General features: G+C 44.0%; 1 protein-coding gene across 1 annotated transcript; it reads left to right on the forward strand.

Annotated features, from left to right (window-relative positions):
* Positions 1-5701: 5701 nt before the first annotated feature.
* Positions 5702-86398, forward strand: LOC126092850 (facilitated trehalose transporter Tret1-like). The gene is made up of 4 exons (XM_049908580.1): positions 5702-5759; positions 53388-53599; positions 58481-59017; positions 85473-86398. The coding sequence occupies exons 1-4, from the start codon at positions 5702-5704 to the stop codon at positions 86133-86135; spliced, it is 1470 nt and encodes a 489-aa protein (XP_049764537.1). The 3' UTR covers positions 86136-86398.
* The last annotated feature ends 57781 nt before the right edge of the window (positions 86399-144179 follow it).

Raw genomic sequence — 144179 nt, forward strand, 5'->3', positions numbered from 1 at the left:
ATACTAAATTGGCGACTAAATTGGCGATCCCTTGATGCCTCAGAACATGTCCTACCAACCGATCCCTTCTTCTAGTCAAACAAACTTCTCTTCTTCTCAATCCTAATCTATACCTTCTCATTACTTATGTGATCTACCCATCTAATCTTCAGCATTCTTCTGTAGCACCACATTTCGAAAGCTTCTATTATCTCCTGTCCAAACTACTCATCGTCCATGTTTCACTTCCATACATGGCTACACTCCATACAAATACTTTCAGAAACGACTTCCTGACACTTAATTCTATATTCGATGTTAACAAATTTCTCTTCTTCAGAAATGCTTTCTCTGCCATTGCCAGTCTACATTTTATATCCTCTCTACTTCGACCATCATCAGTTATTTTGCACCCCAAATAGCAAAACTCCTTTACTACTTTAAGTGTCTCATTTTCTAATCTAATTCCCTCAGCATCACCCGAGTTCATTCGACTACATTCCATTATCCTCGTTTCACTTTTGTTGATGTTCATCTTATATCATCCTTTCAAGACACTGTCCATTCCATTCAACTGCTCTTCCGAGTTCTTTGCTGTCTCTGACAGAATTACAATGTCATCGGCGAACCTCAAAGTTTTTATTTCCTCTCCATGGATTTTAATACTTATTCCGAATTTTTCTTTTGTTTCCTTCACTGCTTGCTCAATATGCAGATTGAATAACATCGGGGATAGGCTACAATCCTGTCTCACTCCCTTCCCAACCACTTCTTCCATTTCATGTGCCTTGACATGCCATCTATTTTCTGTACAAATTGTAAGTAGCCTTTCGCTCCCTTATTTTCCCCCGGACACCTTCAGAATTTGAAAGAGATTATTCCAGTCAACATTGTCACAAACTTTCTCTATGTCTACAAATGCTAGAAACGTAGGTTTTCCTTTCCTTAATCTAACTTCTAAGATAAATCGTAGGGTCAGAATTGCCTCATGTGTTCCAATATTTCTACGTAATCCAAAATGATCTTCCCTGTGGTTGGCTTCAGCTTGTTTTTCCGTTTGTCTGTAAAGAATTTGCGTAAGGTAAGTGTGACATATCACGAGAGCGCGACAGTCCATCATTGCAGAACTGCAATCCAGAAAACTGTGTGCATGTGGGTGCCTCGAATACTCACTCCTGATATTAAACGAAGGATATCTGTCAAGAGTTTCGTTTGCGTTCTGAACGTGAGGGTGACGGGTTCCTTAACAGTATTGTGACTGGTGATGAAATCTAGGTTCACCATTTTGGCCCCAAAAGCAAGAGAGAATCAGTGGAGTTCCGCCACAATGGACCACCGACACCAAAAAAGTACAAGACCATGCCATCAGCAGGCAGAGTCATGCTCATAGTGTTTTGGGATATTCAAGATGTGTTACATTTGAAATTAAAGCCGAAATGCACCACCATTAACTCTGTAAAAGATTGCAAGACCGTTAGTAACTGAAAGCACGAATTTGAAGAGTTCATCCACACATGGAACACTCTCTCCTTCAGCATTACAAAGCCAGACTACACACGAGCACTGCTACATCTGCAATGGAAACGAAAATGAGGGTTTGGCATCATTGGACAGGGGGCCCCTTGCGGGGCAGGTCCAGCCCCCTTGGTGGAGGTCTTTGGCTGGTAGGCTCTTGCGGGGCAGGTCCGGCTGCCTTGGTGCATGTCTTTGGCTGGTAGGCCCTTGCGGGGCAGGTCTGGCTGCCTTGGTGCAGGCCTTTGGCCAGTAGGCCCTTGCGGGGCAGGTCCAGCTGCCTTGGTGCAGGTCTTTGGCTGGTAGGCTCTTTCGGGGCAGGTCCAGCCGCCTTGGTGCATGTCTTTGGCTGGTAGGCCCTTGTGGGGCAGGTCCGGCTGCCTTGGTGCAGGTCTTTGGCCGGTAGGCATTTGCGGGGCAGGTCCAGCTGCCTTGGTGCAGGTCTTTGGCCGGTAGGCCCCTTGTGGAGCAGGTCCGGCTGCCTTGGTGCAGGTCTTTGGCCAGTAGGCCCTTGCGGGGCAGGTCCGGCCGCCTTGGTGCAGGTCTTTGGCTGGTAGGCCCTTTCGGGCAGGTCCAGCTGCCTTGGTGCATGACTTTGGCTGGTGGCCCCTTGCGGGGCAGGTCCGGCCGCCTTGGTGCAGGTCTTTGGCTGGTAGGCCCTTGCGGGGCAGGTCGGGCTGCCTTGGTGCAGGTCTTTGGCCAGTAGGCCCCTTGTGGGGCAGGTCCGGCTGCCTTGGTGCAGGTCTTTGGCCAGTAGGCCCTTGCGGGGCAGGTCCTGCCACCTTGGTGCAGGTCTTTGGCTGGTAGGTCCTTGCGCGGCAGGTACGGCCGCCTAGGTGCAGGTCTTTGACCGGGAGGCCCCTTGCTGGGTAGGTCCAGCTGCCTTGGTGCAGGTCTTATTACATTCAACGCCACATTGGGGGACCTGCATGCTGGATGGGGATGAAATGATGATGAAGACAGCACAACACCCAGTCCCTGAGCAGAGAAAATCCCTGACCCAGACGGTATACTTCTGCAATATTCCAACACCTTTGGTTGACAGTCATCAATCAACCTTCATATAGTCCCCACTTGGACCCATCCAATTTTCATCTGTTTCCAAAACTTAAAAGCCGCGCGTGGTAGCCACATGGTCTAGGGCGCCTTGTCACGGTCTGCGTGGTTCCCCACGTCGGAGGTTCGAGTCCTCCCTTGGGCATGAATGTGTGTGTCGACCTTAGTATTAGTTAGCTTAAGTTAGATTAAATAGTGTGTAAGCTTAGGAGCCGATGACCTCAGCAGTTTGGTCCCATAAGATCTTACCACAAATTTCCAATTTCCAAAACTTAAAGAACATCTTTGATGCCTTCATTTGATAGTGATGAAGCTGTGCAAGCAGAAGTGAGGTTGCAGCTCCATCAACAAAGTCAAACATTCTTCAGCGACAGTATCAATAAACTGGTTTCATGTGTGCGATAGCAGGAATTTCAACCAATAACCCTTCTGCAGCATAAGTGTGCCATAGTGCCTTTCTAACCAATGATGATGGACCGCCAATGGTATCCACAGGAGATGAGCTACCAACGCCCCTTCTTCTGCATCAGAGAGGGAATATTAGCCTATGACTACGGCCGACCAATGGTAGCCATTTGAATTTTAACCAACACTATCACTTCTTCAGCACGAACGCCAGAAGACTCCCCCTTATAAGTGGATGCGACACTCGTCTCTGAAAGTGTTCTAGCAGTAGTGAATACCAAAAGATGCTGAAGAAGATCCCAGCAGAGGGGTCGAATGGCCGAAAATTTTAGAAGAAACATGACTCGGCCTAATAACCCAGAAGATTTTAACTTCAGAAACTGGTTTCTCGTTGGCTGAAATGTGCTCGTCACTAGGGTGACTATGTTGAGAAATAAATATGTAGATATCAAGAATAAAGATGTTGAATTTTAATAAAATATGTATTATTTTAAAAGTTTTAATAGTTTTCCCATGAAAAATTCTGAGGCATAACTTTTCGGCACGCTCTCTTAGTTTATTATCATTTTGAATATCCAAGAATTTCACAAATGGGGCGCCATCCGATGTATGCTCTACTTCAAGCACCACTAAATGATTTTGATTTGTTTGGAACTGCATAACAGGGGCTGTGTAGCAGAACTGTGATGTGTGGATTCTTTATATGCTAGTACACAATGAATCACTAACTTCTTCCTCAAGGACTCTTAACATAGACTTTGAAACGTTCCCTTGGAAAAAATTATAAATTACTGTGATGGTAAACTTCTACGTTATTAGGTACTGAAACAGTTGAGTAAAACTGAACGTACTGAGACGTTTCTCTCTTTACTTATTCTGATCATCAATAAACTGACACACAATGTATTTAGCGCAACGCAATCTGACTTTCAATAATACCTTCAAAGGAATGCAATACAGCGAGCACCAGTACTGCCAGCTAAATAAGAGATTCTAACTACTGAAGGCACTAACTACTGATAGGCATAGTAGGCAAATGAAAGATTTTGATAGAGAACAAACAATGCTTTTACCTTAATAGTGTTCAAAAGTCATCATATATATATCAATTCATGACATCCATCTTTACAAATTTCTTTCTTCTGGCGGACACACGTCCGCTTGTAGAAATCTCTCAAAACTCTGGCATCTCTCTCTCCACATCCACCATTGCTGGCGGCTCACCTCCAACTGCACAACACTACGCGCTCTTCACGTCCAACTGTCAAACACTACAATAGCGAATGTTCCAACAATGCCAACCAGCCACAGACTGCACACAGCACAGTCAGTGATTTTCATACAGAGCGCTACGTGGCGTTACCAACATAAAAACCTAAACAGCCTACTTACAACTTGAAACTTCCTGGCAGATTAAAACTGTGTGCCGGACCGAGACTCGAACTCGGGACCTTTGCCTTTCGAGGGCAAGTGCTCTACCAACTGAGGTACCCAAGCACGACTCACACCCCGTCCTTCTGGAAACATCCCCCAGGTTGTGGCTAAGCCATGTTTCCGCAATATCCTTTCATTCAGGAGTGCTAGTTCTGCAAGGTTCTCAGGAGAGCTTCAGCAAAGTTTGGAACGTAGGAGACGAGGTACTGGCAAAAGTAAAGTTGTGAGGACGGGCCGTGAGTCGTGCTTGGGTAGCTCAGATGCCGGCACGGTATCTCAGCGTGTTCGGTCAGAGGGTTACGTGCCCTCTGTAACAAAAAAACTGAGTTAATCGATCAACAACGAACTTCACTGGACGTCTTACGACGTCCGCCCCGAGCAGATGCAACGAACAAAAGCGAACAAAATGAGATTAAAAAAAAAAAACGTTGGTAGAGCACTTGCCCGCGAAAGGCAAAGGTCCCGAGTTCGAGTCTCGGTCCAGCACACAGTTTTAATCTGCCAGGAGATTTCATATCAGCGCACACTCCGCTGCAGAGTGAAAATCTCATTCTAGTTACAACTTCATTCACAATAAACTAGAAACTATCTCAGTATCTCCGAAACCAGAGAATAATTTCGTTCACTACTTGCAAATGCACCGTTGGGCTATATCCAGCTCTAAAGCTACATTCCTCCTTTCCCTGATGAAATTCTAATATTTTTTCTCTATGTGGTTGGCAAAATCATTAGCGAACGTCTTAACTGTTATGTTAGAGGCCACATTCAGTGCCTGCGACTGAGTCTGTACCCTTTCGACGTCCTCTGTTTCTCTCTCTGATGACCTTCAAGCTTCCTCCTCCATTTACAGTCTTCAAATTCCTGTCCAGGGACTAGGTCTTTACGAATTCGTGATATCGACATCTCAGAGCCAAACTCTAACACGTTAGCTCGAGACCTGACAGTAGACGAAATGTCAACAAACGCAAAGCGCGTAACCGGAGCCTCGACGCTGCTCGTATTACCCTTGATCACGGCTCGAATAGCGTGGTGTTTACGTCTGCACGCTTCCCATCCCGCAAAGAGAGCCACCGTAGACATCGGAGCGCTGATCCCGTACCAGGCTGCGCGACACGCGCCCGAAGGCCGACAGCGGCGGCGCCGGGGGCTGTGTGGGGGCCTTGTCTGCCGGCGCTTTATCGTGAGAGACTCCACGTTATAAGGGACGCAGCTCCGACGCGCGCCCGCACTGTGCGCCTTCAGCTATCTCGACAAGTCGCCCTCCGCGTCTGCTGTGCGCCGTCTGCTGTCTCTGCGAGCTCACGGCCCGCCTAACATGGCCGGCAAAGCAGCCGACGCGAAGCTTCTGCCGCAGTGCGCTGCCGCCTTCGTCGGTGAGTGCACACCGAAACCGCGACACAACTACTTAATCTCTGTTGCCTCATGAGACTAACATTGCAAAAGATACAATTAATTTTTGAATCTTAATTACGGGGTGCATGTTACTGTTCAGCGAGATTAGCAGCCTCTGGTGTTTAGTACATATAGCGTCGCTGCTCCAGGACAACTATGACTAAAATAGCAAATAAACTGTTACCTAATCATTCAATCTATTCGTCACGTTTATAAGATCAAAATACCAGATTTATCTATCTAATTACGTCACCCGCTACACATTTTGGTGCTGTTCGCATTCTGAAAGTCGTGTTATTATTTATTAACTAAAAAATAAATGTCGTGTGACTAGGGCTTCCCGTCGGGTAGACCGTTTGCCTGGTGCAAGTCTTTCGATTGGACGCCACTGCGGCGACTTGCGTGTCGATGGGGATGAAATGACGATGATTAGGACAACACAACACCCAGTACCGGAGAGGAGAAAATCTCTGTCCCAGCCGGGAATCGAACTCGGGCCCTTAGGATTGACATTCTGTAGCGCTGACCACTCAGCTACCGGGGGCGGACATGTATGTCAGTTAACGTGTTCTTTATTGTCTGATTGTTAGGTATTTCTTCGGGATTAAGGTTTAAGGGAAGTCAACGAAAACTTCACCTTTTCTCGTGAAAGGATTCCAAGATATTCTCCTGCTTAAAAAAATATTTTGGAGGTAGAGTGTGGTCATGAAAGTCTTACAAATTTGAAAATAAGTTTCCACTGCCTGTAGTAAATAAATTAAAGGAACGCCATAAGTTCTTACCACAGCATCGCCATAGCAATTCAAATTCATAAACGCTTCGCATTCCAAATTAAATATAAGTGACCATGAACATAAAAAGTGCTGCAAAATCTGCACTGCTGTAATTCTACTTTAAATAACTCAATTAAATTAGACAAGGAAAGACTATGTAAGTTGTACTGTTGAGGTTGTACCGTCGGACTACATGAGAACAAAGCTTTTCTAGTTAGAGTTTAACTGATCAGTTTCGGTAGCACTTTTGGGATGCTATCCAAAAGTGTGATCAGAACTGTTGCAAGAATTTGTTCTTTTATATGTTGAAAATGTGTCCCTCTTTACTGCTGAAAAGTAATAGATTCGAATTTTTTGTGTGAAAACTCTTAAAGTATTATCTTGAGAAAAAAAACTTCATATTAACATTCTACATCTTTATTCTAGGCGTCTACCTATTTATTTCTCAACAGAGTCCTGCTACGACAGACTAGATTGTTGATACCGTCACTGCAGAAACTTTAACATTGTTGACTCAACTACTCGTTTACCTGCACCTCTTTATCACTATCAAAGTGAAGTCTTCGTATGTGTTGTTTCAGTTTTGGAAACATATAAAAATCGGAAGGGCCTAGTGGGGACTGCGTGGAGGATGATCGAGGATAGTGAACTCAAGGCGTTTGATTGTTGCAGACATCGCGGCCCTCGTGTATGATTTTGCATTGTAATGCTGAAGCAGAGGTGCTACACGTGTGGACGAACTCTTAGAATTCGTGCTATCAATTTTCTGAGAGTTTATGACGCATCAACATAGTTATGTTACACGTCACTGTGCTATACACTACCATTCGTAGCTCTCTACGGGAAAGGGTCGGCGAAGTGGGAAAGTTGACCTAATAATATGCAAAACACGTAGTATCTCAACGGATATAGAGAAGAGAATAAAACATTCGATGGGAGCACTTTTCAGCATTCTCTCTTACTATGTGTCCAAGACATGTCATTAATTTAAAACTATCCAAATTTTATACAGAGAACTATAGAAATCTATCGAGCACTTTGAAAAAAGTGTTTATTTCTCCTGAGTGAGGTGCCAACTTCGCAGCTATTCCAGCTATACACAATTATGATCACAAGTTTCCTTTATCGCGAAATTCTAAAGAACTATTCAAATTTGTACAGAGTGCCCTACAAGCATAGAAAATGTATTTATAAAGAACTCTGAAAAAAAAGGTATGTTTCTCTAAAGTTGAGTACCGACTTCACAAGTATTCGAACCCGTACCTCATTATTAGAATTATTTCGAAAAGTATTATCTGCAAAAATAACGCCGGCCGCGGTGGTCTAGTGGTTCTAGGCGCGCAGTCCGGAACCGCGGGACTGCTACGGTCGCAGGTTCGAATCCTGCCTCGGGCATGGATGTGTGTGATGTCCTTAGGTTAGTTAGGTTTAAGTAGTTCTAAGTTCGAGGGGACTGATGACCACAGAAGTTAAGTCCCTTAGTGCTCAGAGCCATTTGAACCATTTTTGCAAAAATAAATGTCATGAGGGTTTCGTGTGGAGCGATTCAGAACTGTGACCATATTCTTTTTCCGAGATTAGCGAATAATTTTTTTTCGAAGATAAAATTTTTTGCGTGTAATATTTTCTTCCCAAAATTCTGCAGGACTATTCAAACTCTATACAGAGAACTTAAAAAAATGTGTATTTCTCGAAAGTCGAGTGCCGCTTTCACCAGACTCTCATTGTGTGTCTCAGTTTTCTGCAGGACTATTCAAACTCTATACAGAGAACTTAAAAAATGTGTATTTCTCGAAAGTCGAGTGCCGCTTTCACCAGACTCTCATTGTGTGTCTCAGTTTTCTGCAGGACTATTCAAACTCTATACAGAGAACTTAAAAAATGTTTATTTCTCGAAAGACGAGTGCCGCTTTCACCAGACTCTCATTGTGTGTCTCAGTTTTCTGCAGGACTATTCAAACTCTATACAGAGAACTTAAAAAATGTGTATTTCTCGAAAGTCGAGTGCCGCTTTCACCAGACTCTCATTGAGTGTCTCAGTTTTCTGCAGGACTATTCAAACTCTATACAGAGAACTTAAAAAAATGTGTATTTCTCGAAAGTCGAGTGCCGCTTTCACCAGACTCTCATTGTGTGTCTCAGTTTTCTGCAGGACTATTCAAACTCTATACAGAGAACTTAAAAAAATGTGTATTTCTCGAAAGTCGAGTGCCGCTTTCACCAGACTCTCATTGTGTGTCTCAGTTTTCTGCAGGACTATTCAAACTCTATACAGAGAACTTAAAAAATGTGTATTTCTCGAAAGTCGAGTGCCGCTTTCACCAGACTCTCATTGAGTGTCTCAGTTTTCTGCAGGACTATTCAAACTCTATACAGAGAACTTAAAAAAATGTGTATTTCTCGAAAGTCGAGTGCCGCTTTCACCAGACTCTCATTGTGTGTCTCAGTTTTCTGCAGGACTATTCAAACTCTATACAGAGAACTTAAAAAATGTTTATTTCTCGAAAGACGAGTGCCGCTTTCACCAGACTCTCATTGTGTGTCTCAGTTTTCTGCAGGACTATTCAAACTCTATACAGAGAACTTAAAAAATGTGTATTTCTCGAAAGTCGAGTGCCGCTTTCACCAGACTCTCATTGAGTGTCTCAGTTTTCTGCAGGACTATTCAAACTCTATACAGAGAACTTAAAAAATGTGTATTTCTCGAAAGTCGAGTGCCGCTTTCACCAGACTCTCATTGTGTGTCTCAGTTTTCTGCAGGACTATTCAAACTCTATACAGAGAACTTAAAAAAATGTGTATTTCTCGAAAGTCGAGTGCCGCTTTCACCAGACTCTCATTGTGTGTCTCAGTTTTCTGCAGGACTATTCAAACTCTATACAGAGAACTTAAAAAATGTGTATTTCTCGAAAGTCGAGTGCCGCTTTCACCAGACTCTCATTGAGTGTCTCAGTTTTCTGCAGGACTATTCAAACTCTATACAGAGAACTTAAAAAAATGTGTATTTCTCGAAAGTCGAGTGCCGCTTTCACCAGACTCTCATTGTGTGTCTCAGTTTTCTGCAGGACTATTCAAACTCTATACAGAGAACTTAAAAAAATGTGTATTTCTCGAAAGTCGAGTGCCGCTTTCACCAGACTCTCATTGTGTGTCTCAGTTTTCTGCAGGACTATTCAAACTCTATACAGAGAACTTAAAAAATGTGTATTTCTCGAAAGTCGAGTGCCGCTTTCACCAGACTCTCATTGAGTGTCTCAGTTTTCTGCAGGACTATTCAAACTCTATACAGAGAACTTAAAAAAATGTGTATTTCTCGAAAGTCGAGTGCCGCTTTCACCAGACTCTCATTGTGTGTCTCAGTTTTCTGCAGAACTATTCAAACTCTATACAGAGAACTTAAAAAATGTTTATTTCTCGAAAGACGAGTGCCGCTTTCACCAGACTCTCATTGTGTGTCTCAGTTTTCTGCAGGACTATTCAAACTCTATACAGAGAACTTAAAAAATGTGTATTTCTCGAAAGTCGAGTGCCGCTTTCACCAGACTCTCATTGTGTGTCCCAGTTTGGCTTTCTGGTAGACACGTGCAATTGCCAGGTTTGCAGGGCACTTGGATATGACAGTTGCCCATAGTGGATTACGTGAGAACTTCAGGGCAAGCGTACTGGTCATCGAGGTTCTGGTCGACCACGTCTGATAATCGCAAGGAAGAATCGCAATACAGGGTTATTACAAATGATTGAAGCGATTTCACAGCTCTACAATAACTTTATTATTTGAGATATTTTCACAATGCTTTGCTAACACGTACAAAAACTCAATAAGTTTTCTTAGGCATTCACAAATGTTCGATATGTGCCCCTTTAGTGATTCGGCAGACATCGAGCCGATAATCAAGTTCCTCCCACAGTCGGCGCAGCATGTCCCCATCAATGAGTTCGAAAGCATCGTTGATGCGAGCTCGCAGTTCTGGCACGTTTCTTGATAGAGGAGGTTTAAACACTGAATCTTTCACATAACCCCACATAAAGAAATCGCATGGGGTTAAGTCGGGAGAGCGTGGAGGCCATGACATGAATTGCTGATCATGATCTCCACCACGACCGATCCATCGGTTTTCCGATCTCCTGTTTAAGAAATGCCGAACATCATGATGGAAGTGCGGTGGAGCACCATCCTGTTGAAAGATGAAGTCGTCGCTGTCGGTCTCCAGTTGTGGCATGAGCCAATTTTCCAGCATGTCCAGATACACGTGTCCTGTAACGTTTTTTTCGCAGAAGAAAAAGGGGCCGTAAACTTTAAACCGTGAGATTGCACAAAACACGTTAACTTTTGGTGAATTGCGAATTTACTGCACGAATGCGTGAGGATTCTCTACCGCCCAGATTCGCACATTGTGTCTGTTCACTTCACCATTAAGAAAAAATGTTGCTTCATCACTGAAAACAAGTTTCGCACTGAACGCATCCTCTTCCATGAGCTGTTGCAACCGCGCCGAAAATTCAAAGCGTTTGAATGGTTCAAATGGCTCTGAGCACTATGGGACTTAACATCTGTGGTCATCAGTCCCCTAGAACTTAGAACTAATTAAACCTAACTAACCTAAGGACTTCACACACATCCATGCCCGAGGCAGGATTCGAACCTGCGACCGTAGCAGTCGCGCAGCTCCGAACTGAGCGCCTAGAACCGCGAGACCACCGCGGCCGGCCAAAGCGTTTGACTTTGTCATCGGGTGTCAGGGCTTGTAGCAATTGTAAACGGTAAGGCTTCTGCTTTAGCCTTTTCCGTAAGATTTTCCAAACCGTCGGCAGTGGTACGTTTAGCTCCCTGCTTGCTTTATTCGTCGACTTCCGCGGGCTGCGCGTGAAACTTGCCCGCACGCGTTCAACCGCTTCTTCGCTCACTGCAGGCCGACCCGTTGATTTCCCCTTACAGAAGCTTTTAACTGCGCATACCAGCGCCGAATGGAGTTAGCAGTTGGTGGATCTTTGTTGAACTTCGTCCTGAAGTGTCGTTGCACTGTTATGACTGACTGATTGTGAGTGCATTACAAGTACCACATACGCTTTCTCGGCTCCTGTTGCCAATTTGTCTCACTGCGCTCTCGAGCGCTCTGGCGGCAGAAACCTGAAGTGCGGCTTCAGCCGAACAAAACTTTATGAGTTTTTCTACGTATCTGTAGTGTGTCGTGTCCATATGTCAATGAATGGAGCTACAGTGAATTTATGAAATCTCTTCAATCATTTGTAATAGCGCTGTATTGTGCACCACTTCACTTCTGCGCCTGCCAGCCAAGAACTAGTAACGGATTCACCGCAACACTCTGTATCGTTCCCCACCGTTGGTCGGAGACTAGCAACAATCGTTCTAGCGAATTATCGTCCCACGCGTAGGCTGCCGTTAACAACACACACAAACGATTGCGTCTGGAATGGTGTCGTGACGTGCGACCGTGGACTGGTGATTATTGGCGTCGTACTATGCTCAGCGATGAAGTGCGATTCTGCAGTGCCCCGGATGACGATCGCCGGAGAATATGGCGGCGAGCTCAGGAGATGGCCCATTCTTACGACATGGCGACGTTACTTCTGGCCTCATGCTATGAGCATCCATCGTGTGTGACTTCACATCACGGCAGGTAGTGACTCAGGCGCCTCCGGCAGCACAACGGTACACCAAAGGCCTCCTGCGTCCTGTTGTATTACGAGGGTTGTTTTTTAAGTAAGGGCCGTTCGCGCGTATAGTCCGTAGTTCGCGCGGACGCCGCAACAAGCCACCGCGCCACTTGCCGGCATCGTTCCCGTTCACACTGATGCAAGTTGCAGCTCTGTAGCTGACGTGTACGCATCGCTGTGCTACTTTACAATGTTTACGATTATTGAATCGCCCGCCGCGTGTGAGATACGGTCAGTGATACGTTTTTTGAGCGCGAGAAGCTTATCAGCTGCAGAAATTCATCGTCAGTTAACAGAAGTTTATGGCTTGAATGCAATGAGTGAAGGTAAAGTGCGTCAATGGGTTAGAGAGTTTAAAAATGGCCATCAAAACGTCCATGACGAAGAACGCTCAGGCCGGCCCTCTGTGATCACTGATGATTTGGTGGCTGCAGTCGAAACAAAGATTCGTGAGGACAGAAGATTCACAGTTTCCACTCTTTCATTGGAATTTCCACAAGTTTCAAGATCGGTTTTGTACAAAATTGTGTCTGAAAACCTAAACTTTAAGAAACTGTGTTCTCGGTGGGTACCCAGATTCCTCACAGAGGACCACAAAGGGAAGAGATTTGCCACTCCATTGGACTTTTTGATTCGTTACGAGGAAGAAGGGGATGACATGTTGAGTCAAATTGTCACTGGAGATGAAACATGGGTATCCCATATCACTCCCGAAAGCAAACGACAATCGATGGAATGGCGACACACAACCTCACCCATCAAGGTCAAAGCCAAACAGACGCTGTCAAAGCAGAAGATTATGGCAACTGTGTTCTGCGACTGGCGCGGTATTTTGCTAGTGGACTTTATGCCACGAGGAACGACAATCAACTCAGATGCCTACTGTGCAACTCTAAAGAAGCTCCGCAGAGCAATTCAAAACAAAAGGCGCGGCATGCTGACAAAAGGAGTTTTCCTACTGTACGATAACGCTAGGCCTCACACCTCTCAAAAGACTCGGGATTTGATTGAGTCTTTTGGCTGGGAAGTTTTGGACCATGCGCCATACAGCCCCGACCTTGCTCCTAGCGATTTTCACCTTTTCCGGTACCTGAAACACCATCTTGGCGGGCAGCGCTTCAATGACGACGTTGAAGTGAAAGCGGCCGTGAACTCTTGGCTGTCGGAGCAGGCGGCCGAATTCTTTGAAGAGGGAATTAAAAACTTAGTTGCACGGTATGACAAGTGCTTAAATAAACCAGGCAACTATGTAGAAAAATAGGTAAAAGTGTGTAGAATCAGAAAATAAAAGTTTTTTTACAAAAGTATTTGTATCTTTTTTTAAAAATAAAAACGGCCCTTACTTAAAAAACAACCCTTGTACATTTCATGATACACAATCGTGGTACCATTTTTCAACAGGACAATGCTGGTCCACACGTGCGACATATCTCTATGCACTGGTGCGTGGTTTTGAGGTACTCCCGCAGCCAGCAAGATCCTGAGATTCGCCATCGACAGAACAAGAGGGGTGGGGGAATCAGCTCAGACGTCAACTCCATCCAAGTATCAGTACCCAGAATACTGACACCGATAGAAACTTGCTACAAAACGACCAGTTACAACAGTAAGGGTCTATTTGCCTCCGGAGAGTATAAATTGGTTTCATGATATCCTTCTCAACAGAATATGCGCCTGCATCCAGGCCATGTCATATGTCAACGTCATACTGAGAAGTGGTCTCATGATGCCATGTTACTTGGAAATTTGTCTCCGTTTTGTAATCGCTGCAATAATATCAAAACCCTCTCAACCCTTGAAGTGTACTTTTGTTCCCTCCTTCGATACTGGGGGCTCAACTTGTCTTTGGTAGGCTGTCTACACAGGTAAGTTAGTGACCTAAGTCTGCAGTTCCTTTCAATGTTTCACAGTCAACGCAGTCGTTTTCATCGAGCTGACACCGATAGAAACTTGCTACAAAACGCAGACTTCAAGATGATCACTGCGGTGCAAGATTTGGAAACTAGCCCTCAACACAAATGAATGTGAAGCACGTAAATAAAAGGAAGGATCAAATTGAGTTTCATTGCGTGATCAGCGATCAGTCACAGGGACCAATCACAATCTTCAAGTATCAAAGAATTATTGTCCAGAGTGGTTTAAGATGGAATGAACACAAAAATTCAACTGCGGTCTAGTCGGTGCAAAACTATTATTTATTGGAAGAAGTATCAGAAAAAAGTATAATTAAGTAACGCATGAAAGAGATAACTTACAAAATTCTTCCGTGGCCAGTTGTTGAGCATTGTGTCCTTGTACTAAGTCAGACTAACGGAAGAGATGGAAAATATTCAAAGGAGGAGATTCATGAATGACATGCTTTGTATATACGTAAACAACGCTTGTTTTTTATTTTTATTTTGGCAGGACCAGTATCGGGTTACGTGCGTATCCTCAACGGTTCTGCAGAAGATACACAATGAGTTATGCACTACATAATACTATATGTTAAGCGTCAACTTCAAAATTTTGTGTTAGTTGGTCCAGTATTCATGTATAGTCCTTCTTTGTGCCATCACAGAGTTTCTTTAGGCTTCTTTGGAAACTGTATTGTAATTTTTAACTGGTTTTTAGCACGAACCTGCGAAACAAGAAATTAGCGAAAAATTCATGGTTCAAATGGCTCTGAGCACTATGGGACTCAACTGCTGTGGTCATAAGTCCCCTAGAACTTAGAACTACTTAAACCTAACTAACCTAAGGACATCACACACATCCATGCCCGAGGCAGGATTCGAACCTGCGACCGTAGCGGTCGTGCGGTTCCAGACTGTAGCGCCTTTAACCGCTCGGCCACTCCGGCCGGCACGAAAAATTCATACTCGTCTTATAAAAGGTCTCGTCAATTTATGCCAGTTATATTTTACTTTTATACTAATTATATTTTATATATTTTATTATCAGTAATGGGAACAAGCAAAGCGATTAAACAAAACGAATGCACACATCGTTTAACACATTAATAGGAAACAAATGCACGAACCTAAAATACCGAGATCTTTGCCGACTAAATACATGGTTAGTAATGTAAAGCAAGGTGCTTCATCTGTAACACAACGAGGACGTGCTGAAAATGCATAATGCATTCAGCATTATGTATTGTGTACCTTCCTCAAAACCGCTGAAGACGGGTATATTGTCCAATTCCGGTCCAGCGAAAATAAAATTAAACAATAAAAGGAGCAGCCTTGTCTATATTTAGATAAATAATGACATTTAGTAACTCCACACAGGCTGCAAGATACCGTTAACACGAAATACATGTCTTATCACGTGCCTGGTAGCGTGAAAGTGTAAGGAGACGTTCAGTGAAAATAAACACGTTGTAAATCGCCGGGAGCCTTACACGCAAAATTAAGGACAACCACATTCCCAAATAAAGTCAAGAAAGATACTGTTTCGTCCAAAATTGACTCAGGTAGACGATACGGTACTAAAATTAATGGCATTCGGGCTCTTACTGAAGGGTATCACCATTCTTTTATTTCTGCATACCACCCGTGATTGGAACAGTATAGCAAGGAAGAACGCGTTACTTGTGAAGTAAGTACTCTCTCCCACACGCCTTACGGAGGTCTGCAAAGCACAGACATTGATGCTGATGTCCCGCTGGTCAAGAGATGGAACAAGACATCGCCCCATCACGTCACACTCTTCTGGTGACCATGTGACCCATCAAAGTTCACAAACAGCTACAAGTGTTCGTTGAATGACTGGAGTACGTGAAAATGCATTGTAGTGTTGGGATAGGACGGTTTCGAACGGTATTTTTCTGTGTGCATCATGCATCTTTAGCTGCTGCGCAAAGTTTTTTGTAGGCTTCGTCTCCACACCATGGTTCCCGGAAGTGGCTCCCTGTATCACTATCTGATGTGTTCTGGTTGGAGGCGCTCTCGCTCGATGCCATTCTGGAAATTTATCATCACAGACAGTGAGGAGTAATGTGCTCTAACTGTGGAACACACCTTTCGGCCCACTCCTCCTTCCAGTTCTGTATTCTGCCGCACAGTCAGGGGTGGGCGTCACGGTGATAGGTGGTGAGATAACGAATTTGCCGAAGTGGTACGCTAACGACTGAACGACTAAAAGCTCCGAAGTATATTTCCATGTAGCTTGTCGGAACCTGGATAGGACGGCCACTACCTGCTTCATCAGTGGAAATGCCCGGTGGTATTTTTCCGTCTCAGGGAAACACAGCTACCACTGCATGAGATGGGGGACTATGTCCGGTGTCTTAAAGAGAAACTTCACTGATTGATTTTTCAGTTGCAGACACTAAAACCGACTGTGAGTCCATGTCCGTTCTTACGAGACAGAAATCGTAAGTCGTAAAAGTAGTTTCGCGCTTATGCCAGAGAACAGTTCATAATACTCATTAATTGCCTAGCGGGTAACGTCGGGAAATCCAGGATGACGTACATGGAAGATACTGTTGTATAATGAGACGTCAGAACACTACAAATTATAGTGAAATGCATAAACAGATTAATAGAATCTATGCTTCGCAGAGAGAGTGGCACTTCACGTAACCGGTAGACCTGTGATTGTTTACTTACACAGTTACCGAGCAATCTCTGAAGACAGTCCCGTTCATTAAATATTGAGAACTTGAAGCTGGTTGCCGAACGATTCTACGCCCACCAACATACGTTGCACGTAAGAACGATGAAGTTAAGATACGAGAAATTAGGGCTCACATGGAGACATATTGACTTCTTTTTCCCTCGCTCTATTTTCGTGTGGAGCAGGAAAGGGAATGACTGGTAGTGGTACAGGGTAAAGACGAATTCGATGTGTGAACGTAATTACGAGGATGTGGTACAGTGGGCTGCTTCTCCAGAAAATCACAAGCAATACTAAAGTAATTTTTGAGATGATACTAGTTCTTGTAACAAAGGGAAAGAAGTAAAAATAACTAGTGGAGTATTAATAGAGGACAAAGATATAGGCATCCAAAATATGTTTGCATTCATCTATCTGATGTTAAGTACCACATCTGTCCTAAATATTTACCACCTCCTATGTGTGTAATATGTTTGTCACCCTGTATCTTTACGTTCCAACGGTTGGATAGCGAATGACATGATTAGAGCGTACAATGGTTCTTCCATTAGGCCTTCCCTACACACAGATTTTTGCCAGACTCTGTATCTATTTTCTTTTGTTTCCTGGTGAAACTCTTCACCCTTATCAGACATGATTTGTATTTAATACTTTTACAATTTATATCTTCCAAAAGCCTGTCATATACAACTGCATGCATAGTTGTTCCGATGCGGAGGGTGTCAAGACATTACATGTGATTATCATGATTGTTTTTAGTTCTGTGATATTTATGTTAGTGAAAATATGGGCTTGTATGAGAGGTTTACATACTAATTACTACAATATATATATTCTAAGATGCAAAGGAAGTAATAGAAAAAGTTACAGGTGGTCAAAGTTAGCATGAATTTGGTAATACACCGAGTTGTCTACACTTCCACCGCAACTGTCAGCTACCATTCTGATTGTAGTCAATATTTCAAAAATACAACAAAACTTCTACCAACAAGAAATACAGGCATTGATCTAAAGTTTTCGTCCCTGTTTTATTAAGTCTCATAAAAGAAAAGAAACCTAGAACTATACATAAATCAAACAGCATGATCCAGAATAAAAAGTATAAATATAATGAAAGGTCTTAGGATGGAGTACAACACTCATAGTTCAAAATTAGTTGAGCCTAATATCTACAGTTTCATCCATCTCAAAACTACATCTTCTTTTTTTCAAAACAACCAGTGCAGTGAGAACAAAGGTTATTTGTTCTTCATTTATCGAATCATTATCTGCCACTTCTGGCCTAACAAACTTCAGTCGTAGTTTCCTGATGCATTTGACAGTCCATGCCATGTAAACATAGCCCACACCATTAAGGAGCCACTATCAGCTTGCACTTTGCCTTGTTGACGACATCAGTCGATGGCTTCGTGGGGTCTGCGCCACACACGAACGCTACCATCAGTTCTTACCAACTGGAATCGGGACTCATCTCACTTGGCCACTGTTTTACAGTCGTCTAGAGCCCAACTGTTATGGTGACAAGCCCAGGGGATTCACTGGAGGCGATGTCGTGCTGTTAGCAAAGACACTCGCGTCGGTCGTCTGCTGCCATAGCCGACGCCAAATTTCGCTTCACTGACGTAACAGACATGTTCGTCATACGTCTCACATTAATTTATGCGTCTGTTCTGTTGCTTGTCTTTTAGCACTGACAACTCTAAGCAAACTCCGCTCCTCTTGGTCGTTAAGCCAAGGCCATTGCGTTGTCCGTGATGAGAGATAACCCCTGAAATTTGGTGTTCTCGGCACACTCTTGACATTGTGGATCTTGAGATACTGATTTCCCTATTTCCGAAGTGGGATATCCGCTGTGTCTAGCTCCAACAGCCATTCCCCATTCAAAGTCTGGTAATTGCTGTATTGCGGCCATAATCATGTTGGACTCCTTTTCAGATGAAGCACCTGAATACAAATGACAGCTCCGCCAAAACACTGCTCTTTTATACGTTGCGCATGCGATACTACCGCCCTCTGAATATGTGCATATCGCTATCCTATGACTTTTGTCGTCTCTGTGGTAATTTACCTGCGACGAGAAGTCTAGCGCTGACTTTGGATTTTTTGCTGCCGTTGTCAAGTGCAATAGCTTATTGCTCCGCGTGTAGCCACACACCACAGCGTGATATGCGAATGTACAGTCGTGGACAAAACGAGCGAGGCCCCTCGCCTTTTCGTTATGCTAAGCCGCACAGCTTTAAAGTCTGCTACACAGCATAACAGGCAAGGAGACGAATTGCTACCAACATACTCGTACTATGCACAGGCGTGAAATTGAAAAACTATCCGAACTATGTCAGACTGTTTTCAATCATGTGTAAGACTATATTAAAGCTGATGCAACAGAAACTCCAGACCATTTTGGCATTTTCATTGCGAAATTGCCGTCTTATTCATGTCTGGGGTAGTAATAGAGGGCTATTTGTCTGGGTTGTCTGCTAGTACAGTGAAAGGTGTATGCTACTGCAAGGGAGGTCTGGTTTTGTTTTCGGTTCTAATCTCGATTGAGGCAGATAGACTATCAGTAAATCAATTTTAAGAAATTATCGGGCTCCCAAAACGTTTTATTAGTACTTTATTCTGTGCCGATGCCCTGTGGATGTCAATATGAATTGACTTAAGTGTGACATTGAATTATTTTTAACTGAATTTCATTATGAATCTTCACGCATTGCTAAATTTGCACACTTTCATTTTTAGGTCAGCAACGGTAATCCAATATGTCTGGTCTGATCGTTGACACAGACCGTTTGGCGGCCGAATGCGCATATTATTTTGCTAATTCGTAACGATATGGGGTACTTTGTATTACTAAAACAGTTATGTTACCTCGATAGGCTGAAATTCATTTTTATTAGTACAGTTCATACTAATTGGCGTTTCTTCTTTCATTTATATCTTATATTTACTTGTTGTGTTTAACACACTAATCAGCTTTAATATAGTCTTACACATGATTGAAAACAGTCTGACATAGTTCGGATAGTTTTTCAGTTTCACGCCTGTGCATAGTATGTTGGTAGCACTTCATCTCCTTGCCTGTTATGCTGTGTAGCAGACTTTAAAGCTGTGCGGATCAGCATAACGAAAAGGCGAGGGGTCTCGCTCGTTTTGTCCACGACTGTACATTTAGATGCGTGTAGTTCATCGGCATGCACGATCATTCCAGAAATCTATTAATCTCTGTAAAATCGCTATAGGCTTACATTAAGGTACGGTCATGGACAGATTTATGTAAAAGTCAGCCTTGGACCGGGACTATAACGGGCGTTCAGGAGACTTCAATGGCGCTTGTATTTTCTATGGACTTGGTCATAAACATAGAAAAGTGTGTAATTAGGAAACAAAGAAGGCAAACCAGCAACCAGAACAACTGTCGTTAGCGTAGCGTTTCGCACATTGTTGAGTTGAACTGATAGGGTATTGTTAATGACGCTGCTCACAACTGCTGTTTCGTATAGATTGGAGTACAAGCAGAAACTGCTTTGGTTTCCAGACATCGTCATTGCAAGTGTTAGCTGTCACTCTTTGTTAAAAAGTAATTTACACAATATGATGAGCGCCGTGAAGGAGCTGAGTGATCCAAAAAATGAGAAACGAACTATTGAACGAAAAAAGGAGATGTCGGTCATCGCGTAAGGTTCAAAACTGGTTCAAATGGCTCTGAGCACTATGGGACTTAACATCTGCGGTCAGCAGTCCCGTAGAACTTAGAACTACTGAAACCTAACTAACCTAATGACATCACACACATCCATGCCCCAGGCAGGATTCGAACCTGCGACCGTAGCAGCAGCGCGGTTCCAGACTGAAGCGCCTACAACCGCTCGGCCACACCGGCCGATTATCGCGTAAGGTGTACTGAATATTGCCTGAGCGTGAACTTGCAAATTTGAACTTTCCGATCGGTGGCACTAACATTAACAATCAATGTGAAATTTTAAGACATTGTAATGAGAGTGTTGGCGGCTGTAAAATGTGTGGCGACAGTGGTGATGGAATTTAGGAGTGGAATTCATGTCTTCTGTCTGGTTCCTTACGACCTGCGACGATCCTCTCTTGTATCGAACTCATCTCTCAGTAGTACTCAATTATTTGTTGTATGTATTCCCCTACAGTTTTTACCCTCTACAGCTTCTTCTAGTATCGTGGAAGTTAACCGCCGTTATTAGTTTCTCCTTATCTGGATGATGCTGTTGATACCGTACCTGTTGTTCAATTAATGAAATTGCTATTTTTAGAACTTTGTTAATTTCGTACGATCGGTCTCTCATGATGTCGTTGGCAGCAAAACTTCTTTAACTCTGCTTGACTTCGCTGTTTTATTGTTTACTTACGGCATTTTATTGAAAAACATACAATGTAATTTTAAAACACATCATAAAACTCCTGTTAAGTGTTTTAAAGTTTTGGCCAGTAAGTCTTTGTCCTCTTTCAAAACATTTCTGGAGTGAGGAAACTGCTTGTCAAATTTACAGACATGTCGCAACATATTCGAGATTCCCCAGTGTTGGTTAGTAACATTTTACACAACTTGCTTTGCGAGTCACCTAACGATTCATTTGAAGCTGTCTCATAAAGACACAACTTTTTCCCTGCTGGGCTTGGGCTCTGTTTCGTGACTAGTATATTTTTCCGAAATTGATTGGATTGACAGCGCAACCTGTCATCAAGTGCAGCAGGCTGAATGGGTCTCGTGAAACCTTCCAGGCTAGCAGAAACCTAAGTTGGCCTGCTTTAACTGCTGGGCTTCAGTACACACGTATTATACTCTTGGGTTTCCGCTGCTGCAAACTGAGTTGTTCTAATGGTAGCGGTGGAGATAGGGGCAGACAGTTTGCAAGGAGAATTTGTACACCAATGGCACCTGTTACTTCGCCCCTTTCTTCTTTAGCTTCTGAACGAGCTCCAGTCCCTCTAATTTTGCAGCGTGGAACTGTGTCGAATTCCTTCCGTAACTCATGATCATTGGCATTGCCCCAACAGACCGAACAGGATTTCATGTGATTTTTGTCTATGGAATACATATTGATTCCCGCGGAGGATATTTCCGGTCTCCAGAAAAGTCATAGTAGGCGACCAGAAACATGTCCTAAAAGCTAGGGGCTTTTTTCGTTACATCACTTATCATTACCACTGAATAATTCCCATGGTAATAAATTTAGAGATTTCAAACGAGTTGCAATCGCTCCAGCAGCCTATGTGGTCTCTATGCGAGCACGTGGTCTTGGTTAGTTGCCATAACATCGAGCTGCCACCTTTATGGCGCACGGTATATGCGTAATTATTTTACAAGCTGAAAGCGCCAACTTCGTTCCGCGTACCGATGCAGAACAGTCGCGGTCAATGGCTCTCGTATGTACTGCGCAAAATGTGCAGGATTTGAGTGGCAGTAAAGTGGAGCATTTTATGCGAACAGTCGATGTACAAGCAGCTCTCAATAACTCAGCGATGAAATGTATTGCGTATTGGAAAAAATAAATGGAAATCGAAATGTGACGAGCAACGCTTAAATGTAATAAATGTTGCAGGTCAGAATAATGACTTATAAACAGGTTTATTAACAGGTTCCGTTGCTCTCTGAGGTCGATTTGCCGTCGTGATTACTAATCAAAGGCGCTACCTCTGGAGTGTAATCCATACACACACGTACAAAGTTAATATAAAAAGCTGATTATCGTGATGTCTTCTGGAAGCAATGAATATGCATATAATTGAAGTTTAATCTGTGTTGGGCGAATTATTAACAAATCTGTTTTCAAATACAACTAGTTTCAGTGGATGACATCAAGTGTGCAACGCAGGCGAAGAACTACAGTTGTCAACCAGATTAGCAAGCTCATAACTGGTCAAGTCAAACAAAATTCGTCTTTTTCTCAGGAGTCATCCTGAAATCCCTAGATCAAAACAGTCTGATGGATTCAGTATTTCTTGAATGCTGAAAACGGTTTGAGTCTGTACAACACAACGTTTACTAATGAAAAATAAGACCACGCGGCCTGTCACATCTGGCTGTTAGGCAGAGCTCGCGGGTTCAATCCCCGATAATTCCAAAGATTTTTTCCTTGGTAGCAAAATTAGATCATGCTACATTCAGCCCAGAGATGGTAACTGAGGAGTTTGTCGTTACTAACATAAGAAGTAGCGGCTCCAATGTATGAAAACTCGACAGCAGCCAGGAGAGAGGTGTGCTGACCCAATACACATGCATACCGAAAGGACGACATATGGCAGAGGAAGACACGACGGAGTCTGCTTAATCTACATCTACATTTATACTCCGCAAGCCACCCGACGGTGTGTGGCGGAGGGCACTTTACGTGCCACTGTCATTACCTCCCTTTCCTGTTCCAGTCGCTTATGGTTCGTGGGAAGAACGACTGCCGGAAAGCCTCCGTGCGCTCCCGAATCTCTCTAATTTTGCATTCGTGGTCTCCTCGGGAGGTGTAAGTAGGGGAAAGCAATATATTCGATACCTCATCCGGAAACGCACCCCCTCGAAACCTGGATAGCAAGCTACACCACGATGCAGAGCGCCTCTCTTGCAGAGTCTGCCACTTGAGTTTGCTAAACATCTCCGTAACGCTATCACGCTTACCAAATAACCCTGTGACGAAACGCGCCGCTCTTCTTTGGATCTTCTCTATCTCCTCTGTCAACCCGACCTGGTACGGATCCCACACTGATGAGCAATACTCTAGTATAGGTCGAACGAGTTTTTGTAAGCCACCTCCTTTGTTGATGGACTACATTTTCTAAGGACTTCCCAATGAATCTCAACCTGGCATCCGCCTTACCAACAATTAATTTTATATGATCATTCCACTTCAGATCGTTCCGTACGCATACTCCCAGATATTTTACAGAAGTAACTGCTACCAGCGTTTGTTCTGCTATCATATAATCATACAATAAAGGATCCTTCTTTCTATGTATTCGCAATACATTACATTTGTCTATGTTAAGGGTCAGTTGCCACTCCCTGCACCAAGTGGCTATCCGCTGCAGATCTCCCTGCATTTCGCTGCAATTTTCTAATGCTGCAACTTCTCTGTTTACTACAGCTTCTGGGCCCAATCGTGTTCTTTTTTATTTTTTATTTTTTTAGATCATATGGAGTGACAAAAGAAATTTATGACCGGATTGAAGAGTCGGAAAGAATTTTCACTCTGTACTGGAGAGTGCATAATTTTGTAACTTTCTAGCAGATTGCGTGCCGGACCGGGAGTCGAAAACGTCTTTCGGGGCAAATGCTCTAACGACTGAGATATCCAAGCACGACTGACGGCTCAGCCGAACAGCTTTAATTTTGACTGTACCTCTTTCCTAACTTCCATACTGCATATGTCTGGGGGAGTAGCACTCCGAAGGAAAGAATACTGGCGAGAAATTGCTTACTTATAGCCTAAACTAGAGGATAGTTTCAACAACGAATTTTCACTCTTCACTTTCGTGCAGAAAGCAGTATGTCATCTTGCATATAGACTCATCCGCAGATAAAGAAGTAAGTTGAGGTGGTCGCCGGAGAAGTGTTTAGGGATCCCTTCTTTTCATGTTGTGTATTCATGACCTTGAATTACTAATGATATTACTAATGACTTTTTCCGAGTGCGGTTACTAAAACTGAAGATACGGCACAAATATTCAGCCAGTTCTTGGTAAGATTTCAAAGTGGTTTAGAGATTAGCAGCTTGATTTGAATGTTCAGAAATGTAAAATCATTCACAAAACGAGAAAACCTAGTATCCTATCGATAAATTATCACTGAGTCACACTTGAAATACAAATACCTGGGTGTAATGATCTGTAGGAATAGCAAATAGAACGACCACATAATCTCAGTCATAGGCAAAGCGGTGGACAGATTTCGATTGACTGGTAGAATACTGGGAAAATACAGTCTACAAAGGAGATTAGTTAGAAAACATTCATGCGACCTATCCTAGAACATTACTCAGTTTTCTGGGACTCAATCGAAATAGCACTAACATGGGATGCTGAACATATGCAACGAAAGGCAACAAGAATTTTCACACGCGTATTTGATTCTTTTTGGGAGAACGTCACGGACATTCTGAAAACTCTCAACTGACAAACTCCTGACGATAGAGGCAAACTACGAGTAGCCCACCGAAGGGTACTTACAGTGTTTCAAGAAACAATTTTAAGCGACGAATCTGGAAATATGGTACAACTCCCTACGTGTCGCGGCCACAGATTAGTTTGATTAAAGCGTGCACAGTGGAATGTAAGGAAACATTTTCCTGGCACCACATACTACTAACATTAACAGGTGGTACAGCGTTAACTATCCTCTGCCATGCACTTCAAAGTGATGTGCACAGTATTGGTGTAGACGTAAATTTATTCATCCATGAAATCTGCTAATTTTATCTTCTGAAACATTGTAGGGATTAAGGTCTAATATATTAACAACAAAGGCCAACTATAATTAATACATTGATTTGTCCGTACGATAAATGGCTGTTTACACACTTCCGTGATGAAGTCGCATAAGCCTTAACACAGATGGAGTTCGCCATTTATTTACTGATCACCCAGGCAAAATCCAAAGTGTGTCAGTGTCATACCATTGTCTTCAACTTCCTCTTCATTTGACATTTCACAGTCAGCTTGGCAGTATAGTTTAGTACTCAAATGAGTTTCTTAATCTATCGAATAAGGGACAGAATATATCAAAAGAAAAGAAGGATTATAAATATTGTGTTGATAGAAATGGTTCAAATGGCTCTGAGCACTATGGGAGGTCATCAGTCACCTAGAACAGGCTGTTCCAACCGAGCTCCAGGGAACCGGAGCGCTCCGGAGCTCTCACTGCGGCAGCTCGGAGCCCGCGTGGAGGGGGAAACCGAACTCACTGCCCCCTGGCCGCATGCAGCCGCAACTGACGGAATAATCCGTGTTCAATGCAAAGACCTTGTAAAAAATAACTAGACTCACTGATGGCGCTGCAGTCGCGGGATAATTTGAACCTTCGGCTGGACGCCATTATAGTGGTTGTAGTCTGATGTGTTGTGTAGTATTGTTTTTTATGAAGACCCTGATTCAACGTTGTATATTTGTTGGGGCGTACATACAGTATTTGTTACTCGTAATTCTACTGTCTGTACGTTCCAATCAAAAGAAGTACAATGGTGAAGAGTTGTGCAGCGATTAATTGTACAAATAAATTCGAGAAAGGAACGAATATTACATTTCACAGGTATGTGAATATTTTAAGTTGTTTTGTATGTCAGTGCGCTTGCTTAATAAATGTTTTTGTAACACGGTATTAGCATAATGTCTGTGCATCTATTTGCAGGTTTCCTTTCTCAAAACCACAGTTGTTACAAAAATGGTTACACGCTGTCAGGAAGCAAGATTTCCGACCGACAGAATACCATTTTACATGTTCTGATCATTTTGAAGAAAGTTGGCTTATCGGTAGTGTTTTCATGGTCTAGGTTAAGTTGAAACTTGATAATTTGGTCGTGAGTTGCCAAAGCACTATGCCATATATAACGCACTTCTCGTCATAAAATCTAAAGCAAGGTAGAGTCAGAAAATATATATTAATATAGTGGGCAAATCTTCGAGTATTTTGATGCATTTTGCGTACATCTATCGTAAATGAACTACGAAAAATGCTAGGGGCCAGTACATAACTTTTAGCTACGGCAGATTCCATGTAGTACGTAAGATAAATTCATAAACAGTGACTAGTTGCTGTTTGTTCATAAATTAAAAAGTATATTGTAGTAACGTATTTAAATGAGGCATTATGTTTGTGACCTAACTCAGGGGAAGGCATTTTATTACCAAAAGCGATGTATAAACATTCGAACTCCGCGCGTCAGTTTACCACTCTAATGGCCGCCACCCAGCTATTCAATTTGTCCGCTCTTCACAGTCGACCACTCGTGCGGTTGTGGGGGCCTGGTTCAATGACAGCTATGACTAGCCGCGGGTGCCCTGTACCTCTATTGGAGGATACGTTTTTATTAATTGAGAAGGATGGTCGTCCGCAGTGTCTTGTATGTCATAAAGTATTTAATTCTGCGAAGAGGTACAATATACAACGACATTGTACACGTCTTCACGCAGCGCACTACGATCAAGTAGAAGGCGTTGCACGCAGAGAACTGGTAGCCAGGCTTAAGAACGACATACCAGGAGACGTAAGTTTAAAAACGGTTTCTTAATACGGAGGGTATCAAAACATGCAAGATAGTTCGTGTTCTGTAATGCGTTTATAATTTTCAGCTGAATGAGAGCGGAGAAAACACCACTGAATCTGCAGTTCGAGCAAGCTACGGGGTCGCTCACATCATTGTGACGAGTGCAAGCCGTTTTAGGTGGGACCACTCGTAAAATGGTGCATGGTAGCAGTTGCAGAATGCTTGTGTCCAAGGGAGGTGCAGGCAATTGAAGGGGTTTGCCTGTCGAAGCAAATAATGTCTCGTTGAATCCAGGACATGGCAGCGGATTTAGAGACACAGCTCAGGAAAAATGCGGAGAGCTTTGTTGCATTTTCGCTAGCGCTTGACGAAAGCACCGAAATACGGAACTGTGCTCAGCTTGCAGTCTTTGTGCGTGGTGTCGACATGGGGCTGCAAGTAACTGAAGAACTCTTGGATATGGTATCACTCGATTACACCGCAAGAGGACGTGACATTTTTGAAGCTGTTTGTGAATTAGTGGACAATACGAATTTGCCGTGGGATAAGCTCCATTCTGTAGCGACAGACGATGCACCACAAATGATCAGGCGTCACCAAGGTTTTGCTTCTCGTTTGAAAAATAAACTCAGGGACGAATTCGGGAAAGACATTTTGAATCTTCATTGTTTTATTCACCAAGAGGCACTGTGTGCTGAAACAGTAGAGCTAGGTGGCGTAATGAAAGATGTCGTGAAGTGTGTGAATTTTGTGCGGCATCACGGTATGAATCATCGCCAATTCAAAGGATTCCTAAAAGATATGGAAGCGGAGTATGGGGATATACCTTACCACAGTACAGTTCGTTGGTTGAGTCGGGGAAAAGTTCTTGATGTTTTCTTTGCCATTCGTGAGGAAATATCCCTTTTTCTCCAAATGAAAGGGGAAGAAATGCGTTGTCTGAAAGATATAAAATGGATATCAGACCTGGCGTTCCTAGCTGACATAACTATGCATCTGAATAACTTAAATCTGTCATTGCAGGGCATAGGTTAATCGTTGACATGCACGACCAGCTCAAAGCGCTCATGGAAAAGTTACGTTTATTTGAGAGGCAGATGAGTAACGGACATTTAACGTTCTTCAGTCGTCTTGCTTCTTTAAAACTACCTGAAGGTACTACTTTCGGCGATTACCAAGCAAAGTTAAAGCAGCTCTTCACGTCGTTTGAAACACGATTCTGAGACCTCACTAGTTTGTAAATGGAACTTAGGTGTTCAGCACTCCTTTTTCAGTTTCCCCCAATGACTTGTAATGGTCACTTCAATTGTAGATTATTGATTTGCAAAATTCAAATTTGTTGAAAGAGAGGTACTACAAAACGTTGGATTTGTCACGATGGTATTGTTCATTACAGCAAAAAACATTTCCCAAGCTTCACAATCACGTCGCTCAGATCATGTGCATGTGCAGCTGTTTCTTATTTATTTCTTGAACATCGTATTTCCTGGTGTAGCATGTCACCCTGTCTTAGCAGCTAAGAGTATGAGGTTGTCGATCTTGTAAGACGCAGTTGGCCTTGCCGCCTGCCTGAGCCAGTCGTGCCACGTGCTGGCGCGCCGGCCCACTTGAATGGTCACAGCGAGCGCCACGGTTCCCTGGAGCTGGGAGCGCTCCGCGGCTCACCACGGAGCCGACGAGCTGGAACAGCCTGCCCCAGAACTTAGAACTAGTGAGACGTAACTGACCTAAGGACATCACAGACATCTATGCCCGAGGCAGGATTCGTACCTGCGACTGTAGCGCCTAGAACCGCTCGGCCATTCCGGCCGGTTGTGTTGATAGACAGTCTTGTGTGAGGCAGTTGTGACGAACAAACTGAGAGGTATCTGTTGTGCCCGTACTGTACAACTTAGTTGAATAAGGTTCGTAGAAAACACTTGGGTCCTCAGTTTGTCCCTCCAGACGTGCTCTTCAGAAATTCTAAGTTTCCCTTTACTATGCAGATATGCCTTGTATGTACAAGAAGATATCAGATTGACTGACAACATTTAATAGCCTCACATTTACAATACAAATATCTAAGATTGAAAGCGGGTAGCTCTGAAGCGAAGATCTCGCTTGGAAGAAATAAAGGAAAGAAACGAATGATATGAAACATTAGTAACTTAGAAATAATTGTAAAAGTTTCAAAGCTTAGAGATGAGTACAGAGGTTAACAATCGCAACAATAAGAACTCAGCTGCCGAAACATTAAAAATGAAAATGCTTCATTTCTGTTACAAGTACAGGAGATTACAGCAAGGAAACTCACGGGTGATAAGCGATATTTAACCCTTTCCTACCCAAATGATGACAAATTGTATCAAAGCATTTCATATTTGGAGAGAATATTAACAAATCGACTAAAGACAGAGAAGAGCAAGGATACGTAAATTTTTTTAACTTATGCACAAAACACGTCGGGACATATTCATCTGAATGGGTTATTTAGTTATTGCATTAGTAACATCGGTTTAAATTAACTGAAACAATACGAAATCGGATTATAAACACATTGTCGTCAGCAGGTCCTACAAACGACAAAATTAACAGCATAGTGGTACGACAGTCTCTACCTTTTTTCTTTCTTCTGTGGGCAGAGATTTTGTGCTGTTACAATCAAAGAATTCCCTGTGCTACTGTGCTACAACAGAAGTACACGGACGCCCCAACATGATACCAGTTCATGAATTCACCTCCATGCTGTTTCATAACTTTAGAAAATGGGCGGGACTTTCAAGTCTTGTTGGGCAGGAAATGGTTAATACAAACTAATACTCGGTCGCCAAATCTTGCTACTACAGAACACCTCCTATCCTGCTTTACAGAGCAGGGTAAGCCTCCGACTTCCCAACGGCCTTGCCTTAGTGGTGACACCGGTTCCCATCAGATGATCGAAATTCGGCGCTGGCGGACTTGGCTAGCATTTGGACGTGTGACCGTCTGGGTCTGCCGAGCGTTGTTGACAAGCAAGATGCACTCACTCCGGTTAGGTCAGTTGAGGAACTACCTGACTGAGAAGTAGCTGCTCCAGTCAAGAAAGCAGCGAAGGGCCAGGAGACTAGTGTGCAGACCACATGCTCCTCAGTACTCGCACCCAGTGTTGCCTAGCATCTGAGGATGAAACGGCGGTTGGTCGGTACCGTTGACCCTGCCGAGACATGCCTCCGGCTTCCATGTTCTGTGGGTGCCATCGACATCCAACACATTGTCTCCATAGTTGCTCACAACAGTACCATGCGGAAACTCGACTGGCATTGTTGATTCTGGGATTCTTCCTCCGAGGCAAGCAGCCATAGTGGTTTGCCGTTGATCAAAGACACTTATTTTATGGATTTCTTTATTGACAGCTTCCTATCGTCGTCTAATGAGTCCCCGTTGGTCTCTGCTCTGCTTATATACTTTCCGTACTGGACCGCGGGCGGCATTCAATCCCGCACTGGCCAGTGGTCATAATGTTTTGGCTCATCAGTATATCAGCGTCGCAGATTCGCAGTTTGGTTGGGGAGAAGCTGTTGTGAATAAGAGAAACTACTTTCTTCCAGCCACAGTTGCATTTTTTGGACGCTCTGGGAGAAGGATCATCATACTAGAACACATGAAATATTAATTCACCTTGAGCCGTGGCGCGATTGAGAATAGACCTGTCTGGTGCCACTGGCTCAAGTGTAGTATCGACTGTCCCTCTTGCGACCCCATTGCCAATATCTATGAAGAAGAGTTGGTATCTGTGGGTTGAGTCCTTAGAAGGTCTTTGTTTGCCGGAGTTCGCAAGCTCAAGAGGAGGGCATGAAGTCTGGGCATTGGCGGTAGCGTCGCTACAAGAGTGGTCACCAGGTTCGAGTGACCGAAGCCACGAGCTGCGCAAGGAGGGCCTGCGCAAAGCGAAGATACCGGAGTACTTCACCGGGGTCAGCGTCGAGTACAAGCACCAGGCCGACATCCCGTTGATTGGTTGGCAACATTCGTGTCGGACGACCGCTCGTGGCGTGGCTACCCTCTTCTGCCTGGCTTTCATCGGCACCACTCAGTAACAGCTGCGACGCACCTTGGATCCATGGGACTGCTTGCTGACAAAGGGGGATAGCATTCTGTAATCCTCGGAGTTTTACTAGGTCGGCTCTTTGGTCGTAAATATAGGCCGTAGTGTTGTACTAAGACACTACCTGTCTTTTCAAAATTCATCCCGCTATTATATTGCCTTTCCTTTCTGGTTTATACCCGATCGCTAATGTTCTAATGAATCAGCGCCTGGTCGTAAATACACCCGGAATAATTGTACTAAGGCACAGGTTGCCGTTAAACCAAAACAGGGGTCTTGTGGTTAAATTTAGATGTTAACCGGTTGATGATGATTTTTGGATTGTGGGGCGGTCAACTGCGCGATTACCAGTTCCCGTACAAATTCCCAACCTTTCCTCAGTCCAGTCTTGCCACTTGTATGAATGATGATGAAATGATGAGGACAACACAAACACCCAGTCATCTCGTTAACCGGTTAAATTCTTTGATTGTAATTGCATTAGTTATAATCTGAACAACCTGTTGTACTAAGCTGTTCGTTTCTGTGTTTGAAAGACCGGGTCATTATTGGTGTATTTTTAGCTGGATCTTGTGGTTCCGACGATTGTGTTCTCTTGTAAAGGTGTTCACAAGTAATATTTTAAGACGTTCCTTCAGAGCCGTCTTAATAACTGACAATCAGTTTAGTTTTGAAAATATTAACAGCCAACTCTCATTAGGGCTTTAGTCAAAATAAGATTGTCAAAAGGGACAGGTTGGGATCCAGTCGCACATTGGTTGCCGATTGAAATGAAGACGTTGTTTGCTTTAAAGTAAGCCTTATCATTGTCATATTGTTTTCTAATCTGCTTAAACTTTAAGCACAGGTGCGCACCTTAACTCCGAGCCTCTCGACATACAGCTTTCAAATTAAAAGTTACGCCATCTGTTTTGAATAATTGAATCACTCTTGGCATCAATGGTGCTTATATAGTTTTCATGTGTTGCAGAAGGGCATTTAATAAGAGAAACTATGTCCAGCGTGGCAATAAACACCGCGCTTACACCCGATGACGAGCAGGTTGGAGGTCCGACTCTCTTGTAATTATTGTAATATTGTTTGCTGTTTTTATTTCTCTTGGCAAAAGCTTATTCATTTTCTAAAAAAAGAAACAAATTTGTGGTTATATATTGTTGAGTAAACAGGTTGCGTGAAAAGAAAGTTATATTGGTGGGTCCTCCCTTCCACGTTTTCCTTAATTCCAGTGAGTACCCACGACTCACACCTAATTACATAAACTTACCTACGTTTGACACAATTCTTTGTCACAGGAGTACTGGACTGGACAATTTTGCAGCTGTCATGGACTAGCAAAGCATCATTTGATGCCACTAAGAGACAATTCTCCTGATGTTCAACGTTCGACATTATCAACAGAACAAGTTCATCTGAAACTTTAACTACTCATTGGTCCTAGCCGATGAGGTTGACTGCTCTAGCTGAGGTCTCTAACTGAGAAAGAGCTCTCGTTAGCTCGACACTATATTGACCTCAGTATGAGGGCGCTGCTGTGCTGAGTGTTGTGTGATGTCCTTAGGTTAGTTAGGTTTATGTAGTTCTAAGTTCTAGGGGCCTGATGACCATAGCTGTTAAGTCCCATAGTGCTCAGAACCATTTGAACCATTTGCTGTGCTGAGAAGGAGGGTGTGCTCTTCAGGAGCGCCTCCCATACATCGTTGCAAATTGCAGGAGCGGTCGTCTGTCGTACAGATTCGCGTTGCCAACTTTGACGTGGCACCGCTATCCGTAGACGATACCACGGAACTAATACGTTTGAAAGAATGTCTCAAAACGCTCAACTGGAACCCTTAATTACAGTTGGTGGAATTGCCCTGTCCAGTCATATTAATGTAACCACCTGCCAAAAGTATTAATAATTACCTTTAGCAGCGCGGACCACTGTGAGAATGTGCAGCAAAATGGCTCTGAGCACTATGGGACTTAACATCTGAGGTCATCAGTCCCCTAGAACTTAGAACTACTTAAACCTAACTAACCTAAGGACATCACACACATCCATGCCCGAGACAGGATTCGAACCCGCGACCGTAGCGGTCGCGCGGTTCCAGACTGAAGCGCCTAGAACCGCTCGGCCACACCGGCCGGCGAACCTGCAGGAAGACAGTGAATGAGTTTCTGGAAGGTACCAGCAGGGATGTCGATCCATGGCGACTCCAGTGCCATGGTCAATTGCTCTAGGTTTCTTGGTTGAGGATCCACGGCGCGAACTGTCCAGTCAGGGGGGATCCAACAGATTATCGATTGGACTCAAATCATGAGAGTTCCTGTCGTATCGGCCGCCGCACAGCAGCCTTCAACTCGGCGCGGCATGGTACAACACGCGCGGCACACAGCGAGTACCGCTGGCGCCGCACACGATGTCAACAACTGGCGCCAGTAAACGCGTCGTCGCGGGGTTAGCGGCAGCGTACACACCACTATCGATACGGATTACCCTGGCGGCGCTGACCTTGCCACCAGAATGAGCAATCGTATAAGGGCGCCATCTACCAACACTCTGATTAGCCGGACCTGCGGATTTAAGCGAGCTCCCTGAGCCCGTTTAACCAGTTCAGTCTTCGCCGATGACTGTGTTACTACCCGGCTGCTGGATTCACGAGGACCGAACCGTACTGTGGCCTCCCTGGCTGGAAACTTGCGACGCGTCGGTATCGACTGGTTGGCATTGGTCTGGAATTGTATTCTCTTCTAGTGACTCCGATTTTTCCTTGGCGCTACAGCCAGCGAAGTGTTGACTAGTCGAACCTGAGTTTTGTTTTGAGTGACAGAAGGTCAAATAAATTTGATTATCACGGAATATTTGTTGTGTTATAGTGCGGACATAATAGTTCCATGGTCAGGGGAGTCCAGTAAACCCAAGCTGGTGCTCTCCAAACCACGCATGTGCACTACCTGGTGAGTGACACGTCGCATTGTCGATATTCTTCTGCTGGTAGATGCCACCATGCCGAGGATAAACAAACTGCATTTACGGATGAACATGGTCCTCAGGGTTAAATTCATACATGTGCTGATCGATCGTACCTTCCAGAATGACTAGATCACCCTAGAAAAACCACGAAAGTATTCGCCAGACAATAACGCTCCTTCCTCGTTGCAGGGTGTTTGCTTTCGGACGTTTCACGTCGTACACGCCAACAGTCATCTGTCTGACGGAGTACGAAACGTGAGTCACCTCAAAACTCTGCGTGTCACTGATCAGTGAACGTCCAACTGCGGAACTGGCGTGTAAATTCCAGCCTTAGTCGGCGATGAATAGCTGTCTTCGTGGGTGCACTAACAAGGCACCTGCTGCAGAGGCGACGTTCGCTGAACAGTCGTTGGACACATTATTGATAGCCCCTTGGTTCATCTGGGCGGTCAGTAGCTCCATTGTTGCACGTCTGTTCTCCAGTACACATTTCTGCAGCTTTCGTTCACCCCTGTCACCTATGGCCCGTTGTACACCACAGTTGCCTCGGCGTCGGTTTTGGGTAGCGCTATTTCACCACGAACGGTACACTTTAACCATGGCAGCATACGAGCAGTTTACAAAGTTATCCATTTCCGGATTGTTTCCACCTTTAGCCCTTTTGGACGTCACATAAATCGCTCCGTTTCCACATTAAGACTACTGCTCTGATTGCCGTTTCTCCCCGATACGCTTTACATACCCTCCATTGCTAGTGCTGTCACCTGACATCTGTGTGTGGTTATTGCAGCCGGCCGCATTGGTCGAGCGGTTCTTGGCGCTTCAGTCTGGAACCACGCGAACGCTACGGTCGCAGATTCGAATCCTGCCTCGGGCATGGATGTGTGTGATGTCCTTAGGTTAGTTAGGTTTAAGTAGTTCTAAGTTATAGGGGACTGATGACCTCAGAAGTTAAGTCCCATAGTGCTCAGAGCCATTTGAACCATTTGATTTTTTTCGTAGCGGTCGCGCTGTTCCACACTGAAGCGCTAGAACCGCTCGGCCACACCGGCCGGCAAGGAACATTTTATGCCCCAGTAGTCTAGTCAAAGTTCCATGCATAATGTTCGTGCTTTTCAACGTTTGTAGTATATTTAAATTTTACTAAATAATTAACGAGTTGTCTCTGTGTTACAGGACAGGTGGTTGCATCTCTTGTTAAGTGTGGTCTAATTAAAGATGCCTGTGTAACATGACTGAAATTTTTAGTAAAGGTTTCTAGTACTGTGTTAACGTCAACCGCCATCCTATATTAGTAGAGAATAGACTTGGCAACTGTCTCTATGTTTCGATACAGTGTATCGATACGTGGAACTGTTTCAGTGTTTCGGAACGGCTGTGGTTCACTGTTTCGAAACAGTGGTGTTTCATTCCGCCCCTCTCTCGGATAACCAGACCAGATTCGATCTCGAGCCAGACACAGAAACTGCATCGTTGTTTCAAAATAAGGCTGTTTCAGTCCACCTGTGCTTGGAACGGACTAATTGTATCGAAACAGTGATGTTTCATTCCGCTCTGTGTCAGACGAGATTCGGGCTCGGCACAGGTACTGAAACACAACATACCACTTCGTGAAACACTTTCAAGAGTGTCGAAATCTTTTTGACAAGCAATAGCATGAAGCTTAAGGTATCCTAAAATAATGCTTCGTTTCTAGCTGACTGTCCTATTCCGAAATGGCGTAACATCTGCTTTATAAACACTAAGCAAACAATAAAACAACGCATACTCTTCACATTCAAAATAATAAATATGTGAAAATCATTCAGTTAAATTACACTTTTTTTATGACATACGCTTCTCTGTTCACGTACAGTAATCATATTACGAAACGCAAGTAAGCCAACAGCATTTTGAATTAAAAAAATGGTGTAGAGTGACAGTTATTAGGCATTTACATAAATTTGATGTAGGTATAATGGCAAGCAATCTGTTTGACATATCACTGATAGTGTAATGGTGAAGGGGAAGGGTTAGGAAGCATGGTGAATTTATAGTAACGGTTCGAAACACCTTGAAAGACAAAATTTTTTTCTGTTATATTTTGCTATTTATTCGAATTATTTGGCATTATTTGTGAGTCTATAGGTACTGTGACTGTTATCCACAATGATTCCCTTTGTGTGCGTGGAAATTAGCAGGATGGGTATATTACCCATACTAACGGAATGTGGGAATCCCAGTAGCATATCCGTTGTTTCTGCAGTTTGCTCCCACCACCAGTTCCGTTCGTGGTGGTTCTTCTGTCTTCAGCTATGGCTGTCCTCAGCCAATTGAAAAGTATGAATGTTACACGACACGAAAGCAGCGCATTTGCTGCGGGAAATACGAAACTGCCAAGGTGCTTAAGTGATAGTTTCATACTTTCTGCGATATGATTAGCGCTCTCGCACCTTATTTGTGTTTATATGGGCATACTTATACAGTAGACATTCAAGATGATAAAATGTGTTGGTTTATTAGATTACAAAACACAAAGTGTTTCACTGTTTCGAAACAGCGTACCGAAACATTACATTGTACTGTTTCATTTGTTTCGAAACAGTTACGTGTTTCAGTTTGCCCATCTCTAGTAGAGATGGAGGAGTTATTGCTACTGGCATTGCCTCTGCCACCGCCTCTATCACCACAAATTTGAACCACGTTTGTCAGTAATTCTAGCGACTTCGAAGGCAATGGCGTTTTGATAATTACTGGCAATAGCCGATGGTTGATATTTGTGACATATTCATCTGATCATATGTTTTGCTGTTTGTAACGTAAATGTATTTTTACTTCATTTAATATTCTTTATTAAAAGGGAGTGGTTTTATACTGTTACCGTTTTTGATTATTGTACCTTGACGTCGAACATAGTCGGGTGGTCACTTTAATGTAATTGGATTGTGTAAAATGTTGAACGTTAGCGGTACCAAATCGTGAGTCAGATGCAAAAGTTATATTAAGAGTGAGGTACGTTAATCATTACCTCTAAAAGAAATCTAGAATCACTTCTGGAAAAAAGTTTGTTTCTATTTGTTGTAACACATCATCTCTAAATCAGTTGCAAATTGGTTACAGGTTTTCACAACGGTGAAGTGTGGTGGTACACTTCAAAATGAAACCAAAAATATCGTTGTAAATATAATGTTGATAGATATCACTGAATTCCATAAAGGAAATGTATGTTCTTGAGGTGAACAGTTCCAACTAAGCATTACCATTTTGAAATTTACTAGCCATATGCAGAGTGTTCGCAAATTCTCGATACAAACTACCATGACTTGGGGAGGAGATTGAGTACATAATATTTTGAACAGGAATCGATGTCTGGAAACGTACCATTGCCGTTCTGCGACGGTTTGAGTTCAGATGTTTAACTCATCCACTTCTGCTTGAGGAACTGAATTAGGCATGACGCTGTACAATTATTAGGTAACAATTCGAGAGGAAACGTAAGGATTGTCCACTAAAGCAGGTGTGTTTGTATTAAAACTTAAACATTACGTTTAGCGCGTAAAAAGTATGTTGGGTTCTTTTTTGTTTTGGAATAATGTAAACATGTTATGTTTAAGTGATAATACAAATGTCCTTAAATGATAAATCGATGGTTCGTTATGTTTCATTTCGAATTGGTGCCTAATACTGCGTCTCGCCAAATTCAGATTTTCAGACAGAAGTGAATGAGTTGAACATATGAATTGAAACGGTCGTACAACGGGAACAGTACGTTCATGTTCAAACTATCATGTACCCGCTCCTCTCTACACGTCCTAGAGGTTTGTAACGGCAATTTCAGAATACTATGCATTACCTTCAAAGTTTTCAAGTTTTTCAATAAATATTTTCACAAATTATACGTTCTGTGAAACGAAATTGCATCGCAAAGTGAAATCACAATGTTGGGGGCAGTCGCAAATTAGCACGTTCTAGCCGTTTTTATTAGAATGGCTACAAAACTAATTCAGTGTGTACTCACATTTGTCAAGATATGACAAAACGAACTAGATTGTCACATAAAAATAGATGAAATTACGCCCAATTTTCAACGAGTGCATAACCGATTCGCATCTCTCCTGTTTCTTTGTAATTCAGATATCTGAGGAAATTAATGTTGTATCGCATCCATCACTGTGTAACACATACTCAGTCGTATGAGATGATATAGAATGTGTTGTTAACTACTACCAAACAAGACATTTAAGGTGAAGAGTGTCTACAGTAAGAATCCTTTCTAACACAAAACAATTCTAACGCAGAAAAAGACTGAGAGAGGCTCAATCTGTATTAGAATTACAGTAAGTATCGCATTGTTAATTAAATTACAATGTACCTCACCGTTAGTCAGGTCATACAGTACTTGGTATGCCAGTTTTTAATCACTTCGTTTTGTTTGAAAATGATGCTGAGTTACTTAGAGAGATATGTATTTTATTCAAGCTCCTGCAGTTCTCATTTCAGAAGCGGTACACGATGAAATGCCTTGGCCATAGCGTGGTGCCCTGAGGGGGGTAATAATTGAGTAAGGAAGTACGCGCGGTAGACCTATTTTTGCTGCCAAGACCAATTTCGAACACGGCGGCAAGCGTAGAAAGAAGCGGAGCTGAAATTTTTAGGCTCGTTTCTCGCGCCTCTGTGACGTCATTAGGGAGCGATGAATATTCAGGAGGGAGCCGGTAGCTGTGAGCTGGCACCTCGCCACACCCGCAGCACCCTCCTACTCTCTCTCTCTCTCTCTCTCTCTCTCTCTCTGTCTCCCTTCACCCCCCACCCCCACCTCTCTCTCTCCCTGTCTCTTGTTGCTGCAATCTGTAACGTGTCGCGCCGCGGGCAGACAGCGTTACTGAGAGGGGTTTCATTGTCCGCCACGTCTTCCTGCCCATTTAACTACGTTACGGCGGTGTGGGTCCTATTTTCAGACGGTACGAGCACACTTGCTACGAATTTACGCCTGCAGCTGAATAATACATCAAGTAACTTTCTGGAGTTAAGCAACACCCTTGGCTTCCACCTCTGAACTAGATTCTTAAGTTTAATGACATGTACTAAATTTGAAGTAAATTGGAATCCATTGGATACCAGTAGTGCACTGCGACTGTTGAATATTCAAATGTAAAGAAGGACAGCAGTCAGTCGCAGAATCAGTAATTTATTGCAGATCTAGATTTCGATTATAGCGTACTCATCATCGGTGCATTACCGGAAGAGTCATAGACACTGATTGGAAAACATCGCCAAACTGAAGAATAATTAAAGTAGAGGAATGAAATTTCTGGAATATATTTTTCTAGGTAACATATTTAAGAGATTAACATTGCAAGACCACAGGTTGACATACGGGTGAGATAAGTCATTCAAAATGGTTCAAATGGCTCTGAGCACTATGGGACTTAACATCTTAGGTCATCAGTCCCTTAGAACTTAGAACTAGATAAGTCATTGTAAATGCGAAATGCTAGTACATTAATAACCGGTGTAATCGCCAGAACGTTGAATACAAGCATGCAAACGTGCATGTAATTTGTTGTAAAGATGTCGGATGCAGTTTGTGAGATGGAGTACCATGCGTGTTGCATTTGGTCGGTCAATAAATGGACGCTTAAAAGTGGTTGTGGATGATTGTCGTCCTACGATGTCCCATATGTGCTCGATTGGAGACAGATCTGGTGATCGAGCACATCAAGGCAACATGTCGACCCTCTACAGAGCATGTTGGATTACAACAGCGGTATGTGGTAGAGCGTTATCCTGTTGGAAAACACCCCCTGGAACGCTGTTCATGAACGGCAGCGCAGAAGGTCGAATCGCCAAACTAATGTACAAATTTGCAGCCAGGATGCGTGGCGTAACCACAAGAGTACTTCTGCTGTAATACGAAATCGCAAGCCAGACCATAACCCCAGGTGTACGCAGCGCCGGCTTTAGGGTGGGGCGACCCGGGCGGTCGCCCAGGGCGCCGGGGCCCAAGGGGCGCCACATACTAAACGCATGTAAAAAAAAAAAAAAAAAAAATTACAATTTACAATCACGCATTTCGCCAAACTAAAATATTATTCAGTCTCATTCAACATGGTATGATGTTCTGTTTCAAATTAACGTTGTGAGTAAAGCAAGTCAGTCACCCACAATCAACTTTGTCGAGTTTATGGGAATCCTTGACAAATGTTGCTCTTATTTGGAAACATATAGACAAACAGGTTTCGAACAAGCTATTGTAACAGCAACTGAACTGGCTTCGGATCTTGATACACAGCCATTATTTAAACCACAAATGCGATTAAGACGTATTAAACGCAGGCCGGGTGAAGAGGCTGTTGATGATCAAATAACTGACCCAAAAAAGAAGTTTAAAGTAGAGTTTTTCAATGCACTGTTGGACACCGTGCACATATCCATGAAAGAAAGATTTAAACAGATGCAAGAATTTTCTGCGACGTGGAGTTTCTTGTTTGACATTAAAAAAAAATCAAAATAAAGAAGAACTAATACAATGCTGTTCTAAATTACAAGAAAAGTTAACTGTCAACATGAAGTCAGATATTGATGGAAATTTGCTGTGCGACGAAATTTTAGGCCTGCAACACTATCTCGAAGACAGCCAGGCAACGCCTATTGAAGCCTTAAACTTCATAAAAAAGCATAATCTTCAAGAGTTATATCCCAACATCTGGATAACGTTACGTATTTTACTAACAATACCAGTGACTGTCGCAAGCGGCGAACGCAGTTTTTCCAAACTGAAGTTGATAAAAACGTACTTGCGGTCTACAATGTCTCAAACAAGACTAACCAGTTTGGCCTCACTGTCCATTGAAAATGAAGTTGCAGAAAACCTGGACTTTGCTAATCTGATCAGAGACTTTGCCGACAGAAAAGCGAGAAAAGTAAAATTTTAGTTGTTTATAATTGTTTTTCATTAGGCGTAATATGTTTTGTGTTCAGATGACTGACAGAAAATATAGGTTTATGGCTTACAGTTATATTAAATTCAATAAAAATATGGTACCCAATTCAAAATTTGTGTTTTTTCGTTATACATATTACCTCCTATATATAAAAATCAATTGTTGTGTGTTAGTCTCACCAAAACAAAGAAATGGCTTGACCAATTTGAATAATTTTTGTTTTGTTTTCTTCGCTTTAGTACAGGGGTGCTTCAGAAAAGAAAAGAAATATTTTGGATATACGAGCCTGTTTCGCATCTTTTCTTTGTTTGTAACACGCAAAAACAATTTTCTGGAGTTTTTGTAGATGTACAGTGCAGTACTACGCAATATTTTTAGACATTTTCCCAAAACGTGAATGCCCAAACAATATATCACTGCTATACTGACTGTTACGGCAGCGACAGCAGCATGCTGGACTGACGTCACAGGCTACACAAGACTTACATGGAGCGTCTTAGCGGGCTTTCACATTATTTGGATTTCATTTCCATTTAAAAAAATAAAATACTCAAATTTACGATGGAAAAAACCATGTTATGATCATAAGATGACGCCATTAACCACTTAAGACGATTTCTAGAAAACAGTCAAACACCGTGTTGCAAAGCACTGCCAGGTTCGCTATTTATACAATAAAGGGCGCCAACTGGACGACTCACCCGGGGCACCTGGATGGCTAAGGCCGGCCCTGGGTGTACGTCCAGTGTGCCTAGCACGCATGTTGTTTGCAGACCCTTACCTCGCCTCCTAGCCATCGCACGGCCATACTGGCACCCAGGCAGAGCTAGCTTTCATCAGAAAGCACAATAGACCTCCATCCTACCCTCCAATGAGCTCTCGCTTGACACCATTAAAGTTGCAAATGGCAGTGCTTTGGGGACAATGGAATACACGCTAGAGGACGTCTAGCTCGGAGCTGTCCTTGAAGTAACTGATTTGTAACAGTCTGTTGTGTCACTGTGATGCCAACTGCTGCCAAATTGCTGTTGCAGATGCAGCACGATGCTCCAGAGCCACGCGCCGAACACGAACGTCTTCCCTTTCGGTAGGGCCACGTTGCCAAATTGCGACCACAGCTGCCAGCAATCACGGGCAGTGGCAACATTCCTGCCAAGTCTTTCTGCAGTGGCGCATCAGGAACACCCAGCTTTCTTAGCCCCATTATACGACCTCGTTTAATCTCAGTGATGTGTTGATAATGTCATCTTTGTCGTCTTAAGGGGCTCCGGAACGCCCTATACTTGCAATGTTAAAATAACGCTTATAAATTACATCTTTCCTCACAAAGTATTTGAGGTAGGAAGTTGAACTTTTTACAGATTATTTATTGGAATATGGGCTACAACTTAACACAGGGATTTTACAAAATTTTAGTTCAGTTATTAAAGATGATTTTTTTTTCAATTGTAATGAAAATTCACAACATTTTTTTTGCAATTTTTTATTTATATATTCAAAAATATACAGTTTTTTGGAAAAAGGCTGTGTTAAATTATGCAGAAGGTACTGTGTAACATTTACTGAAAGTTTGAAACAAATATGTTTGGAAGATCCTTAGAAAATATGTAATTAGTATGAGAAAATAAAAGTTTTGGGAATCGAGCGATAAAGATTGGATTAACTTTTTAGTGCATTCCAGGTCCATAGGATGGATTATCTTCATCCTCTGCAAACTCCTCCTCCAACTTCCTCTTGTTCCTCCTCCTGTTTACTCTTGCTTGTATTTCTAGACTCTTTACAGCCCTGTCTGCAGCCCGAAGGCGTTCCTTGTCTAAAGCAAGCATCGCTCGTACCATGTTAGAATGTTATTATTTACAGTAATAACACATACCTTTGGCTTTCCAACATTTCTCCTTTTCTTAAAAGCCTTCAGAGGATTTCTAATAACTTTACTTTTACTCATTATTATACTTCAACAAAACAGAGACTCAAGAAACAGAATTAATTACGAATATTTTCGAGATAACGACAGAGTAAATAAACATGAAATAATCGACAATCACACCAGCGATATATATTGAACCATAACAGGTTAGTCACAACACATACTTTATCTCACATCACTAAAATGTACCTGATGAACACGGACGTTAATAATAACACCATTTGACAGCAGTTTAACAGCGCCACAGTGGGTCACGCCCATGTAGAACACATTTAAAAAAAATTTAAAAATAGTTGTAGTCTTCGGAATTGAATAAATTATATATCTATTAAAATTCTGCAGATTCAGAAAACGCAAAAAAGTAAAAATTGAAATTTTCATGATTTTGAGCCTTCCCGGAGCCCCTTAAAGACATTCCTTACTAATATCAACTCACCGCGTCAATCTCAAAGGAAACTAACGTTCACGACCGTTACAACGCGTAATAAAAGCAAACCTGATATGAATCCTCATAGCGGCGCTATAAGCGCCACTCTTTTGTGACTCGCGCGAAATCTGAATACACATCATCTGTCAGACGTAGAAACAGGCCTACAGCTTTGGTCTGTGCCGCGCAAGTCTTTCTTGGTGTTGTAATTTTTTTCTGTGATTGTGGGTATAACCATGATGAATAAGCTCTGACATGGAAATCTATTAATTTTCCGATAATCCACCGATGATCATGTCGAAATCTAGATCTGTAATAAAATACGGACTCTGCGACTTTGTAACGTACCTACAACAAACGTAGCCTATGTTAGTCTGTTGCCATGGATTCGATAAGGAACCTGAGCTATCAGTAATCGGAATCTAACCTTCATGACAATATGTGCGTATTGTGTGAGTGTCAGCTTCACTGTCTTTTAAGCCCTCAACAGATCGGTACATAAATACTTAAAACTAACATTTGGATAAGCTATCTGATTGCGTATTTGAGTGTGAAAAACTACAGGAGAAAGTGAACCTGTAACAATGAATACCTAAGCTATCTGACTGCGACCGAGCGAGGTGGCGCAGTGGTTAGCACACTGGACTCGCATTCGGGAGGACGACGGTTCAATCCCGTCTCCAGCCATTCCGATTTAGGTTTTCCGTGATTTCCTTAAATCGTTTGAGGCAAATGCCGGGATGGTTCCTTTGAAAGGGCAGGGCCGATTTCCTTCCCTAACCCGAGCTTGTGCTCCGTCTCTAATGACCTCGTTGTTAAAAAACGCTAACCTAACCTAAACTAATCTGACTGCGTTTTTGAATAAGAATTTACAAGTTTTTGTATAAGAATCTGACTTGTGCAACAGAATTTACTGGATTAGAGTACATGACATGTTGTAGTATGTCAGTCTCTTAGGTGACTGCCTTTTTCCATGTGGTTTACTGCAATTTGCAGTAGCATGCAGCAGCAGAGAATGAATTTAATAAAAAGGAGTTTGCTTGGGTCCTGTTAACTACTAAATAACTTGAAAGAACGGATTTCATAAATTAAGTCTATTTAAAACTTCAGAAATCATCATGACCAACAACAGCGTTGGTAGCTCAGTTGGTAGGGCCCTTGCCCGCGAAACGCAAAGGTCCCGAATTCGAGTCTCTGTCCGACACACAGCCCTGCCAGGATGTTTCATGACCAGCAGTAGTTTACAAGTATTAATAATGGCGAAATGCATGACATTGACGTAAGTATCAATAATTTCTGAGCGCCAGATTATAAAATTATTTCAGTTTCAAAGTTCCATTAACACTTAATAATCACAGCATATTTATTTGGAGGCTTCTTTAACTGACAAGCAAAACATGGGATTATTGCAGACTCGGACTAACAATCACGATCCTAAACCTGCAACTGTGCTTTACACTATACTTGCGAAATTTACCTTGAATTCCATCAGCAAGCGTAGTTAAGCCATCTAATCTCTCCTCGTCATATGAATGAAATCAGGCCTTGAGTGTGGGAAGATCTGGCATCACCGACGTGAGGGCAGCGTGACACGTCTTCTGTCTCCGAGCTCTCGACCGACACTACCTAGAATCGCGCTCCTTTTGTTTCGCCCCCAGATTGTTACTAGTCTCACAACAATGCTTAAAATCGCGCTCACATTTTTCGCCCTCAGATTGTTGCTATCGATATCTGAGTGCTTATTTATTTCCAGTCTTGCACAGTGGAAAGCATAGCGTAAGTTGGCTATATTGTTTTCAATATGATGGAGAGTTGTGACACACTCCTTGAAACTTAGTGCTGTCCTTCCTTACATATGAACACTAGGTTTTATTTTTTAGTTCCTTTCGCTCCGTCCTTCATCTTTCTTATAATAATGCCACAAATCGTGACGCCAGAATTTTGGGATGGAGAGTGAAATGGTTAATACACTATCTGATCAAAAGTATCTTGACACCGTTCAGTGTGTATGTTCACCCTTCGCCTTGATGTCGCTCTGAACTCTGCTGGGGTAGCTTCAGTGAGTTGTCAGAACGTCTGTGGAGAAATAGCAGCCCATTCTTCCTAAGGGCCTAAATCAGACAGGGTAGTAATGTTGGAAGCTGGTGTCTGGAGTGAAGTCGACGTTATAAATCTTCCCAAAGGGGTTTCATAGAGTTCAGGTGAGAATTCTATGTAGGTCAGTCCATTTCAGGAACGTTTCTGTCCGAACTATTTCCTCACAGGCACTGATTTACGACGGAGTCCATTGATATACTGATACAATTATCGTCCCCAGTGCCTCTAGTGTATGCAGTAAACAGTTCCGTAAAATGTATTCACGTCAGTCCGCATTCAGTGATTTCGTAAGCACACTTGGGGGACCAAACCCTAGCCACGAAAAACACAGCCAAACCGCAACACCGCCTCCTCCGTACTTAACTGCTGACACTGCACATGATGGGAGGTAACGTTCTCCACGTATCTACATCTATGTGATTACTTTGTTATTCACAATAAAGTGCCTGGCAGAGGGTTCAATGAACCATCTTCAAGCTGTCTATCGTTCCACCCTCAAACGGCGCGCGAGAAAAACGAGCACTTAAATTTTTCTGAGCGAGCCCTGATTTCTCTTATTTTATCGTGATGATCATTTCCCCCTATGTAGGAGGGTGCCAACAGAATGTTTTCGGAATCGGAGGAGAAAACTGGTGACTGAAATTTCATGAGAAGATCCCGTCGCAGCGAAAAACGCCTTTGCTTTATGATTGCCACTCCAATTCACATACCATGTCTGTGGCGCTATCTCTCCTACTTCTCGAAAATACAATGCGAGCTCTCCTTCTTTATACATTTTCAATCTCATCCGTCAGTCCCATCTGATGCGGATCCCACACTGCACAGCAGTACTCCAGAATAGGGCAGACAAGTATGGTGTAAGAAGTATCTTCAGTAGACCTGTTGCACCTTCTAAGTGTCCTGCCAGTGAATCGCAATCTTTGGTTGGCTCTACCCACAACATTATCTACACTACTGGCCATTAAAATTGCTACACCACGAAGATGACGTGCTACAGACGCGAAATTTAACCGACAGGAAGAAGATGCTATGATATGCAAATGATTAGCTTTTCAGAGCATTCACACAAGTTTGGCGCCGGTGGCGACACCTACAACGTGCTGACACGAGGAAAGTTTCCAATCGATTTCTCATACACAAACAGCAGTTACCCGGCGTTGCCTGGTGAAACGTTGTTGTGATGCCTCGTGTAAGGAGGAGAAATGCGTACCATCACGTTTCCGACTTTGATAAAGGTCGGATTGTAGCCTATAGCGATTGCGGTTTATCGTATCGCGACATTGCTGCTCGCCTTGGTCGAGATCTAATGACTGTTAGCAGATTATGGAATCGGTGGGTTCAGGAGGGTAATACGGAATGCCGTCCTGGATCTCAACTGCCTCGTATCACCAGCAGTCGAGATGACAGGCATATTATCCGCATGACTGTAGTGGATCGTGCAGCCACGTCTCGATCCCTGAGTCTACAGATGTGCACGTTTGCAAGACAACAACCATCTGCAAGAACAGTTTGAAGACGTTTGCAACAGCAAGGACTATCAGCTCGGAGACCATGGTTGCGGTTACCCCTGACGATACATCGCAGACAGGAGCTTCCCGGGTTCGATTCCCGGCGGGGTCAGGGATTTTCTCTGCCTCGTGATGACTGGGTGTTGTGTGATGTCCTTAGGTTAGTTAGGGTAAAGTAGTTCTAAGTTCTAGGGGACTGATGACCATAGATGTTAAGTCCCATAGTGCTCAGAGCCATTTGAACAGACAGGAGCGCCTGCGACGGTGTACTCAACGACGAACCTGGGTGCACGAATGGAAAAACGTCATTTTTTCAGATAAATCCAGGTTATGTTTACAGCATCATGAAGGTCGCATCCGTGTTTGGCGACAACATGGGGAACGCACATTGGAAGCGTGTATTCGTCATTGCTATACGTGCGTATCACCTGGCGTGATGGTACGGGGTGCCATTGGTTACACATCTCGGTCACCTCTTGTTCGCATTGACGACACTTTGAACAGTGGACGTTACATTTCAGATGTGTTACGGCCCGTGGCTCTACCCTTCATTCAGTCCCTGCGAAACCCTACATTTCAGCAGGATAATGCACGACCGCATGTTGCAGGTCCTGTACGAGTCTTTGTGGACACAGAAAATGTTCGACAGCTGCCCGGCCAGCACATTCTCCAGATCTCTCACCAATTGAAAACGTCTGGTCAAAGGTGGCCGAGCAACTGGCTCGTCACAATACGCCAGTCACTACTCTTGATGAACTGTGGTATCGTGTTGAAGCTGCATGGCTAGCTGTACCTGTACACGCCATCCAAGCTGTGTTTGACTCAATGCCCCGGCGTATCAAGGCCGTTATTACGGCCAGAGGTGGTTGTTCTGGGTACTGATTTCTCAGGATCTACGTACCCAAATTGCGTGAAAATGTAATCACATGTCAGTTCTAGTATAATATATTTGTCCAATGAATACCCGTTTATCATCTACATTTCTTCTTGGTGTAGCAATTTTAATGGCCAGTAGTGTATGTGATCTTTCCAATTTCAGGTATTTGTAATTGTAATCCCTAAGTATTTAGTTGAATTTACAACCTTCAGATTTGTGCGACTTATCGCGTAATCGAAATTTAGCGGATTTATTTTAGTACTCATTTGGATAATCTCACACTCCTCTTTATTCAGGGTCAATTGCCACTTTTCGCACCATACTGATATCTTACGTAAATCATATTTTAATTCGTTTTGGTCATCTGATGACTTTACAAGATGGTAAAAGGCAGCATCATCTGCAAACTACTGCTGCTGAGATCTTCTCCTATGTCGTTAATATAAATCAGGAACAGTAGAGGGCCTATAAACTTCCTTCGGGAACGCCTGATACTACTTCTGTTTTACTCGATGACTTTCCCTCTATTAGTATGAACTGTGACCTTTCTGACAGGAAATCACGAATCCATTCGCACAGCTGAGACGATATTCCATAGGTGCGCAGTTTGGTTACAAGACGCTTGTGAGGGTGTCGAAAGCCTTCTCGAAATCTAAAAATATGGAATCAATTTGGCATCCCCTGTCGATATCACTCATTAGTTCATGAGTATAAAAAGCTAGTTGTGTTTATCAAGAACGATATTTTCTGAATCCGTGCTGACTATGTTTCAGCATTCGCTGAACCCAAACCCTTCCACCAAACTGTCACAGAGGATAGGGTGATTTACCACTCTAAATCACTCGTTTCCACTCTCCACTGTTCAGTGATGTCGTTGTTTACATCACCTCAAATGTCAGTTGGTACTGATTTCAGACATTTAAATCCGTACGCACAGTCACAGCGCTAGCTGGACTGCTATTAGCACTGTGGAACTCACGAGTGAGTTCTTCCGTTGATTTCATGCGATTTTTTTAAAACCATCCTCCGCAATGTCGACGGTCCCTGTCCATCAGTACATGAAGTCTGCATTTCAGTTGTTCCTCTGCGTTTCCACTTCACAGTCACCATCAATCAACTTCGGCAGCTGTAGGAGAATTGAAAAGTCCGTCATGGATTTGCTACTCAACCTGATGTTGCAGTTGAGATTCTGAGTCACGTTGACGATGACCCAGACTATCTGAAGGTCACCTACGAAGCTTGCTTTCATGTCTCCAGGAAGGCAAACTGACACAATGGGATGATCTGGGGTTCTGAATCCCCGCTTTGGCAGAGAAATTGGGTGGGACAGTCCAAAGTAAACGTATCGTGTGTCTGGTTCACGATCGTGTGGTTGGACCGTGTTTTGTTTTGGAGAGGTGGCAATAGCCGACTGTTTATCTGGACATGTTGGAACAGCTTGCAATGACCGAAGAACTGCAACTTGACATCGTACTGCAGCAGGATGGTGCCCTTCGTCACTGGGCCTCCGCCCTTAGGATGACTTTGGACGACACATCTATGGTTGGCTGGATGGCAGAAGAGGGCCCATTACCTAGCACCCCCTCCCCTCCCAAATCTCCAAACGTAGCCTCATTAGAGTCTTATTTTTGGGTTTTGTGGGGGTTTCTGTCTACAATATCCCGGTATGGTGGGACCTGCAGGAACCGCGAGATCGCATCAGAGCAGCAATTGCCAACTTTAATTCAAGACCGGACATGGCAGAAACTGGAGTATCTCTTACATGCCTTGAGCATTGCAGACGTCACAAACATTGTACTCTGCTGTCGCTCCCATTGTTATTATTACTCATGTTTGCTATTGGCATTCAACAAAATTTACACCAGAAAGTATTAATCGAAGGGCAGTAATATACAATTATACTGTATTAGTATCTGCTGAATTTTTGTAGAGGACGTTATGTTCTTAATGACATTAGCAACATCATAGAAATAGGGGTCCAGTGATATAAAGTTTATTGAGTTTTCCAATAAAATTTTTGCGTAAAAAGCTAGGTTAATCAATTCGTTTGCCGTGGTAAGAACGGCTGGTTAGGATACCATTCAGCATAAAGTAATAGTTCGATTAACCGAACCCACCACCATTACGGACATTGCTGACAAATATTGCTGTAATGGCGTTCGAACTGCAAGCATCAGGTATGATAGCCGTTTAAGATTAGACTTCCTACTCGCCAGAATTTCAGCTAGTAATAGCGAATACTCCGTTCAAGAATCACAACAGAAGGTATACTTGGAGAAGGCCGCGTGATACAGGAAGATTTCAGTTAGATTACATCATGGTCAGACAGAGATTCCGAAATCAGACACTGGATTGTAAGGCTTATGCAGGAGCCGATACGGACACAGATCACTATGTACTAGTGATAAAGAGTTCGCTGAAGTATAAGAGATTAGCCAGGAAGAATCAATACGCAGAGTAGTGGGATACAGAAATACCAAGAAATGACGAACAGCGCTTGTAGTTCTGTAAGGCTATGGATACAGCAATAAGGAATAGCTCAGTAGGCAGTACAGTTGAAGAAGAATGGACATCTCTAAAAAGAACACTCACAGAAGTTGGAAAGAGAAATATAGGTACAAATAAGGTAACTGGAAAGAAACAGAGCCGGCCGCTGTAGCCGAGCAGTTCTAGGCGCTTCAGTCCGGAACCGCGCTGCTGCTACGGTCGCAGTTTCGAATCCTGTCTCGGGCATAGATATGTGTGATGTCCTTAGGTTAGTTAGGTTTAAGTAGTTCTAAGTCTAGGGGACTGATGACCGTAGATGTTAAGTCCCATAGTGCTTAGAGCCATTTGAACCATTTGAAAGAAACAGAGGAAATACTTCAGTTGGTCAACGAAAGAAGCAAGTACAAAAATGTTTAGGGAAATTCAGTAATATCGAAATACAAGTCTGAGGAATGGAATAAATAGGAACTGAAGAAATCGAAAAAGAAATGATTATCGGAAGGACTGATCCAGTATACAGGAAAGTCAAAACAACCTTAAGAGCGCAACAGGAATTCCACTGTTAAATGGAGAGGAGAGAGCGGATAGGGGGAAAGAGTACACTGAAAGCCTCTATGAGGGGAAGATTTGTCTGTGTGATAGAAGAAGAAACAGAACTCGATTTAGAAGAGATAGGAAATCCAGTATTAGAATAAGAATTTAAGAGAGCTTTGGAGGAGTTAAACACAAATAAGACAGAAGCTACAGATAACATTCCATCAGAATTTCTAACATCATTGGGGGAAGTGCCAACAAACCGACTATTCACGTTGGTGTGTAGAATGTATGAGAATGGCGACACACCGTCTGAGTTTCGGAAAAATATCCACACAATTCCGAACACTGCAATAGCTAACAAGTGCCAGAATTATCGCACAATCAGCTTAACAGCTTATGCATCGAAGTTGCTGACAAGAAAAATATACAGAAGAATGGAAAAGGAAACTGAGGATGTGTTAGATGACGATCAGTTTGGTAAAGCCACCAGAGAGGCAATTCTGACGTTGCAGTTGATAATGGAAGCAAGACTAAAGAAAAATTAAGACACGTTCCTAGGATTTGTCAACCTGGAAAAGGCGTTCAACAATGTAAAATGGTGCAATATGTTCGAATTTCCAAGAAAAATAGGAGTAAGCCATTGAGATAGACAGGTCATATACAATATGTACAAGAACCAAGAGGAAATACTGAGAGTGGACGATCAAGAACGAAGTGCTCGAATTAAAAAGGGTACAATACAGGGTTATAGTATTTCGCCCCTACTGTTCAATTTGTACATCGAAGAAGCAATGTTGGAAATAAAAGAAAGATTCAGGAGTGGAATTAAAGTTCAAGGTGAAAGTATATCAGTGATACGATTCGCTGACGACATTGCTATCCTGAGTGAAGGTGGAGAAGAATAACATGATCTGCTAAATGGAATGAACAATCTGATGAGTACAGAATATGGACTGAGGGTAAATCGAAGAAAGAAGAAAGTAATGAGAAGTTGCAGAAATGAGAGGAGCGAGAAACTTAACATCAGGACTGATGGTCATGAAGTAGATAAAGTAAAGGAGTTCTACTACCTAGGCATCAAAATAACCAATGACGGACGGAGCTTGGAGGGTATGAAAAGCAGACTAGCGCTGGCAGAAAGGGCACTTTTGGCCAAAAGAAGTCTGCTAGTATGAAACATAGACCTTAATTTGAGGAAGAAATTTCTAAGAATCCACATTTGGATCACAGCTTCGTATGGCAGTGAAACATGTACTGTAGGAAAAACCGGAACAGAAGCAAATCGAAGCATTTGAGTTGTGGTGCTACAGACGAATGTTGAAAATTAGGTGGACTGAGAAGATAAGCAATGAGGAGGTTCTGCGCAGAATCAAAACCGAAGCAGTTTAGATGTGATGTTACAGACGAATCTTGAAAATTAGGTGGGCTGATAAGGTAAGTAATGAGAAGGCTCTGCGCAGAAATGGAGAGGAAACGAATATGTGGAAAACACTGACAAGGAGAAGGGAAAGTATAATAGGACACCTGTTAAGACATCAGGGAATGACTACCATGGCACTAGAGGGAGCTGTAGAGGAAGACAGAGACTGGAGTACATCCGCCAAATAATTGACGACGTAGGTTGAAAGTGCTACTCCTAGATGACGAGGTTGGCACAGGAAAGGAATTCATGGTGGGTCGCATCAAACTAGTCAGAAGACTGATGACTCAAAAAAAAAAAAATCGAATATAACACTTGAGGATACTCGTGTTGGCTGTCTCTTTATTGCTTTCCAAAGTAAAAAATTCTACCCTGGCATCGTATCTTGTCAATTATATTTGTCACCCTCTACAGTACAAACCTTTTGTGAGGCTGTATTAGAGACACGGTGTACAGCAATAACACCAAAACCATTATTGAGCTGAAACCAGCCTTTCAGACCGTCTTCGACAGCATCGATGTTCCGACACTTCAGCGGGTCATGCAGAATTTCTCTATTCGTCTGCGCCACATCATCATGTCTTAATCTACATCCGAATAGCTGTAGTAACGTTTACATGTTGAATAAAGTGTGTGCACGCAGTAGTTTGTAAGTAATTTAAGCTTTTTTCACGTAGTTCAATAATTGTCAACCTGAACATCAGTTCCTTGTTATCTTCCTTCCTGTTTGAATGAAACAACAGCTGAAAAAGAATGGTATCGAAAGGTCGATATGACTCTGCTGTACTGTCACCTACTACTGAACATACGCCGCGCGGAATTAGCCGAGCGGTCTTAGGCGTTGCAGTCATGGACTGCGCGGCTGGTCCCGGCGGAGGTTCGAGTGCTCCCTCGGGCATGGGTGTGTGTGGTTGTCCTTATGATAGTTTAGGTTAAGCAGTGTGTAAGCTTATGGACTGATGACCTTAGCAGTTAAGTCCCACAAGATTTCACACACATTAGAACATTTTTGAACTGAACATATGTCACGCAGGTGTAGATTCGTTTCACTGTTGAATCGTAATTTTATAACGATATGGCGCTACGGAGACGGCTGGGAGACAGTGTTTCTGTGGTCCGCAGTGAACCTGGCGACGCTGGCGAACGGCTACTGCCTGGGCTGGCCGGCGGTGGCGCTGCCGATGCTGGAGAGCAACGGCACGGCGCTGCGGCCCAGCCCGCTGCAGTCGCCGCTGAGCAAGGACGAGGCCTCGTGGGTGGCGGCCGCCATGATCCTGGCCAGCTCCTTCACGCCGCCGCTGTACAGCGCGGCGAGCGCGCGCTGGGGCCGCAAGGTAGGGGCGCCGGTTATCGCTGAAAGAACCGGTTTTCGGCGATATCGGTTTTTCCTTGCTTCTTCAACCACACTATTAAAACCACTCAAAATAACCGGTGTCTGAAATAACCTATTTTGAGTTTTCTATTCCTGTTAATTCCTATAATAAAGGTAAAAGCCCGGCCGGTTGTCCGTGCGGTCTAACGCAGGGCTTTCCGGGCGGGAAGGAGCGGCTGGTCCCCGGCACGAATCGGCCCGGCGGATTTGTGTCGAGGTCCGGTGAACCGGCCAGTCTGTGGATGGTTTTTAGGCGGTTTTCCATCTGCCTCGGCGAATGCGGGATGGTTCCCCTTATTCCGCCTCAGTTACACTATGTCGGCGATTGCCGCGCAAACAAGTTCTCCATGCACGCGTACACCACCATTACTTTACCACGCAAACGTAGGGGTTACACTCGTCTGGTTTGAAACGTTCCTTGGAGGGGTACACCGGGGGCCGAACCGTACAGTAACCCTGGGTTCGGTGTGGGGTGGCGGAGGGGTGAAGTGGACTGCGGTAGTCGTCGTCGGGTTGTGGACTACTGCGGCTGTGGCGAGGACGGAGCCTCTCCGTTGTTTCTAGGTCCCCGGTTAACATACAATACAATACAGTACAATACAAAGGTAAAAGCTGAACAAAGATCGAAAAATCTGTTACTATTGGTTATCAGTCTTGATCTGACTGCAATCCAATTAAAAATTTTTTACTGCAGGCCTGTTTCGCTTTTATATTTAAAGCATCTTCCGTGGTTATTCTGTAAATTGGATACATACGTTTGCACATTTTTGATTGTATATGTTAAAAACAGCGTTTTCTTTTTAAAGTTGGTGTGCAACTTACATACGGTGTTTCTTTACATACTGTGCTTCCTCCCTCCTTGCTAGCAGCAGTTGGTGTCGAAAGGCTTCATTTCACATTTGCGCTTGGCAGTATTTCCTGCGCTGCACTATTTACAATTCACTTTTTTAAACTGTTTCTCATTCTGAACTGCCACAGTCTTTATGTCTGCTCGTTTGTTTTCGACCACGTTGTGAGTGTTCCCAACCTGTGAAACGACTGTTTCTCTCTCTTTCTCTCTCTCTCTCTTCTCTCTCTCTCTCTCTGTGTGTCTGTGTGTGTGTGTGTGTGTGTGTGTGTGTGTGTATGTGTGAGAGAGAGAGAGAGAGAGAGAGAGAGAGAGAGAGAGAGAGAGAGAGTTATTGATATATGTAGAGACAGGAGAAGAATGGGGGGTCGGTTGATTTTTTGGGTGGGGAGGGGGGGAGGGGGGAAGTCAGGGATTGTAGGACAATCTGGGAGGAGATGGTCGTGGTAAATGAAGCCTGTGGTCATATGTATGTATTTAATGTTATATTCAGTGGCAGATGAGTTTAAACAGTGTGTAGTTTGCCAAGTTGGTCTGATCATTCATGAGTTGTTTCTTTTCTGTTACTGCATGTGGTAGTTCCCTTGTAAGGAGAGGAGGTGGTTTTTGTTGTTGTATATACTTATGATTTCCATGTCTGCCTCTCTGGCTGTAATTTTATGTTGGTGTTGGTGTAAGTGTTCTGCAAAAGTTGAATGATTTGTCCTGTACCTCTATGCTCTTACATGTTCTTTGTATCTGGTGTCAAATGTCCTCCTGGTCTGGTCTGTGTATCTTCCATCACATGTATTGCCTTTCAGTTGGTGTATTTCTGATTTCTGATACAGATCAGTTTATCTGTTGTTCTTAGGAAGTATTTCTGAACTGAGTTGTGGGCATCTCAAATGAACGGGTACATAATATTTTGCATAAACATTTGGACATGAGAAAGCTATCTGCAAGATGCGTTCCGCGATTACTCACGCTTGCCCAAAAACGGAATCGTGTGAAGTGTTGCTAGGATGGTTTGCAGCTGTTTAGGAAGAAACCACAGGATTTTAAGGGTCGTTTCGTCACTGTGGATGAAACATGGATACATTACTGTACTCCTGAGACCAAACAACAATCTAAACAATGGGTTACCAAGGGAGAATCAGCACCAGAAAAGGCGAAGACCATTCCTTCGGACGGAAAGGTTATGGCGACTGTCTTTTGGGATTATCAGGGGTTAATCCTCATTGGCCATGGAAAAGGGTAAAACTATTATAGGTGCATATTATTCATCGTTATTGGACCGTTCGAAAACCGAGCTGCAAGAAAAAAGCCGACGATTGGACCACAATAAAGTCCTTTCCATCACGACAATGCACCAGCACACACCTCAGCAGTTGTGGTCGCAAAATTATTGAAAATAGGATTCCAACTCGTTTCAGATCCCCCCTATTCTCCAGACTTGGTTCCCACTGACAACTATTTGTTCCTCAATTTGAAGAAATGGCTGAAGGGACAAAGATTTTATTCAAACGAGGAGGTGATTGCAGCAACTAATAGCAATTTTGCAGACTTAGACAATTCCTATTATTCGGAAGGGATCAACAAATTAGAACAGCGTTGGACGAAGTGTATAAGTCTAAAAGGAGACTATGTCGAAAAATAAAAAAGTTTTACCCCAAACACGTAAGTAGTTTTTATTTTTGCACGGACTTTTCAAACGCAGGCCGGGGTGGCCGAGCGGTTCTAGGCACTACAGTTCGGAACAGTGCGCCTGCTACGGTCGCAGGTTCGAATCCTGCCTCGGGCATGGATGTGAGTGATGTCCTTGGGTTAGTTAGGTTTAAGTAGTTCTAAGTTCTAGGGGACTGATGACCTCAGATGTTAAGTCCCGTAGTGTTCAGAGAAAACTTTCAAACGCCCCTCGTACAGGCGTACCTTAAATCTCGACAGAAGGCAACAGGGACATTATTGTCTCAGCAAAACTGCACTAATTCTTTATTGCTCGTTTCCCTCGGAATTGTTATTGGAATAGCACTGATGGCTTTTCCAATTTTCTATAACGTAATATTTCAAGCCAACGCAGATTTTACTAAAAAAATTGCTGTGTTTTTAAAAGAAAAGGTTTATTTGAAAACGAAAAAAATTAGCACTGGTGCTATGGGTAATTTATCGATCTCTCTATCTTATTACTCGGTTGTTGTTGTGGTCTTCAGTCCAGAGACTGGTTTGTTGCAGCTCTCCATGCTACTCTATCCTGTGCAAACTTCTTCATCTCCCAGTACCTACAGCAACCTACATCCTTCTGAATCTGCTTAGTGTATTCATCTCTTGGTCTCCCTGTACGATTTTTACCCTCCACGTTGCCCTCCAATACTAAATTGGAGATCCGTTGATGCCTACTCGGTTACCAGTAACATATATATATATATATATATATATATATATATATATATATATATATATATATATATATAAATCATGGAATGGAAACACACAGCAACAGAACGTACCAGCGTGGCTTCAAACACTTTGTTACAGGAAATGTTCAAAATGTCCTCCGTTAGCGAGGATACATGCATCCATCCTCCGTCGCATGGAATGCCTGATGCGCTGATGCAGCCCCAGAGAATGGCGTATTGTATGATAGCCATTTACAATACGAGCACGAAGAGTCTCTACATTTGGTACCGGGGTTGCGTAGACAAGAGCTTTCAAATGCCCCCAAAAATGAAAGTCAAGAGGGTTGAGGTCAGGAGAGCGTGGAGGCCATGGAATTGGTCCGCCTCTACCAATCCATCGGTCACCGAATCTGTTGTTGAGAAGCGTACGAACACTTCGACTGAAATGCGCAGGAGCTCCATCGTGCATGAACCACATGTTGTGTCGTACTTGTAAAGGCACATGTTCTAGCAACACAGGTAGAGTATCCCGTATGAAATCATGATAACGTGCTCCATTGAGCGTAGGTGGAAGAACATGGGGCCGAATCAATACATCACCAACCATGCCTGGCCAAACGTTCACAGAAAATCAGTGTTGATGACGTGATTGCACAATTGCGTGCGGATTCTCGTCAGCCCACACATGTTGATTGTGAAAATTTACATTCTGATCACGTTGGAATGAAGCCTCATCCGTAAAGAGAACATTTGCACTGAAATGAGTATTGACACATTGTTGGATGAACCATTGGCAGAAGTGTACCCGTGAAGGCGAATCTGCTGCTGATAGTGCCTGCACATGCTGTACACGGTACGGAAACAACTGGTTCTCCCGTTGCACTCTCCATACAGTGACGTGGTCAGCAGCAACTTCTCTCACGCTGACATTAGGGTTATCGTCAACTGCACGAAGAATTGCCTCGTCCATTGCAGGTGTCCTCGTCGTTCTAGGTCTTCCCCAGTCGCGAGTCATAGGCTGGAATGTTCCGTGCTCCCTAAGACGCCGATGACTTGCTTCGAACGTGTTCCTGTCGGGAAACCTTCGTTCCCGGAAATCTGTCTCGATACAAACGTACCGCGCCACGGCTATTGCCCCGTGCTAATCCATACATCAAATGGGCATCTGCCAACTCCGCATTTGTAAACATTGCACTGACTGCAAAACCACGTTCGTGATGAACACTAACCTGTTGATGCTACATTGCTACGTACTGATGTGCTTGATGGACTACTGTAGAGCAATGAGTCGCATGTCAACCCAAGCACCGAAGTCAACATTACCTTCCTTCAATTGGGCCAACTGGTGGTGAATCGAGGAAGTACAGTACATACTGACGAAACTAAAATGAGTTCTAACGTACAAATTAAGTGTTTCCGGACACATGTCGACATAACATCTTTTCTTTATTTGTGTGTGAGGAATGTTTCCTGAAAGTTTGGCCGTACCTTTTTGTTACACTCTGTATATATATCACCTGTTGTAACCGAGACCAAACAAATGCCGAAAAATACCGGTTGAGCAGAACTGACATAGCGGTGCAGGTTGTTTTAAGCGTTCCCTTTCCCCTCCCCCCGCGGCCAGGTGGCGGGCTACCTGGCTGCGGCGCCGTTCGCGCTGGGCGGCGTGCTGCTGGTGCAGGGCCGCTCGCTCGGCTGGCTGGTGGCTGCGCGCCTGTTCGCCGGCGTGGGCTCGGGCGGCGTGCTGGCCCTGGCGCCGCACTACGTGGCCGAGGTCGCGCAGGAGCGCCACCGCGGCGCCCTCGGCACCGTCTTCGCCATCCAGCTCAACGCGGGCATCCTGCTGGCCTACGTGGTCGGCGCCGTCGCCACCTACCGCAGCGTCTGCGCGCTCTGCATCGCGCTGCCCACCGTCTTCGTCGCGGCGTGGACCGCCCTGCCGGAGACCCCGCAGTACCTGCTGTCCCGCGGTCGCGACGTCGACGCTCTCAGGTCGCTGCGGTGGCTGCGCGGAGCCGACTACGACGTCGAAGAAGAGCTGGAGCGCCTCAAGAAATCCGCGGCGTCCTCTTCCCGAGATGAGGACACCGGTCGCGCCCAGCAGAAACCGTCCTTGGCGGACTTCTTCTTGGACCGCGCGTCGCGACGCGCCTTTATCACGGTACGGAAAGCAGATCGCTGCTTGCTCTCCCATTATCGAAAATGGCTCTGAGCACTATGGGACTTAACATCTAAGGTCATCAGTCCCCCTAGAACTTAGAACTACTTAAACCTAACTAACCTAAGGACATCACACACATCCATAACCGAGGCAGGATTCGAACCTGCGACCGTAGCAGTCGCGCGGTTCCGGGCTGAAGCGCCTGGAACCGCTCGGCCACCACGGCCGGCTCCCATTATCGAAGCAGTATGCGGAGCATACAGTGCGACAAAACACAGCTGTGTTGCTCGAGGCCTCCCCGACGGATTAGTTGTAGGTAAGTCTCTGTTGATCCACCGTGCACAGGGGACATCAGCTAGTCAAGTAATTATCAAAGAAATTCGCCGACAGCCGTGTAACTGTTATTTTATTTTATTTTGACTACCAGTTTTGGCATTTCCACTATACCATCTTCAGGCTCCATACGCATCTCTCAAAAATAAACGATACTGTCGCAGTGCCACATATTCTGGCAGTGGGTGGTTTACACTCGCTATTGTTCGTTGTGAGAATGCTTCGCTGCCTGGACTAGAATCTTTTGCCGACCGAGATGTCATCGCTTACAAGACATGGCATTGTGGAATCGACCCGAAGACCCAAAGTAGACCTAGTTTTGTTTATAGTAATATGCCTTTTACTCTATATACCCGCTCCTGTAGAAATGTTAGTAATGATGAACATTTATACTCATCAAGCCACGCAACGGTGTGTGGCGGAGGGCACTTTACGTGCCACTATCATTACCTCCCTTTCCTGTTCCAGTCGCGTATGGTTCGTGGGACGAACGACTGCTGGAGAGCCTCCGTGCGCGCTCGAATCCCTCTAATTTTACATTCGTGATCTCCTCGGGAGGTATAAGTAGGGGGAAGCAATATATTCGATACCTCATCCGGAAACGCACCCTCTCGAAACCTGGACAGCAAGCTACACCGCGATGCAGTGCGCCTCTCTTGCAGAGTCTGCCACTTGAGTTTGCTGAACATCTCCGTAACGCTATCACGCTTACCAAATAACCCTGTGACGAAACGCGCCGCTCTCCATTGGGTCTTCTCTATCTCCTCTGTGAACCCGACCTGGTACGAATCCCACACAGATGAGCAATACTCAAGTACTCCTGGATGATGCGAATTCAAAGCATCGCAAGTACTTCATTCGGGACACTTGCAATACGGATTCACTCACGACATCCAGGAATACATGGCACTGTATTTTTGAGACATGCATATGGGGCGTGAAGATGGCGTAGTGGAATTCCGAAACTCGTCGTGAAAATAAAATAAAATACCATCTCAGTTACACATCTGATGACGAATTCAATTAATGTTAAAAAATGTTCAAATATGTGTGAATTCCTAAGGTACCAAACTTCTGAGGTCATTGGTCCCTAGAATTTCTAGAATAATTACTTGAAGGCTGTTTTAGCCGAGCGGCGCTAGGCGCTTCAGTCCGGAACCGCGCGACCGCTACGGTCACAGGTTCGAATAATGCCTGTGGCATGGATGTGTGTGATGTCCTTAGGTTAGTTCGGTTTAGGTAGTTCTAAGGTCTAGGGGACTGATGACCTCTTATGTTAAGTCCCATAATCCTCAGAGCCATTTGAAACATTTGATAATTACTTGACCAGCTGATGTCACCTGTCCACGAAGGATCAACAGAGACTTACCTACAACTAGTCCGTCGGGGAGGCCTCAAGCAACCCAGCTGTGTTTTTTCGGACTGTATGCTCCAGACTACTGCTTCGATAATGCGAGAGACACTACTTAAACTAACTTATGCTAAGAACAACACACACATCAATGCCCGAGGTAGGACTCGAACCCGCGGCGATTTCATTGATGATTAGTTGTAGATAAGAACATCGACAAAGCCAAGAAGAAGCCTTTCATAGCAGACTTCTTCCTGGATCGCGCGTCTCGACGCGCCTTTATCTCGGTACGTAACGCAAATCACTACTTGCTCTCACATTATCGAAGCAGTAGTGCGGAGCAAAAGAAAACTGGGTTGCTTGAGGCTTTCTCGACGGACAGGTTGTAAAAAAGGACATCGGCCAAGCCTAGAAAAAGCCTTCCTTGGCAGACTTCTTCCTGGATCGCGCATCGCGACGCACCTTTATCTCGGTTCGTAACGCAAATCACTACTTTCTCTTCCAGTATCGAAGCAGTAGGTGGAGCCTCAGTGTGAGGAAAATAAAACTGTGTTACTTGAGGATTTCCCGACATACTAGTTGTAAATACGATTCTCGGGCGACATGTCAGATGTCGTTACGAAATTTCAACTATATTTGATAGGAGCAAGTGATCGACATCGTTTCATCAAAGCCACTGGTGTTCAAAATTAAAGCAACAAACAGAAATTTTTGCAAGGTTGCGTTTAATCTGCCACAAAACTGTGTAATCAGGTGATAATAAAACAGAAACAATATAAAGAATACAGAACGTAAACAAATGAAATATGCTTATAGGTAGACAAAAATGTTCGTTTTTTTCAGCTTAACGGATTTTCACACGCATTCCGACAGCTCGTTAATCTGCTCAGTATGAGGTGTGACCACCTCTGACAGAAATGCAGGCCTGACAAACGACCCGGCGTGCTGGGAATGTTGTCATCAATCTCATGTTCAGCCCATTCTTCCAGCCATGCTGCTCCCAAGCCTTAGAGAGTAGTTGGTGGATGCTGACATGATGCAACCCGTGTCTCTAGTACATCTCAGACGTGCTCTATGGCATTCAAACCGAGACAGCGAGCAGGCCATGCCATGTGAGCAATATCTGCCGTTTCCAGTAAAACATCAACCACGCGTGCTCTATGAGGTTGACCATTATGGTCCAGCAGTACGAAGTCTGGGCCCACAGCTTCTCGCATTAACCGCACACGAGATCCGAAGATCTCGTCACGATACCTGACAGCAGTTAAACCTTTCCAATTCAACCGTGCAATTTCATGAGGAGGTGTTCGAGTGGTCAACATAATTCCTGCCCACACCATTAAGGATCCTCCTCGATATCAGCCTCTTTCCACAATGGTTGGGTGCAGAAATCGTGTTCCAGGGTTCCCCTCCAGATGCAAATCCGTCGAGAATCACTCTTCAGACCAAATCGTGACTCATCTGTGAAAAGAACATTGGCCCACTGTTCGACCGTCCAGGTGGCATGTTGACGGCTCCACTCTAGGCGTGTCAGAGGAATACATACAGCAGATTTCCGACTATGAACGCCACTCTGCTGAAGCCTTGTGTACACCGTTTGCCTCGCTACAGCACGTCCAGCGGATGCTGCGACGTCAGATGCCAGTTGCCGTGCCTTACTAAGGCGGTACTGTTGCATCCTTACAACCAAATAACGGTCCTCTCTTTCTGATGTTACACGTGGTCGGCCTCGCCCTGGTGTTCGGGGTAGTTTCAAACTCTATAAACTGTCGCCACATCCGGAAAATAATGATTCACATTAAACCAATGGGTCACATCAGTTTGCGACTGACCTGCTTCCATTCTTCCCATCGTTGGTGTGGTCGTCCGTTGAACAGAACGCCATCTTTTGTGCAGGTCAGTTTGGATGATGATATCGTGAATTAGACACAGGGCGGGGAAATAATTGTTTGTTGCTTTTTACTTTGGACACCACTGTATTTAATGCTCATCTGTAAGAGTCAACTACACATTTATGAGGGCTATAAATAAGAGGAAGAAAATCAAAACTAAAAAAAATCATGTATGATAGCAGTAACATTTTTTAATATGTGTGCAAACATGAAAACAGTAGAGGCCGTAAGCAAAAGCAAGACATTTGCCACAACCACGGTACAATGAAAAGAATAAAGGAGCAGTATATACGCGAGACATGGCTGGCTCATGGGTGGGCCTGTCTTTTAGGAGAATGTATTCATAGTGCTGTGTTCCACGTTAGGGCCCATAAAAGGAGCAGTATAAGGTACATCCCAACTTCGGGGTGGATCCGTTACAATACTATCGAATACTTGGTAAAAAATTACGTCAAACAGTTATGTCGTTTTTTTTTTTTTTTTTTTTTTTTGTCATCAGTCTACTGACTGGTTTGATGCGGCCCGCCACGAATTCCTTTCCTGTGCTAACCTCTTCATCTCAGAGTAGCACTTGCAACCTACGTCCTCAATTATTTGCTTGAAGTATTCAAATCTCTGTCTTCCTCTACAGTTTTTGCCCTCTACAGCTCCCTCTAGTACCATGGAAGTAATTCCCTCATCTCTTAGCAGATGTCGTATCATCCTGTCCCTTCTCCTTATCAGTGTTTTCCACATATTCCTTTCCTCTCCGATTCTGCGTATAACCTCCTCATTCCTTTCCTTATCAATCCACCTAATTTTTAAGATTCGTCTATAGCACCACATCTCAAATGCTTCGATTCTCTTCTGTTCCGGTTTTCCCACAGTCCATGTTTCACTACCATACAATACTGTACTCCAAACGTACATCCTCAGAAATTTCTTCCTCAAATTAAGGCCGGTATTTGATTTTAGTAGACTTCTCTTGGCCAGAAATGCCTTTTTTGCCATAGCGAGTCTGCTTTCGATGTCCTCCTTGCTCCGTCTGTCATTGGTTATTTTACTGCCTAGGTATCAGAATGGCCGGTATTTGATTTTAGTAGACTTCTCTTGGCCAGAAATGCCTTTTTTGCCATAGCGAGTCTGCTTTCGATGTCCTCCTTGCTCCGTCTGTCATTGGTTATTTTACTGCCTAGGTATCAGAATTCCTTAACTTCATTGACTTCCTGACCATCAATCCTGATGTTAAGTTTCTCGCTGTTCTCATTTCTACTACGTCTCATTACCCTCGTCTTTCTCCGATTTACTCTCAAACCATACTGTGTACTCATTAGACTGTTCATTCCGTTCAGCAGATCACTTAATTCTTCTTCACTTTCACTCAGGATAGCAATGTCATCAGCGAATCGTATCATTTATATCTTTTCACCTTGTATTTTAATTCATCTCCTGAACCTTTTTTTATTTCCATCATTGCTTGCTCGATGTACAGATTGAAGAGTAGGGGCGAAAGGCTACAGCCTTGTCTTACACCCTTGTTAATACGAGCACTTCGTTCTTGATCGTCCACTCTTATTATTCCCTCTTGGTTGTTGTACGTATTGTATATGACCCGTCTCTCCCTATAGCTTACCCCTACTTTTTTCAGAATCTCGAAAAGCTTGCACCATTTTATATAGTCGAACGCTTTTTCCAGGTCGACAAATCCTATGAAAGTGTCTTGATTTTTCTTTAGCCTTGCTTCCATTATTAGCCGTAACGTCAGAATTGCCTCTGTCGTCCCTTTACTTTTCCTAAAGCCAAACTGATCGTCACCAAGCGCATTCTCAATTTTCTTTTCCATTCTTCTGTCTGGCGATATACCATCTGACTTTCGGAAAAGCATGATCCACACAATTCCGAAGACGGCAAGAGCTGACAAGTGCGAGAATTATCGCACAATCAGCTTAACAGCTCATGCATCGAAGCTGCTTACAAGAATAATATACAGAAGAATGGAAAAGATAATAAACTGATAATCCTTTGATCCACATCAGATCACGGACCTTAACAGATGGAAAATACGTGTCTTCCTGGGAGAGTAACACCTGCGGCTAGATCGCGTGTAGCGCAGTTCGAAGGTATGAAGTGACCATCGTTCATATCAGTGGCCACACGTCTGCTGAGGATCCACACACTAGGTGATGTTCGTCCCTATCCATCAGGCGACACTGCGGGCAGATGGTTGCGTCAGACATACAGATACTGTGTAATCACAATCGCATCTCGTATTTGTCATCGACAACTAGGTTGGCCGTACGAAGAAAGCCACAGTGGATAACACGTCACACCATTGACCGCAGAGTCATCCAATGGCGATTCTCAGTTATATACAGAGCAAGGTTCCTCATCACTTGATCATATACTCGTATGTCCCTCGATGTTGGAGCTCTGGTGTTGGTTAATTCAGCATACACATAGCTATATTTACGGTCTGGGTATTTGAAAGAGATGGCGCAATCTGTGCAATGGCACACTTCGGGACCAGCCAGAGATACCCACAGTGGCCGATCAGTGTCTCAGTAACGGTCACAGTATGGACTACAGAAAACACAAGAATCCTCTCGCCGACATCTCCATACTGGGACAGTGTTATTAAAGAAGCGGTGGATATTCGCAGCTCGCCTTTTCTGGTGAACAGGAACGCTGGATACCATGTTAGTAAGGCATGCGATCCAGCGGTGGCCATTTTAAAATCACGTCAACTATAAAGAGAAACTTCATGAAATGTATTCACTGTTGCGAATATGGACTACCAACAGCTGTATAACAGAATCACGTTAGTGAAAATTTGTGCCGGACCGGAACTCTAAACTGGATTTTCCTCTTATCGCGAGCGATTGCCTTACCATTTTTTTTAATTTTTTTATTTTTTTCTCTTTTTTTATTTCTTTAGGGCCTCCCTTCTCCCCTCACAGCCCTTCCAAACGCTCACCTTGTTTTGCCTTCTTCGGCTAGCTTTCAGGCTTTTGTCGTTTTTATTGTTATTGTTATTATTATTATTATTATTATTATTATTAAGAGTCCAATCTTCTACCAACTTTCTTTACTTTTTTTATTTTATGTGCTTCTTTTATGTTTTTGAAGCCAAATCCCAATTTTTCTTGCCTTTTTGCGAGTGCTCGTTCACATTTTTTTTTCGGCTTCCTATTTTTTTCTGTAAGCCGGATGCCTAAATTACCTTTGCTAACATAAACGAGAAGAAATATTTCTTCTTAATATTAATTAAAGGAAATTCTTCTTCTTGATATTGGAAAGACAAGTAAGTATATTACAATAAAATGAAACGTTGTAACGTGCGCTTAGGGCACACGATACTCCTTAAAGCCTGTACTATGGTAAGTTGACGGGCTTCACCCTATGAGAAAGGATTTTCGTATAGATATTGACCACGTGTACCTGAATGGAGGCAAATCAGACTTACACCCACTCTGTAATAACAATGATACGTCAAGCAAGTCCGAAATGCAACTACACGTCAGGACGGACAAAAAGCAACACAGCAGGTGCTACCAATTTGTTAATAATACGGTCGCCAGCCTAATTAGGCATTAACTGAGTTTTCTTCCCTGTACAAGTTGATGTACATTCATGCAAAACAACACGTAGTAACACTGCATAATATGGTAAATTTTAGAGCCAGAAAATCTATTGAACTGATAATTTCACTTTCTGTACTGATATGGATAAACCATAAATACATAACACCACACTATAATGTTTACTACACAACTTCGTACTGTGTATTGATCTGATTAACATGGGGCATAGGTTACCCTAGAAATAGCACTTTCGAATCACACACACAATGTCAATTTTGATAAGGATAAAACACTGATAAATTTTGGTTTTTATATTGACTTTAACTTTGCTGGTCAAATCAGTTTAGAACACTTCAGAATTCAAATGAATAAAAAGGGGGGGGGGGACCCTGAAACTGTTATGATCACTGTATAAAAAAATTGATTACTGAAATCAATATGCGCTCAAGATTTCCAAAATATGAGTTACTACTCTTTTTATCTTATTTCCTGCTTATTTAAATACCTTTATATCTGTCTCAAAAAAATTAAACTTCATTACTAAATCAATATTAAAGTTATCTTCCAACTTTGTCAGACCTTCGTTATTAATTTACTGGTTCATTAACAAAACAGTTCTTTAAACATCATTCTAATATAGCTAGGTCTGCAGGTAATTATTATTAACACGAACTTTAATTTTTCATCTCGGGACACTCGGATTGCACAACATTTGGAAAGGACCCTATTTAGGTTAGTTGTGAGGATAATTAAATGAAAGGAAAGTTCTGGTAAAATTTAAGTTGTTATTAAGTTGTTATTGAACAGTATGGAACAAAAGTAACACTGGTCCATACGAATACAGTACTAAAAGTTTCAACCTGTTTGTATCGATGCGGCGGTTGGCAAGCGGCGAGATGGCGAGGCACAGAGCACACATACAACCACAGCTATGGTTCTTGACATATCGGGACTTTATTTCTTCATAGCGTCGCAATACTTTTCCGTTTAGTGCCTATGGAATTTTGCCATGCTGTATGGGCGTTGGAGCGGCATACCTGAGGCTCAATGAAACCACGTCTTCCAGGAGAGCCTCCTCGATCCAGAACGTGTTGCTCAGACCAATGCCCAACTCCGACTACTACTGCTGAGCCCGTTGTGCCGTGCAGCGCCCGTGCGCATTTTCCCGCGCTCGCCTGACATCCAACTTTTACCGCTCCCTTACAGACCGGGTATTCACACGAGGTTTTGCATTCTACATATCCTAATACATTACCTACGTATGGATCAGACGCACAGTTACAATTTTAAACATGTTACAACAGTTTCAACATTTGTTACCTTTCAATTTTATTACAATATTGCTTGACATTTGACATAAACATTAATATTCACATTGAAATTTGTTTACAGTTTTCTTAACACAATGACATGAAACAAAAAAAGAAATGAAATCAGAACATCGATTACACTAATTTATCGAAAAATCAGAAGAAAAAAAATTATTTATATGTACAATAGTACAGCGTTGTTGTTGTTACAACGTGAAGTCTCTCATCTTCATAAGGAAAACGTAAAACCCTGTATCCCCTTGAGAACTTAAAACTTCTCTGCTTATGACATAAGATGATTAAAAAAATAATTTGATGTCTAATTTCTTCATGAGGATGTAGTCCAGTGCGTCTTGCCACGGACTTGATTTCTTTTCTGTAGTGTCTCGTGAAAGGATCGAAGACGTTCTAGTACCAGTTATCTGTAATCGTACAAGGCTGGCATCTCTGAATTCCCCAGCAATCTTAATCTATTAGTGTTCTCTGTATAATACTATTTGACTATCAGTGCACGACTTACGGCCCGACCCAAACTTCCATATGTCGTCAGTCATGTGTCTACAACCTGGCCACCCATTACGTATTTCCCCATGCAGGGGAGAAGTTTTACTTGAATGCTGGAAACCCGGTGTCACCGGATAAATACGATATTGCAGTGGCTGTGTTATTCCGAATTACGACGTGATGATCCTTCGGACATGCACGCATGTTCTAAGGAACATTACAGCTTAATTCGTAATAACACAGGCACTGCAATATCGCAATATCGTATCGCAGAGTACAAAGAGGAACTGTCAGTCGCACAAGGGATACGCTGCGGTAGCGACGTAGATATCCATATGACAGCGGCGAGGACGGGCACACGCCAGCGCGGACACGTATATCGGCAGGCGGGTCCCGACAGAGGGCGCTGGAGCGGCAGGCAGCAGTGCACAGTGTGGCTGACAGCCTTTGCGTCGAAGCTGCCTGTCCATCCTCTGACAGGTTGCGTGGCTATCTCTCTCGCTGCCGAACACGATGTCTGTGCTACCGGTACTTGAATTCTGCTGATTCATACCTATGTAGTTTCTTTTTAGTCCGACATAAATAGGAGGCTATGGTCACAGTCTCAGCTGTGTGTGTACCGCACCTGAAGACTCCGCCGGTTGCGAATGTGAAATATTTTGGTAATTTCACAACAACATCCGATGTCTTGCCCAGAACCATATCTTTAAAAACCTCTGAGTGCTATTGACAAGGGATTTCAGATCGATTCCGTATTTCTGGATTTCCGGAAGGCTTTTGACACTGTACAACACAAGCAGCTCGTAGTGAAATTGTGTGCTTATGGAATATCGTCTCATTTATGTGACTGGATTTGTGATTTCCTGTCAGAGAGGTCACAGTTCGTAGTAACTGAGGGAAACTCATCGAGTAAAACAGAAGTGATTTCAGGCGTTCCCCAAGGTAGTGGTATAGACCCTTTGCTGTTCCTTATCTATATAAACGATTTGGGAGACAATCTGAGCAGCCGTCTTCCGTTGTTTCTACATCTACATCCCAAATTATACTCCGCAAGGCACCCATCGGTGTGTGGCGGATGGAACTTTACGTGCCACTGTCATTACCTCCTTTTCCAGTCGCGTACGGTTCGCGGGAAGTACGACTGCCGGAAAGTCTCCGTGCGCGCTCGAATCTCTCTGATTTTACATTCGTGATCTCCTTGGGAGGTATAAGTAGGGGGAAGCAATATATATTCGATACCTTATACAGAAACTCACCCTCTCGAAACCTGGACAGCAAGCTACACCGCGATGCAGAGTGCCTCTCTTGCAGAGTCTGCCACTTGAGTTTGCTAAACATCTCCGTAACGCTATCACGCTTACCAAATAACCCTGTGACGAAACGCGCCGCTTTTCTGTGGATCTTCTCTATCTTCTCCGTCAACCCGACCTGGTACGGATCCCACACTGATTTGCAATACTCAAGCATAGGTCGAACGAGAGTTTGTAAGCCACCTCCTTTGTTGATGGACCACCTTCTAAGGACTCTCCCAATGAATCTCAACCTGGCACCCGCCTTACCAACAATTAACTTTATATGATCATTCCACTTCAAATCGTTCCATACGCATACTCCCAGATATTTTACAGAAGTAACTGCTACCAGTGTTTGTTCCGCTATCATGTAATCATACAATAAAGGATCCTTCTTTTTATGTATTCGCAATACATCACATTTGTCTATGTAAAGGGTCAGTTGCCACTCCCTGCATCAAGTGCCTATCCGCTGCAGATCTTCCTGCATTTCGCTACAATTTTATAATGCTGCAACTTTTCTGTATACTACAGCATCATCCGCGAAAAGCCGCATGGAACTTCCGACTCTATCTACTAGGTCATTTATATATATTGTGAAAAGCAATGATCCCATAACACTCCCCTGTGGCACGTCAGAGGTTACTTTAACGCCTGTAGACTTCTCTCCATTGAGAACAACATGCTGTGTTCTGTTTGCTAAAAACTCATCAGTCCAGCCACACAGCTGGCCTGATATTCCGTAGGCTCTTACTTTGTTTATCAGGCGACAGTGCGGAACTGTGTCGAACGCCTTCCAGAAGTCAGGGAAAATGGCATCTACCTGGGAGCCTGTATCTAATATTTTCTGGGTCTCATGAACAAATAAAGCGAATTGGGTCTCACACGATCGCTGTTTCCGTAATTCCTACAGAGTAGATTCTGGGTTTCCAGAAATGACACGATACGCGAGCAAAAAACATGTTCAAAAATTCTACAGCAGATCGATGTGAGAGATACAGGCCCATAGTTCCGCGCATCTGCTCGACGATGCAGATGACGCTGTCGTTTGTCGACTAATAAAGTCATCAGAAGATCAAAACCAACTGCAAAACTAATTAGAAGGAATATCTGAATGGTGCGAAAAGTAGCAGTTGACCCTGAATAACGAAAAGTGTGAGGTCATCCACATAAGTGCTAAAAGGTACTCATTAAACTTCGGTTACACGATAAATCAGTCTAATCTAAATGTCGTAAATTCAACTAAACACCTAGGTATTACAATTACGAACAACTTAAATTGGAAGGAACACATAGAAAGTGTTGCGGGGAAGGCTAACCAAAGACTGAACAAAGTAAGAGCATATGGACTATCAGACCAATTGTGTGACTGGATTGAGGAGTTCCTAGATAACAGGACGCAGCATGTCATTCTCAATGGAGAGAAGTCTTCCGAAGTAAGAGTGATTTCAGGTGTGCCGCAGGGGAGTGTCATAGGACCGTTGCTATTCACAGTATACATAAACGACCTGGTGGATGACATCGGAAGTTCACTGAGGCTTTTTGCAGATGATGCTGTGGTGTATCGAGAGGTTGTAACAATGGAAAATTGTACTGAAATGCAGGAGGATCTGCAGCGAATTGACGCATGGAGCAGGGAATGGCAATTGAATCTCAATGTAGACAAGTGTAATGTGCTGCGAATACACAGAAAGATAGATCCTTTATCATTTATCTACAAAATAGCAGGTCAGCAACTGGAAGCAGTTAATACCATAAATTATCTGGGAGTACGCATTAGGAGAGATTTAAAATGGAATGATCATATAATGTTGATCGTCGGTAAAGCAGATGCCAGACTGAGATTCATTGGAAGAATCCTAAGGAAATGCAATCCGAAAACAAAGGAAGTAGGTTACAGTACACCTGTTCGCCCACTGCTTGAATACTGCTCAACAGTGTGGGATCCGTACCAGATAGGGTTGATAGAAGATACAGAGAAGATCCAACGGAGAGCAGCGTGCTTCGTTACAGAATCATTTAGTAATCGCGAAAGCGTTACGGAGATGATAGATAAACTCCAGTGGAAGACTCTGCAGGAGAGACGCTCAGTAGCTCGGTACGGGCTTTTGTCAAATTTTCGAGAACATACCTTCACCGAAGAGTCAAGCAGTATATTGCTCCCTCCTACGTATATCTCGCGAAGAGACCATGAGGATAAAATCAGAGAGATTAGAGCCCACACAGAGGCATACCGACAATCCTTCTTTCCACGAACAATACGAGACTGGAATAGAAGGGAGAACCGATAGAGGTACTCAAGGTACCCTCCGCCACACACCGTCAGGTGGCTTGCGGAGTATGGATGTTGATGTAGATGTAGATGTAGACTGCGTTTTACTGACAGGGTACTTAGAAAATGTAACGGACCTACTAAGGAGACTGCCTACACTATGCTTGTCCGTCACCTTTTAGAATACTGCTGCGCGCTGGGATCCTTACCAGATAGGACTGACGGAGTACATCGAAAAAGTTCAAAGAGAGGCAGCACGTTCTGTATTATCGCGAAATATGGGAGTGAGTGACACAGAAATGATACAGGATTTGGGCTGGAAATCATTAAAAGAAATTCTAGTCACCAACTTTCTCCTCCGAATGCGAAAATATTTTGTTGACACCGACCTACGTAGGGAGGAACGATCACCACGATAAAATAAAGGAAATCAGAGCTCATACGGAAAGATATATGTGTTCATTCTTTCCGCGCGCTATACGAGATTGGAATAAAAGAGAATTGTGAAAGTGGTTCGATGAACCCTCTGCCAGGCACTTAAATGTGATTTGCAGAGTATCCATGTAGATGTAGATGTAGAACACTAGTTCGGAAGACAATTTCAAAGGGTCCCGCAAATTAGTATTTGAATTGTTAGATTGAAAGCAACCTCCACTTATCCTTAGTGTTTAATCTCCATACTCTCTAATATATAGGGAGTGGCCAATACAACGATAATTATCAGAAGCAACTGTTGAAGATCAGTGTATGAGATTTTCCCCATACGTATTCTATGGTTTTACTGTAGATGGATTTCCTTGTCTATGCAGCGTGTGAGCAGTTACTGCACGGAAGTGCCAAAGAAGCTGGTACACCTGCCTAATACCGTGTAGGGATCCTGCGGGCACGCAGAAGTCCCGCAGTACGACGTGGCATGGACTCGACTGATGTCTGACAGCATTATTCCTGCAGGGCTGTCCATTAATCCGTAAGAGTACGAGAGGGTGGAGATCTTTTCTCAACAGCACGTTGCAAAGCATCCCAGATATGCTGAATAACGTTCGTGTCTGGGGAGTTTGGTGGTCAGCGGAAGTGTTTAAACTCAGAAGAGTGTTTCTTGAGCCACTATGGAGCAACTCTGGACGTGTGGGATGTTGCGCTGTCCTGCTGAAATTGCCCAAGTCCGTCGAAATGCACAATGGACATGAATAGATGTAGGTGATGAGACAGGATGCTTATATAAGTGTCACCGTTCACAGTTGTATCTAGACGTATCAGGGATCCCATATCACTCGAATTGCACACGCCCCACACCACTATAGAGCGTACACCAGCTTGAACAGTCCCCTATTGACATGCAGCGTCCATGGATTCATGAGGTTATCCCCATACCCGTACAAGTCCATCCGCTCGATACAATTTGAAACGAGACTCGTCCGACCAGGTAACATGTTTCCATTCATCAAAAGTCCAATGTCGGTGTTCACTGGTCTAGGTGAGGCGTAAAGCTTTGTGTCGTGCAGTCATCAAGGGTACACGAGTGGGTCTTCGGCTCCGAAAGCCCATATCGGTGGTTGAATAGTTCGCACGCTGACACTTGTTGATGGTCCAGCATTGAAATGTGCTGCGATATGTCGAAGGATTGCACTTCTGTCACCCTGAACGATTCTCTTCAGTCTTCGTTGATCCCGTTCTTAAAGGATCTTTTTCCGGCTTCAGCGATGTCGGGGATTTGATGTTTTATCGCATTCATGATATCACGGTACACTCGTGAAAAGGTCGTACGCCAGAATCCTCGCTTCAACTCTACCTCGGAAAAGATGTGTCCCATCGCTCGTACGGTGACGATAACACCACTTTCAAACTCACTTAAATGTTGATAACCTGCGATTGTAGCAGCAGTAATCGATCTAACAACTACGGCAGACATTTTTTGTCTTATATAGGCGTTGCTGACTGCAGCGCCATATTCTGCCTGTTTACTTATGTCTGTTTATTTGAATACGCACGGCTATACCAGTTTGTTTGGCGCTTAGTGTATTACTCGGTATAGGGAAATGATTGGATTGTCTTCAGCCATGAACTGGGCCACGGGTGGGGCGTGTCTTTGTGAAGGGAGTTTTGTATAGGCGGAGACACTCCTCCGGCGTTGTCCGAGATAACAGTTGCATGTTCCTCCAGTGGTCTGAGGTGAGTTCAGAGATGTCTTGCAGGCACGGAGCTATAGGCGATGGCAAGACTGGACGTGGACATAGTTACGTACCTTTTTCTTGTCTTGAGATTGATCCTTTAGGACATGCCGACCTGATGGTGCCAGAAGAATTGGCGCTGAACGAATGTGTCTTCTCGGTAGATGCTTGGACGCGTCTCAGGTTAGTTAGTGGAAAGAGAAACCCTCTTTGTAGCTATGACGCAAGGACATTCTGTAAAAGTATCCACATTCCTTGACAGGCTAGCGCCAGGAGAATGGATTGAGCAAAGATGCACTGTTACCCGTGCTCCTTGTCTTTCTCTCCCTCTAGTGATCGTTCGTGGAAAATTTTCTTGTGATCTCGTCAGGAGGGGATGATAGAAAGTCAGTTCCTTTCTGCTCCATTGGGTAGCCTAAAATCTTTAATGTAGTGGAGATATAAACTAAAAATATCTCTCGCCTGATTGGCAGATAAATTGTTGTTTCTACTTGACTGTGTAGCAAACTGTCTTGCGCGTTTGTTATGCTGATCCAAAGTGAAGCTAAGAAAAGAAGTAGTAGGTTCATCCAGGTTTTAGATTCGGAAGTAGAAGCCTCTGGTTGTTGGGCTGCGGAGGTAGCGGCACAGGTCTTCATTGGAGAACATTAGCTCCTGATGGGCGACACAGTAAATTCCTGTTGGTAACTGCAGCTCTGCAGGCCTTGATCGCTCTGAGACGCGAGTTTTTAGTCAGATCAATTTCAGTATTCTCGTTAAATTCCTAATCCTTAGTTTGCAAAAGGATTACTGATTAGCTACTAAAATCCCGGTGCTAAATTTTCAACAACTGTTGAGGCAAATGTTGACTGTGTGATCTGCTTCCCAGTGGGGCTGCATGACTGATCTTTTCGTACCTATAACATGGTGATCCACGCCATCGTTTCTAGCTCTATCGGGTGATTCGAGCCTCGAGCTCTGGTGGTTTGACAGGACTCACTTCAAATTCCGTTGCCTCACCAACTATCTTTGGGTGCGCACACACGAGGGTTTTATGTGTGGTATTAACAATCCTCCCCCCATGAACCATGGACCTTGTCGTTGGTGGGGAGGCTTGCATGCCTCAGCGATACAGATAGCCGTACCGTAGGTACAACCACAATGGAGGGGTATCTGTTGAGAGGCCAGACAAACGTGTGATTCCTGAAGAGGGGCAGCAGCCTTTTCAGTAGTTGCAAGGGCAACAGTCTGGATGATTGACTGATCTGGTCTTGTAACAATAACCAAAACGGCCTTGCTGAGCTGGTACTGCGAACGGCTGAAAGCAAGGGGAAACTACGGCCGTAATTTTTCCCGAGGGCATGCAGCATTACTGTATGATTAAATGATGATGGCGTCCTCTTGGGTAAAATATTCCGGAGGTAAAATTGTCCCCCATTCGGATCTCCGGGCGGGGACTACTCAAGAGGATGTCGTTATCAGGAGAAAGAAAACTGGCGTTCTACAGATCGGAGCGTGGAATGTCAGATCCCTTAATCGGGCGGGTAGGTTAGAAAATTTAAAAAGGGAAATGGATAGGTTAAAGTTAGATATAGTGGGAATTAGTGAAGTTCGGTGGCAGGAGGAACAAGACTTCTGGTCAGGTGACTACAGGGTTATAATCATAAAGTCAAAACCGAGCGGGGTGGCGCAGTGGTTAGACACTGGACTCGCATTCGGGAGGACGACGGTTCAATCCCGCGTCCGGCCATCCTGATTTAGGTTTTCCGTGATTTTCCTAAATCACTCCAGGCAAATGCCGGGATGGTTCCTCTGAAAGGGCACGGCCGACTTCCTTCCCAATCCTTCCCTAATCCGATGAGACCGATGACCACGCTGTCTGGTCTCCTTCCCCCAACCAACCAACCAACCATAAAGTCAAATACGGGTAATGCAGGAGTAGGTTTAATAATGAATAGGAAAATAGGAATGCGGGTAAGATACTACAAACAGCATAGTGAACGCATTATTGTGGCCAAGATAGATACGAAGCCCAAGCTACTACAGTAGTACAAGTTTATATGCCAACTAGCTCTGCAGATGACGAAGAATTAAAGAAATGTATGATGATATAAAAGAAATTATTCAGATAGTGAAGGGAGACGAAAATTTAATAGTCATGGGTGACTGGAATTCGAGTGTAGGAAAAGGGAGTGAAGGAAACGTAGTAGGTGAATATGGATTCGGGCTAAGAAATGAAAGAGGAAGCCGCCTGGTAGAATTTTGCACAGAGCACAACTTAATCATAGCTAACACTTGGTTTAAGAATCATGATAGAAGGTTGTATACATGGAAGAACCCTGGAGATACTAAAAGGTATCAGATAGATTACATAATGGTAAGACAGAGATTTAGGAACCAGGTTTTAAATTGTAAGACATTTCCAGGGGCAGATGTGGACTCTGACCACAATCTATTGGTTATGACCTGTAGATTAAAACTGAAGAAACTGCAAAAAGGTGGGAATTTAAGGAGATGGGACTTGGATAAACTGAAAGAACCAGAGGTTGTACAGAGTTTCAGGGAGAGCATAAGGGAACAATTGACAGGAATGGGGGAAAGAAATACAGTAGAAGAAGAATGGGTAGCTTTGAGGGATGAAGTAGTGAAGGCAGCAGAGGATCAAGTAGGTAAAAAGACGAGGGCTAGTAGAAATCCTTGGATAACAGAAGAAATATTGAATGTAATTGATGAAAGGAGAAAATATAAAAATGCAGTAAATGAAGCAGGCAGAAAGGAATACAAACGTCTCAAAAATGAGATCGACAGGAAGTGCAAAATGGCTAAGCAGGGATGGCTAGAGGACAAATGTAAGGATGTAGAGGCTTATCTCACTAGGGGTAAGATAGATACTGCCTACACGAAAATTAAATAGACCTTTGGAGATAAGAGAACCACTTGTATGAACATCAAGAGCTCAGATGGAAACCCAGTTCTAAGCAAAGAAGGGAAAGCAGAAAGGTGGAAGGAGTATATAGAGGGTCTATACAAGGGCGATGTACTTGACGAAAATATTTCGGAAATTGAAGAGGATGTAGATGAAGATGAAATGGGAGAAACGATTCTGCGTGAAGAATTTGACAGAGCACTGAAAGGCCTGAGTCGAAACAAAGCCCCCGGAGGAGATAACATTCCATTGGAACTACTGACAGCCTTGGGAGAGCCAGTCCTGACAAAACTCTACCATCTGGTGAGCAAGATGTATGAAACAGGCGAAATACCCTCAGACTTCAAGAAGAATATAATAATTCCAATCCCAAAGAAAGCAGGTGTTGACAGATGTGAAAATTACTGAACTATCAGTTTATAAGCCACAGCTGCAAAATACTAACACGAATTCTTTACAGACGAATGGAAAAACTAGTAGAACCCGACCTCGGGGAAGATCAGTTTGGATTCCGTAGAAATAATGGAACACGTGAGGCAATACTGACCTTACGACTTATCTTAGAAGAAAGATTAAAGAAAGGCAAACCTACGTTTCTAGCATTTGTAGACTTAGAGAAAGCTTTTGACAATGTTGACTGGAATACTCTCTTTCAAATTCTAAAGGTGGCAGGGGTAAAATACAGGGAGCGAAAGGCTATTTACAATTTGTACAGAAACCAGATGGCAGTTATAAGAGTCGAGGGACATGAAAGGGAAGCAGCGGTTGGGAAGGGAGTGAGACAGGGTTGTAGCCTCTCCCCGATGTTATTCAATCTGTATATTGAGCAAGCAGTAAAGGAAACAAAAGAAAAATTCCGAGTAGGTATTAAAATCCATGGACAAGAAATAAAAACTTTGAGGTTCGCCGATGACATTGTAATTCTGTCAGAGACTGCAAAGGACTTGGAAGAGCAACTGAACGGAATGGACAGTGTCTTGAAAGGAGGGCGTAAGATGAACATCAACAAAAGCAAAACGAGGATAATGACATGTAGCCGAATTAAATTGGGTGATGCTAAAGGAATTACACTCCTGGAAATGGAAAAAAGAACACATTGACACCGGTGTGTCAAACCCACCATACTTGCTCCGGACACTGCGAGAGGGCTGTACAAGCAATGATCACACGCACGGCACAGCGGACACACCAGGAACCGCGGTGTTGGCCGTCGAATGGCGCTAGCTGCGCAGCATTTGTGCACCACCGCCGTCAGTGTCAGCCAGTTTGCCGTGGCATACGGAGCTCCATCGCAGTCTTTAACACTGGTAACATGCCGCGACAGCGTGGACGTGAACCGTATGTGCAGTTGACGGACTTTGAGCGAGGGCGTACAGTGGGCATGCGGGAGGCCGGGTGGACGTACCGCCGAATTGCTCAACACGTGGGGCGTGAGGTCTCCACAGTACATCGATGTTGTCGCCAGTGGTCGGCGGAAGGTGCACGTGCCCGTCGACCTGGGACCGGACCGCAGCGACGCACGGATGCAAGCCAAGACCGTAGGATCCTACGCAGTGCCGTAGGGGACCGCACCGCCACTTCCCAGCAAATTAGGGACAATGTTGCTCCTGGGGTATCGGCGAGGACCATTCGCAACCGTCTCCATGAAGCTGGGCTACGGTCCCGCACACCGTTAGGCCGTCTTCCGCTCACGCCCCAACATCGTGCAGCCCGCCTCCAGTGGTGTCGCGCCAGGCGTGAATGGAGGGACGAATGGAGACGTGTCGTCTTCAGCGATGAGAGTCGTTTCTGCCTTGGTGCCAATGATGGTCGTATGCGTGCAGGTGAGCACCACAATCAGGACTGCATACGGCCGAGGCACACAGGGCCAACACCCGGCATCATGGTGTGGGGAGCGATCTCCTACACTGGCCGTACACCACTGGTGATCGTCGAGGGGACACTGAATAGTGCACGGTACATCCAAACCGTCATCGAACCCATCGTTCTACCATTCCTAGACCGGCAAGGGAACTTGCTGTTCCAACAGGACAATGCACGTCCACATGTATCCCGTGCCACCCAACGTGCTCTAGAAGGTGTAAGTCAACTACCCTGGCCAGCAAGATCTCCGGATCTGTCCCCCATTGAGCATGTTTGGGACTGGATGAAGCGTCGTCTCACGCGGTCTGCACGTCCAGCACGAACGCTGGTCCAACTGAGGCGCCAGGTGGAAATGGCATGGCAAGCCGTTCCACAAGACTACATCCAGCATCTCTACGATCGTCTCCATGGGAGAATAGCAGCCTGCATTGCTGCGAAAGGTGGATATACACTGTACTAGTGCCGACATTGTGCATGCTCTGTTGCCTGTGTCTATGTGCCTGTGGTTCTGTCAGTGTGATCATGTGTTGTATCTGACCCCAGGAATGTGTCAATAAAGTTTCCCCTTCCTGGGACAATGAATTCACGGTGTTCTTATTTCAATTTCCAGGAGTGTAGATTAGGAAATGAGACGCTTAAAGTAGTAAATGGGTTTTGCTATTTGGGGAGCAAACTAACTAATGATGTTCGAAGTAGAGAGGATATAAAATGTAGACTGGCAATGGCAAGGAAAGCGTTTCTGAAGAAGAGGAATTTGTTAACATCGAGTAAAGATTTAAGTGTCAGGAAGTCGTTTCTGAAAGTATTTGTATGGAGAGTAGCCATGTATGGAAGTGAAACGTGGACGATAAATAGTTAAGACAAAAAGAAAATACAAGCTTTCGAAATGTGGTGCTACAGAAGAATACTGAAGATTAGATGGGTAGATCACACAACTAATGAGGAGGTATTGAACTGAATTGGGGAGGAGTTTGTGGCACAACTTGACTAGAAGAAGGGATCGGTTGGTAGGACATATTATGAGGCGTCAAGGGATCACCAATTTAGTATTGGAGGGCAGCGTGGAGGGTAAAAATCGAAGAGGGAGACCAAGAGGTGAATAAACCAAGCATATTCAGAAGGATGTAGGTTGCAGTAGGTATTGAGAGATGAAGAAGCTTGCACAGGAGAGAGTAGTATGGAGAGCTGCATCAAACCAGTCTCTGAACTGAAGACGACAACAACAAACGTAACTTTTGAACATCGTTATCAACGGTTAAAACAGAAAGGTTTAAATTTACATCGTAAATTAAATGCAGAGTAAAATGCGTTGGCTCTTAATTGCGCAAACAGGCACGCTTGATACTTGTCGATTACAGCGCCTCCTACCATGAACGGGGAACAATGGTTTGAGTAAAGTGTACGAATTTTTCGGTGTAGAATACGTATATACAATAAAATGTCAGGGTTCCGATTTGAAAATACAAAATTGACCATCTGACGTGTGCTTAATACATGGCTAGTTGTAACACGCACAATCCTTCCCTTTAATAATATTAGCTTCTTACGTATAACCAACCGGCCGATGTGGCCGAGTGGTTCTAGGCACTTCAGTCCGGAGCCGCGCGACTGCTACGGTCGCAGGTTCGAATCGTGCCTCGGTCATGGATGTGTGTGATGTACTTAGGTTAGTTAGGTTTAAGTAGTTCTAAGTTGTAGGGGACTAATGACCTCAGATGTTAAGTCCCATAGTGCTCAGAGCCATTTGAACTAGTCCATGTATGGAGCGTCGGTTTCGAGATATTTCGTTGCCTCAAGTTAAAACACAGTGTAGGCCTATACACAGGTTACTCCCAAATTACACCGACAGACTTCGATGGGATATAGACGGTATTTTGAGGAACAAAATGAGGTTGTCACCCGTGTCATTCAACGATAATACAGAGCGTCGTAACTATAGAGGCCGGCTCCTACCGCATTGCCTCCCTTACGGCAGATAGGGTGACGTTGTACGCGAACGGACGGCGTGGAGGTCGAAATACTGATACCCGGTGATAGCGACTTACTGCCACGACCGGCAGTGGAGCAGGTGAGCTAGCTGCCGCATAGACTGGCCTTGTCTTCTGTGAATGCGATGCTCTGCTACCGTTGTAGCTGACGGTGTCGGACACGAGCTTCCATCGTCAGTGTATTGTCTTCCGGAATCCTTTATACAGCCTCCGATGTATGCTGTATAGTATACAGGATGTTGCAGACCGAGAACAACAGCATCAGAGTTACGGGGGCGAACGTCAGCCTACGCAGCAGCTATCGCTGCCTATAACGCCGAGTGCGGAGCAATCGGACACGTTACATGAATGACGGCAGACTTCCCGAGACGTCGGCGCCTTTATTGAATTTAAAGGAGAGGAAACGTGAACGCAGCCAAACGGGGAGCAACTATGAGTGTAGAAACTGCGGCAGGCATCAGACAACAGGACCCAAGATACGTACATTACGTTTTAGCCGATGGTACAGGGAATTAAATACATTGTACAAAGAAAACGACATGTGAAACACACATTGAAAACTAATGTTCCATTGCGATCGAGATTGTTTTCTTCATTTGTTTAAATTAGTTGCCGGCCGCTGTGGCCGAACAGTTCTGGGCGCTTCAGTCTGGTACCGCGCGACTGCTGCGGTGGCAGGTTCGAATCCTGCCTCGGGCATGGTTGTATGTGATGTCCTTAGGTTAGTTAGGTTTAAGTAGTTCTAAGTTCTAGGGGACTGATGACCTCAGATGGTAAGTCCCATAGTGCTCAGAGCCATTTTAAACTTTTTTTTTTAATTAGGTTATCGGAGCGATGGCACTTCCCGCAACAACGCTTTTACCACTTACGAATTAAATTCAATTACAAAGGGTATCCGACATAAAACAGGTACGTCTAACGTTCGAATCTTCTCTGATTGGAGAGTTTCTCCATGCAGAATACAGGGCTATTACAAATGATTGGAGCGATTTCATAAATTCACTGTAGCTCCATTCATTGACATATGGTCACGACAAACTACAGATACGTAGAAAAACTCATAAAGTTTTGTTCGGCTGGAGCCGCACTTCAGGTTTTTGCCGCCAGAGCGCTCGAGAGCGCAGTGAGGCAAAATGGCGACAGGAGCCTAGAAAGCGTATGTCGTGCTTGAAATGCCCTCACATCAGTCAGTCATAACCGTGCAACGACACTTCAGGACAAAGTTCAACAAAGATCCACCAACTGCTAACTCCATTCGGTGATGGTATGCGCAGTTTAAAGCTTCTGGATGCCTCTGTAAGGGGAAATCAACGGGTCGGCCTGCAGTGAGCGAAGAAACGGTTGAACGCGTGCGGGCAAGTTTCGCGCGTAGCCCGCAGAAAATTGGCTCATGCCACAACTGGAGACCGACAGCGCCAACTTCATCTTTCAACAGGATGGTGCTCCACCGCACTTCCATCATGATGTTCGGCATATCTTAAACAGGAGATTGGAAAAGCGTTGGATCGGTCGTGGTGGAGATCATTATCAGCAATTCATGTCATGGCCTCCACGCTCTCACGACTTAACCGCATGCGATTTCTTTCTGTGGGGTTATGTGAAAGATTCAGTGTTTAAACCTCCTCTACCAAGAAACGTGCCAGAACTGTGAGTTCGCATCAACGATGCTTTCGAACTCATTGATGGGGACATGCTGCGCCGAGTGTGGGAGGAACTTGATTATCGGCTTGATGTCTGCCGAATCACTAAAGGGGCACATATCGAACATTTGTGAATGCCTAAAATAACTTTTTGAGTTTTTGTATGTGTGTGCAAAGCATTTTGAAAATATCTCAAATAATAAAGTTATTGTAGAGCTGTGAAATCGCTTCAATCATTTGTAATAACCCTGTATGTTATGTCCTTAGGTTAGTTAGGTTGAAGTAGTTCTAAGTTCTGGGGGACTGATGACCTCAGATAGTAAGTCTCATAGTGCTCAGAGCCATTTGAAACTTTTTTTTTAATTAGGTTATCGGAGCGATGGCACTTCCCGCAACAACGCTATTACCACTTACGAATTAAATTCAATTACAAAGGGTATCCCACATAAAACAGGTACGTCTAACGTTCGAATCTTCTCTGATTGGAGAGGTTCTCCATGCAGAATATATGAGGGTTGTCCTGCGACCTGTATTTGCAATTCTGGGAGTTGAAATAACCTGACAAATGAAACCCTGTCTCATCTGACATGAAGTGAAGCAAGTGGTCCTAGTAATCGTTATCAACTAATGTTAACAGCTAGTTGCAATAATGAACTCTTTTCTCCTGGTCCTCAGATTTCAACTCTTGCACTATAGTCACACGATACTCTTTTAATTTCATATCTTTCAGTACACGATGACACTGTGTGCGAGATATATCAACCTGCAATGATAACCTCCTCGTCGTCCGCTGTGGCCGAGCGGTTCTAGCCGCTTCAGTCAGGAACCGCGCTGCTGCTACGATCGCAGGTTCGAAACATGTATTGCTTTTTTTAGCACTGTTATTTAACTGTGCAAAAGGTCCGTATGCAAAATTGTAGCTGCTAACATGAACTGGAAGTCACCTAAAAAAAATCACGAACATGGCTGTGTTTCCTGCTTGGCGCTTGCAGTGACAGCTGGCCACCCCTGGAAATGGCGAGTCGCGAGCGTCGTGCGTATGGTCGGGAAGTGCGGCCGTCTTATCGCGGCGTTCATTAAAGACGAATATCGCTGCACGGTTTTGGTGGAAAGGGGAAACGAATATTCGTTTCTGTGGCATGCACGTCCTTTCAATTTCTGGTACGTATTTCGAAACATACCGTCCTGAAACTGGTTAGAGATGTGAAAGATATTCTGTACATGTTCATCTATACTCCGCAAGCCACTTTACGATGAACATTCAATCTCCCCTCACAGGTGATGGCGAACCCTGTAAATGTTTTGCTGCTTTCCATGGAGATATACCACAGACACCAAATGAAGCAATCAACAGAAAACACGCGTGAAGACTATGTGTTGTGCGACATGGTTGTTAAACTTCTAGACGAGCATGTAAATGGCGTAGACATGTGGCTATAAACAACTGAAACACTCGATATTGCAGACTGTGAATCTACAGACGGCGAAGACACCGACGAAAGTTGGACTCATGAAGACTCTTCGAGTGATAGTGCCACGTACCATCATCAATTATCTCCGAAAGTAACACCAGCAACTACAATTACCTTATCAGATAAAGAAAAAGCGGTGTCGTATTGGTTGAACGAAAGTGGTAAGAAACGCCTACGTGTCAGTACTGTTTGTCCGCTCTGAACGTGAATTGTATAGATGGAAAAAGGAAGTCACTGTACGACGTAAGAGTCGACTGGAAATTGCGACGGAGATAAATGCGCGACTTTTTGAGCTATTTACCGATGCCAGACAACAGTCATTTAGTGTCAGCGATACAACTTTGCGTGATTGGGCGTTAGAGATTGCCAACGCGATAGGCGCTAAAGAATTTACAGCTTCTCGAAGTCGATTAGTCGCTTCAAAAGATCACATAAAATTGTGGCAAGAAAAATAACAAAATTTGTATCGAGCTTTTCTTACGAATGCAAAAAATGAGATCGCTAGTTTTAGTGAATCGTACGTGTACAGTGCAGATCAGTCAGGTTTTCAAAAAGAAATGCGTGCGGAAAGAACACTGTCATTCAAAGGGGAAAAACATATTGAGGCGATTGCGCAGTCCACGACTGCACTCACCCATTCATATACTACAATGCCCATAATTAGTGTGGATGGTTCATTGCTACCTAAACTATATGTGTGTCTTCAAGAACCAACTGGACGTTTTGGACCACGTGTCAAAAGAACAATGTTCTACGCAAACAGTCTTGTGGTAGACGCATCGAAGTCTGGAAAAATGGGAAATGAAAATGTTATACTTTTCATGTGTCATGCTTTTCTTCCGTTCTGCGGGAACAAATCTCTTCTTCTAGATTCGTGGTCAGGTCATAAAAGGTCTGATTCATTAAAAGCTGTATTTCGAGCCCACCCTGACAAAGAAGTAGAGATACTTCAGATTCCACCCGGCACGACGAACGTAATTCAACCTTCAGACAGAGAATTTTTCCGTCAGTGGAAGACATTTTGCAGAAAACTAACAGAAAATTATTGTGTGCAGATCATTGCAATTTCCTGTCTATAACCGTGACAATATTCTCAAGCTGCGGTCAGTAGTACATTATCAATTTTCCTCCCTACGGTTTCAGAATTTGATTAAATATGTGTGGCACTCGTCGAAATATACTGATACTAGGCCTGATTCATTCCTAACACCAGCCCAGTTATGTCTACAGACATCTAACAACGTCTGTGATTCGCAGGGCTTCCATATGTAGTCTTTGCTTGTATGTTCTTGATGCACAAAAAACCTATGTTTTGAACATTGTATCAATATTTCGCATTTTTGCGGTAATTACAAGAAATAAAATTTGGACGTGTTGTAAACCGTATATTTATTTGTGTCTATTTCATAGCTATTTGGAAAGAATGATGTAGATAACATATCAGCCATGTTTGTCAACGAATGTTTCATTATCATACGATCGCTTTGACTGGGGGAATCGGCTCTCTCACTGCTGTGGCGAGAGAGCGGTGCGTAGGTAATGCCACCTTGTCCCTAGATGGCGTTGGTATAACGTAGCGAGAGAGGTCAGGGTTGTACAAGAGGCAGTTATAAGCGCGGAAACCATGCGACAATAATGTCTTACTTCATAAAATTGTTTACAGACTTCCAGGTCATGTCAGCAGCTAAAATTCTGCATACAGACTTCTTGCAATGTTAACTCACAGTGGTAAAAAAAGCAACACAGGTTTCGACATGACAAGTCTGACTATTCCCTTGTAAGTTCTAGGGGACTGATGACCTCGGGTGTTAAGTCCCATAGTGCTCAGAGCCATTTGAACCACTTGCTGACACGCGCGGTGACGTACGCTGTTGAAACGCGACACGGGACTGTTTGCTGCCGCAGGTGCTGGTGCTGATCGCGAACCTGCAGCTGTGCGGCAACTTCGTCGTGATGAACTACGCGGTGGAGCTGTTCTCGGAGGCGGGCAGCAGCGTGCCGGCGGCGTGGTCGGCCGTGGTGGTGGCCGCGCTGCAGCTGGCCGCCAGCGCCCTCACCTCGCAGCTGGTGGACCGCGCCGGCCGCCGCCCGCTGCTGCTCGCCTCCAACGCCGCCGTCGCGGGCTCCCTCGCCGCGCTCGGCGGCTACTTCTACGCCAAGCGGCTCGGCCTCGACGTCTCGCCCGTCTGGTGGCTGCCCGTGGCGTCGCTCTCGCTCTTCGTCGCCGCCTGCAACCTGGGCGTCGCCGCGCTCGTCTTCGTCATCCTCAACGAGATGTTCGCGCCCGGCATGGCGCACATCGCCATCTCCATCGGCATCCCCACCTTCCTGCTGGCCGCCTTCGCGGTGCTCAAGGCCTACGTGTACATGCTCGCCTGGCTGGACATCTACGGCTCCTACTGGCTGTTTGCCGCCTGCACCCTGGCCTCCAACGTCTACATCTTCTTCTTTCTGCCAGAGACGAAGGGTCGGCCGATTGCCGACATCGTGGCGGAGCTGAACGGTGGCGCGAAGAAGTCTGCGCGCCACGAAATGTACGATCCCGTCGCACAGTCAGAGAAAGCGTGACCACTCTGTGGGACCGAGGACCACTGACCTGGCCAGCGAGGATGAACCTTACTCGAAGGAACGAGTTCGTTATAGATGGTGCACGACATCCACGAACCATTCTCATAACACTGTGAATTCTTATGTATGCGAGTGTGAGCGAAATTTACTGACAAAACTTCAGAGACCAATCAGAAATTTCTGCAAAACGAGACGCTGTGTCGTAACGTACATTACGTCAAAGGCAATTTCGATACGACATTCTGGATGGTGTAAATAGTCCTCACGGGTCTGCCGCCAGACGACGTTGTGCAAATCCCACAATATTTCCTCGGAGCAACTGTCCGACATCATCAGGTGGTTGAACCTCGCTGGTGGCTAGGTACGACTGACAAGATCCGCATTTTTTTTCCTTTATTGATTTTCAATTCCCCTGAAGGGTGCGGTCTGGCAGCAGCTTAGTACGCTGCTCTACAGCATACAGATTTATTTTTAAAAACGGAAGAAGATAAGAAACAAGAAAAACAGGCGATAAAACGGTGACTTAAAGTGCAAAAGGGCGGAAAATTGTGGAAAGTTCAAACAGAAAGCAAAGGGGTTGGCAATGTTAATAAAATACACAGGAATCAGACAAGTAACATAGTAGACACACATTTAAAAAACATGGCGACAGACTGGTTTCTGTTCGCAAGAGATAAAAAAATCACACCCAGCGACAGTATGATGGCCGTTCGCAACACTTCCCGAAACATACACAACACGGAACACTCATTGTAAAACACTCACTGGAAAACACTGCACGAAAATGTCGGCACAAAGATGACACTCCCTAGCCAAGGGCAGATGGGGGGGGGGGGCTGGAGGAGGGGGAAAAACAAGGAAAACAAGGAGGGAGGAGAGGAAGAAAACGAAAAAGGGGGGGGGACCAACGGAGGGAGAGGACTCATAAAGGGGAAGAGGGGCAGGGCAGACGCGAGAGGGAATGGGAAAAGGCAGAGGAGGGAAATGCAAAAGGACTCGGGGGAGAGAAGGGGTCAAAGAGAGGGGAGGTGGGGAAAAAAAGAGGATGGAAGGGGGGAGAGGGAGCCCGGGAAAAGGACAGAGGAAAGGAGGGGCAAGAGCCGCATGTCGACGCCGCTGTATATAGAGCACGCGCGTGAAGATTGCGCAGGCGTGGGAACCAAAAATTTGCAGATAGATGGCGCCAGACCAAACGCCCTCTGCCGGGAAACGCAGAGCGGCCGTTCTGCGCGTGTGCTGACGCTGTGTTTACTAACATGCTGCCAAAGTTATGACCGGTCTGTTATCGAAAGCTCTAATAGACCCATTATAACTTTGGCAGCATGTTAGTAAACACAGCGTCAGCACACGCGCAGAACGGCCGCTCTGCGTTTCCCGGCAGAGGGCGTTTGACTCTGGCGCCATCTATCTGCAAAATTTTGCGCATGCGTGGTTCCCGCGTCTGCGCAGTCTTCACGCCCGTGCTCTATATACAGCGGCGTCGAAATGCGGATCTTGTCAGTCTCCAGCGAAGTTCAACCACCTGATGATGTTGGACAGTTGCTCCGAGGAAATATTGTGGGATTTGCACAACGTCATCCGGCGGCAGACCCGTGAAGACTATTTACAACATATCCGCTGGGAAAGCCTGAAGAGTCACATTCTGGATGGTGCCAGTTATGCTACGAGGACCTTTCTTTTTATTTCTGACTCATTTAATGTAACCCCATTGTACAATCACTTCATCTCAAAGTAACACACTCACTGTCCAGTTATTTCTTGGCTGTGCAGTCTATCCCATTTCCGCTAGTACTGTGTCTATGAACTGTAAAAGTCATGGATTAAGTTCACTGTTCTATCGCTTGAGCCTTGTCCCGCAGTTACGCAGGGTTAGCCATCGTTAATCGGATTTGACATGTTAATGGTTAAGGGGTGGCCGGATGCCCTTCCTGCCACCAACCCGTACCCCCCGGGATGGTATTAGTGGACCCCAACTGTCTGCATCGAGTGGAATCCATGGAATAGTGCGAATGTGTTCAGATGTCTGCGAGCCGTGTTCAGATGTCAGCGGGACATGGGGACCAGCCTGGTATTCACCTAGCGGGATGTGGAAAACTGCCTAAAAACCACATCCAGGCTGGCCGGCACATCGGCCCTCGTCGTTAATCCGCCGGGCGGATTCGATCTGGGGCCGGCGCGCCTACCCGAGTCCAGGAAGAAGCGCGTTAGCGCTCTCGGCTACCCTGGCATGTGGATTAAGTTCACTGTATTTACTCAAAATAGTCTCACCAGGAATCAACATACAGCTAAGTAGTAGTAGTATGGTATTCTGCCTTATGACAGGTCTTGTCATTGGTTAAGCCTCTTCCACTTTTGTCTGTCCATAGCTAGCCTTTCATTTCTGAATTTAGCCTCCTTTGATACCGTCCAGCATTTTTTCCTCTTCCCCTTTTTCCTTCCACCATTCCTTCTATTCCTTCGTTCAATAAACAGTCCCTAGTCAAACCATGTCCAATCCAGTTCCATTTTCTCTTTTTGATGACTTTCATCACGTTTATTTCTTCTCCAACTCTTCTTAATACTTCTTCATTCATTACTCGGTCATCCCATTTCACTTTTGCCATTCTTCTCCATATCCACATCTCTAGTGCCTCCAATCTACTTTTGTCTTCCTCCCTCAATGTCCAGGTCTCCGCACCATATTGGCAAGTCTTCTCCTCAGTCCTTTGTTTAGTGGTTCACAAAGTAATTTCTGTTTCCTCTTGAATCCTTCTTTTGTCATTGCAGCTCTTTTCCTAATTTCTGTTGAGCAGTACATATCATCCACTATTACTCTTCCCAGCTAAAATCTTTTTAAAATCGTTTTGAAACAGACACTAAAGTCATTTTTTTTGGAACTTCATTTAATACTTCAATACAGTTTTCTTGGAGGTCCTCAATTGCTTTGTGTCCTTTCATTGCCAACGTCAGTTTGGGGAACAACCAGAAGCCGGCTGGTACCAAATCTGGCGAATAAGGTGGTTTATTGGGACTGTGACCCATTTGCTGGCCACTTAGTGGGTTGGGTCATTGCTGCGGATGAGCGACCAAGAACCTGCTTCTCGGTATGCGGGTCAAGTTCGATGTGTTCTCGCCCACATACGATGTAGCACTCATAAAACTTGGTTCTGCCTCGCTGATCCACAGCCATTTTCCGATAAGTGTCAGACACGGTCTGTTACATTTGTAGCCAGGACGCCTGCCACAGTGGAGCATTACAGTGTCACACCCCGCCACCAGATAACATTATAGTTTGGAATTTTACATAAGCAGTCCTAACAGAACTGGGATACGCTGTATATATTCCAGTGTCTTTCTTCTTCTAGAGAATATCCCCTCTCCGGGACACTCTAGTATCATGAATGGTATTCCCTGATGCCTTAACACAACTCCTATCATCTGGTCCTTTCTTCTAATGCAGTGATTTCCAATATGGGAGTAATTACCAATTGAGGGGTAAAATGTAGTTACGTGAGGGGTAAAAACAAAAAGTTTCAGTTGTCTTTCCATTAGGAAACGAAATTTTATTTAAAACATCGTCACTCTCATTACTATTTCGTAAGATCGTAATAATTATTACGCAAGTTCCCACTTTTTTTAATACTAGCGTAGATTCGTGTCGCAATGTGATGGGGTTACAGCTTGTGAAATGAATGTATGACAAACATCTTCCTCACATAATCCACCCAGTACACACATACTTTGTACCATGCATCTATGACAGCAGAATAGACGCTTACATGACGTCCTTGAGTATTTCAGACAGAGCGTGGTGGCGCAGTGGCTAGCACACTGGACTCGCATTCGGGAGGACGACGGTTCAATCCCGCGTCCGGCCATCCTGATTTAGGTTTTCCGTGATTTCCCTAAATCGCTCCAGGCAAATGCCGGGATGGTTCCTTTGAAAGGGCACGGCCGACTTCATTCCCCGTCATTCCCTAATCCGATGAGACCAATGACCTCGTTGTCTGGTTTTCTTCCCCAAACAACCCAACCCAACCAACCTTGAGTATTTCATAAAATTGACCTCTCCGAGTTGTAAATACTTCCCGCAATAGACCAGCAATTACAATTGTAACAATAAATAAACTAATTGACAGCACAATACTACAGTAACTGTGCAATGATTACAACGCTGCTGTAGGGCCTACACTGAATTATTATTATCAGTGCAGTTGATTATACAAAGCAGTCTGACGACTTTCGATTTCTGCGAGTTCAGAATTACGGAGACGAGCAGTCAAGTGACTTACAATCAGTAGGCGTAACAATAGTGCACATAATTTAATTTGGTTGGTTTTAAATGGGAGTAAGGGCTCTGCATGAAGCAATTGTCACTAGGGGCTAGAGGGTTGCAGAGGACTGATATTTCGTAATAAGTGTCCACCTTTCTGAGGAAGAGTTATAAGTAACAGAATTGCCTCATCATTCTATGAAAAAGAGTTGTTAGAAATAAGCCGTAAAGTTGTCTCATTGACTCATTAGCTAGTGGTTCAGTGAAACAGTTACAATAAATAAACACAATTTTTCTTTCGTCATTTCAAAAGTGAAAGTGTCCTTTCCCATTCTAAAGTTTAGTCAGAGGGTGATATTGATAATGGTGGGTGCAAGAGGGGGGGGGGGGGCGTACTAGCTAATAAATGATTGCACTCAGCGGTAATGTTCTCAGAAAGGTTGGGAATCACTATCTAGTTACTGTTTTCATTTAATCATTTCTTCACCTTGTTTTCATTTAATCATTTCCTCACCTTTCTCTGCCTCGTGATGACTGGGTGTTGTGTGCTGTCCTTAGGTTAGTTAGGTTTAAGTAGTTCTAAGTTCTAGGGGACTGATGACCACAGATGTTAAGTCCCATAGTGCTCAGAGCCATTTGAACCATTTCTTCACCGTTTCTGCGCAAAACCTCTCATTTCTTACCTTATCATTCCACTTAATTTTTAGCACATTTTTCTGTAAGACAACATCTTAAACGTTTCGAGTCTCTTCCCTTCGACCGTGCCAGCTGGTGCAGTGGTTAGCACTATGGACACGCATTCTGGAGGACAGCATCTCAAATGCGTTCACGGTCGTCCAAATTTAGGTTTTCCACATTCTAGTTACATCGCTCCAAGCAAACCCGGGATGATTCCTTCGAATGAATACGGCCGATTTTATTCCCCATCCCTAACAAAAATAGTCCGAATTTGTTCGTCGTCTCTAACCCCAAGTTGTCGACGGGACATTAAACCCTAATCTTCCATCCTCTTTTATTCTGTTCTCTTTCCGTTTTTCTCATAGTCCATGATTCCCGTCCATACACTGCTGTACTTTAGACGCGCACTGCCAGAAATATCTTCCTCAAACTAAGTCTTATACTTGTTACCCGTATCTTTATTTATCGAGGGAATTCCCCTCGGCCTCTGCCAGTATGCTCCTTGTATCCTACGTAGTTCATCCATCATGTGTTATTTTGCTTCTAAGGTAGCTTGATATGTCTGCAATGTGACCCCAAATTTATGGTCAGTCTCATCTCTGCAGCTCCCAGATACCATCGTCTTTATTCGCTTTACTCTCAACCCTATCCCGATTGGAAGATTCATTCAGTTCAACAACTCCGTAAATGTCTCACGTTTTCATTGTGTATTCCTATGACACTATCAAATCTTATCATTGGTACCTATTCAAAATGAATTTTATTCCACTCCTGACCATTCATTGTATTTCCAACATACCTTCTTCGGCGTGTACGTTTAAATATAAAGGAGAATGGCCTCATTTTTGTCTTACGTCCTGTTGAGTCTGAGCACTTTTGTGAGAAATAGCGAATGGAAACGATCTCTGTTTTTCTAATGTAATGACTAACACTCAATACTAGGTAACATAAGCCAACAGATGCGATGAACTTCCCCACTCTCCGCCCCCCCCGCCCCCCCCCCCCCCCCATCGCGCTAGGAACAATAACTAAGTAATATTCTGACTAACTTCACTCTCTTAAATTTACTGAAAATTTAAAAAAATCAGACACTTTTAAAATACACTAGTCGTTAGTCTGGTTTGATGCATTCTCCCATCTTCTCCTAATCCTGATAATCTCTCATCTCCACGAAGCTATTACACACAAAGCATCTGTTCTGTATTCAATAGTTTTGTCTACCTCTACTAGGTTCCTTTCTGTATCTTCAGCAACAGATTAATTAGCTCCTCCTGAAAGTCGTTGTTGATCCCACTAATGTGGCTCTTCTTCCGGTATACATCTTGCAAAATTTTATGCCCCACCGTCTCAGTACTTCCTTCTTTTGTACTTTGTCGGCACTAATAATTTGTAACATTCATCCTCACTACATTGCGAAAGAGTATGATTAAATCCGAGTTTGCCTACCAAGATATGTATTTTCCGTGGATTCGAATTGCTTTGAATGTCGGGATGGTTTCTTCCTAGACATCTCGTTTACTTCATTCTCGTTTATTTCATTCGCTATTTTCGCTTGCGGGTTAAAACTATACCGGAGAGGCAAAAGCACTAACTTTGTGTTCTTCATGCTTTAGACCTCTGAAGGTCTGTCGGTAGAGTTCGCTTCCACTCAGATCATGGACGACGTTTTTTGTCAAAAGATTCAGACTACTTTTAGCAGTGTTATACATTGTCTCTACGATGAATTACATACATAAACCTCAGAACTATAAAATGTGTTGACATAATTAGATCCACAGATGTTTTCTAATTAACGCACAGGAAACATTATCTGTTGTAAGAGTGAGATTATTCTTTTATTTATTTACTTTTTTATGTATTCAGTCTTTTTCCAGGGCAGTATTTTGTTATTATACTAAAAACTTACTATTTGTAATTAAAGAAGTAATAAAGCGCTTCACTAAAATACTTTTTGACATCCTGCATTATTTTTATGTACTAAAGCTAAAAAGGGCGGATCAATATTAAGGACTGATCAGTATTAAATGAAAGCAACTGACAAGAATGCCAAATTTATTAATGATTTAGAAAAATTAACACTACGTTTGTTTATAATTACCACGTTATTCGAAACACTTGCTATACGATGAAACCAGTTTTTTTGAGTCTTATGCATAAAATTCGGCGGCTTGGATGTTTAGCCAGAACCACACTCCGGCTTTTAGTTAATCAATTCCGTACAACTTTTTGAGACAATCTAGTTTTTGAGGTGTAGAAAGAGGTAACGTTTACTGCGTTCAGGATAAGGACCACAGATGAAGAAAAAAAGTCCCCGACGGAATGATTTGTTATTTCTGAAGCGAAGGTATTTGTCGGCATTTTCTGCATCCACTGCGTATACACTTTGTGAGAGTTAGAAGTTTTAGCCACGACTCTCAGCAATGTAGTCCTCAACACGTCTGTGAGTATTAGGATATTTCAGATTAGTGGTTTTCATATTCGAACGTCCAACGAGATTATCATTCCAGACACTGCGCCTGTCATTTCGCTGTTCATATGGCGGAAAATATGGCGACCTTCCTTAAACAAGCGGCACCATTGTCTTACATTTCCTTCACTAAGTGCTATCGGCTCAAATACTTCGCTTAATAACGATGGCGAGTTACTGGGGTCAAATTTTGTCTTTGTTACGAAAATCTGCTGACTGAACGTCGTAACAAGCCTATTAGTTATTACTGAACTTATTTTAATACACTGTCTTCCAGTTGCAACCAACAATTGAAATATGAGTAATATGATGGTTGTATTCCAAACTGAGAAGTTAACCCTGCTAAGCAATTGCGCACCAATCGTTTGTGACACAAGCAATTTCGCCTTTAACAGTTTTTATCTTTCTGATTAGTATGGGCATGCGCAGTAGAGTTAACAACTGTTTTGGCTGTGTAGTCTTCGTGTTACCGTACTTTCATTGTTGAATACTTTTCTGTAAAACAAGAATGCCACTGGTTACAAATTGGATCAGTAATTTGATTTGAACCTCACTTCATAATAATTACGTTTTCTCGTTTCTTAACGGAAATACATCCACCAATAAGTATAGTACGAGACCTAGCTAAGGAAGTGTGATAGACCCTCCCCATGAATGTAAGCACATAGGTGTGCGTATTACCATTGACGTACTAGAGTTGTCGGTCCATGGCATCCCCTCAAGATCTGGAGAGTTTTCGTAGTTGTGTCACCAATGAATGAATGAGTTAAATAAATAAGTTTCTTTATCATTCGCCATCGAAAATCACAATAACACAGTCGCTGGCTGAAAATTCAATATGACTGAAGACAGTGTTGCTATTTTAAAGCTAAACACACTGTAACACCTAGCACACGTTCTCTATGTAGCTGCCCTGTGACATGAGCAGCCTTTCTTTGTTGAAGCAGTTTCATTTAACACGCTGGCTCATGACGTCTTCGTCAGGGCGTGAGGAAAGACAATATAATGTCAAAGTGATTTGTGAGAATTATTTTATGTACTGTTAATACAGCTGAAGTCAACTTTTCTACTTCTGTGGCACAGTGCAGCATAACAGAAATAAGTATTTTTCATTGAGGTCCTGTGTGAATGGAAATCGGAATCGAGTTGGCGCAAGAACGATGGAACTGAATTTCGTCTGTTTGGGTGCAGCGTGTAGGGGAGAGGTTGGAGGAGGAGTTGCGGGATTCCACTATAACTTGGGCAATTTTACTTCTCCCACTATGGTGGGAGGACCGGAATTTGGTACGCATATGTGCTCTGTACATCTCTCCAAGCTGTACTACCGATACCTCCAAAAATTCGTTCACGGCAAAATATCAATCACACCTTTAAAAGGGCACACTATTCGCTTTGGAGCGCTATATGTGTTCTACAAGAGGTGCCAGGTATGTAACCATCGATCGCTGACGTAAGTCAAGGCAGCAGAAGAGTATCTATGAGCTAACAGGATGTATGGAGTCAGTGCAGTAAGGTAGGTTGACAGAACAGTAGAAAGATGCCACGATTGAGGTATCAATGCGGAGAGTCCAAGTGTGGACAAACAAAAGGTGTGCAGCCTGTCGACATCCACCTCACAGCTGTCTTTCATCCACGATGTCCCCCCCCCCCCCCTCAACCCACCGGCCCACTGGTCGTGGTGTCAGCAAGCAGGTGGAGATGAAGGCCACCAATCACAACTACAGTTACGTAGGCAATATCTCGATATTTCGCCAGATGATGATGATTATGACACTTGTGGAAGAGTCTAGGTATCACAATGAAGCAACTGGGCTGGAATCCCGAGAGATTTTCATTGATAGACTTTGTAGCATTTTTAAGAAGAAGAAGGGACTTGTTCCACAAAATTTCAGGCGAACTGCCCGAAATTTTGTGGAACAATATGTACGCCGGGAAGGTTTTAAATCTCACAAGAAGGGACTTCATTTAAGGGGGCGGTATGCGAAGGAATCATAACTGGGGATCCGTGTTGGTCTTCTATTAGCAGTGGCTGCTATGTCGTGTGCTGTAACTGGCATTTTTAATCTTCTTCGTGATGTGGAGTTTCTCAACTAGGAGGAATGGGAGTGGCAGGTATGTCTACGAGTATACAAATGTACAGTGTCGGAGCAAAGGTATCAGGTCACCCGTCACAGTGTTACGAGAGGCAGACCCGCCAGTATAAAATTGAGGTGGGGAACACTATGTTGTCAGTGGAGAAGCAATAATAGCAGAATGGGCCGGTCAGACAATTTTAGCTTACCTAGACTTCTCACTGGATATCACCTGAGTAAGAAACCCATTAAGGACGTTACAACCCTTGTACATCAGCCTAAATCGACTGCTGGTGACATAATTGCGTAATGGAAACTGAGATAAGAATCAGAGCCAAACGAAGCACACGTCATGTACTAATGGCCACGAACCGTCGAGCACTGTGCCGGCTGGTTGTAAAAACTCGCAGGAAATCAGAGCAAGGAGTCATTTGTGAGTTCCAGAGTGCTACCAGCACTCCAACAAGCACAATAACAGTGGGTAGAATGTTAAAAAAAATAGGGAAAAATAGTCGAGCAGCTCCTCATAAACCACACAATGTTAAGCGCTGTGGATGATATTTTTTGGTGTAATGAATCACGCTGTAAGCTGTATTGCTCCGATAGAAGCGTATGGGTTTGCGAATGCATAGTGCAAACAGTGACATAGAGAGTAGGTGATGTTATGACACGATTGTGATTTCGGTGGTTAGTTTTTGTTCTCCTTACTGCGCTCAAGAAAATACTAAATGCTGAAGGACATGAACACATTCTGCGGCATAGTGTACTCTGTACAATAGAGGAATGGTTCGGGGACGATGTTTGTCGGCAGCAGCACGACAATCCACCTTGTGACAAAGTAGCCTGCGTGAGGCAACGGTTTGTGGACGTGAACATTCATGAAATGGACAGGCCTGCCCAGATTCTGCACATTCGCTCCAGAACCCAGCCGTCCAGCATCACTATCTTCTCTGGTTTCGGTTCTTCAGTGAGTTCCTTCACATGCGTTTCAGACAACTTCCTGGAAGCGTAATCAGCAGAGTTCAAGCCATCATAAAAGCGAAGGGTGGATGTAATCCATATTAATGTGACTTAATAAATGTGCGGACCCTTCTGTTCAGACCGTGTACCTCGACTCCGATGTGGGTATATAAGCACCGAATTGTAGCCACTTGTCTCTTTGCGACGTGCGTGCGGTAAAAGCAGAGAGGACTCACGTGTTGTTATTCTTTCCTTGGCACCAAAGGACAAACTCTGGTGACATCCATTGGAGAATAAAGGGTGTGTTTGGGGCAGCCTGTCTGTCGAAAACCACTGTTGCAGAATGGCGCGCCAAGTTCCGAACTGGTCGCGATTCGACACAAGACGCCAATCGATCTGGGAGGGCAACCTCAACTTGGAGTCTCAAGTGGGAGACTCTCGAGCACCCGTCCAATGGCCGTGATCTCTCCCCGGCTTTGGTCCCTTAAGGAAGGCCTTGAAAGATCGACGATTCCTGTTGGACGAGGATGTACGTCAGGCAGTTACGAAGTTCTTCACGCTACAGGACAAGGTGTTTGACCAAACAGATACCTTTAACGTGGTGCGTCGGTGTAATGATTGGCTCAATGCTCACTGCGATTGTGCCTCACAGGCATACCGACCCTGTACGGCCTTCGAGCGGAAACTTACTAATCGTTCCTTATACATAGCAGCAATAACGAAAATGTTAACGGCCATACGTGTCAAAGATGAAGAAAATGAAATACGGAATTAAATCTTGGAATTTCCTCGTAAAGTAAATCGGTGTTCCTGGATAGGAGCATTGTCCATGGAAAGGATCGTGTCCTGATCAACAGATGTGCTACATTTTTGAGTGAGAGAATTTTCCATATTGCCATCTAATTACTGGTAACTGTTTCATAAACAAATCCGACTTTCATGTGCGACGTGGTATTGCAAGGTAGCATTTATAACGGAGAACGTTTATTTCAAACATGTACTTTGTTGGTTCAAGCATTCAACTTTGCCCCTGGGGTTGAGGCAACTGCTAATAAATCTCACCAAATACGGAGCCAGGTAAAAGTGTTAGGACAAAACAATGCGTACGGTGTTGTCTCTTATCTAAGAGGCTTTACATTTCAGGGAAGGTTAAATTTATGTAACCTGCGATAAGAATTATTCTCCGACAGAAAAGCAAAATGGAAGAGACATTAGACCGTGAATGTTTGCCATCACAGACTCATGCTGCTTCCAAATGATAGGAATCAGACTGTCTGTTAAAGCGAGTTTAGGAAAGGTACGACGCAGAGTTGCACGTTCCAGTCGACTTAAGCATGGATCAAACATCGCTTCGTGACTACAACTGCACCAGTTGAGTCAAACAACAGAGTTTAGAATGACTTTATGGCCAAGGGCATCACAAGAGATGCTCGCATGTTAACTTATAAACGTATGAATGTGATCCGGAATGTTGAAATGACAATAGTCAAAAGAAAATGTATAGGTGAAATTAAACGCAGTTGCTTATTCATTCATTAAAATAAAACTATGTCTGATGTCCTTACATTAATTGAAATCGCCATTATGTGTGGAGCCCTGCCGGAATATATGAAATGCAAGTGGACGAATGAAATAGCGCTAGTGAATCCCAAGGAAACTTCTATCTCTTTATCTGAATGGAACATAAATGTGAACGTCCCTCAGCTCTCCGGCTTCAGTAAAGTTGAACAGTAGCTAAACGAAAGACGAGTTCAGTGCCTTGCAGTTCTTTCTTAATGCTCAGTCGTGGAAACGTTAATAATCGAAATGACCTGCAAGTCTATCATCATCAGTTTTCTGATGTACGAGTATTAGCGAGTCCTTTGTCTCTCCATGTCCTGTGATCCACTACTTCCTTCTTAACGTCGCTGCATTTGCTGCCGCCCATCACAACAGCCAGGAACAGATATTCTCTTCCCTCCTCGTTCGCATTCGTCCTTTCCTTCTACATACCCTTCTATGACTTTTTATAAGTCTTTCCTTGTTTTTAAATGTATGTCCACTTCAGTTTAGTTCTCTTCTATTTATTACATCCAGTAATTGTCTTCGCTCCTCACTCTTCTCACTACCTCCTTATTTTTCTCTCTGTCCATTCAACTTATTCTCTAAATCCTCCGCCATGTCCTCATTTCAAAAGCCTCCAGCTATGCACCAGCTTTCTTCCTTAGTATCCAAGTATGAGCACCGCACAGGACGACACTCCATACGAAACGTTTTATTAGCCTTTTCCTCGAATCTTTCTCCAATTGCTGCAGAAAATACTGCATCTCTTATAAAATGCGCCTTTTGCCGTTCCGGTTTTAATTTCTGCGCTGCTCTTCCAGTCTGTTTCTGTCCTGCTTCCGAGATATTTAAAGGTTAGCACCTTTCCTAACGCTTCTCCATTCAGTATTACCTTACTATTTCCTCCTAGTGCCATTACTACTGTTTTCTTTGATTTTCATTTCATAAATGATTCCTGAACTTCATTGTTATCCACTGTATCCTGTAATTCATTTTCCATCTTTTGCTAGGAGGACCATGCCATCTGCAAACCTCACGCATTCATATTCTTCTTCCTCCAATTTTTACCTCCTTGTCATCTAGTGGACAATCGTCAATCGTATTTTCTAAGTAGAGACTAATAAGAGCGGGAGACAGACAGCAACCTTGCCTTAGTCCTTTTCGACGTTCTAAACAATTGGTACTTTCTCCTCTCACTTTAACTAACTTTTTTTATTTATCTATACTGAAGAGCCAAAGAAACTGGTACACATGCCTAACATCGTGTAGGGCCCCGCGAACACACGGAAGTGACGTAACACGACGTGGCATGGACTCGACTAATGTCTAAAACTAGTGATGGACGGAGTTGACTACATGAATCCTGCAGGGCTGTCCATATCCGTAAGAGTACTAGGGGGTCGAGATCTCTTCCGAACAGCACGTTGTAAGGCATGCCAGATATGCTCAATAATGTCCTTGTCTGTGGAGTTTGGTGGCGAGCGGAAGTGTTTAAACTCGGAAGAGTGTTCCCGGAGCCGCTCTGTAGCAATTCTGGACGTGTGGGGTGTCTAATTGTCCTGCTGCAATTGCCCAAGTCCGTCCGAATGCACAATGGACATGAATTGACGCAGGTGATCAGACAAGATGCTTACCTGCGTGTCATCTGCCAGATTCGTATCTAGAAGTATCATGGGTCCCATATTACTCCAACTGCACACGCCCCACACCATTACGGAGTCTCTACCAGCTTGAACAGTCCACTGCTGAAATACAGGGTCCATAGATTCCTGAGGTTGTTTCCGTACCCGTACACGTCCATCCACTCGATACAATTTGAAACGAGACTCGGCCGACCAGGCAACATGTTTCCATTCATCAACAGTGCAATTTCGGTGTTGAAGGGCCCAGGTGAGGCGTGAAGCTGGTTCAACCGGTTCAACTGGCTCTGAGCACTATGGGACTTAACTTCTGAGGTCATCAGTCCCCTAGAACTTAGAAAGACTTAAACCTAACTAACGTACGGACATCACACACATCCATGCCAGAGGCAGGATTCGAACCTGCGACCGTAGCGATCGAGCGGTTCCAGACTGAAGCGCCTAGAACCGCTAGGCCACTCCGGCCGGCGAGGCGTGAAGCCTTGTGTCGTACAATCATCAAGGGCATACGAGTGGGCCTTCCGCTCCGAAAGCCCATATCGATGATGTTTCGTTGAATGGTTCGCACGCTGACATTTGCTGATGGGCCAGCACTGAAATCTGTAGCAATTCGCGGGAGGGTTGCACGTTACGTTAAACGATTCGTTTCAGTCGTAGTTGGTCCCGTTCTGGTAGAATCTTCCCCACCGCAGCGATATCGAAAATTTGATGTTTTACCGGATTCCTGATATTCACGCAGTTTCTTTGGCGCTTCAGTGTATAATGTTTATAAGACGTTCGGTTTTCCAATTAACTTTCTTTTCCCTCATTACACCTAGAAACCTATCATAATCCACATTATGAAAGGCGTTTTCCAGGTCTATAAAACATATGTATGTACGTTTTTCCCCCTTTTCAGTAAACTTCTTTCCTGTTGCATCTTTTGTACTTGTACTCCGTCTATCACCATAACTGCAGAAACACTTTCCAGAATCTGCAACTGCTCAGTGTCAATGACAACAGAATGTTAAAACTTGGCTATCGAATAGATTCAAGAAACAAACGACAGTAAACCTTTATAGGCTCTGAACTCATCGTCGAATTGTCATTCGCTAAAAGTTAAAATACGCAGTAGGCGCGACTTCTGAATGCTACTTTGACTGCCACAGGGATTTCCACAGCGACTGGCAAGCTGTGAAACATCACGAGAAACCCAGTGCTCGCCCGCTTTATACGATCACTTTGGACAGTGTTCCAAAACACCCTTTGAATTATAATAACACGGTTTACAAAACAATGGGCGAATTGAACATTACAGTAATAGAAACTGCAACTTAATGCTCAGCCTACCCAAGCTCGGTCCGAGGTTGGCTTAGTATCCACTCAGTAATGACGACCAAAATTTTCAAAATATTTTGAAGCAACTTCCGGTTCTTCGCCACATAATTCGACATTAGAGACAATACTGGAATGTTGTTGAGGATGATTAAGACATGTTTAGTTCAATATGGTAATCGTTCACTTATCAACATGTGCAGGGTTCGGAATTGGTGTCTATTATCAACGAAAAATCTTATCTGAACTTGATGATGGTTTCTCGGGATCAGCAGCCGGGTGGCAGCGTTGATATCACGCGACGTTTCGGGAAGTGTCATACTACCCAGATTCCCGCCAGAAGATGGGTAGTATGCCACTTCCCGAAACGTCGCGAGATATCAACGCTACCACCCGGTTGCAGACTCGAGAAACGTTCATCAATAGTTTACGCCGGGAAAGCCTACAGTCAGATATACTCTGAAGTTGTTTGAATTATATTTCGCCGCGCGGGATTAGCCGAGCGGTCTGAGGCGCTGCAGTCATGGACTGTGCGGCTGGTCCCGGCGGAGGTTCGAGTCCTCCCTCGGACATGGGTGTGTGTGTTTGTCCTTAGGATAATTTACGTTAAGTAGTGCGTAAACTTAGGGACTGATGACCTTAGCAGTTAAGTCCGATATGATTTCACACACATTTCAACACGATTTTTATAACATTGAACTCCACTCAGACTGGATAAACTCATAATTACGTTTTCATATTGTGTAGTTTATGCACCTAGTAACAACAAAACAAATTAATTAAAATTATATTTCCACCACTAGAGTGTACAAACTTCTTCATTTTATATTCCTCTCATTATTTCTTCCTCAGTCATTGTCAAGTACAACAGTGTTGGATATCATAAGATTTTATTAAGTAAGTCATCGTCATGATCTGGAGGGTGTCCGGAGCTAGCTACGAATATTAAAATGCTATAGAACATACAAAGTTTATTGAAAATCTAAAACTTCTTTTTACAAACACATTAAGTAACTTGTCCCATTTCTTTAAGAAAGATTATGTCCTCCATATGATCACACAACGCCGCACGGCAACGAACTGTGCGTTCATTGAAGTTCTAGATGACGCTCTCACGAGCATCTAGTGGGTTGCCGCTAACAACCATTTTAATTTCATCCTTCAATTGGTGCGTTGTTTGTGGTTTCTTCACGTACACTTTTGATTTCACAAACCCCACAAAAAAAAAAAACACAGGGCGTAAGATCACTTGGTCTGGCAGGCCATGCCTGGTTGCCACCCAAAGAGATTATTTTTTGAGGAAAATTTTCAATCAGCAGAGCAATCGTTTCACGTGATGTGTCACATGTCGCACCATCTTGTTGAAACTAAAATTCGTCATTTTCATCAATAAGAGGGAAGAACCATACAGAAAGGATGTTTCGGTAGTGGTCGCCGTTTACAGTGGCGGCAGCCCCCCCCCCCCCCCCACATCTTATTCAAAAAAATGCGTGCCGATCACTCATGCCCAGCACCTACACCACATAGTCGTGAGTTGTGGATGCATCTCATCTTCCACAGTCACTCACAGATTTTCACTACCCCAAACTCTGCAGTTCTGTTTATTGATGTACCACTGAGGTGGAAATGGGCCGCCGGCTGCTGTGACCGAGCGGTTCTAGGCGCTTCAGACCGCAACCGCGCTGCTGCTACGGTCGCAGGTTCTAATCCTGCCTCGGGCATTGATGTGTGTGATGTCTTTTTCTCCGCTTGTAGAGCCAAGACCCATTGAGCAAATCTATGTCTCTTTCCGTTATCTGTAGGCTTCAGCTCTTGTATGAGTCGAATCTTGTGCGCATGCATTTTCAGATCTTTTGAGAGGATTTCGTGCAGTGGACTTGGTGATAAATTCAATAGTTGAGCTCGTCGGCGAACATATTTTCTGGGGCTTTTGGTCACATTCTCACGCACGACAGTACTGTTGTCTTGTGCTCTAACAGAACGCGGTCATCCTGTTTTCTTAACGTTTGAAAACGGAACCCGTGGTTTCAAACTTTCGGATCAACTTCCAAACTGATGATTCGGTTGGAGCAGCATACGTCCGAGTGTCACACGCAGCCGGCCGCGGTGGCCGTGCGATTCTAGGCGCTGCAGTCCGGAACCGCGGGACTGCTGCGGTCGCAGGTTCGAATCCTGCCTCGGGCATGGATGTGTGTGATGTCCTTAGGTTAGTTAGGTTTAAGTAGATCTAAGTTCTAGGGGACTGATGACCTAAGATGTTAAGTCCCATAGTGCTCAGAACCATTTGAACCATTTTGTCATACGCAAATCACGAACGGCTGCCGTGGGACTTCCACTGTTTTTGAAATAACTTTTTATCACTTGGATACATTGCTCAGTTGTCATCTGCTGCCGGCCGGTGTGGCCGTGCGGTTCTAGGCGCTACAGCCCGGAACCGAGTGACCGCTACGGTCGCAGGTTCGAATCCTGCCTCGGGCATGGATGTGTGTGATGTCCTTAGGTTAGTTAGGTTTAATTAGTTCTAAGTTCTAGGCGACTTACGTCGTCAGAAGTTAAGTCGCATAGTGCTCAGAGCCATTTGAACCATTTTTGTCATCTGCTCCATTTCGAAAATAAACATCAAACAACAATGCTCACCACACAAAAGCTACCAGGCTACTAACGCGAAGGGTCTCAGATAACATATGTGGGAAAACCACGGCTACCAAGCGTCATATGATAAAATGGCTCAAAATTCAAATTTGTCCTTACTTCCCGGACCCCCGTTATTTAACTGGGTGTCCCAGCGTGTAAATAGATGAAAATCACAAATACAAACGGCAGGCAGGTAGGAAACACGTTTTCCAGCCACAGAATAAACATCATCGTTACATATGCAGTGACCATGTTCTGAAAATATACTCTGAAAAATATATACTCTGCACTTCTCGACTAGATTTATGAAACACATTCTTCACTGTGTAGACTTAGTTATAATTTATTCTAACAAATCACCTCCTTATCGATTACAGATCAGCCTATGACAGTATTGACAGAAGAGAGTTGTATACAGCAATGGAAGAGTTAGACATTGCTAATAAATTGATTGCCTGCTACTACGGAAAACACCCGAAGTCAAATCAAAATACGAGCACAGTCTGTGTTATAAAGTGCTGTAAGCCCAAAAAATGGAGGCAGACAGGGTGACGTATTATCCTGCCTTCTGTTTAATATAGCCTTGGAAAAGGTTATAAGAGTTGACGCAATCAATACAAACCAGTTCAGCTGCTGGCATATGCATATGGTGTTGACACAACTGTAAGAACGCTATGGGCTGTGAAAGAATACTTTAAAAGTCTTGACAGAGCTGCCACGAAGATGAATCTACAGATAAATGAAGAAAAATGAAGTATATTCCTGTAACTAAGGAAGATTATCCAAATGAGCCCTCATTCATAGAAATTGGTTCAAATAAGTTCATGTCGTGGGTAATTTTACTTATCTTGAATCGGAAGTAAACTGTAGGAAAAATATTAACTCAGAAACCCAAAAACGAATATTGTTCGCAAAAAGTGCTACCATGGCCTCAGAAAACATGGGAAATCTAAGTTATCGTTCAGGAAAACCGAAGTTATGGTGCATAAGTTTTAATAAGATCGGTTATGACACACGGTTCTGAAACATAGTCATTAACAAAATCTGATGAAAAGTAACTGGTCGTATTTGAAAATAAGATCTTGAGACAAATGTTTGGGCCAGTGGAAGAAAATGATGTGTGGAGGAGGAGATTCATGGATGATTTATATAACCTGTACACTGAAACGGGAATTGTCAGCTCCAGTACGAACAAAAGGCTGGAATGGTCAGGACATCTACTGGGACAAAATGTCAGAATGGCTAAGAAGTTATTCAGCGCAGTGCCTGAAGGAAGCAGGAGAGCTGGATGACCAAAGTTAAGGTTCGAGGAAAGCTTCAGAGAGAACATAAGAAAAACCGGAGTTCAAAAGAGGGGGAGTTCTGTTCTGAACAGGGAAGAACGAAATAATCTACAGTTGGCCAAGTTTGAGAAAAGCTGTTGCGGTAATGTTGACGGTGAACGACGACCGCATTTTTTAAAAGATTTTATAGCAGCCTCTGGTTCTTTACCACATATTCGACATTAGAGACAGTACAGAATAGTTACTGAAGATGACTGGGAAATCTTTGGCTCGAGATGGGTACAATTTACTTCTCAAAAAATACAGGCATTTTCAAATATGCTAACAAAACAAAACAACATGTTTCATTCACTTACAAGATAAGCACTCTTCTTTGGGCTGATAAAAATATTATGAGGATTTTCTACGTTTTTTTGTGGAGGACATATAAACCTACTACAACTAGCTCTCGCAACAGCTCCGTAACAAAAGTCGTCAGATACAGATAAAATGCGGAAATGTTTCTCATTTTAAATACAAAAAGTATGGAACTTATTTTTTTTCTCTTCCCATTGTGAAATTAATTTTTGGATGGAAAATGTTGATTTGTAAATGCACGATGTCACTCTCGTCTATTGTGCCATCGAATAGGATTAAAATATCATCCCGAAAGCAAAAAGCACATTTTAATCGACTCCCGTAGTTCTCAGTTCTGTTTCATTAGAGTACCGCGATAGATTTATATATATGATCTTTGTACCAACTATTCAAAAATGACGTGATTCAACAATAAAAGACCAAATATTTACAAGTTATTTGAAGATAACTGCATAAAATCATATTTACGCCAATGTTGAACGATAATTAAATAAACAATTCAAAAAAAGTTTTGCATCACCTCGGTTCCGAGAGTTCCGGAACTTGTACCGAAAACTGGAATACAGATCAACATGAACATCATTTCCGCCCTTTTTATTGCTCATGAAAACCACACATTGCATATTGTACCACCATACAGAGAGACCTTCAGATGTGGTGGTCATGATTGCTGTACACACCGGTATCTCTAATTCCCAATATCACGTCCTCTTGCACTGATGCATGCCTGTATTCAGCGTGGAATTATATCCAAAAATCCACCAAGGCACTGCTGGTCCAGATTGTCCCACTCCTCAACGGTGAATCAGCGTAGGTCCCTCAGAGTGGTTGGTGGGTCACGTCGTCAATAAACAGCCCTTTTCAATCCATCCTAGGCGTGTTCGATAGGATTAATGTCTGGAGAGCATGTTGACCACTCTAGTCGAGCGAAGTCGTTACTCTAAAGGAACTCATTCACAAGATATGCACGATGGGGCGTGGATTGTCGTCCATGAAGACGAATGCCTCGCCAATATGCTGCCGATATGGTTGCTCTATCGGTCGGAGGATGGCATTCACGTATCTTACAGTCGTTACGGCGCCTTTCATGACCACCTGCGGCGTACGTCGTCCCCACGTAATGCCACCTCAAAACGGCAGGGAACCTCCACCTTGATGCACACGCTGGACAGTGTGTCTAAGGCGTTCAGCCTGACGGGGTTGCCTCCAAACACGTCTCCGACGAATGCCTGGTTGAAGGCATATGCGACACTCACTGGTGAAGAGAAGGTGATGCCAATCCTGAACTGTCCAATCGGCATGTTGTTGGGTCCATCTGTACTGCGCTGCATGTTGTCGTGGTTGCAAAGATGGACCTCGCCATGGACGTCGGGAGTGAAGTTGTGCATCATGCAGCCTATTGCGCACAGTTTGAGTCGTAACACGACATCCTGTGGCTGAATGAAAAGCATCATTCAACATGGTGGCATTGCTGTCAGGGTTCTTCCTAGCCATAACCCGTATGTAGCGGTCGTCCGCTGCATTAGTAGCCCTTGCGCCGCCCTAGCGAGTCATGTCATCGACAGTTCCTGTCTCTCTTTATCCCCTCCATGTCCGAACAATATCACTTTGGTTCAGTCCGATACGCCTGGACTCTTCCCTTGTTGGGAGCCCTTCCTGGCACAATGTCACAATGCGGACGCGATCGAACCGCGGTATTGACCGTCTAGGCATGGTTGAAGTACAGGCAACACAAGCCGTGTACCTCAAAAAATGTGTAAATGTGTGTGAAATCTTATGGGACTTAACTGCTAAGGTCATCGGTCACTAAGCTTTCACACTACTTAACCTAAATTATCCTAAGGACAAACACACACACACCCATGCCCGAGGGAGGACTCGAACCTCCGCCGGAACCAGCCGCACAGTCCATAACTGCAGCGCCCTGGACCGCTAGGCTAGTCCCGCGCGGCACCGTGTACTTCCTGGTGGAATGACTGGAAGTGACAGGCTGTCGGACCCCCTCCGTGTAATAGGCGCTGCTCAAGCGTGGTTGTTTACATCTTTGGGCGTGTTTGATGAGATCTCTGAAGAGTCAAAGGGACTGTGTCTGTGATACAATATCCATAGTCAACGTCCATCTTCAGGAGTTCTGGGAACCAGGGTGATGCATAACTTTTTTTGATATGTGTGTAATTGAGAACAAAAGCATATGCAGATTAATTAACAAATTTCTGTAAAATAATTATTCCTAGTGTTAAGGACGTTAAAGCAAGGACCTTACACACTGAGAGTGAAAGGAACTGGTACACCTGTCTAATATCGTGTACGGCCACCGCGAACACGCAGAAGTACCTCAACACGATGTAGCATGGACTCGATTACTGTCTGAAGTAGAGATGAAGATAATGGACACCATGAATCCTGCTGGGTTGTACATAAATCCGTAAGAATGCGAGAGGGTAGGGATTTCTTCAGAAGAGCACTTTGCAAAGCATCCCAGATGCGCTCGATAACGTTAATGTCTAGCGAGTTTGGTGGCCAGAGGAAGTTTTTAAACTCTGAAGAATGTTCCTGTAGCTACTCTGTAGCAATTCTGAACGTGTGGAGTGTCACATTTTCCTGTTAAAACTTCCCAAGTCCATCGGAATGCAAAATGGACAAGTATGGATGCAAGTCATCACGGATGATTACGTATGTGTCACCCATCAGAGTCGTATCTAGACGTATCAGGGGGTCCCATATTACTTCAACTGCACACGCCCCATACCGTTACAGAGCCTCCACCAGCTTGAACAGTCCCCTGCTGACATAGTGGGTGCATAGATTCATGAGGTTGTTTCCATACCCGTACAAATCCATCTGCTCGATACAATTTGAAACGAGATTCGTCCGACCAGGCAACATGTTTCCAGTCATCAACAGCCCAATGTCGGTGTTGACGAGCCCAGGCGAGGCACAAAGCTTTCTGTTGTGCAGTCATCAGGGATACATGAGTAGGTCTTCCGCCCCGAAACCCCATATCGATGGTGTTTCGTTGAATGATCCGCACGATGACACCTGTTGATGGCCTAGCATTGAAATCTGCAGCAACTTGCGGAAGGGTTGTACTTCTGATACACTGAACGATTCTCTTCAGTCGTCGTTGATCCCGTTCTTGCACGATCTTCCCTGCCGCAGCGATGTCGGAGATGTGATTTTTTTATCGGATTCCTGATATTCATGGTACACATCGGATATGGTCGTACGCGTAAATCGCCATTTCATCGCTACCTTGGAGATGATGTGACCCTTCGTTCGTGCACCAATACCTGTTTCTTTGGCGCTTCGGTGTATATAAGAGCTACTTGAAAATAATAGCGTAAAACCTCTCTAATTTATTTTGTGAACGTTACATGGCGTCATAGGGGCAACGACATATACAGCACAATTTACAGCTAAAATCATAGACAAAGTAAGTTATAATGCTCCAAGTATATCTACAGATATGACGTGTTGCTAAATCAAAGTCACGAGTGTCACTAATGTGTGCAGTGTATAGTCCCTCCATCTTAGGTACTTGAAATGGCCTAAGGCCGAAATTGTACAATCGTACATGAAATAAAGCAAATGGCAGCTGAAGGCATCACAAAATAATTAAAAAAATCCATCGCAGCTGCAGACCCTACAACAATGAAAATTATAGTTTGTTGTCTATTAAAGGGAAGTCACTTATGCGATTGATCTTCATCATCAAGTATGAAGTTTTCATTTATTATTACTTTACTACTAACTCTATTCGCTAACCTTTCTTTTTTCCAGCAGTATCCACATGCACGACTGAATAAACCATTACATAATGGAATATAAAAGGGGGGAAATAGATTTTATATTAGAACAATCACAGGTGACACCAGGCAGAGGTGGTGTCAGCTATGCAACAGAAAGAAACGGTCAACATTATCAGTCAGTTGCATATTTAAGCAGATAGGGCTATAGACATAGAGATATATTCTTAACTCGAGTTACATGTAGCTACATGCAGTAACACAATTCAAAGGTTTGGCAGCGCAGTAACAAATCGTTAAACAAACACAGGAGAACGAGAACCGCTGGCCGGTAGTAAAGAAGTGGGCCTTTTTGGTCATAACAAACAGAACATCACATCAGTCTAGATAAATACTCTAGCTCTGGATTCATTTGGTCATTATGATCAATGGCATTCGAACTGAAGCACTTAATTCAATGATTATTATGTTGCAGTGACATCCATGTAACAGATGTTCCAGCACTTCCTTTGAACAAGATTCTTGCCATACCTGAGATGACAGCATCCAAGTAACCATAACCCGCCACACATGAGACTTCACGTTGGCCACTGCCTACCTCATCAATGATGGGGAGACTGAGGGTCCTCCAACATCAGTACAACTCACAGTGCTCAGTCCATTAACATTACTGTCACTCCTGAGTGAGAGAGCTGTCTGGTGCTTCCATTCCTAGTAATCACTGCCAGTACTTCTGGGTGTCACGAGCTACCTACCCAGAGGGTAACTGTGGGTCACTGACATTCTCTGGAATGGGTTTGAGGACTCACCAACAAAAATGGGGGCTTAAGGAGACCTGGACATCATGGCCTCTAATTTTTACTAGTATTTTGAAATTTATTAACTCAAAATTTTTTATAGTTGTTGGACTGAAACTTTAACCAAGTAATTAGTACATCGTGATATCTACATGAAAAAAATTAAAAAACTGTGGAACGCGCTATTCAAAATAAAAGGTTAAAACAAATTTTATTCCTTTAAGTATTAATTTGTGAAACAGTAAAATAGGAATGTTTATCAGTTTGTTGTTTTGTGTATTTCTAAAACAAGTTTTTTGGAAGTCAATTTTTGCTTCTAATAATTTAAGAACATGTAACGTGTTCCAGCTTAAAATATTTAATACAGTGTTGGATACTATAGTTCAATATGTAGGAAAGATTCTCTGTCTGAGCATGCCTAACAGTACCGACCAACTGGAGTGTCATCCTCAGATGACAGATGTCACGACATGCATTGGGTCTATCTGACTGGCTGCTGATGATGTCATCATGCCTATATACGCGAGAAACCGAAGCAGCCCCGACAGCCAGTGAACTCCTGACGACGATGGCGGAGATGGTCATCGAAAGCTCGAGGATTTTATTCGAATTGACGCCGCTTGAAAACCGAGAACGTTTTATTCAACAGAACATAAAACTGTACATCTGAACAAATTAATATTGTTGTGTTGGCAGAAGAGCCAACACCGTGTTACTAGTGGAGGCCGAAATGCACCCGTTTTAGCTCGCGCAGGCTGGCGTGAGGAGGGAAGAACTATATTGACGTGAGGTCTGGAACATGACAAGGAACTAGAATTCAGAAAGTGGACGTAATTATTTTGATACCTAACTTTAATCCATTAATGATGAACGTCGCTCTTGAAGGTACATGATTCACCATATCAATCTCAATAGTAACTGAATATGGCGCCTTGCTATGTCGAAGCAAATGGCGTAGCTGAAGGCTATGCTAAACTGTCGTCTCGGCAAATGAGAACGCATGTAGACAGTGAACCATCGCTAGCAAAGTCGGCTGTACAACTGAAGCGAGTGCTAGGGAGTCTCTCTAGACTAGACCTGCCGTGTGGCGGCGCTCGGTCTGCTATCACTGATAGTGGCGACACGCGGGTCCGACGTATACTAACGGACAGCGGCCGATTTAAAGGCTACCACCTAGCAAGTGTGGTGTCTGGCGGTGATACCACAAATATTAGCTTGATAACATGTTTCGTGTTCTACAGATTCTACAACACCATCTTAACAATGTAGAGGTGGCTCCGCTTACACAATTGTATCATTGTACGACACATACTTCTCGTTTTGATTTTTTCAATGGCTTATAGGGTTTTTTGTAATGATCACGTCCGGGGCCGTTCGACAGCATGGTGACGCCACTTCAGAGAGCGGATTATGGAATGACGAGGGAAACACCTATCGCCTGAGCTAAGAAAATCTCCAACGTGGCCAGAAATTGAACCCGGATTTTTACAATCTAGAGACAGCAACACAAGCCGCGAACTGAGGAGGAGAATCCGAAACTAATAAAACCAACGTAATTAGGGTTTTGTGTCTACAGGCATAAACGTTTTACGTGCTTAACGTCACATGTCTAACACATTTCTAATTAGGTGTTTGAAGTTATTTTATACAGGAAAATACAATTATTTTCAGCCATAATGGCTATGTTTGTAACCGTGACTGTGTGGGAAAATTATTTATTTCAAGTTTCTGCTACCAGTCACTTTTTATTTTATGCTTAATCTAACATAATGCAACGCGTTTCGAACATGTTTTGTTTATTTTCAGGCGTTTGTGCATACATACATACATCGAGAAATGTTACTTAAAAATAAAAGTTTTAAACTAGATTAATCTAGAACATTTTGTTTTTTTATTATAGCTGCTGGTGTGGCATTTGGGGGGAAGGAGGGGGACAGTGTATATGTGGAAATCGAAGTCAGTGATGTCTTCTGCCGGTTTTCTTCTTTGTTGTTGACTATGTATATCACAGCCTGTATCAGATGCAGATAGATGTGCATCAGTTATGTGTTACGTAAATAGTGTGAAAGGCTTTTATATGGCAGTTGATCACTTACAGCTACATCTTCTTGCTGTTTCACTTGGATCACTGATGTAATGGCGGAGCTAGCTGTTGATTGACATTACACTATTGTACATTATATTTTTTCACTGAATGTTACTGCACATATTACTTCGATGTTATACACGCAAGATGGCGGACTGTAGCATGTGAGTCTGTATCGATTATCGAGCTTTTGTCTCGCTATTCTTGGTTCTAGTCGATTATTTACATTGACATTTCGTGAATCTATTGAGTTAGAACTGGCTTAAGAGTGTTGAAGAATTTTGAGTTTTTGAATACGGTTATTTCATTAAGAATGTTATATTGTATTGTATTGTATTGTGTTATGTATGAAAATTTCCATTTCTTCCATGATAAGCATTCTTTACTTCTTCCTATTTTGTGTAAAATTTCGAGGTTGTCTTCGGTTTTCAAAGGGTGGCCTGTGTGTTTAATGTGAGTTGCTACTCATGATTTGTTACATTTACCAAGCCTGTAGCAGTCTATATGTTCTTTGAATCTGGTTCTGAAATTTCTGCCTGTTTGGCCGATATAATATTTATTACATTGGCTGCAGGTTATTTTGTAAATGCCAGATGCAGCAAGAGTTGTATCTGGTGGTTTTACATTGTGAATAAGCTTCCTACTTAGGTTATTGTTGGTGCTGAAGCTAATTTTTACTTCTGTGTTTTTGAATAGTCTTGCTAATTTGTCAGATACTATTCCAAGGTATGGCATTTTTACATATTTGACTGCTAGGGCACTGTGTTGTGAGTGTAGTTTGATGTTGTTTGTTCAGATTATTTTTTTATCTGTTGTGACATGGTATTAATTAGAGAAGGGTCATATCCATTGTTTATTGCAGTATATGTTATGGTTTCTATTTTTTGTTGGAGTTCTGTATGTTGGAGTGGAAATTTGTGAGCTCTGTACAGCATTGATCTATAATCAGCTTTTTTGTGGGAGGAGGGATGTGTTGAGGAGTTTGGTGTAGTGGTGTCAGTGCCAGTAGGTTTTCTGTAAACATTTTTTACACATTTAAGGGTGAGGTTTCTGGTGAGACATTAAGTACAAAAATGCTTTAGGATTAACTACTTAGTCTGCGTATAAAAAACTTAATTCGAGAGTAATTTTTTTACAGGAAAAGTAATCAGTATGTTTCTTTTAGAAACAACAGAGGCGGAGTATTCCGGCAGCAGGTTGCACAAAGTGCCCGGCTGTGCAGTGCGGCTGGCACTTGGTGGGGAAACGAGGCCCAAGTTGCGGCAGCTGGCGCCAGCGGCTGGCCGACACGGCGCTAATTAAACACCCCCCCCCCCCCCCCCCCCCCCGCCTGCCGCCGCCGCCGGCGTGTCCGCGGTCTGTAATCAGCGCCTTCTTAGCGCCGTGGCCACTTTGCCTTCCACACCACGGCCAGGCAAGCGCGTGTTAGCCGCAAGTGCCGCCAACTGCTGCTGCTAAGGAGGCAGTCTCCAGCATAATCACAGTCGTGGCAAACAAACCCCAAGCCAAAGAAAAGCAGCCGAAATCGCGCAGTGGACTGTTCCTTCGTTTTACTTTTAAGGTGCAATATTTTGTGATTTACTTATTCTAGGATTGTGAAACGTCCCCTTAGAAAAATTTATGAATTACTGTGCTGGTAAACCTCTTACATTATTTGATTTTTAAACTGCTGAACAGAACTGAACGTACTCAGACGTCTCTCTCTTTACTTATTCTGATCAACACTAAACTGACACACAATATATTTAGCGCAATGCAATCTGACTTTCAACAATCTCTACAAAAGAATGGCCCTGACTAACAATAACCTATACCTTTCATGAATCACTTACCTCACAAAAATCTTCGTTACTCGAACTACTGCAATACAGCGAGCGCCAATACTGGCAGCTAAATAAAAGACTCTAACTACTGAAGGCACTAACTAATTTACTGTCTCTGATGGACACACGTCCAGATCATCCAGCCGGCCGGTGTGGCCGTGTGGTTCTAGGCGCTTCAGTCTGGAACCGCGTGACCCATATGGTCACAGGTTCGAATCCTGCCTCGGGCATGGATGTGTGTGATGTCCTTAGGTTAGTTAGGTTTAAGTAGTTCTAAGATCTAGGGGACTGATGACCTCAGATGTTAAGTCCCATAGTGCTCAGAGCCATTTTGAGCCAAATCATCCGCTCTCAAATTTCTGCCATCTCTCTCCCCACATCCACCACTGCTGGCGGCTCACCTCCAACTGCGTAACGCTACGCGCTGTTCACATCCAACTGCCCAACACTACAATGGTGAATATTCCAACAATGCCAACCAGTCACAGACTGCACACAGCACAGCCAGTGATTTTCATACAGAGTGCTAGGTGACGTTACCAACATAAAAACCTAAATAGCCTACTTACAATTGAAGACGTGTAAGTTGAAATGATATGTTTAATGTCACAATATTAGCACAAAAATACACGCATTTACACAGTTTTCAATATGACAACGAAAAACAGTTGTCAGGGTAATGCATCTCATCAGCATCAAAAAGTGAAATAATCCTAAACACAACAATGTTAAATATTAACTCTCAGAAGGTTAAATTATCCTAAACACGACAATATTAAAGTTTAACTAGAAGTGTGTTTACAAAGTTGTTCCTACATTTACGCTATGATGTTGGGCAGTGCTACGAAAATCGTCCGATTCCGGTTCAAAGTTCTGTACTTTTTTTAGGATGACAATCAAATTTAGGGTAGATGGTTAGTTATGTGACAAATTGAGCAAAAGATTACCCAAGGTCGCTCGAGTTTACAGAGGTCGCAAGCTAGCGAACCAACAAGTTTATGCCTCTGCACGCGGTATTTACCTTGAGCTGCGATGAGCTGTGGTCTGCTAGGCAGCTCTATTCCGCTGACATTCCTATAAAACTAATTACACCTTATTGAAATTTCCAGCAGAAACTTTCCCTATGTTTCTCGTTAGGTGAGAGAACGTGTACTCATCCCTAGTCTTAGAATATACACGCACGTGGTTGGAGCAGCGTGCATATTATAATACCCTCTCAGTTCTCGCAAGAACAATTAACTAATTGGCTGGTTCGTTTCTCCACAGTTGGAGCTAAACGATGCTACAGCTAATTTCTAGTTCGATATCAGCCGCTGTGAACGCAGTCTTCACACAAATTACTCCTCTGCGTCGTACAGGGTGTTATGCGCTCCGTTCTGCACTTGACACCAGTTCAGAGAAGAGTCCACGAAAATTTCCGTCTTGTCTTACTCATAGTCGAATTGTCTCCCCACCTGGGTTCTTTCGTTCTTCACGTCAGGGCTTTTTTTGACCAATAGGAGCGTTCCTCTTATTTTGTGGAAACTGTCTCTACCAATCGCAAGGTCCCTAGCATTAAATTGCGTCGAAACTTTCGCTCTTTTCTCCTTCCTAGCGCGTTTCCGCCAATCGGACGTTTTGTGTCCGTCCCAGACGCCTAAATGCAGACATTGACTCTCTCACGTGTGTACCACTCGCTGGACACGTGATCGAAACTGCGTCACTGTTCTTGTTTCGTATCAATTTGGAATTAGGAAACACAGTTATCTAAAAGCTTTCTTTCCCGTCGTGCCTCAGATGGGCTGTTATACTCGCTCTCCCGATCTGAGTCACCTGGTCTGTCGTTGACTTTCCGCCTGGGCCACCCCTTTAAGTGGTTTCTGCGGTACCCCCTGCAGCACGGCCTTTGCTCTGCGTCGTCCCTCTGAATTCCAAACTAAAATGCCTCTTGCTGCATGTTTCACGATCCTCTCAAACATGCATTATAGGAATTGTGTGTTAATTACCATCGATTGAATGTCATCCCTTTTTGCATTACATACTGCTAGGCAAATTTGCTAATTTCCGCTGAATTAAGTTAGGTGCCATATTCACCTTCCCGTTGCGATGTAAAAAGCTCTCATGTCAGGTGCGAATCTGACCTTCATTTATTCTGCCACCCTACTTACTTACCTTGAAAGATTTTCTTCCACGTATTCTAAATCTCAAAACACTCTGAAAAGATACACAGAGTATTTTTATAGGGACTATCGCACACTTTGAAATCGTCGTGTTTCGTTCTGAATGTGCTGAGATTATCTCTGACGTCGATCTGTTGTAGAATTTTAGAACATGTTTTTTGCTCGAGTATCATGTCGTTTTTGGAAACCCAGAATCTACTATGTAAGAATCAACATGGATTCCGGAAACAGCGATCGTGTGAGACCCAACTCGCTTTATTTGTTCATGAGACCCAGAAAATATTAGATACAGGCTCCCAGGTAGATGCTATTTTCCTTGACTTCGGGAAGGCGTTCGATACAGTTCCGCACTGTCGCCTGATAAAGTAAGAGCCTACGGAATATCAGACCAGCTGTGTGGCTGGATTGAAGAGTGTTTAGCAAACAGAACACAGCATGTTGTTATCAATGGAGAGATGTCTACAGACGTTAAAGTAACCTCTGGCGTGCCACAGGGGAGTGTTATGGGACCATTGCTTTTCACAATATATATAAATGACCTAGTAGATAGCGTCGGAAGTTCCATGCGGCTTTTCGCGGATGATGCTGTAGTATACAGAGAAGTGGCAGCATTAGAAAATTGTAGCGAAATGCAGGAAGATCTGCAGCGGATAGGCACTTGGTGCAAGAAGTGGCAACTGACCCTTAACATAGACAAATGTAATGTATTGCGAATACATAGAAAGAAGGATCCTTTATTCTATGATTGTATGATAGCGGAACAAACACTGGTAGCAATTACTTCTGTAAAATATCTGGGAGTATGCGTGCGGAACGATTTGAAGTGGAATGATCATATAAAATTAATTGTTGGTAAGGCGGGTACCAGGTTGAGTTTCATTGGGAGAGTCCTTAGAAAATGTAGTCTATCAACAAAGGAGGTGGCTTACAAAAGACTCGTTCGACCTATACTTGAGTATTGCTTATCAGTGTGGGATCCGTACCAGATCGGGTTGACGGAGGAGATAGAGAAGATCCAAAGAAGAGCGGCGCGATTCGTCACAGAGGTATTTGGTAACCGTGATAGCGTTACGGAGATGTTTAACAAACTCAAGTGGCAGACTCTGCAAGAGAGGCGCTCTGCATCGCGGTGTAGCTTGCTGTCCAGGTTTCGAGAGGATGCGTTTCTGGATGAGGTATCGTATATATTGCTTCCCCCTACTTATACCTCCCGTGGAGATCACGAATATAAAATTAGAGAGATTAGAGCGCGCACAGAGGCTTTCAGACAGTCCTTCTTCCCGCGAACCGTACGCGACTGGAACAGGAAAGGGAGGTAATGACAGTGGCACGTAAAGTGCCCTCCGCCACACACCTTTGGGTGGCTTGCGGAGTATAAATGTAGATGTAGATGTAGATGTAGATGCACGGAAGACACGATTGTGTAGTGTCTGGACATCGTTTATTGGAGCTTATTGGAGTGGCACAGACCAACTGCTTCGTGTGTCGCCATAATCAAAACTCTAGTGGATAAAGGTCCGGGGAACGAGCAAGCCAAGGTATGGGACCGTTTTTCAAATGTCCTGATCAGGTGCCAAAACACAACGAACAGAAAATGTGCTGGTTCGCCATCATGCATGAACCAACTGTATAGTCTGTCCTGACATGGGACGTCCTCCAGCAAGACAGGCAGTGTGTTCTTCAGTAAGAGGAGATAACGAGCCCTGGTTAATGTATATGATGGGACGTATGGCCCCAGTAATCTATCGTGAAGAAAACCTACACTATTTGAGAATCGATCCTGATGCCTAGTTTTTTGCATCCCATGGCGATTTTCATCGATCCCCACACGTTGATTACGTAAATTTACAATGCCATCTCCAAACCCTTCCTCATCAGTAAACAAAATCATGGAAGCATATTGTGGACCTGCATCCCACTGGTGCAAGAACCACTGGCAGGACTGCATGATGGCATTTGCCCTAAGGGCCTGGGCGCGCTGAATATGGTACAGATAACACAATTGCTAATGAGGTACCACCCAGACCCGGGGATGACTAACACATTCAGCAGATGATATTCGTCGCATATTGGTTCCAGGATTGTCGTCCACTGCACCCAGAATACACTCCTCCATTTAAGGAATGCGAACTGAACAAAGCCTTCCACTGTCTACTTTGTTGGCTGCTACGAAACCTGTTTTCCCAAGACGCTAGAACAATCGGCTGAAGAGCTTAACAGATGGTACCGTGCATGCTGCAAATCGTTCAGTGTACAGATTACAGGCTCTCAGATTAACTCTTTGTGCTAAACCATAGCAGTAAATCATGTCTGCCACTTCCCTTGTGGAATAAAAGGCCTCCATTGCTAGGTTATGTCACAGTATCTGCAAAAGAGAAAACATGTTGTACCACACCACAAACATCACAATAACATCTACTTTAAACATGACCTATAAGTAGACCAAACATCATGGTTCGCACCCGGAGTTTGGAGAAATGTACGTGAATTAAACGGATGTAACAAGACTACAGTGCTAATCACACAATGCAAACGGAATAACTCACTGCAGACCACTGAGCCAACTGATGTTTACATCGATACTGCACGGCAGTAACACAGCACGCTGTTGACCTCGGTATGCCACGGAGCGCCAACGCAACAACGATGCTCATATCAGCAATCGTGCTGCTTTCCTTCCTGCCATACCATGGGTTGCAGTTAATGTTACTTATGTCTTAGTCCTCTGTAGTAGGACAGGTAATCCATTGCTATGGATGACATCACAAGGGCACATCCTATGAACACGTGTTCATGTGTAATACTTCAGAACGTATGCTTTGGTGGACCCATGGTTATAACATATTTTTGTCATGTTTTGATGAATATCATCATCCCCTGATATATTGGATAGTTTTTTTTAATACAGTATTATGTTTCATGCTATCACTCTCCGATCCAAAGGCCTTGCCACCGTGGTTACAGCGGTTCCCGCCAGATCACCGAAGTTAAGCGCTGTCGGGCTGGGCTAGCACTTGGATGGGTGACCATCCGGTCTGCCGAGCGCTGTTCAAAAAATGGTTCAAATGGCTGTGAGCACTATGCGACTTAAATTCTGAGGTCATCAGTCGCCTAGAACATAGAACTAATTAAACCTAACTAACCTAAGGACATCACACACATCCATGCCCGACGCAGGATTCGAACCCGCGACCGTAGCGGTCGCTCGGCTCCAGACTGTAGCGCCTAGAACCACACGGCCACTCAGGCGGCCCGAGCGCTGTTCCCAAGCGGGGTGCACTCAGCCCTTGTGAGGCAAACTGAGCAGCCACTTCATTGAGAAGTAGCGGCTCCAGTCTCGTAAACTGACATACGGGCGGGAGAGCGGTGTGATGACCACATGCCCCTCCATATCCGCATCTAGTGACGTCTGTAGACCAAGGATGACACGGCGGCCGGTCAGTACCGTTGGGCCTTCATGGCCTGTTCGGATGGAGTTAGTTAGTTTTTAATCAATCTAGGCGCTTCAGTCTGGAACCGCGCGACCGCTACGGTCGCAGGTTCGAATCCTGCCTCGGGCATGGATGAGTGTGATGTGCTTAGGTTAGTTAAGTTTAAGTAGCTCTAAGTTCTAGGGGACTGACGACCTCAGATGTTAAGTCCCATAGTGCTCAGAGCCATTTGAACCATTTTTTTAATCAATCTCTGAGGACACGATTGTCTTTTACACGGTCAGTATAAGGCTACGAGGAACTACTTTGACCTACCGATTACGGCAGGCCATTCAGGAGCAAACGTGGCCCTTGTATTGCTGGGGAAAATTTGTTTTAAAAACACAAACGAACGAAGGAGCGAAACTCAGATAGGGACCACCGGTAACGACCTTCTTCGCTGTGAGGACACTGCAAGCGCAGCAAGTTTAGCAGTCCATCAACTCGGATTCTTATTGGGTAATTTAAAGTCTACCATACTTCTTTTGATTTTGTTCGGAACAGAAACTGGTTTCATAGCATTGTGTTCCTAATTATGACCTCATGTGAGTGTGTTGGACTCAGATTTGCAGTGCGAATATATTGCTAATAATCTAGTAGATTTTTGCTGGCATCCTTAATATTGTGTGAAGTATCTGATTCCGTACTTGTTTTTGTTTCATATGAAATAGAGGCTGGTTTTACAGCACAGTGTTCTGTTCCTGCATGTCAATCATTAGGAGAACTGCTCGATTTTATTGCGTTGTAATTACGTCGTTCTTATTCTACTTTATTTTAGTTACCATGCGTTTTTCTTAGTTTCTCGCATGTAGCGGAGAACTCCATGTTACCAACTTTTGACAGACGTGGTATTACACTGTATTAGGTCTTTACGCGGAATTAGTATGCATACAGTATGATTCACAATTCATATTATAGGCTTATGTGGATTGCAGAGGGGCTCGATAGATGAAGTTTGGGGAAAGAACCCATGTCCGGAAATGTACCGTATCGGTATAAAATCAACTTGAGGATTTGATCACTTTCAAATCTCCCATTTCACGTTACTCACGCAGCGAAAATACACTCCTGGAAATGGAAAAAAGAACACATTGACACCGGTGTGTCAGACCCACCATACTTGCTCCGGACACTGCGAGAGGGCTGTACAAGCAATGATCACACGCACGGCACAGCGGACACACCAGGAACCGCGGTGTTGGCCGTCGAATGGCGCTAGCTGCGCAGCATTTGTGCACCGCCGCCGTCAGTGTCAGCCAGTTTGCCGTGGCATACGGAGCTCCATCGCAGTCTTTAACACTGGTAGCATGCCGCGACAGCGTGGACGTGAACCGTATGTGCAGTTGACGGACTTCGAGCGAGGGCGTATAGTGGGCATGCGGGAGGCCGGGTGGACGTACCGCCGAATTGCTCAACACGTGGGGCGTGAGGTCTCCACAGTACATCGATGTTGTCGCCAGTGGTGGGCGGAAGGTGAACGTGCCCGTCGACCTGGGACCGGACCGCAGCGACGCACGGATGCACGCCAAGACCGTAGGATCCTACGCAGTGCCGTAGGGCACCGCACCGCCACTTCCCAGCAAATTAGGGACACTGTTGCTCCTGGGGTATCGGCGAGGACCATTCGCAACCGTCTCCATGAAGCTGGGCTACGGTCCCGCACACCGTTAGGCCGTCTTCCGCTCACGCCCCAACATCGTGCAGCCCGCCTCCAGTGGTGTCGCGACAGGCGTGAATGGAGGAACGAATGGAGACGTGTCGTCTTCAGCGATGAGAGTCGCTTCTGCCTTGGTGCCAATGATGGTCGTATGCGTGTTTGGCGCCGTGCAGGTGAGCGCCACAATCAGGACTGCATACGACCGATGCACACAGGGCCAACACCCGGCATCATGGTGTGGGGAGCGATCTCCTACACTGGCCGTACACCACTGGTGATCGTCGAGGGGACACTGAATAGTGCACGGTACACCCAAACCGTCATCGAACCCATCGTTCTACCATTCCTAGACCGGCAAGGGAACTTGCTGTTCCAACAGGACAATGCACGTCCGCATGTATCCCGTGCCACCCAACGTGCTCTAGAAGGTGTAAGTCAACTACCCTGGCCAGCAAGATCTCCGGATCTATCCCCCATTGAGCATGTTTGGGACTGGATGAAGCGTCGTCTCACGCGGTCTGCACGTCCAGCACGAACGCTGGTCCATCTGAGGCGCCAGGTGGAAATGGCATGGCAAGCCGTTCCACAGGACTACATCCAGCATCTCTACGATCGTCTCCATGGGAGAATAGCAGCCTGCATTGCTGCGAAAGGTGGATATACACTGTACTACTGCCGACATTGTGCATGCTCTGTTGCCTGTGTCTATGTGCCTGTGGTTCTGTCAGTGTGATCATGTGATGTATCTGACCCCAGGAATGTGTCAATAAAGTTTCCGCTTCCTGGGACAATGAATTCACGGTGTTCTTATTTCAATTTCCAGGAGTGTAATAAGTTCTTATCCGTGTCATGTAGGAGCACATGGCGTGGTCAATGATTCGAGTTCCTATTCTCGGACTCTTTTTCTAGGTGACGAAGGATGTCCTCTCCAAAGCCGAGAAAGCACCGCGTACGTGGAACACCTCAGGACATGGATTCCTAATGAAAACTTCATGTACCAGGTCCCTTCTACAACCCTTAGAAGCCTGTAAATTATTTTTGAATCACCATATACGTTACCGCTTTGAATAGTATTGCCACTGAGCATGCTTATAATGTTAGTGAAAATATACGTAGTTATTGTGCACTGATTTGTGCTAAAATGTATTGCTAGGAATACATGTTAATAACGCATGAACACATTTGCATAACTAATGTTGCATTTCTAGCAAGTGCAAGGAAGAACGCCTCAGTAATGAAGAGTAGGCACTAGACTAGATCTGCACTATTATTGCTATCAACGTATACATTTCAAAACCGAAGGGAGCAGTAACTGTCGTCTATTTTCTTTTCACGTCTTTACACGACAGAAGGTAAGACAGCAGCTGGATTCCAAAGGCAGCTGCCAGTTCATCATTTTAATATACGATGTTCCTGCTTTGTGTCTTGAATTTTCAGACTTCTAAATAGAAGTACGGCTACCGCAATTGGCCAAGCATACCCACTGCACTTAACGTGGCTGGAAGCCCATTTACTTACTAGTTGTTAATATTAGTTAATGTGCTTGCCATAACTTAGTATCTTCAGATAATACAGTCAATTGTCTACGTATGCACACTATTATTACAAAATCTTAAATATGGCTGCGAATCGGCAACTTTATAAATCTGAAGAGGTTGAAAAATCAGCCAACCAGTTACGAAACGTAGGTTTAGTAGCCCTTGACCTAGGTTTCGGCAGCTCTAAAGTTATTTTCTTCACAAGGACTGGGCCATAAAAATGTATTTAACCGGTAACAAAAATTATTTTTACAAACATAACAAAATGTTAATTATAGAAAAATATATGTGACATAAATGTACTCACATGTTACATCACATGGTGGTACATTACATTAGCTGAAGCCGAGCGGCTCTTGTCTTATATAAAATTGACATAAAAACAAGAATTGCCACACGCTATGGTTTTATACAGCAGCAAGATTACATTCAGCGTACTTCAAGATAAATTCCCACTGGTAAATGTCCACTAGTAAAGGCTGTTATCAACATAAAATTGTAACAGCAGTCACAGGAAAAAATATTTGCATAAGTATGCTTAGTATACTTAGTGTGCAGAAGATGACTATTACAAAAAATTATGTCTGTTACCAAAATGGGTGGAGGACACAATAACATCAAAACGTAAAAATAAGACCCTTCCGCTTAACTGTACCAGTACCATTTTTGGAATATCAGCTGTTGATAAGGTAACGAAAAATGAACCCCAGTGATGTGAAATGTCAGTAGCTCAACACTGGAGATGAAATATTTTGAGGAAAACGCCACATTCATCGATATTCACGGAAATCGGTAAACACGTATTATGTGACCATGAGCAGCGGTTTAATCCATCAAGGAAGCGCTTACTCGCGAGTTGCAACTAACGATTAAAAATTTTACCATCTCTCTTAGCAGATGTTTATAAATTTGAAGTTCGTCTAAAACATCCATTTTACAGCATTTTACACTAAAGAGCCAAAGAAACTGGTACAGCTGCCTAATAACGTGAAGGGAGCACGCGAGTACGCAGGAGGGCCTCAACACGACGCAGCGTGGTCTCGTATGATATCTGAACTAGTGCTAGAGAGATTTGGTACCATGAATGGTGCAGGGCTGTCCATAAATCCGTAAGAGTACGAGGGGATGGAGATCTCTTCTGAACAGTACGTTGCAAGCCATACCAGATTTGCTCAATAATGTTAATATCTGGGGAGTTTGGTGGCCAATGGAAGTGTTTAAACACGGAAGAGCATTCCTGGAGCCACTCTGAAGTAATTCTGGACTTGTGGGGTGTCGCATTGTACTGTTGGAATTTCCCAAGTCCATTGGAATGCACAATGGACATGAATGGATGCAGGTGTTCAGACAGCATGCTTACGTACGTGTCATCTGTCAGAGTCGTATCAGGGGTCCCATACCACTCCAACTGCATACGCCTCCACCAGCTTGAACAGTCTCCTGCTGACATGCAGCGTCTATGGATTCACGAGGTTGTCTCCATCCCCGTACACGTCCATCCGCTCGATACAATTTGAAAAGAGACTCGTCCTACCAGGCAACATGATTCCGGTCATCGACAAATATCGGTGTTGAAGGGCCCAGGCGAGACGTAAGGCTTTGTGTCGTGCAGTCATCAAGGGTACACGAGTGTGTCTTCGGCTTCGGTAGCCCATGTCGATGATGTTTCGTTGAATAGTTCGCACGATGATACTTATTGACGGCCCAGCACTGCAATCTGCAGCACTCTGCGGAAGGGTTGCACTTCTGTCACGTTGAACGATTCTTTCAGTGGTCGTTGGTCCAGTTCCTGTAGGATCTTTCTCCAGCCACAGCGATGTAGGAGATTTTATGTTTTATCGGGTTCCTGATTTCACGGTGCACTCGAGAAATGGTCGTACGGGAGATGTCGTGCCCTATGGCTCGTGCACCGGCTATAACACCACATTCAGACTCACTTAAATCTTGATAATCTGCCATTGTAGTGGCAGTAATCGATCTAACAACTGCGTCAGACACTTGATGTCTTATATGGGGGTTCCCGACGGCGGCGCCTTATTCTGCCTGTTTACATATCTCGGCATTTGAATAGGCTTGTGTATACCTGTTTCTTTGGTGCTTCAGTGTATAAGAGATTGTCACATAGCTTCAATGTAAAATACGTTACTTCACACCAACAAGATGCAGTGCCTACGCGGATGTAAATAGCTCCCACTGCTTTGGCGAGTTCGTTATTATTACATTGCACAAAGTAAGCTACTCTTGTGCTGCTACGTTAGAAATCTAGTTAGCTATCGTTATTGTATGATTTCTCCGCTCTGAATTTTGTACAGCAGAGGGCACGTTATCCAGGGCATGTTATAGGATACGTTCTTGTGTGTAATCCGAAGCTGAAAAGAAGACGTCGGCTAAATATCTGAAACTTGAATTCTTCCAGTCAGAGGCGGACTGGCAATGCACATGATGTTGCTCGTCAACATTCAAAATGAAATAAATGAAATGGCGTTGGCCGTACAAAAAGTGTGACACGAGATGCTGGTAAGGAGTGTAATCTTGAATCCTGTGAGAACATTTTTTACGTAAGAGATTTGAACGCAGGTTGGATTGGAAAGGAAGTGGTGTGAGAAAGACATGAGTACTAGGGAGGGTCTACATAGGGGATGCAAGTGATATGAGGTGTTCAGGACTGGAGTTATGAAGTACAATAGTGGACTGTAGTTTTAAGTGTAATAGGAAGCCCCGACGACAGCTCTAAAGCTTTTACTTCTGGAGGAGGTCGGGTAGTTGCCAAAACATACACGGACAGGTAAAACATCACAATATCAAGAACGAGCTGTGCGACGTAGAAGAGAGTTGGTAGGCGTGTATATACACGTGAAAGAGGATGTCTATTGAAATTTCGCATCAATGGCATCAGAGTAGGGCTAGTAGCACCATTAAGAGGATGCAAATCAGGGTTGCTTTAATTACACGTTGTAACTTCGAGAGCGTCGGTTATCTTTGAGGCCGGCCGCTGTGACCGAGTGGATCTAGGCGCTTCAGTCCGGAACCGCGTTGCTGCAACGGTCGCAGGTTCGAATCCTGCCTCGGCACGGATGTGTGTGATGTCCTTAGGTTAGTTAGGTTTAAGTAGTTCTAAGTCTAGGGGACTGATGACCTCAGAACTTAAGTCCCATAGTGCTTAGAGCCATTTTTAATTTACGTTTGAGATTGGACGTGGTGACTTGATGTTAGTAAAGAATGCCTTTAAGGCGACAAAAACGCCATTATCATCGCATCATTGAGTTTGAACCAGATCGTGTGACAGGGCTACGATAAGCTGCATGTTCCTTCTGCGATACTGAAGAAAGACTTGGCAGGAATGTAGCCGCTGTACATGATTGCTGGCAGCGGCAGTCGCGGGAATGTAATGTCGCAAGAAGACCAGCCCCCGGGCGACCACGTCACAGTACCGTGACGGAGACCGTCGAGATCGGCTTGTGGTTCTGCATCGTACTGCATCTGATGCAGCAATTTGATGAGCAGCTGGGAGCACGGTGACACAATGGACTGTTGCAAATCGGTAGCTTGAAGGACAGCTCCGAATCGGACGCCCTGTTGTGTGCATTCCACTGACCTCAAACCACCGCCGTTTGCGACTTCAGTGATGTCAAGCGAGAGTTCATTGTAGGGAGAGTGGAGGCCTGTTGTGCTTTCTTATGAAATTTGATTCTGCCTCGGGTGGCAGCGATGACTGCGTGTTGGTTTGAAATAGGCCAGCTGACGGCCTGCAACCAGCCTGTGTTCATGCTGGACACACTGGACCCACACCTGGAGTCATAAGCTGAGGTGCGACTTCGTATGACAGCAGGAGTTCTCTTGTGGTTATCCAACGCAGCCTAATTGCAAAATTGTACGTCAGGCTGGTGATTCGACCTGTCGTGGTGCTATTCATGAACAGCATTCCGTGGGGTGTTTTCCAACAGGATAATGCTCAGACACATACCACTGTTTTCCAACAGGATAATGCTCGCACACTTACCTCTGTTTTGACCCAACATGGTCTAAGAGTGTCGACTTGTTGCCTTTGTCTGCTCGATCACGAGATCTATCTCCAATCGAGTGTGTATGTGACACCATCAGACAACAACTCCAGCGTCATCCTCAAACAGCATTAACCGTCCTGACCGACCAAGTGCGACAGGCAAGAAAGTCCATCCCAGAAACTGACAACACAATGCTTCCTCGTTTGCATGCTTGCCTTCAACATTCTAGCGGTTACACCGGTTATTAATGTACCAGCATTTCACATTTGCATGGCTTATCTCGCGCTTACAATAACCTGTGATATGTACTCCCACAATTTCATTCCTCTACAATAACTGTTTTTTGGTGTTGCGATTTATTTCCGTCAGTGTATAACGAACATTAGATCAGTTTCAGTAAAACAATTTAATACAGAATATTTAACGTTGGAAGAGATCCATGTCAGTACGGTGGGCGATGTGCCTTTCACACAATCCCAAAACACAATGATAACTATTTATTTCTTGTGTGTTAGACACTATCAGCCTCGATTGCAGTAAGAAACCAACCTTTACCTAGGTTTCAGCCCAAATAATTGAGTCTTCTTCAGAAGATATACCTGAATCTATAATTTATCTAAGATGGCATGGTCTAGAAATAAAACAAACAGCCTGAATAGGTGCACTCACATTTTAAAAATGCCGTACATAAGTACACTAAGTCAACACCAAGATTTAACTTAAGCTCTGGCGTGCGCCTCGTCTTCATGGACGCCGCGCGGTGGGCCTCGGGAGCTCACGTGAAACTAAGTACGACTAGATAACGCGCTGCAAATCAACATGGCGGGGAACATTGCGCATTTCTAACTGAGACCAGGACTGTCAAAGATAAAAGACCAACGTAGTTATATCTCAAAACAAATAGCTTATAGAAACGTTGAAAATCTTAAACATGAAGCCTCTGCACCAGGTTATGACTAAAATGTAACAAACTATGCGTGGATTTATATAAGTTCGAACACACTATCCAGACTTACACTATTAGAATATATCGACCCTTTCACAACGAATGCTGCATAACGTACTCATCGTTATTAATGAAAGATGACATAGGACATAAAACAGCAAAACTGTACTAAGTGAACTTCATAATGTAATAATCTCGGTTAACCTGTACACAGATGGTCGAGTAGGTGTTTTTATCAGTTGATGTATATATACTTCTTATTGCTGACACCCAGTGAATGAAGAATATTATCAAGATTAATTTTCTTATCCTATTACTAAAAGTAACGCGTAAGTGAGCGAACAACGCCACTTCATCGCCATGTAATACCAAATGACCAGCATAGGTCACATTATGTTTTACGCTTAAAAAAATATGGTTTATTTCTTGCACTGAATGAGAGTCAAATATCATTTTACATTTAACTGTGAACTCTGGTGCACTGTGCTAACTAACGATGTTAGCTCATTACCGTTGCATCTGAAATACGTTGTTGATGTTGCATCACCTTTGGCTATCAAACAGATGGGTGTGCGGCGCTGCGCTCTGTCATAATTGGACTTCCAGCAGCCACGGCGTTCGGAACCTGTTGAGTTCGTGTCTTCTGTCGATGTCCCTCATTCGTGAATGCGTTTGGCAGTGACAGTCCTTAGCTTGTGGTTCAGTCGCGAGATGAGACCTCACTCTTTGGACGACACCACATGTAGGCTCCATTTGGTATTAAAGATAACGTATTCTCTCGTGGATCGGTAAATTATAAGCACAACAATAGCGAAATCACATTGAAATGATGTTGAAACTACAAAAGATATCAGTGACCATGTACATACACTTAAAATTTACATGAGCCCACCGTTTCTCACGTTCAAATACCGGCTATACCAGGGGCGGGCAAACGTTGCACGCGGCTCACGAGTGCACAGCGCTGCACGTGTGCTGCTCGCGTGCAGGCGTCGACCGGGGCTGTGGCGACAGCCGGCAGGTTGCGGCAATGTAGTGCCAGGCTAAGCTGCAGACGTTGATGCGAAGCGAGCACTATGTAGTGAACATTGTATTTCAAGAAACGGAGAAGTGGAGATTTGCTATCTTTTAAAATTTAATATGTGGCAGTATTCTCGCTGGTCAACGGAAGTTTAATATTGAAGGCCATTATAATAAATTTCACATGGACGAGTGCATTTATTGTCGGATTCTGAGCGGATGGGGAACTGACTGAGCTTAAGACGAGCGATCTGACGATGCCAGATGAATCTGTCGTAGTTGGCCGGCCGGAGTGGCCGAGCGGTTCTAGGCACTACAGTCTGTAACCGCGAGACCGCTATGGTCGCAGGTTCGAATCCAGCCTCGGGCATGGATGTGTGTGATGTCCTTAGGTTAGTTAGGTTTAAGTATTTCTAAGTTCTAGGGGACTGATGACCACAGCAGTTAAGTCCCATAGTGCTCAGAGCCATTTGAATTTGTCGTAGTTGCTGTTGTCACGAGAGATCTGCGACTTCCTCTCGTCATGTTTCTCATCTAACTGATTTAACATTTTATGGAGCACTGTTTTCAAGTTTTCAGGACGACAACAATAATAGCACAGCGGTATGTGCAAGTTATAAGACTGCGCTTAATATAGCGAGAGCTGGAAAACCATTTGCTGAATTAATAAATCTCGGTTAAGAGCAAACATCAGTGATGAAAATTTACGTAACTGTTTGTGTTTGTCTGTATGTAGAAATGTTGTTCCAGATATTAAACGTATTGTAAACTCCACCTGTCATAATTAAATAAAACGTATCGTAGGTAATAGGTACTGTTTCAAACCATGATTTCTTTCAAGCACTCCTACCAACCTTATTCATTCACCCAATAAATCAAGCTAGGAAACAAAACGCAGTACAGAGGAAGGAGCGGACAGAAGGTATGGTGGGGATGGGAGATAAGTGGGTGGCCAGCTTGCCCCTGTGTGCACGTGGAACACCTGTTAATTGCACGCGTGCAAGTGCACCGCACATGTGCAGGATTCCTGCCCGCCCCTGAGCTTTACAGACAGAGATCCAAAACCATGCTACCTTCCTCTCAGTGAGATATGGCCTAATGTCCCACCCCATCACTGATGGCAATTTGCAATCTGAATTAAACACAACTAAACAAACAGCATTAAGCAACGGTCAAATTCCTACTTTCGTGGACTATAAACTGCATGGCGACAGTGGCAATCATAGAAAAAGTATCGTAAGACAAAATTTCTTAAGCGTAAGAACATTAGAGTACAAATATCTCAAAAGAATCTTTAAAAAAGCAAGAAGACCAACTGCTGTTTCAGGTCAACAGTGAATTTATCAAAAATAACGCCAGGAACATTTATACCAAAAGTAACCAATTACAGCCCACCGATGCTAGAACTCAAAGACAAGAACGTAAATCCTGCCCAAAACAAGAGGGATAACTGAAAAATATCGACAGAATATTTTAGAAACCTCAATATGAAGCATCCATTGAGAAAATGGACTTAAGAACCTCAAAAGCAGCTAACCCTGGCTCGTAACCATCCACTAATGAGTGACTACGGCCAACATAATCTCAAATACTGTAATGCTTTTTGGAGAAAACCACACCAGAACTGTAGAAAATTGTAAAAAAAAGACTTAGTCTTACCAAATCAACTATGAAGTAGTTTGAATAAATGAAGGAATCCGAGATGAATAAAATGCGGCCCTCGACAACCCATTCCATCAGAAGAGTCCGAAAGAGACCCCACCAATTACAGAGGGATCTCGCTTCTAGGTGTAACATACGAGATATTCTGTAAACTACTAAAAAGACAGGAATCCCAAATAGACTTCCAAATATAGAACAGTGGGTGGGTTTGAGGAAATGAAGATTCTGCCCAAAACAAATCCTAAGCTTCAACGATCTCACGACTTACCAAATATTACGAGCAAAATCACACGTTATCACTTTAATTGTCTTCCAGTAGGCATACGACTCAACAATTCTTGAATCCGTCATCTCTGTACTAAAAGAAGTAAACCTAGACCACAAAACGATACATCCACTCAGGAAAACTCCAGATTCATGGTACAAATCTCCAAGCCTTTTGAGATAAAAATTGGTGTTTGACAACAAGACGGACTTTCCCCTTTGCTAGTTAACTGCGACCTAGAAAATGTAGAAAAAGTAGAGTGTGGAACACGAAGACCCGAAATGGAACGAGAAAGAGGCGTTAAAACAATTACGTAACTTTTCGAGATGGTGTGACCCACACTGGCCGAGAGCTGGGAAGAAGCCTACGAGCAGACCCTCGAACCAGAAAAACACGCCGAAGAAATAGGTCTCAGAATCTCCCTCTACAGGACCTAAATAATGAAAAATATAAAAGAAGCCGTCAGAAATATTTTAAAGTACGAGCACAAAATAATAGAAATCATCAAGGAATTCATATAATTTAGAGAATGGGTCAGCTGCAATGCACTCAAGAAAAATGCAAGAAATAACTTAGAAATAGCCTTCAAACTCACCAAAAACACTCATAAGAAGCATCCCCTCTCATGGAATGGAGAAAATATGCCCATTTGCAGCCCTAACACTCACCATCACAAACCATTGTACAGTTGATGGGCTATAGATGAAAGAAAGGAAGATGAGTTAGGAATATGTAACACATAACACAGTGTGCTGGAGTGCTACCCAGAAAATATATCTCATAAATAGCAAAGTTACATGCATCAAAAGAGGAACAATTGAGTGACACATTTCAGATACTTTGTGAGCTTTCCTTCTTTCTCAAGGCAACGTCTACATAACAGCTTTTTCTGATAGATTATGGTGGACGCAGCAGTGTGATTACATATTATGAACTGTTGAGAGTGGTTGCAGACGGCAAATTCTCAGGCCGGCAGGTAATCCTGAGGACATTGTCAATTCCAGAGCCGTCTGAGTTCCTAAGACAGCGTCGCACATCAGTTAGACAACCAAATGAAGGTTCGTCTTGTTATTAAATAAAGTTGCTTGATTCGTATTCCAGCTATATGAAGAACTACAGTAGCGACAAGACGTAGAGGTCACAGCTTAATAAGGAGGTAAAAATTTTGTTTTTCCTACCACAGAGAACACGTCTAATTTTGCAGTATATTGATATAGTATAATATCCAGGACATTTGCCATGGCTTTAGAAAAGTGTGCATTCAAGTAATTTGTACAATGAAACAGATACAAAAATTCATTCTGTCAACCTACACACTTCAAAGAAAGTTTTGCATCACCCTGGTTCCCAGAATTCCTGAAGCTAGACGTTGACTGTGGATGTTGTATCACAGACACAGTCCCTTTGACTGTTCAGAAATGTTACTAAACCCGACCAAAGATATAAACAGACACGCATGAGCAGAGTCTCTTAGACGGAGGGGTCCGACATCCGATCAGTTCCAGTCATTCCACCGGGAAGGAGGCACACGGCTCGTGTTGTCTGTAGTTCAACCATGCCTAGACGCTCAATACCGCCATTCTATCGCGTCCGCATTGTTACTTTGTGCCAGGAAGGGTTCTCGACATGGGAAGTGTCCAGGCGTCTCGGAATGGGTCAAAGCAATGTTGTTCGGATATGGAGCAGATACGGAGTGACAGGAACTGTCGATAACATGCTTCGCTCAAGCCGCCCAAGGACTACTACTGCAGTGGATGACCGCTACCTACGGATTATGGCTCGAGGGCGCACTGACAGCAAAGCCACCATGTTGAATAATGCTCTTAGTGGAACCACAGAATGTCGTGTTACGACTCAAATTGTGCGCAATAGGCTGCATGATGCGCAACTTCACTCCCGACGTCCATGTTTGCAACCACGACACCATGTAGCGCGGTACAGATGGGCCCAACAACATGCCGAATGGACCGCTAAGGAACTGCATCACGTTGTCTTCACCGGTGAGTGTCGCAAATGCCTTCAACCAGACAATCGTCGGAGACGTGTTTGGAGGCAACCCGGTCAAGCTGACTGCCTTAGACACACTGTCCACGAGTGCAGCTAGGCAGAGGTTCCCTGCTGATCTGGGGTGGCATTATGTGGAGACGACGTACGCCGCTGGTGGTCATGGAAGGCGCCGTAACGGCTGTACGATACGTGAATGCCATCCTCCGACCGATAGTGCAACCATATCGGCAGCATATTGGCGAGGCATTCGTCTTCATGGACGACAATTTTCGACCCCATCGAACATTTCTTGCGAATGATTTCCTTCAGGATAACGACATCGCTCGACTAGAGTGGCCGGCATGTTCTCCAGACATGAACCCTATCGAATATGCCTGGGATGGACTGAAAAGGGCTGCTTATGGGCGACGTGACCCACCAACCACTCTGAGGGATCTATGCCGAATCGCCGTTGAGGAGTGGGAAAATCTGGACCTGCAGTGCCTTGGTGAACTTGTCGATAGTATGCCACGATGAATACAGGCATGCATCAATGCAAGAGGACGCTCTACTGGGTATTAGAGGTACCGGTTTACTCCGCAATCTGGATTTCGACCTTAGACCATTATCAAGTGTTTTGTATCAGTGGTGCGGGATGACACAGAATCTTGTAGGGAGTTCATTACTGGTTCTCGGATGGCAGGTGCTGGTGTGAACAGGTCACGATACACTTGACCCTCCATTCCCATGGTGGGACGTGATCGACCAGAACCTTGTCAACCATTACGCCTACCCTCGTATTCCCATGCAGTCCAACGCGGTGAAAACGTCATATACCAATGCTCCACAAATCTGGGTATTGCAAGGTTCTACCATCCGGCTAGATGGAGATACTGAATGAGGCCTGCTTCAAATTCTTTCAGGTGATGATAACGCTGTACCACAAGAGTACGCAGAATCTCCTTTTCTCACAAGATATACTACGAACAATGGCTGAAGGGAAATAGGCAGATTTCATATTTCCCGAAAGCATTTGACTCGATGCCCCAGTGCTCATCAGAGACAAGGGTATTGTCAGAAGTGCACCAGGGAAGTGTGATAGAATAGCTGTAGTTCTTTCTCTCTCTCTCTCTCTCTCTCTCTCTCTCTCTATATATATATATATATATATATATATATATATATATATATATAATTGATTTGGCGGACAGGGTGGGCTGCAATCTGCGGTTGTTTTGTGGTGACGCTCTGGGTACGGCAAGGTGTCGAAGTTGAGTGGCTGTACGAAGGCCCAAGACAGACAAAATTTCCAGCTCATGTGATGAACAGCAGCTAGCTCTAAACGTGGAAAAGTGTAAGTTAATGCAGATGAGTAGGAAGAGCAAACCTTTAATGTTTCGATACAGTATTACTAGTGTCCCACCTGTCACAGTCAAGTCGTTTAAATACAAGGACGTAACGTTGCAAAGCAATATGAAATGGAACGAGCATGTGAGAAATGTGGTAGAGAATATGAAAGGTCGACTTCGGTTTATTGGAAGAATTTTAGGAAAGACTGGCTCATCTGTAAAGGAGACCGCATATAGGACGCTAATGCGAACTATTCTTGAGCACCGCTCGAGTGTTTGGGATACGTACCATGTCGGATTGGAGGATGGCATCGAAGCAATTCAGAGGTGGGCTGTTAGGTTTGTTACCGGTAGGTTCGAACAATACGTAAGTGTTACGGAGATGCTTCGGGAACTCAAATGGGAATCCGTGGAGAGAAGACGAGCGTCCCTTTCGAGAAACAAATGGTTCAAATGGCTCTGAGCACTATGGGACTTAGCATCTGAGGTCATCAGTCCCCTAGAACTTAGAACTACTTAAACCTAACTAACCTAAGGACATCACACACATCCGTGCCCGAGGCAGGATTCGAACCTGCGACCGTAGTAGTCGCGCGGTTCCGGATTGAAGCGCCTAGAACCGCTCAGTCACGGCGGCCGGCTTTCGAGAAGGACTTCAGGGAATATCATTTGAAGCTGACTGCCAAACGCTGCTACTGCCGCCAACATACACAGCGCAGAAGGACCACGAAGATAAGATACGAGAAATTGGGGCTCAAACAGAGGAATATAGTCATTTGCTCTGTTTGCTAGTGGAAGAGAAAAGGGAGTGACTAGTAATGGTGTAGAATACCCTCCGCCACGTAACGTACGGTGGCTTGCCGACTGTTATATAGATGGAGATGTAGACATCTTCTGGTCGTTGTCTTTTGTTGGGGATTGTGTAATGGTTAACTTCAAGCAAAAGCTGCAACGTAACAGAAATATAGGAGCATCTGAAATGAGAATTTTTACAGCACACGAAAGCAGTGATGGCTCGAGGTTCAATCAGTAATGATGAAATCGGTAGGTATCTCGCTGTTTGTAAAGTCAAGTACAGATGTACGGAAGGCGATCGCTCTCACGTTTAAAATGGCTGATCGTAGGCAGCTTAACGTGACAAGCGTAATTTTACAAACCAAAAGGAAGACGAGATATCAGGAACCGCAAGCAAGGTGATAGCAGCTCCATATATTTTATGAAATTTTTTAACAAGGAGAATAAGAGCGTATAGTAAATAGGCTATATTTGTAGAATTCATTGCTTCATCAATTACAAAGATTCAGCTTCGGGGACCACCTCGGTACGTTTTAGTAGCTGGTAGTGTAATGCAGTGGAAGTTGTACGACATAAAGAGCTACTGGCTTTTCGGTAATCGTACATGCTTCCACGGCCGTCTGTCTGTTAATAATTGGATCGGTGCTACTGTTGTAAGCAATATCGTACACTTGAACCACAGCAATTCTTTGACGAAATCTGTGATGAGAAAAGTACCGCTAGCTGTGATGTTTACAACGCATTCCACACGTGAAACATAAAACTTGCTTTTATCTTCATTCTGCACACATGTTGTCCATTTACTCAGATATCGCCCTGGTGAGCACACGGTTATGGACTTTGATCTTCAGGATAGCGCTAGCGACTGACGCCTAATCTATTACATGAGTAAAATGCGTTGACCAGCCGTTTTACTGGTTGCATACAAACAAATCGCCGAAAGATCATACGTGAGACGGGTTTTTTCCACAGAAAATCTTCCATATTAAGGCAATAAAAATCGTGTAGTCGCCAATTTTTGCACAGTGGTTGGAGCGACTATCAAGAACAACATAGTAAAAATTTCCACCGGTGGGATGTGGGCGAGGGGCGGAAGTGCGTTCAAAGGTCACTTTTTTATGTTTTTCTTGAAAAACGCGAGAATCATGGTTTCTAACGAAAATGTTTCCCAGCACCAAATTAAACTTAAGCAAATTTCCTACAAAAATAGTTCTGTTAATTTTTTTATCTAGGACTAGTAGTTTCCGTGTCACTGACGTCACGGTTACAAATTATACACTTTTCAGCCATTGTTTAAAGGAACGTATGTTACACAAAAACTCATTTAACAATAAGTATTAATTTAATAAACTGAAAATTGCCCCCGCCCCCAGGCATTTCTGCGCACTTTACAAGGTGCGTTGCGGAGAGTTGGTATAACTGTGTTAAAGACCCTGTAATTTCTTCTTGTAACGTAGTGCGGAATAACCTGATAGCTCTTCAGTTCGCAGATCTATGAAGGAGGGAACCATATTACCTCAATCCGGGAACCTACCTTCCCTCATATTACTACGCTCCACGGCCGCCCTCTCGAGCGGTACAAACCTTAAGAACACGATTTACCCCTTAGTACGGCTCCAGTGCACTCAGACGTGGTACTGACGTTTAATATCTGTTCTTCACCTGCATCATTTCACAATAATAAACACCACTTTTATGTCATTAAAATGCTATTTTTAATGATCTGCGATTATTCTATTCCCAGCAACGCAGAAACTACACTCCTGGAAATGGAAAAAAAACACATTGACACCGGTGTGTCAGACCCACCATACTTGCTCCGGACACTGCGAGAGGGCTGTACAAGCAATGATCACACGCACGGCACAGCGGACACACCAGGAACCGCGGTGTTGGCCGTCGAATGGCGCTAGCTGCGCAGCATTTGTGCACCGCCGCCGTCAGTGTCAGCCAGTTTGCCGTGGCATACGGAGCTCCATCGCAGTCTTTAACACTGGTAGCATGCCGCGACAGCGTGGACGTGAACCGTATGTGCAGTTGACGGACTTTGAGCGAGGGCGTATAGTGGGCATGCGGGAGACCGGGTGGACGTACCGCCGAATTGCTCAACACGTGGAGCGTGAGGTCTCCACAGTACATCGATGTTGTCGCCAGTGGTCGGCGGAAGGTGCACGTGCCCGTCGACCTGGGACCGGACCGCAGCGACGCACGGATGCACGCCAAGACCGTAGGATCCTACGCAGTGCCGTAGGGCACCGCACCGCCACTTCCCAGCAAATTAGGGACACTGTTGCTCCTGGGGTATCGGCGAGGACCATTCGCAACCGTCTCCATGAAGCTGGGCTACGGTCCCGCACACCGTTAGGCTGTCTTCCGCTCACGCTCCAACATCGTGCAGCCCGCCTCCAGTGGTGTCGCGACAGGCGTGAATGGAGGGACGAATGGAGACGTGTCGTCTTCAGCGATGAGAGTCGCTTCTGCCTTGGTGCCAATGATGGTCGTATGCGTGTTTGGCGCCGTGCAGGTGAGCGCCACAATCAGGACTGCATACGACCGAGGCACACAGGGCCAACACCCGGCATCATGGTGTGGGGAGCGATCTCCTACACTGGCCGTACACCACTGGTGATCGTCGAGGGGACACTGAATAGTGCACGGTACATCCCAACCGTCATCGAACCCATCGTTCTACCATTCCTAGACTGGCAAGGGAACTTGCTGTTCCAACAGGACAATGCACGTCCGCATGTATCCCGTGCCACCCAACGTGCTCTAGAAGGTGTAAGTCAACTACCCTGGCCAGCAAGATCTCCGGATCTGTCCCCCATTGAGCATGTTTGGGACTGGATGAAGCGTCGTCTCACGCGGTCTGCACGTCCAGCACGAACGCTGGTCCAACTGAGGCGCCAGGTGGAAATGGCATGGCAAGCCGTTCCACAGGACTACATCCAGCATCTCTACGATCGTCTCCATGGGAGAATAGCAGCCTGCATTGCTGCGAAAGGTGGATATACACTGTATTAGTGCCGACATTGTGCATGCTCTGTTGCCTGTGTCTATGTGCCTGTGGTTCTGTCAGTGTGATCATGTGATGTATCTGACCCCAGGAATGTGTCAATAAAGTTTCCCCTTCCTCGGACAATGAATTCACGGTGTTCTTATTTCAATTTCCAGGAGAGTATTACTTCTGGATAAAAATGAATATAACTTCTTTTGTAGGAAATCTCATGCAGTTTAATTTTGTACTAGGAAACTTTTTCACTAGAACTCGTCGTTTTGGAGTTGTTTAAGAAAAATCTAAAATTGTGACCTTTAAACACCCATCCCACCCCAGCGCTCACGCCCCACCGATGGTAATTCTTAATATGTTGTTCATGACGCTCCCTCTTACCACTGTACAAAAATTTGCTGCCGCACGATTTTTACCTATTCCTTTTTAGTCCTTGTTGACTGAGCTATTTAGTTCTTGTCACCAGGGAAAAAGAAACTCTATTTTTGTTTTCTACAAGACAATTTAAATACCAGAGACATTAAACAGACCTCCTAGCCTCTAATTATTTGTGATATTCCAGTAAGATTCAAATCAAAACGGGATGCTTCATAAATAAGAGCTAGGCTTATTGAGTATGGATATAAACTCATTGACGCAAGGAATTTAATCATAACAGAGAAACGATAAACGTAAGTGCTGCAGTTGACATTAACATTTTCTATTTTAATGTGTTAGATATTTGATAAATATCAATAAGATCGGATGAAACAGAGGCAGTACTGCAGTTCACTAAGAGAATACAATTAACAATGTGCGAAAATGTCAGTGCTACAAGTTATTATTTATTGCACTGAGCAAAATTATCCATATTCATTTAAGAACGGTTGATGGAAAATGACAACAGACACAGTGGTCAATTCGCCATTACAGTGTATAGTTCATGCAGTGAAACGGAGTGCTGGTGACAATGTGCTTGAACTAATATTCTTAAATACATTGAACAGATGTAGAAAAAGTCATGCCACTTACATTCTTGGTCTCGATCACGCATGAACCAACAGCTGAATCCCTAAAAATGAAAAGAAAATTCAAAATATAAGTTGTAGATATTGAATAGCTGTAAATCAAACTGCTACAGTAAACAGTGGGATCATAAAGAAAATTTCAAAAGAACTTCTATAGAAAGTGCGAAAAAGGTATTCAGAAAATCGTTTGTTATAAAATACCATATTTCACGAAAGCAAAGAAAACAACCAGGTTTCAGTAAACGAAAAACAATCTTATTTAAAGGTTTTGATCCTGTTTCACGTTTCTGAGTAAAATCAAAACACATGTGATAGTATGTAGATTTCCAATATGGTGAGGGCATAGGTTTGTTAACAATCGGTAGTGTAAATGGAAACCCTTCGTTTCCATGTGACACCATAGCCCCCTGAAGCAGAACTAAGAGTGGTAGTGTAGAACTTGCAACTGATTGTCTTCCACAAATTATGAAACACTGATGCAAAAATGAAAAATACACTTTTCACGTACTGCCAATGACTGAAAACATGAAGGTATTACATGCTGAAGCCTTCAAGAAGTATTCAACAGCATTTCGATTTAGCTCTTTCTATCTTGCAATTCAAGATTGGTATTTTCTTTTTTATATGATCTTGTATCTTGATTCTAATAGTACTATATCAAGCTGTCTTTTTTTAATCAGTGAGCTTGAAACATCCCCTTAGAAAAATTTTATAAATGGCAGCGCTGGAAAACCACTACGCTATTTGATTTTCAAACAGCTGAGCAGAACTGAACGTACTCAGACATTTCTCTCTTTACTTATTCTGATCAGCACTAAACTGACACACAATATTTTTAGCGCAACGCAATCTAACTTTCAATAATCCCCACAGAAGAATGGCCGTGACTAACAATAACCTATACCTTTCATGAATCACTTAACTCCCAAAAATCTTCGTTACTCGAATACTACAATACAGCGAGCGCCAATACTGCCAGCTAAATAAAAGATTCTAACTACTGAAGGCACTAGCTACTGATAGGCATAGTTAGCAAATGAAAGATTTTGATAGAGAACAAACAATGTATTTACCTTAATAATGTTCAAAATGGTTCAAATGGCTCTGAGCACTATGGGACTTAATTTCTGAGGTCATCAGTCCCCTGGAACTTAGAACTACTAGCGGTCGCGCGGCTCCAGACTGTAGCGCCTAGAACCGCTCGGCCACCCCGGCCGGCCTAATGTTCAAATGTATATATATATGTTTATGATATACAGTATTACAAATTTACTCTTTCTGATGGTCACACGTCCAGATCGTCCGCTCTCAAAATTCTGCCATCTCTCTCCCCACATCCACCACTGCTGGTGGCTCACCTCCAACTGCGCAACGCTAGGCGCTGTTCACATCCAACTGCCCAACACTACAATACCGAATATTCCAACAACGAGTCCAACCAGCCACAGACTGCGCACAGCACAGTCAGTGATTTTCATACAGAGCGCTAGGTGACGTTACCAACATAAAAACCTAAACAGCCTACCTATAAGCTTTGTTTTACGCTAGAAGATCATTTTAACGTATTTTGTTACATGAAAAAAGTCTTTGCTACGACTCAATGTAGCGTGCTTTTATGTATCTCTCAGTGCCTTTAAGAACATCATGGAAAATCTTTTTTTCAAAAAAATCAACAAGTGTTCTACAAAAATTCTTTCACTTTTAATTGTGGGCTTGGACGCCAGAAGAAACCAGACTCTCGGTTCAAGCTTTAAAATTTGTAAGAGGGTAGAACAACGAAATGTGTGGAGTTATGAGGCAAGAAACATATGCAACAGCATCACTACCTCACGGTGTGATCGTGATGACAAGTACGTGTGAATTTGACCAGCATATTGTTGGATGTTATTACGCCGCGTCTGGCATCCTGGACCGGAAGTGAACCGGAAGTATTCCCTTCATCCATCTGGAGCAATGACAAACACACTCTGTAGGCGTACAAGTCATGAAAAGTAAATATAACAAAAGTTTCGGCAAGCTTCAACAACCGCACTAATTGACGCAACGGCAGCACCCAGTTACAAACAAGTCCGTAGTTCTGGCTCTCAGTATCCGTAACACTACCCGCGTGATGGCATCACTACGTCCGACAATGAGAGCAAATAATGACGAGCGAGATACATGACGACTTGACCACGCTTTTCGTCGTTTCCGCCCATCGACCGATCCGGACTTCTCAAACTCTCAGGATACTATGGATTTGGGATTATGGATGGACGCAGTTGTTTCTTATACTCGATTATGGTTCACAGTGATAGAAAGGCTCTTCTCGCCTCTGGACTTATATTGTGACTGTGCCTGTACCTTACGTTCAGTCTGACAACACGCAGGAGATGGGCTAAAATATTGACAGAGAGCAAGAAATTCATGCTTGAAAATACACTACTGGCCACATAAATTGCTACACCACGAAGATGACGTGCTACAGACGCGAAATTTAACCGACGGGAAGAAGATGCTGTGATACGCAAATGATTAGCTTTTCAGAGCATTTACACAAGGTTGGCGCCGGTGGCGACACCGACAACGTGCTGACATGAGGAAAATTTCCAACCGATTTCTCATACACAAACAGTAGTTCAACGGCGTTGCCTGGTGAAACGTTGTTGTGATGCCTCGAGTAAGGAGGAGAAATGCGTACCATCACGCTTTCGACTTTGATAGAGGTCGGATTGTAGCCTATCGCTATTGCGGTTTATCGTATCGCGACATTGCTGCTCGCGTTGGTCGAGATCCAATAACTGTTAGCAGAATATGGAATCGGTGAGTTCAGTAGGGTAATATGGAACGCCGTGCTGGATCCCAACGGCCTCGTATCACTAGCAGTCGAGATGACAGCCATCTTATCCGCATGGCTGTAACGGATCGTGCAGCCACGTCTCGATCCCTGAGTCAACAGGTGGGGACGTTTGCAAGACAACAACCATCTGCACGAACAGTTCGACGAGGTTTGCAGCAGCATGGACTATCATCTCGGAGGCCATGGCTGCGGTAACCCTTGACGCTGCATCACAGACAGGAGCGCCTGCGATGGTGTACTCAACGACGAACCTGGGAGCAAGAATGACAAAACGCCATTTTTTCGGATGAATCCAGGTTCTGTTTACAGCATCTTGATGGTCACATCCGTGTTTGGCGACATCACGGTGAACGCACATTGGAAGCGTGTGTTCGTCATCGCCATACTGGCGTATCACCCGGTGTGATGGTATGGGGTGCCATTGGTTACACGTCTCGGGCACCTCTTGTTCGCATTGACGGCTCTTTGAACAGTGGACGTTACATTTCAGATGTGTTACGACCCGTGGCTCTACCCTTCATTCGATCCCTGCGAAACCCTGCATTTCAGCAGGATAATGCACGACCGAATGTTGCAGGTCCTATACGGGCCTTTCTGGATACAGAAAATGTTCGACTGCTGCCCTGGCCAGCACATTCTCCAAACCTCTCATCAGTTGAAAACGTCTGGTCAATGGTGGCCGAGCAACTGGCTCGTCACAATACGCCAGTCCCTACTCTTGATGAACTGTGGTATCGTGTTGAAGCTGCATGGGCACGCCTGTACACGCCATCCAATCTCTGTTTGACTCAATGCCCAGGCGTATAAAGGCCGTTATTACGGCCAGAGGTGGGTGTTCTGGGTTCTGATTTCTCAGGATCTAAGCACCCAAATTGCGTGAAAATGTAATCACATGTCAGTTCTAGTATAATATATTTGTCCAACGATTACCCGTTTATCATCTGCATTTCTTCTTGGTGTAGCAATTTTAATGCCCAGTAGTGTAAATGCAGATGGTAGCCAAGCCTACAGGTTGCAGTGTTGCATGTGACCACGAGCAGTATCTCAATGCAGTGCAAGTTCAAAAATGTTCAAATGTTTGTGAAATGTTATGGGACTTAACTGCTAAGGTCATCAGTCCCTAAGCTTACACACTACTTAACCTAAATTATCTTAAGGACAAGCACACACCCATGCCCGAGGGAGGACTCGAACCTCCGCCGGGTCCAGCGGCACAACCCATGACTGCAGCGCCTTAGACCGCTCGGCTAACAGTACAACTGTCAGTCGTGGTTAGTTGTGAGTGCGTTACGTCGGTTGGTGTCCATATGGCGGATGCTTCGGTAATCAAGTCAGCCGAAGTGTTCGGTGTTTCGAGAGGCACCGTGTCGAAGATTTGTTCTGCATATAGAAGCGAAAAACGTCATCCGCTGCGTCACAACTGCGGATGAAATTGTATGTTATCTCGGCGGACGGTCATCGAAGAGTATTCCGACGAGAAATAACGACAGCGACAAAAGTCACTGTAGAACTTAATTTCGCACTCACGAAGCCTCTCAGCACCAAAATAACAGGGACGGAGCTCCATAAGCAGGGAATTGCATGGGCGAGCTAGAATTCCAAAACCGCTAATCACTTATGCAAATGCCCGTAACAGTGAAAAGTTGTACCTAGTCATAAAACCTGGACTCTGGGGCAATGATTGAAAGATATCGCGGCGGACGAGTGTTGTTTCACACTGTTTCAAACTTCTGACCGTGCGTCCCGAGAGTGAAATATGGTGCGGTTTCGATGATGATATGGAGAGCCATATCCCGTCGTTCCAAGGTCCCCGCAGTTACGCTGCAAGGTCCCGTTACTGCCAAGGACTATATGATCATTTCGGCTGATCAAGCCCATCCTCTGATGCACTATTTCTTGCTGAACGGTGGTGCCGTGTGCCAAGACGTGAGGGTCCCTGTTCACACAGCTAGGGACTGATATGGTGCGAAGATGAACTGTCACATCTCCCCTGGCCCCCATAGTCACCATATCGCTAGAATAATTTTTCTTTTTCTCTTTGAATCATCTGTCTTCTGACTGGTTTGATGCGGCCCGCCACGGAATTCCTCTCCTGTGCCAATCTCTTTATCTCAGAGTAACACTTGCAACCTACGTCCTTCTTTGTGAGACCTGAGTTTCTCCTGGCGTATACAACTGTTAAATAACTTCCGGTAATTCAGCCAGGTAACACTTGCAGCGCCGCCGATATTTCGGCTGGAGAACACCCCGCCATTTTAAAGGCAAACTGCAACGGACAGGCGGCGTACACGTGTAGCCAAGCATCTTGCTTCTCTGTTGAGTCCACAAGTAGGTCGGTGTGAACATCATATCAGGAACTCAGCTGTTTTTTACGTCTTTTAGAGGGACTGCGGTTGAATGACTCTGATATTTTAGTGAGTTTCGATGTGGTCTCTCTCTCTTCACTCATGTTCCTCTGACTGATTCGTTGCGGTTAATGGAGGCCAGGTTTGGTGCTGAATTAACTAATCTCTTTCGGCATGTGTTGACATCCACTTACTTTTTATTTAATGACCAGCATTACGAGCAGACAGATGGAGTTGCGATGGGTAGTCCGTTGTCTCCTGTGATCGCAAATTTGTTTATGGAAGACTTCGAGGAACGTGCATTGGAGTCGGCGCCATTGAAACCCACCTGTTTTTTTTTT

Source organism: Schistocerca cancellata, chromosome 7, assembly GCF_023864275.1.
Source record: "Schistocerca cancellata isolate TAMUIC-IGC-003103 chromosome 7, iqSchCanc2.1, whole genome shotgun sequence".
Taxonomy (NCBI): domain Eukaryota; kingdom Metazoa; phylum Arthropoda; class Insecta; order Orthoptera; family Acrididae; genus Schistocerca; species Schistocerca cancellata.

Bases quoted from the DNA above. Each gene is read 5' to 3' on its own strand.
- LOC126092850 (XM_049908580.1), top strand. From the start codon at position 5,702: ATGGCCGGCAAAGCAGCCGACGCGAAGCTTCTGCCGCAGTGCGCTGCC. The intron at 5,760-53,387 runs GTGAGTGCACAC...TGTGGTCCGCAG, and splicing joins GTGCGCTGCCGCCTTCGTCG to TGAACCTGGCGACGCTGGCG. The intron at 53,600-58,480 runs GTAGGGGCGCCG...CCCCGCGGCCAG, and splicing joins GCGCGCGCTGGGGCCGCAAG to GTGGCGGGCTACCTGGCTGC.